We start from the raw sequence: 125,398 nt of genomic DNA, 5'->3' as shown, positions 1-125,398 counted from the left end.
ACAAATAACTTTATTTCAGTCAGAATATAAGAGCAATTCCAGGAAGCTGGAGATTCTGGATCAAACCTAACTTGACCTCTAGGGCTGAAATGTCCATCAGGTTTAGTAAAGTTCCTAAACCAGAAATGTGCTTTTATTTCAGTTCATGTTGTTGATCTCTGAAGGCTTCCTATCAAACTGAATGGTGTCTTCACTTTGCAGATTACCATTCCTAATGGTCTACAGAATACGCAGCTTTTTGCTGAAATCCAAATTATACATATCAAGAGTAAGAACAACAAAATTGCAGTCATCAAAATTACTTAAAGTTATTTTCTACTTAATGATTTTGTTTGCGTGTGAATAAATGTTTAGTAAAAAGAAAGCTATCTTCTCATATCACAAAATATGAAGTAGTAGAAGTATTCCATTACATTAACTGTATTCTAGTTTCCCTATATTTTGGAAACTGAAGCTATGTATATCATATTGTTTGACCAATTTGTGCTTCTGAGACAAAGGTAAAGAAATTAATAGAGTCATTTAACCTGATGGTGGAGCAACACAGGGAAGACGGGGTTTATCGACTATAGAAGGATGATGTAATTGCTGCAGAAGGAGGATTTACCTACATTACATGACTTGTGGTGGATTTTCTGTGCTGACAGGTGAAAGAAGAGTTAGATTAGGAAAGCATACTGTACCCCTGCTGCTTCAAGTATTTAAGAGGGAATGTTAAAACTAGCCAATAAGATACAATTTGCAGGACAAATGGGTAAAGGAACTAGCTCTAATAGTTACTTTTTTTTCAGGGAACAAGGGCTGTAGGAGTTCAAGCTAGAGATTACACCCTACAATAATGCCCAGCGCAGAGTCCAAGTTAGTAAAAAATGTCATGGACTGTAAGTTAGTGCAGATGTGTATCCAGCTGCTTTTACCAAACCTCATCCCAGATGCAAGATTTTATATTCCTCTTTGCTGAACTTCATGCATCAAGCATCTCTTGGTCCACTTCTCCAGCCTGCTGAAGTGCCCCTAAATGCTAGCCTGTGTGCAGGAACATGGAAGGGTGCCCAAGCATGCAGCTTGCTCAGGTTGAGGGACACCCTCTGCCACCATCCTATCCTGCATCTGCTTTCCCGTTATCTACCACTAATCTGTCAGCACACCTCTTCTAGCTTTGCCAGTTTTCTTCCAGCTTAGGTCTGGTGGGACTGTTTCATCCTTCAATAACCTATTTTAAAGCTCTCTTTATGAGGCTGGCAAGCCTGTTGGCAGACATCCATGCCCCACTTTGTTAGGTGAGTCCTCTCTGCACCCAACAGTCATCATTCATCAAAAAGACTGCAGGAACCTAGAAGTGTCTGAAAAAACACCTTGACATTAATAGCATACAAGTGTCCATGCTGCTCTTTAGCCAGTGTCCCTCCTAACAGTCACTACCTAGAGGGTAGCAAGTGAAGAGTTGCTGCTGTGGGTAATTGGTTAATTTTTTTCAACTGATTCCCACTGTTCCAATCCCACTTCCTGCAATGTAAATGAACTGCTTGTGATCAACAGATCATGAAGATATCCACTTACCTTATTCCTTTTCACATTAATCTTCATATTCATGTTAGATGCCAGTCAAATGTAATTTCTATTCATTAAATACAACAGATAACATCTTCATGTGCTTCTTCCTTTTATACCAGTTATTGTAGAAACTCTAGCCTATTTGCTTTTTGATCTTTGCATTAAATTACTTTATCCCAGACACTCCACCGCCTATTTTACTGCAGTTCTGCAACTTATATTTTTCTTTGTTTCTTTAGCAACTCTTTTATGACTACCAGATCACAGTCCATTCTTTTCCACTTGTCAGAAAACAATTTGCTGTATCATAGTGTCACTAATGAAGCCTTTTTTTTGTATCAGTTATGTCCTCCCTTATCACAATAACCCAAGCTTCCCCTATATTCTCCATGCCTTCCCACTACAATACGTTACCTCCCTCTCACGTCTGGCACAATATCCCAGTGTTCCAATATTTAGGCCTTCCTGTAACACATCCAGTTCCTTCCCCTTTATTTCCTAACTTCCCATAGTGAGTCATGTCCCAGATAGTCACAACTCCCCCATATCTCTTGCTTGACTAAGATAATACATAGTAAGTATTGATAATATGTATCATGACCTATCATATAACAAGCTGGCCAATACTCATGGCCAGCCACTGTTTCATGGAGAAACATACACATAGCACTGATTCTTCTTTTCCTCATTTGGAAGCTAAAGATGTTTGTCTTTTCTCCCAAACCACTAATTTTCTGGAGAGATGTGGGAATATCATACATCTGAATCCTCTTACTCTCTCCTGAATTGAAGTTAGAGGGTGGATTAAGAGACCATAAGGTGGGTGAGAGGCTAATAGGTATGGGTAGTGTGATTCTGTAAGCAAATACTTTGCAGAGCTTACACAACTACTTCCTCTTTCTGTTAGTGTCACTCTCATTATGTTATTGTTTTTTTCCTCAAAGAGACAATTGCAGTGCTGAGAGGCAATCAGAAACTCTCTTTTAATACAGGCAAGGCCACATAAAACTGATACAGTGCTTGCTTTGGCCCCAACCTCAGTAGTAGCGAGAAACAGTTTCTGCCAGGCACCAGGTCAGTGACCTCCGTGAAACTTGTGCAGCATTTGGGCAGCCAGAAAAATCAGAAGTTGTTACTTCATCTTTTAGTCCCCGGTTGAACACTTCCCTTCAATGCCACTTCTAGGACTTGTAGGGGCAATTCATGGTAACTGTTACTAGGTCCAGCTAAGGTACAGAATCACAGAATCACAGAATCCCAAGGGTTGGAAGGGACCTAAAAAGATCATCTAGTCCAACCCCCCTGCAAGAGCAGGGTAACCTACAGTACATCACACAGGAACTTGTCCAGGCGGGCCTTGAATATCTCCAGTGTAGGAGACTCCACAACCCCCCTGGGCCAGTTTTCATTTCTTCCTTCCCCTCATCCTGGAAATGTATATGGAGGCACACTGTGAACCTAAACAATACATGTACATGCTTGTGCTAGGCTAATGGGTTAGATATAATTTTAGCTCCACTAAAAATACATTTTGTTTTCAAGAGAACCATTAAATGCTAACTTACCTAAACATTGCACTGGACTTCCCTGTCAACTGTACAAACAGAAATGCTTTTCTCCAGTGTTTTCCTGCTGAAGATTTCTGTGAAACACATAATGAATTGATTTGGAGCAGTTTCAGATCCCAAACTGCATTTTAAATTAATATTTTTTAATGACATTTGATAAGAGAAGATTTTCTTCCAGTATTTGACTCTCTGGAATCAAATTTTTATGGAGGTATCTTACTTGCCAATGCTAGCAGGCTAGGAAGAGGTGAACACTTACGTATTTAATCTCCTAATGATCGCTGACATTCAGCTGAAATGCATACAATAAGAAAAATTGCCAGAAGCCTCACCCTAAAGCTTCTCTTGGATCCCTCAGAACTTGGACTTGTGTCTCACATCCAGCCTTTGGTCTCCACAGAACTATGCAGACCAAATGAAAATGCTGTGTGAAGGTTGGCACTAGCAACACCACACAAAATCATTCAAAAGAGTGGTAAAATATTTCCAGATTTTATCTCCCACAAAGTGAAGGCCAAAGGAGCCAAACACAGAAACTGACCTTTTCCCAGTCTCAGGTTCTAACATCCAGCACCCATGCGGCTTCCACCGACAACTGGCTCCCTCAGATCTGGTCTATGGGCACAGGCTGATATGAAAAAGCACCAGGTAATATTTGGCTTGGCTTCTCCCACAGAACACAAGGGCAGGATTTGGCTTCCCAGTAGCACCAAGTCTTTATTTAAGCAGGAAAAGGGCATCTCACGGGCCTCTCCTGTATGCTCCAGAAGCAGATTCCCAACAGGAGACTGTGTGGTCACCTCAGAGCAGCCAGGGGAGGCCAGGGCCATCCAGCACAGCTATGTAAAGGAAGGAGTTCAGAGCAAATTTAGAGCAAGACTATGCATTCTTCCCAAGACCGCAGCTAAAGACGTCAATTACTGTTGTGCAGCCCTAACAAACAACTGGTTATTTTGGGGAGACACCAGCCCAAACCACTCCCGGTGGCTGCAGCCCTTGTGTGGGACAAGCGCCGTCAGTAAACTACCGGGTGAGCGCAGGATACTGAAACGCGGACCCCACGTTTCAGGGCACGCTGTCGCAGTGCCTTCGCTGTGACCCGGTCTGTCGTGCCACGTACTGTCAGCCGACAGCAAAACGCGGACCGAAGCGACGGCTGCGGACCCGCAGAACCCCGGACCGCCGCCTAGCCGAGACCACCTCCCGCCATGCCGCACGCGGGCCGCTTGGCGCGGAGCACGCCGGGAGCTGTAGTCCCGCAGCCGTGCGGCCCCGTTCCTGCTCTGCCGGGTGCAGGCGTTTACGCTGCATCCCCTTCGCCGGCGGGCAGCCGTGCTCGCCTTCGCCGGGCATGCAGGGGCTGCTGCGGCGGCTTCTCCCACCGCTTTACGCGGCGTGGCCGGCGGCGGCCGGCGCCTTCCTCGCCCGGCGGGCTGTACCCGCGCTCCCGCGCCCCATGGCGCTGCGGCCGGCGGAGGGAGCCGGAGAAGGAGAAGGCGGCGGCGTCTTGAGCTCAGCCGGCGAGATCCCGGATCACGGTGAGGAGGCGGCAGGGAAAGGGGCAGGCGCCTGCGAGACCCCAGGTTCCGCCTCTCCTGCCGGCTGCGGGCGGCTGCGGAGGGAGAGGCGGGAGAGGTGAACCCGGGGCCTCGCGGACGCCTCAGCGCGGTCCGGGCGCCCTCCGGTGCTGAGGGGCAGCGTGTGGGTCTTACGGTCCCCCCGCTGCTGCTGCCGTCCGTTAGGCGTTAAACGGGCACGTTGGGCAGAGCGGCTGTAAAAACTACGGCTTGTATGGGGGTATCCAGGAATAAGATGGAAAGGGTTCACAGCAGGGGCTGTGGAGATCGTAGGGGAAAATGATTCAACGTTAAGTGCGGGCTGTCGCTAAAAAGTCTGGAGTTTGTTTTCCCTGCCTGCCCAGCTCTGTCTCTGGGCTTGAAGTCAGTGTAAGCGTCTGACCTGGCCGAATACATCTACAGGTCTTTTCTCCAAAGTTCTCTGTTGTTTGTTTGGGGTTTTTTTCAATCTCCTTCAGTTCTCTAACAGAGGTTCAGAATGCCTGGGGAGTAAGAGCATCTATTTAAATTGTGTCCAAAGGATTACTTTGTTATTTAAACATATGAACACAAGGATATGAAACATATGAACATAGAATAATGGACTGGTTTGGGCTGGAAGTGACCTTAAAGTTCATCTAGTTCCAGCCATCTGCCACAGGAAGGGACACCTTCCATTAGACCAGGTTGCTCAAAGCCCTGTCCACCCTGTCCTTGAACACTGCCAGAGATGGAGCAGCTACAGCTTCTCTGGGCAACCTGTGCCAGTGCCTCACCACCTTCACTTAAAGAATTTATTCCTTATATCTAATCTAAGTCTACACTCTTTCAGATTAAAGTCATGATCCCTTGTTCTGTGTATAGCATAAACATATTAAACATTAACATAAACATACTAAACAGGGAATGGTGCCTGGAGACCTAATCTCACTGTGCTCTGTGATGTGTAGGTGTCAAAAAATAGAAGATTATTTGAAATTATCTGAAACTGTAATCGGGGGGGGGGGGGTGGGGCGCGGGAGAGGGCCAGGAACAGGGTGCAATCAAATAGGTTTTATTGTTTCTTATTGTTTGTATTCTCTCCTTTATGAGCTACGTATATGAGGTGTTTTTGCTGTTGAACAGATGACTTAAATACTGCTGAAGATCAGCAGCCACTTAAACAAATACGGGAATAACGTATGCACTTGTTCATATGTGAAATTCAGGCTAATTAATTAAGCATGCAATTAAGAAAAAGGAGTTTATCTTCTAACAGTTTGATGGTCGAGTTCCTATGGAAGCTGGTTTTGTTACTCTAGGTCTCAGATTTTTGAGCAGACAGAGCAAGGTGAACACCAAATCTGCAAAATACACCCCTCAGATTCATAAGAGTCTGTGTTCTGTAGCTGATGTTACCTTAAAAAAAATCCCTTTTGCTCCTAGCTGGTTCTGATTCTGCATTTTTGAGTGGTGTTGATAACTTTTCTGCCTCAAACTGACCTATTTTTTTTTTGTTGGCTTTGTGGATTTCTGTTTTGCCCTTCACTTTGAGATCTCTTTGAAGGAAGGGCTATTGTTTTCTGTATGCAACAATCTGTTTTGTGTGAGCTTTAATCTAAATGTTAAATACTAATTTCATTATTGCTCTAACGTGTTTGTTGTGCATACCTCTTTAGTGCCAACAGAGGGAACAAGCAACAAATCTAAATACTTTGTTTCTCTTTAATAGCCTCCAGGGTAAAGACAAGTGTCAGACTACAACCATAGAGTGATCATAACTCCCTACTGTAGACTGGAGTGAATTAGCATTTGGTCAGGTTCTTCTTTTACTTATCTTTCCTAGCATAAAGCAATATATGCAAGAAACGTTCCATAGGATGATAATAACCCAGACTGGGTCTGTAATGTTTATTTTTATATATGTAGTGTAGCTTTGCATGACCCAAGAATATAATATGCACTTTTGCTGCCAAGTTTTCCCCATGGGCCAGATTTGGACTATCTGCACTGGTCACAAAAGGAGCTTTGAAAATGCATTTTCTGTAGTAATGAGCTGTCCTGGGATAAACCGCAATTCTGACATAAGGCTTCTTCCACTACAGTAATCCCATTGTGGAGTTGTCCCAAAAGAATATTGCTAGATGCCTTGTTATGTGCACATTTTTTTGCTGCTAGAGAAGATTTTACTCTTTAATTTTTTAAGGTATAACTCAATACACCAATATTAGAGTTTACTGATGCAGAAACATGAAGCAGGCTTAAGGAAATGACTCATGCTTAGTTAGTACTCTTGGGGAAAAAAGACATTTTTAAAAACTTGTTAGTGGAAATTATTCTGTCATTGTGGTATTACTCTGAGATAGAACTGCATGCATATCTTTATACATGCAAGATGAAGTTTGATTTGCATTGATTCCTTCTTTAGCTTAAATACTTAAAGTCAGTTTTCAGAGTGAGGAGTTCGGATCATTGCTGTCTGTAATATGTTTTACAGTGTGGGAGGTGCAGGGGTAGAATAATTGTCTCATGTCTAAATGATTTAGGGAGCTGAAAACTTTGTTATATGAGGAGAGGTAGGATTCCCTTTCTGTTCCTTCAAGCCTCATTTTCTGTGTGTTTACACATTGGAATTAATTTGCTAGTGTTTGTCTGCACTGAATTTATATGCCATGCAGTTTTCCAAAGTGAATGCTGTGTAATGTCTGAAGACTTTATTTTTTTTATGCTGTTGTATCTTTTTTTTTTTTTTGCATGTAATTGCTTTCAGTTAGAACCACACAAGACCAGAAACTATTAAATTAGAATGCTCAAGTCCCTTGTTGTTGCTGTTCCACATAAAGCAGTAAAGTATTTTTGCTGATATGTTGACAAGGAAGAAGAGCGGCATTCTGAAGGGGCTTATATGTCAATATTTATTTACTGATAATTAGAGAAATATATACTTGGTATATTGCTTATGTATAATATCTCTTCACTGTCAAAACCTAAGACCCAGTGTGTTATTTTAATATATTTCAGGTGGGCTAGAAAATGTACAGCAAAAGAAAATCTTTGAAGAGAATAAGAAAGAGACAAAACAGATGGAAGAGCCATGTCCTGCTGATTCAGTAGATTCTCTGATGGCAGAAATGCCATTTGTCGACACAGATATTGAGGATAAATTTGTTAGTAAGTACATTAAACAGTAGTGTAGAAGCATAGACACATCATGCACATAGCGGGCTGTGCACATGGAACAGAGTCTCTCTGCAAGCAGGATCCAGTCCAAAGTCTCTCTTACTATTACTCAGTCCTGCAAATACTGGAGTATATTAAAAATTTACCATTTGGGGATCCGTTGCAGCAATGAGTTGCAGAATAAAGACACCTTGTATGTCACATTACTGTATATAGACTTCTCAAGTGACTGCTTTTATGAGCTCTCTTCCAATGTGTATGTTCCCAACATGGGGCTAGAAGTACACCTCTAATTAGACAGTGGATACCTGCAGCCTGGTCATCTTATGGGTATGTATCAGGCTGCATGTTGGGAGAGGGTCTGCAAAGGCCTGAGGAAGTAGATGGGAGAAAAATAATTTATGGTGCAGAAGAACTGAGGACACACGCTTTCACTATGTTGGAAGGTGTCTTTGGGAAATAAAGTAGAGAATAGATCTAGCTTGGATTAAATTTTCTTCTGGGCTGGGTTTGGTCCTTGAACTATAGGTTGGACAGTCCTAGTCTAATACAACCTTTTTCTTTAGTATTCCTATGTATTATGTAATGTATTATTGTGCTTTCTATTTCAAAATGCAGCATGCGTGGGATTTTTTTAAACTTAATATTGGCCCTTTTGCTCTAAAGCCATGTCCATATTCAAGTGTAGATGATTTGGAGGTCTGTTACACTGGAGTTGGCTAAATGAAACACAGTAGTTTGGAAGCTGCATATCGGTGTTAGCAGCTTGTAAACTCTGCTTAGTAGTGTAGGCTCTTAGTTCAGGTATGCTCTCCACTTGTCTAACTGCAGTAATTCAGGCTGGAGTAGGATCTGTCAGTTCAGAGCATGGGCAGATTAGATGACTGGCAAGACACCCTCCAGTCAGTTAACTGAAGTCCAGCTCCTGCTGTCATGATATTGTGTTTTTGTTTTGATTTTCTATATGCTGAAAGTAATTTTTTTATCTCTTCAGTGCACACAACCTCTGAAATAAATATAAAAAAGAAAAGAAAGAGGACTACTGGGAAGGAAATTGAGGAAGACACTGTGAGAAAGAAGAAAAATAAAAAACAGTATCAGCCAAATTATTTCATTTCTCTTCCAATTACTAATCCAGAGGTGAAATTCTTTATTATACTGATTTGGTATAACCAGAATTATTTCAACAGTTGCATATGTTTATAGAAGAACAGTGTTTGATCTTGAGCAAAATATTTTTTTCCAGGTAATTTTAAAGGAATATTAGAAGCCTATTCAAAGAATATATTCTGTAAGATTTTTGTGAATAAAATTGCCTACCTCAGAAAGAGTAGGGGAAAAATATGTTTTTATTCAGTTTGTCAGTCTTATGGATTTCACACTATTTTGCCTGAAACTGGCTTTGTACTGTTCCTGTACTGCTTGTTTTGTCATTTACTTAGAAAAAGGGAGACATTCCTATTTAATTTAATAAGAAAATCCCTAGCAATATTTTTAACTCTCCTTTAGATAGGAATTTGGATGTTTTATTGTTTTAACTGGTCAGTTGGTAGTTTAACATTTTCCATCTTATTTAAAATTCAAAGTCCATTGTTTTAGTGAGATAATGTTCAAATGGATTCAAGAAATACAGAGAGCTCTTTAAGAAAATGCATTTTCTTGTAATAGCATGTGTTGTCTGATTTGGACAGTAAGTGAGAATGATTTCTTGCATGCTGCAGGATGTCTGGTACAGCTTTGATACCTTTTGTGTCTGCAAATAAGGAAAGTAGATACATAATAACCAATCAGTTAATCCAGTTAATCAGTTAAACCAATCAGTTTACCACCATTTCCAAATTTAGGCGTATTTTTTAATACCAGAAGCTATCTCTAAGTGAATTTTAACTCATCATACAGCTGTACTATCTGTTCTCTGACAAAGTCAAATATTAAAAAATCCAAAATGAAAATAAACCAACATAGGTTTGAAAATTACAGTGCAGTCCTGGAATCTTTAAAACATACTGTGTGAAGAAGAGATTGCAAGGGCTAGTTTCATAAGATCCAGGGTGGCCTGACACAAATATTGTGGGAGATCTTTTGTGCCATCTTACTCTGAAATACCTTTTCTTCCTGTCTGTTCCATGATTTAACAAGTGCAAGAATAATGTAAGGGTTATATAATCTGATAATTGAGATTTCCTGCTCACAATTGTTACTATGGCTGGTTAAATGGCTGGTTGAGTGGAAAATTCTTAAGTGTGCATGCTTTTTTATATATAATGTACTTAGCCTTATATAATTTACAGAGGTAAAGGAGCAACTGTACCGAATCTCAGAGTGTTTGGGAATTCCAGGACTTTGCTAGGAAGTTTTGTTTAAACTTGTTTATACAGCTCCTTCAGAGTTGTTCTGAAACAGAAAATGCATGTTGGAATTTGTATGAGCAACATTAACCAAAATTTAGACTTAAGACACCTGGTTTCTTGATAGCCAGAGGGAATACTGGTAGTATTTCAGTTAGTAGTGAGAGACGTTTCTTTTTTTTTTTTTGAGCATCTGATTTTATTTTACTGAAGCGTTAGCACTCTTTCTTTATATATTGCATTACAAGCTTTACACAGGGAATCATTTTGTAATACGGGATGTTTCTGGACCATTTAATGAACTCTTCCTCTTGGAAATTAAACGCTTTCCTTTTTTTCCCCTTTTTTTCATTTTAATTATGTGTTGAATCTTCAGAAATAAAATGTGGTATACCATTAATTTTGAATTTGTCTTGAACTTTGCATTATTACTTGTGCAAAAATAGTTAAATGGATGATTATCATTGTATCTTTTTCTTGTAAATTTTTTTAAAGTTGTGTTTCATCTGATGAATCTACTTGGTCAGTTTGCCTTTCAGCGTCCTCCAGTCTTGCTTATAATTAATATGTTAAATCTTTAAAGCTTACAGTCTTTATATTCACTTATTAATAGCATCCTTGCAGTAAGCAGAACTAAGTTATTTTCTTACTCTTAAGAATAACATATGCCAAGTAATGAGAGAGGGGACCTTGAAATCAGAATTTTGAGGCCTTATTTTGGAGCAGTTTTTAAAATAATCTGAGGGAGAAATTGTTAAGTATGATCTGCCTTCCGACATTTATTTAAGTTAGGAAATATCAAGTTAAAAGAAATAGTATGATAGCAGTTGATATGTAACATAAAACTCTAAGGTAACATAAGTAGCAGGTTAAATAGCAATATAAAGTTTTCATTTATGCAGTGGGTTATAACTAGTTATACTGAGAAGTTGGAAGAGTCCTGTTTTGCTTAATTAAAATTCAGCACACTCAACTGTCAATTGCACCTTAGATTTCTTGAAGAAAACAGAATGAATCTGAAGTTTTATTATGCATTGTGATGGCACAGCTAGGCTACAGCTATTGTGTTACATTTTGACAACATAACTTCTGGAAAAACATATTAAAAATAAACGCCTGAAATTCACCAAAAATACTTTATTTTTTTTTTATTAATTCCAAATAGTGTAGATTGTGTAGAATAATGTCACTTTAGGCAGACAAAAATAACCTACAGTCTTCAATAGAAATTTTGCCTTTATCAGAAAGGCAGCTTATTTCATACTTTCTTGGTGGGTTCAGCAGTAGCTTGTCTCTGAAACTGCTAACTGTCCATCTTTGGAATTAATCCTGTCCCAAAGATATGTTATTTGTTACATTATTAGTTTGATTTCCTAGTGGATTTTATACAGGTGTGAGCCTGCTTATCTCTTTGCCTTGCTGTAACCCCTCTGGGGTTTTGTGGGTTTTCAGCCTTTACACCAAAACTCATTTATCTATTAGGTCTTGGCTTATCATGCTTTAAGAAGTAACTCATTTTGTCAGATGGTCAAGGTTATTGGATTTAATTTAATTTAATTTCTAGTAACATATTCAAGAATTGTTGCAGATTTTTTATTTTGTTTTGTTTGGTGTTTTGGGTGGTTTTGATTTGTGTTTTGTTTTGTTTTCTGGTCTGTTTTTGGTTTTTTGTTGGCTTTTTTTTTTTTTAAATCACTACAATGAAACTATTATAATGGCAAGCACAGTTAACATTTTGTATACGATTCATAAAGCAGGTATAGCCAGACAAATGATTTTCAACAAAGAAAACGTAATTCAACTAATTTTAAAGAAAAAGACTGAAGTTTGAACTGTGTACACGTTGTATGGAATTTCATTAAAATATGTTTGAAGAGAATATATAAATTATATCTATTGGTTAGTATAATCAGAATTCTAGATCAAGTATCTCCACAAATTATTACTAGATATTCCTGTTTTGTATGATCCTATGTGCCTGATCCTAAAAAGTGTCTTTCCAGACACGTCTGCACATAGCAGCACACAAGTTTAGCAAAGCAGGCAGGCAAAGTCCTTGAAGAAGCTTTTTATTTGGATTAATGGCAGTATAAAACTGATTGATCTTAATCTTTTCCATGAATTTATCGTACATATGGAAGCAGACTCCTATTAAGATGTGATGGGGAGTGTCCAGTGATCTGTTAATCGCTCCATTTGTACCCACTGTGGGTTTACTGGGCTCAATTAATGCAGCTTTGTCAGAGGATAAAACTTCCTTCTGCTAGAATGGTTTTTACATAAAAGTTTTATTTTAGTTTGTGTGTTTTCTTTTCACTTGTATGATGGGATACAGTAATTGTAACTGCTAACTGTTTTTTCTACATCTTTCTTCCCAGATTAATAGGAGTATTCAGGCTGTCCAAGATGCAGTAATACAAAAGGATCAAAGATTTTCCAAAGCAATGGTTCACTCTGGCTCATTGCATGTCACCATGTTTGTGATGCATTTATCCAATGAAGAAGAAATTAGCATGTAGGTATTTGGTGTTAAATTAGGCATGTACAAGTATTCTTGCTGGAGGAGTTTATAAAAAGGGGTTCATAGAAGGGGTAACTGATGGTTATTTTTTGCAATACAGGGCCTTAAAATACTAGCGTTACTGAATATTTAATTCTTGTTGTTCGTAAATGCTAATCTTAATGTTAGTAGTTTTCATAATTTGCAGTATGTCATGAGCTCTGAACTAAGTATGAATTTTTCCCTTGCATTTTCCTTATTGTGTGCTGAACCTGCATGCAAAACTCTCATGTTTGCTAAAGTAATCATTTTAAAACAGTGTTTTGTTGCAAAACGCAACAAGCAGATTATCAGCGGAATTTTCATAGTTTAGCAAATGTTATAAGCCAAATTAGTAATTGTTGCTGAAAGACTTCAATGAAATAAACCGTAACTCCAAGGTTTTTTTGTGCCTCATGCAGTTACAGGTTTGCTCCTTTTCCTTTTTTTTTTTTAATGTCCCTAAATTAATTTTTTATGCTCAAAATTTAAGTATGCTTAAAAGAGAGGTGGCTATTAGGCCTTATCAAAAGTATAATTTTTATGTTACTTCAGTGACATAGCTCATTTTTTTTAATCATAAAAAAAGGTAGAAAAGTTGTGGAAAGATGTACGTATTATTATAGAAGGATTTCTGTCATGTCTAAGATGCAACTACTTCCTTTATAAAATGCAGTTCTTTGGTTGTATTTTTTGCTATTTATCACAAGCCTACTTTAATGTGCAAGTTCAGTGGTTGATACAAAGATGTTCAGACTTCTGTCTATACAGCTGTAATTTATAAATGTTCAGAATAATAATTTATATGTCTAGTTGTAATTTTGAAATGAAAACAAACAGTGTATTTAAGTCGTACTTTACACAGACTTTCTTGTCAGTTTCTGTTTAGATGTACATAATGGCGTGCATATGTGATATCTCTATATTCACATATTATAATTGCAGATATTGCAGATATTGTGTCTGATATTGCAGACACTTTGGTAACTAACAGAATACTATGTGAAGTGCTGATAAATGGCCTACTGGCATTATAAGAACATCTGGGAATCCTCTATTGCTTATGTGTCAGTTTTGTAGTCACTTGCTAATGAATTAAAATTCATCTATCCTTTTCAGTCTGTGAAAGAGAAGCCTCATGGTTTCGTCTCCCCCAGATGTGTTCTTTCAGGGCCCCTCTGTCATATATGTGTGTATATATATATATGTATGTATATCTTACTGGCTTTCTCTGCAGTGTTAGCATGCATGTGGTCCATGTACTGAATTACCTAGATAAAATACTGAGTAAGTGCAGTGAGACATTGCTTTGGTTATGGTACAGTTACAAAATAATGTGTCTAATAAGCATATGTTGAGTATTTTTTTCCTCCAGAGGTTTGGCTGTTAAAGTGCAGATTGCTCATAAGAAAGCAAGAATCCAAGACAGAGCATAAGAACCATTTGATAGTCAAGGGCATGCTTCCAATAAGGAGTATTTTAGCTAAAAATATTTAACGCACCTAAAAATAATGACACCAGTATATCTAAATCAATTGCCCTGCTTGTTTTTCACACTCATTTCCTTGAACGCTGTATCCTTGAGGACTCTACACTGTGAGTATGCAAGTCTGTCAGCAACTTTATCTCCAGTGGTCTGATCTAAAGGGAGAGAAACAGGCAGCCAGGAACATAGAATGTAAAGGAAAGCAGAGGATATTAGATCTGGTAGACTCTCTTTCCATGTGCCTTTTGTCTCCTGGGGTAGACACATCAGCTTACTCCTGCCCTGCTTGATGAGCAGACTGTAGTAGCACCTGAACATGGGTGAGAACAACCACTGACTATATGTCTGAGGTTTTTTAAAAAAGGGTTTGAAGCATGAGCTTTTTAAAAAGGGAATGTGAGAAGATATCTTGAAGGCAAATATGCCTCCTCATAAATACTTTTTAAAGTCCTAAACTTTATCAAACGAAGATTCTCAAATTCAGTATACTCTGCTACTCCTGGAACTCCTTCTCAGCTTTCATTGTCTGACTGCCACCCAAACTCATACTTATGGAGTTCTTCTCTGCCTCTCCCAGCAGAACTCCACAGTCGAGGCACCCAGGAGTTGTCCTCTAGTCAGCAGCAGCTTCTCCAGATTCACCCCCTTCCCTGGCCAGATGCCTCCTGTATGCATCTAGCTCAGATATCTTCAGGTATTCTAGATTGCATTTTCTATTAGATGGGGTTCTGCTTTCTGTTTAATCTTTTGGGAGAAATTGAAGAGTAAAAAAGTTGAATTTTCTTTTCTTTGCTTCACCATTTTTTGATAGCAGGTTAATTGGAAAAAAACAAGATCCAGGCTGGCAAAAGGACCTGTGTGTAATGTAGGCTGACAGTAATACCTCAAATAAAGTGCAGGTAGTCAGTTGGGTATGGGAGAGTTCACAGATCCTTAGGTTTGGATCCATTAAATTACTTAGATATCTACAGTTTTTCTACTGTGTTTGCACAATAGTGCCTCTGTCTATATAGCAATGTGTTGAATGCTATTTGAAGTCAAAATGCGTGATAAGAATGTGCTAAACATAACATTCAATTCAGCACAAAGCCCTTTGTATGGTATTTTAGTACATAGAGCTTTCACCCTGAAAATGGAAGATCTGTATTCCAGGCCACTCTTTCTAAGGGAATCCAGACCTGCAATACCCATGCAAGTTTCCTGACTGATTTGCTGTGGTCTATAGCCTTCATGAATACACTTCACATCTCTCTTTGTAGGACTATATGAAGTTAAGAATGTGAGATTTTAAAAACCATAAAGAAAAGCAAGCACTCCCTTCGTCCATGATAACTGTATGCATAGCCATGTGATCAGGTACTAGAAATCAGGATACCTGCCTTTGCAGTAAATGCCTTCATTACTAGACCATAGTGTCAAGTTCTTCCTTCTTATATGTCAAAGACTCTGTGAATCTAACATTTTCATTGTAAATATGAGAGCTGGAAGGATTCAGTTTGGCTTTTTTTGTTTTTTTTTTTTTTCAGGGTTACTTTTTCTAACACGTAATGAAAATTAACAATTCAGAAATTTCTAAAAAAGAAATCACTTAGAATTTAAATGCTATAATGTTAACATTACAACAATACAGAAAAAAACAGGCACTGCTTCTGTGATCCTAGTTTGTATTCACTTAGAATGTTCTGCTTAAGGCTTTTTTTTTTTTTTTTCTTAATTCTCTTTCCCCACTTTGGAGCAAAATGCTTGTAAACTTTTTTGTTATCCCTGAGGGTTAGTTGCACAGAGTGTAACTCTACTGTTTGGCATTGTAAATACTATTTGGTATGAAATAGCAAGAAGATAGCACTGTTGTGTTTGTTACTATTGACTTCAGTGGAAATATTTGTCCTTGTGTATTATTCTTAGAAAGCAATTGTTAGATGTTGTAAAGTGATTGATAGGATACAAAAATACAAAATATGCTAGAGTGAGATGACAGCTATTCTTCTAAATATTTTAGTGTATACAAGATTATCTATTAAAGAAAAAGAAGAACTAAATCTTAAGTGACACAGTGCTAAACTGAAAACACACTCCACTCTTTAAATTGGCCTTTCACAGACCTAATCAGGCGGAGCTGACCTGGTCAGTGAGTTCTCCTGCACATCCTAAAGTATGGAAATATAATTTCCATACTTTTTTATGGATGTTTTTATATGGAAATATACTTTGTTCAGCTGGGGATCAGAGCTTTCCATGGCTCTCTCTGTGTACTACTCAGATGCAAAAAAATCCAGAGATTGGTTTTAGGTATTTGCATGATTCACTACTTGGAAGCCTGCTGCAGTCTGACACAAGAGTATTTGAAAATACCTTTAGAGTATTTGGTTTGGAGCAATTTTCAGGTTCATGTGAGTAAATAAACCTACACATGATTACCTGAGAAGTAATCTGACAGGTATAATCAATATTAGATGGTGGGTTTAAAGGGTCTTGAAGTATAGCACATACGGAAGACACAGGAACAGGCTTGTTTAATGGTAATAAAAGGGTAGCTAAGTCGCAGAAATTGTGCTGAAAGAAAAATAACTTTGCTAAGGAACAATGCTAATGGCATTGTTGTTTAAAGTGGCTATATAGGATATAAATAACTTTGAGGCTGTAGATTAAAGCTGCATAAAAAGCCACAGGAGGACTACATCAAATAAAGGTATTTTGTCATGTAGTCCGCCTTAACACCTTTTATATCCTGGCCTAGGTTTCAAAATTAAATGCATAGCTCTCATCAAGAGTCCATCTTGTTAAACACAATGGAAACGTGTGTAGGGTTGTTTGTAATTGTACAGGCTTAAAGACTATAATTTAGCCTGCTTTAGAAATCATAGTGATGGTTTTCATCCAGCTAGGACAGAAAAAGTGAAATAAAGGCTCTTGAACGTTTTTAACCTGTTACTGCCATCTAGCGTTCAGAAAGTAAGAGTAGGTTTAGTGAAAATTAAATTCAGTTTCAGTAGAAGTAAAAATTGTGAGCGTGTGAGAGCGCTTTAGAAGACACTAAGAATGTTTATGTGGTTTTTGTTTAGCAAGTGAATCACTTCAAGTGCAGGTCAAAACAAGTATTTCATGTAGTCATACGTACACTTAATGTGGCTAATAAAAGTATTAAAAAGCTATCACGCTTGTGCCTCTTTCCTGAGTTACACGTACATTATGTGTGTGTGCTACTTATCCCTTAAAGAAAGTAAGCATTGGTTTAGAATGCTACTTCTTTTAATAATCGGAAATTCCTGAAAGATCAGCTGAAAAAATTAATGAAAAAAGTGAATTGCTTTAAGGATGAAAACCAAGGGCTTCCAAGTAAGAATCTTATTTAAACGAAATGCACAGAGTAATAGAACCTCTGTCATTGTAATATGTAGTCATGTTGAGGACTGAGATACACTCTTTTGAGGAATTACAACTGTTGCCAGGTCTGTCTTATTATTTCTGTGGTTTTACAGCTGGGTGTATGAACTAGTTTACCTTTATAAAATAGTAATAATACTGAATGCTTTGGCAGGAAGTAGTGCGAAAGTATCTGAGTAGATAATAAATTGATAGTAATAAAACTTTGTGGGTTTTTTTTTCTTTTACAGAGAATCATAGAATAATGATTACTAGCAATGTAAAGAACTTTCAAATAGATATTTTCTTTCCTCTTGACAGAGCAGTTGGTGCTCTTTCAGACAGCAAAGATTTTATAGAAGATCTCCTGCAAGGAAAAACTGTGGATTTGTCTTTTCAAGGAATTCATCACTTCAAAAATGAAGTTGGATTTGTGAAGTTGGCAGAAAATGATCATACAGCTATACTTAGAGAAATAGCAGGTACAACTTGTCAATCTAGTTTAAATGCTTTAAAAACATTTTGGTAACCTAGATGAGAATGGAGCAGAAAGATAAGTTGGTGCTAATTTAGTCAACATTAATTTACCTTTAACATCTGTAAGGGCTACGTAATGAATTTCCCAGCATAGTTCAAAAGGATATTAATGAATTACAGGCAGTACTGTTCTATGATACCTTTATATTTAGTACATGTAAAAAACATAGTAGTTGTAGATGGATATAAAGAATATGTTCTACCTTGTTTTGGTCCAAGTAACCATCTGCTGTTTCTCAGCTGATACTTGTACCCCTTTCAATTTGCATATTCGTACTTCCTGACTTTGAGAACTGTATCCTTGATACATCTTACCTGGCTTGCAAAGTTACATAATCCTTTCTTTTGTGTTTATTCGGAGTAGAGCACTGAGGGACAGTGATGTTCTTTCATCTTCCATGATCTGGGGAGTCTTTTAAATTTGCATTTCCTGCATGTTACATATATCACTCGTAAATCTCAGTCAGTTGTGACTTACCACTCCCACATGTGTAAGCGCATATGCAGACACACACACGTGTGTGTGTATAGGTGTATATATGTACTTTGTGCATATGAAATAAATGTAATAATAATGTAATCATAAAATGTACTTTTATACTTCCATATATGTATAAAGTAAAATCTGAGCTTTCTCTGCACCCCTGGAGGATAGGAGGAAAAGGACTTGTCTGCCAAAGTTGGATTTGATGCTGCTTTAGCTTGATGATTTTAAATTTTTTTTTTTTTTAAGCAGTTGTGGAATCAGTCTGTGTCTTGCTCAATATTAATTGCCTTCCTGTAGCAATTAGGAAGTTGCTGAAAGATGTGGCAGAAACATGCTACTATGAGAGCAAACCTCTCAGGTCTGTCTTGCCAGTGGAGCTAAAGCTACTGCCTTTGACAGTCAGATAAAATGCATCCAAAGATACAGTTCAAGTCAGTAGGAGTCTATAAATTAAAAGGAGTATAAATACCAGCTGAGAAACAGCTCTCAGTACCTAGACCAAACCAAGGTAGAGTGGAGTTTTTATCTGTCTATGAGTCTATACTTAAAGTATGTTGTTTACAGATCCTAAATAAAAATTCACAGAGAACAGTTCTGATTGTAATTCATTGGTGTCCTTTAAAACTATCCCGACAATTCCAAGTATTCCTTGGAAAAGTTTCTTTAAAAGAGTTTTTCAGTATTGATGAATTATCTTTTGTGCTCTGAGGAATGTGAGGTCACACCATTTTTTAACAGTGCAATAACCCATATAGGACATTTTGCAGAGTAGCAAAGACTGCTGCTGTCACGCTACCTCTTTGCAGTCCAGTACGGAGGAAGAATGGGGAAAGTCTTTATTATTAGCACAGGCCTTTCTCTAGCAATTCATTAGTTTAATTTCTGAAGTGCCTTTAGAAAATATTTAGTATTTTTTTTAACTTAGGTTTTAAAGAACAATTGAAGACTGTGAGCTTTTCAGCTTACTAAATTGCTTATACTGTTATTGGGGAATGCTTTATTGTTTTAAGCAGTGCTTGATAGCAGTGTATTTCTAATATTCAGTATGGTAGAAATGGAATGATTGTTAGAGTTCCAAAGAGGCTTCAGTTGTCAAATAATCCTATAATTATTTCCAAGATGTAATCTATCAAGTATTTCTTCAGTCCTTTGGACAACATGCTTCCTCATCCTCGTCTTCGAGTTTGTCTTTACATTTCTCTGAGAGTGACAGAATATTGTATGTGTGCTGTTCTGTAAACTGAGATAATTAATAAAAGATATTCCCATTCAGGACCTCTTGTGGAAGGAGATGAATGATTTTTGTTAGTGACAGAAACTTGATTTTGAAAAGTTTATAGTTAAGAGCTCCAAAATAATTTGCTAGGCGTGGAGAGCTAAGTATCTTTTTAACTACAGGTAATAAAGGAGTTTTTTATGCGTGATTTTCTACACAGCTGACTAGTGAACCAGATTTTTATCAAGAATTAGAAAAGATGAGATCAGATTTTGACCTGGTTTTCAGTTTGACAGTCCTTAGTAGACAAACTTGTAGTACAGTTAAAATTTAGCAAACAAGCAAACCTATGTTTTCTTTGTAAAGCATAACTACTGACACTCACTGGTGAGCATTCTTTGCCTCTATTAGAACTACAGCTGTACATCATGATTTTCACAACACTGCTGTTTAGTAAAAATGTTTCTTATTTCATTGCTAAATTTTGCCAACCCAGCAGAGCATTTCTTGACTTTAGGCCTGTCCTTCAGTCTCTGCACTTCTGCAGTGATGTTTGCTTTCTCTGGCTTTAGTTCTGAAATGAGGTAGGAAGCTGAACATTACCAGTAGAAAATGGTAAAATGACTGGAAATGTTTAGTGGGCATAACTTTGGGATATGCAGTCTTAACATTTCTTAGTGGCTGTTGTAACCTAACTTCTGAATTGCTGCTGATTTTGGAGTATCTTTTTGTGCTTTCTTGCAAGTGCTAATATTATTTCATAACACATAACCTTTGTGAAAACAAATTCAGTTTTTATATTGATGCTTTTGCCAGAAGAGAAGACTTTACATCTGTAACTAGGTAACACTGAAGATTATACAAGTGTGTTTCAAAAGTTAGCTTAGTTACATGTCGAGTTAGTGGAAAGGCCAGGTATGAGCAGGAAGAAAATGAATATACTGAATAGTTTCTATGTATGTCTTCATTAGATTAAATAGCAAAGCATTTAATGTAAGTAACCCGATGAAACCGGATAATTTATTACATAGACATCCTTCAGGGCAGTGCAGTTTGGAATAGAAAATAATATTAAATGAATCCATGTGAACTCTTAAAAACTGGTGAGGTAGACAACAGAGTTGTTAGGATTCTCTCCTCTCCCCAAGTGTATAACATGTATAATTCCTTTAATGTAAGAGTACACTTACAGAGTTCATCGTAACACAATTTAGTTTGCATGCAGTTTTACAAAACATTAGCAGACAATCCTGTAAGGGCCAAACCTCCCATGGGAAGTATTGCATTTTGGAGAAAAGAACATGTAGTACTTCCTCGGGGTTGTATGTGATGCAATAAATACACCTTCCAACATAAAGAATCATATTAGCAGAAATGTGCAATTGAGTTTATTTTCTGTAATACATTTCATTATTAATTCGAAACAGGCTGTATGTCAAAATTGTGCCTGGTATTCCTGCTCTGTGGATGGTATCCTGAATAGACGATTTTAGAGCTACAGGAGAAAATACTGTAAATTCTTTTCTGCTGGGCTGCTATTGTCAGGATCTTTGTTAAGATTGCTATTCAGCTCTTCATCTATACTGTTTGAAGCTTATATATGTTTGACAAATTATCTGTCACAAGTTTATTCTGGCTCCTAGTATGTCTTGCCCGTGATAAAATGTGTCCCTATAAAGCTGCTACTTTAAAACTGAACCTGGCAGAAAGAAAAATATATATACAGTGCTGCCTGCAGGATGTTAATCGTTCTGGTGTTGTCCATGGAACAGTAAGGAGAAAACACTTCTGCAGCTGGTTTGATTTTTTTTGCAAGACCTAAGTTCATTAGAGAGTTACTCTTTTGGTACTTCAAGATTATGGTTGGTTTCTGTTATGCTCTAAGGTGAATTTTGACTTTATGTATTATTTTATGTTCGGCATGTTGTAGGAAAAAATTTGTAAAAAGTAATATAAAAAATATAAAGTTAAATTAGATTATTGTAAGAGTCCATTTAGTTCCATAAACTATACAGAAGTTTGTTTGATACCAGTTATGTCTGAGTGTGGTACAGCATTATAATGGTAAGTGCATGTCTTAACACAATTTAAATGTAAGTTTGCTAGAACCAAAAGTTCAGGAAAAGCAGAGCTAATATGGATCTTCTGTTTGTTGTGATTTGCTAGTTATTTCCCAACAACCCATTAAAAGACATTAGCAGTATAGAAGTATCGACCAGAAAATAGTGCTAAACTGTTATGACAGAAGTTTGAGGAGTATTTTAATCACTCTTTGTCCAAGTCTTTTTAAAAATCCTGAGCTAAAAGCGATGTATACAGTTACAGTGATTTTTTTAAAAGAAGTTTTCATTTCTTGTACTTTGCTACACTACAGAGTATTTGAAGGACTGTTGTGGTTTAACCTCAGCTGGCAACTGAGCCCCACACAGCCACTCACTCGCTCCCCACTGTTGGGATGGGCAAGAGAATCAGAAAAGTGAGAAAACTCATGGGTTCAGATACATATAGTTTAATAGGTAAAGCAAAGCTGCATGCACAGAGCAAAACAAGGAATTCATTCCTTGCTTGCCATGGTCGGTCAGGTGTTCAGCTATCCCCAGAACAGCAGGACTTTGTCCTGTGTAGTGGTTATGTGGGAAGACAAATGCCATCACTCTGAACATCCCCCCTTCCTTGTTCTTCCCCCGGCTTTATGTGCTGAGCATGAATGAGCATCATATGGTATGGAATATCTCTGTGATAAGCTCTCTCACAGCTCTCAGTGATCTGAGATCAGCTGTCTCAGCTGTGTCCCCTCCTAACTTCTTGTGTACCCCCAGCCTACTTGCTGGTGGCATGCGCTGAGAGGCAGAAAAAGCCTTGACTCTGTGTAAGCACTACTCAGCAGTAACAAAACCATTTCTGAGTTATCAGCTCCGTTTCCAGCGCAAATTCAAAACATAGCCCCATGCAAGCTACTATGAAGAAAATTAACCACCCCAGGCAAAGCTAGCACAAGTACTAAGTGAATTTGGAAAAGGTAGTTTTGGATTGTTTGGCTACAGTTTTCATTTTGGTTATTATATTGTGAATGCTGTTTGAAGCTGATGAAAGTGAATAAGTGAATCAGTTTTTTTTACCCACAGATTTGCAGATTTTGATTTTATGGATGAATGATGCTTGTTATGGCGTGACCATGAGGGGGAGCTTGTATTTCATGAATAAAAATGTTACGTTTCTGTTTATGCAGATAATTATTTCCTTTGCATTTGGTCCCTTGTTTTTAAGAAATGTTGATTTGTTGGGTCAGGTGTTTTAAAGGAATGCACTGGACAGACATATAGTACACCTAACTACTAATTTCCTTTAGTTTTATATAAATGACCTTTAGTTCAATTTCACTAAACGGATTTTCCTAACAGCCCATACTGGAGAGACAAATGGAAAGTGAGTCATACTGCGCATTTTCTCTAGGTACATTACAGCTTTACTCAAGCATAAGCTGGCATTGCCACCATACCAGAACAGTCTGGCCCTTTTTGTTGCGCTGGAAATTTGTGCAGCTGTGGTTAAATTAATGTTTCTACCTTTGCCAGCTAATTTTTAACCTATTCACAGTTTTGCAGTGCAGTTCACTGAATAGCTACATGACTGTTGGCACAGAAGATAAGAGCAGGGGCAGGCCTGGGACTGAAGAGGACTAGTATGTTTTGGTGAGGATGGTGGTTTATGAGCTTCTTTAAAAAGTATGAAACCACATGTTTAGCATCTATTTTAGGGTGAGTTACATTGCCCTGACTTCAGAGAGCCTAAGGAAATAGTTTAGTTCAGTTAATTTAGTTCACTTTAGTTCCAGATGGCTGAAACGAAGATAAATTGAGTTTGCCTCTTGTCAGTTATTCTTAAGTCATTTCACTTGACAGAAAAATTCAGAACTTAAAACTGTTGTAGTTTTCCATTAAAACAACTGATTTACACAAAGTGAACAAAAAGCTGCCAGTCCAAATCCAGTTACAAATAACAAATGTACAAATAACTGTTACATTAAAAATGTACTGCTGTGACATGTTAGATTTTCTTCTAGTCCATGTGCCATTAGTTACAGTTGCCACTAATGTGTATAGCAGAACTTTACTGGGTTCATCCTAGAAATCTGGCTCCATCCACAGCAAGAAGTGAAGTATGCTCTCGAGTTGGAAGTTGCAATGTTCTGCTGTCTCAAGAATATAATTATCTGTGCCAGCAAATATATATCTACTGTCTTGTGTGATGAATGTAACCAGCAGGAAAAAAAAAAAAGCCAAAACAAAAAGCCCCACAAAAACCCCTGAAAAACCCCCAAATCAATAAAAGATGTGATTTTGTCTGTATAATGGCATTTTTAGCAAGGTACAGAGAGGATAGATTCCCCTACAAGGGGAAGAGTATGGGAATGTAAAATATATGAAACAAACTAACAGTGTCCATGCCTGGCTCTGAATCTGCCATTTAATTTCTCCTTGATTATTATGAGATGTGTTTGTTAACATCCCTCTGTACAGAACAAATACGCTGATCTGATTAAAGGCCAGTAAGCACAGCTGTATTATTTAATGAAACTGGTTGTGCTGTTCACTATGTTCTTTGCCTTCATTCCTCTAAAACACCCACTAATGATCTCCACGTTTGGTTTTTTTAATGCTAAAAATGTAAAGGATGGAACTCCAAAAGCAAGGATAGCAAATGCTTTTAGATTTTTGTTTACGTTCTTCATATTACTCTGCCAAACACTGAATAACAATAACTCTGATAAATGCCTCATTAAAATGAAGTGATAAGATATGGGTTTTGTGATTTAAAAGATGGTACTCTCACACATTTCTTTTTGTGATTGCAACAAACTTTTAGGATGTATTGGAACAGATTAAAGCCAGTAAAAGAACTAACTTTTAGGTAACTAACTTTTTAGGTAGCATCAAGAAATGCTACCTAAGTTTCTGTTTCAGTTTAGCACTTTGAGCCTTCACATTATCATTGTTCGGCTTGTAAGGCTTACCTTACATACTGGCATCCATGCACAAAGTGGGGATTGCTTGGTCCAGCTGTTCCTTGGATTCTACTTTATGAATTGAATGAGCGCATCTTTCTTGTATATGTATGTATGGTGACAGAAATAGAACCCATGCATTCTGCTGATCCATATTTGAAATGATCATATAGCTCACTGATACATGATAGTGGTGTAGTACAGTGGCAACTTAGTGGGGAAAAACCCAAGTAATAAAGAACCAAATAGCAGTGGAAGAATCATCAGGAAATTGGCTTGGTTCTGTTTTACCTTTTGGCACAGTAAAAAGCTATTACTTTGATGTTGCTTTGGCACAGTAAAGCTAACAACTAGAGAACTGCTAGAACTGAGGGGGAGAAAAAAGATCCACTTTTCAGATGAAGAGATGAGAAACCAGGCCTTTCCTTTTCTTACATCCTGTGGATAAAAATCACCAGCACAGGAGGTAGTGCCTGACCCTGGTTTAGCCACCTTTTTTTTTTTTCTTCTCATCAGAGACTGGGGATTGCTGAGGTGCTCAGGAGTCAGTAGTTTTTGCCAGGCAGCAGCCCATTCCCCATGCTGATCCTATCCTTCATAATGGTCTTAATGGTAGGATCGTAGAAATAGTTGGGTTGGAAGGGACCTTCAAAGGACCTCCAGTCCAACTCCCCTGCAATAAGCAGGAACATCTTCAGCTAGATCATGGCAGAGAGTTTGGTGCTTGATGCAGCCTTTGATTGTATATTATATATTTGAATATATACTGTATATTTCAAGCATAACATGATATCTAGGATATACTTCTTTAATTTGGGGTGGTCAGCTCTGGTGACATATAGTTGAGGTCGTGCTAAATATTAGCATCAGCATTATTCTCAGTGCTATTAGGAAAGAAAGGTTGACCAGAAGACCTTCTTTGTAAACCCCAAACTTCTGCTGTCAGCCAACAGAATACTCTTAAATTAAAACTAAGAACTTAAAAAATCTAACACAGCTTAACTTGATAGTTACAATTATAAGTTATCAATGTTTGGCTTTTCTTGTGTTCCAAGTGTGAAGTCAAAAATTTGTCAGTAAAGAGACAGAATACCTTTTCTAAATTCTAAACTTTTTAACTGAGGGAACATTTCCTAGTGACAAGCAGAAATTAATAGACTGGAAGAAAATGTACACACATTGCAGTTTTCCATATCTCATGAAGTCTTGGAAAAGGAAGATGGCCTTTTGTATTGCAGAATATGGCTCAATGTGCAATTTTTTCCATGAATCATTCTGTATTAATCTAGCTGTTGAATTTTTGAGCCTTTCCAGTATGTAGTAGTTCTGAGTAAGTTTCATGTATCACATTTCAAGTCTAATTATGGGGAAACAGTTGTATAATGGATTCAGCTGCATCCAGTGTAAGAGAGGCAGATGACATTCAGTAATTTTGACATTATAAAAATAAGGTACAAAATGGTATTGCAGAGTACTGCAGATTGCATGAAAGACAGCCTGAAAGCTGTCCAAAAATTTGTTCCAGGAAGTCATTGAGCTTGTAAAAATAGCCTTAGACTTTTCTAGGGTATACTTGAAGTTGCAAACATTGTGCATCCTGAGACTAATAAAGGAAAACACAGATCTTGTTTGATTTTTCTGTCTAGCTAGTAATGATGATGAGTGGGGAAAGATGGCAGATCCTTGTTTGTTAACACCCATGGGCATTGTCTGTCTATGACTTGTCACTGGCCTCTAATTTCTTTCAGTTCAGGCAATCCCTATTATAAACTTTAACCTTCCTGTATTTGCTCAGTCTTCAAATTCACTTTCATGCTGTCCCATAAATCTGGAACTTTCTCTTGCCCACAGCATCCATCCCTCCTCCCGCATTTATTTTAAACCTTTCTTGTGGCCACTTCTTCAAAATGCTGCATAGCTGTTAATAGTATTGCATTATCTTTTAACCTTCGTGTGCTGCCAGGAAAACATTTCCCTTTGTTTCTCCTCTCCCTCCCCACTCTCTTCCCCCATCTATGCAGATTTCTTTCTGTTTTCATTATCTTAGAAGAAGGAAACATTGTGCTAATTATGTTTCCAAGTCACCTATCCAGTAAAATGTCACACTTTCCCCAAGTGTCAAAAACTTCAAAACTGGAGATACTTATAGTACCAGCAAGTGTGGCTGATCTCTTGAGCCTGTGATGTTTAGGATAACTATGCCATGACAAAACTGTGTGAGAAGTCTGATCATTATGAGAACGTATGTGGACACATGCACATAGACACACATAATCTATTAAACCTAAAACTGCAATCTCTCCCTGAAATCATGCTTTCTTTCCTCTGCCATTTTTTTTTTTTATTGTTTTTCTTGATTGGAATTGCCAGGTATGAAAAAAAAAAAGAGATTAATTTAGAAAGATAAATAGAAGCAGCCATTGAACAAAGCTATTCAGTACAAAATTAAGACATGCAGGCCATGTGATTGCTGTCCCCCTGTAACACATGTTTACAGTGCCATATAATCAGTCTACCCCATTGAGAACCCTGGGTTTTAAATCCTGTGATCAGATGCACATTGGCAAACCACTGGTCTGGCACTAAGTTCTTACTGGGGTAAGGGGGACACTCTCAAAGGCGCAAATCTTCCCCAGCAGAAATCTTAATTGCAGACTGGGAGATAAAGCACTGCATGGTATAAGACACAATGGCAGAAAGAATTTGATCTTTTAGGGAGAAAAAAAGACTACAATCCACAAGACTGAGCCAGAATATCACAGGGTAGCGTAAACCTGGTTTTGGTAAGACTAATCCTTTGCTGCAACATCAAAGTCAATGAGTCCCCAAATTATGCAGTTCAGAAATCCAAACACAGGGACCAGAAAATGGCTTTGTTACAGATAATTTCAGTTTTAAATAAGTGTATGGTTTTAGTAGCTTACCAACATCAGAAGATAAGCAGGCTGTTAGATGCATGGGAATATGTGCACACTGTAACTAAATGACTTAATTTGAACTTCTGTATCTCAGTTTGAAGAAGTAGCAAACATTTATCTGTAGTCTTCTATTTTGATACGTTAATAAAGTTGTTTAGAAGCATTTGTGTGCAGAGCTGCACAATAGCTTAATGGGGCTTCAGTTTAAATTCAGAAATGTTCCCCACAGGCACAATTTAAAATAATAGTAGATAAGCTGTACTTGTGGATAGCTATATAGCTGTATCCATAGATAAATAGTAGGCCTACACATCTAGGTATGTAGTGTGTAGATTTAGGTATATAGGTCTATAGATCTATATAGCAGTTATGCTACATGTATATGTACCTGGGGCAATGGGTAGGAAGAGAGAATGGGCATAAACTGAAGCACAGGAAGGTCCCTCTGAACATTAAGAAACACATTTTTACTGTGAGAATGACCAAGCACTGGCACAGGTTGCCCAGGGAGATTGTGGAATCTTCATCCTTGGAGATACACAAAACCCATCCGTAGTCCTGGGCAGCTGGCTGTAGGTGGCCCTGTGTGAGCAGGGGGTTTGGACCAGATGTCCTCCGGAGGTCCCTTCCCACCTCAACCATTGTGGTAGGTTTATCAGCATCTGCCACGGTAACGTGACCTCTATTACTATTGTGTAAATCCTTCACTAGTTTTAATCTGGTTGTCCTTTTGGTGTCCTGTGAGTTAGAATAAGAGGTTGGGCTAATACGTTTTAGTAAAATACATCAGCATCTTCGAAGTGGGGAGTGAGGTTAAAAGAGAATTTTCAAGTGGGCCTGTGTAAAGATGGCATTTGGGTCTTTGGTTTCCTTGGCTGCTTTCAGAATTCCAACTTTTGCATAGCCTATGGAGCCTAAGGTTATAAATCATACACGGCAGAGAAGGTGAAGTGAATTTTGATCTCCAGGTCCCAAATGAATATTCTGAGCTGCTTCTAGAACTTTTCTGTTGCAAAGTAATGCATAAGCTTGTAAAATCTCTTCTTAAGTGTGATGTCAAAGTAGCTCACTTAAATAGTTACTATAAAAAACAAAAAATGGTAAGAGTAAGGATTCTGGAATGACATGTTACAGGAGCAGAGCTGGCAGACTTATGCTAGCCAGCTTTATGTGCTGTATCCCCATTCCTTGAGCTTTCCAATTTTTTTTTTTTTTTACTCAGTCAGCTATGCTGTTCACGTTGCAGTGTAATGTATTTTCTTCCAGCTGGGAGAATAAAGCACCAGATCTTTTTGTTACAGTTGAACTGTCAAGCCAAATAAATAACACAGTTAAATGCAAATAGATGGTTATGGTAAGGGTTGATTAAATTCATGTGATAGGATTGATTTTTTCCCGTATTTTGATTTTAGTTCAAGGATAGTGTGAGTCAGCTAGACCTACAGCTGCTGGAAAATTGGAGTTGTACTTGCAAGTAAAAAAATGGGTTTTAAGATTTTTCTGTAGGCAGATAAAAGTATACATTCAAAACAGTAAATTAGCTTGGAAGGCAGCAGTGAAGCATAACACACAGCCCCACCCCCCACCCCCCCCCCCCCCCAGCAAACAAAAAGCATCAGCATACCTGGTATGTTCTCTAATTCTGCCATGTAAATCCAGGGCAAGAACTCCGAGCTTTCAGTTTCAGATTTCCTTTGGTCTGAGTGAGAGGTTACCCAAATACACATAATAGAATTCGCCACAGAATAGTGTTTTTGAAGAGAGACAATTCTATTAGATACTCTTGAGTTTTCCTGAAGTTTCTGAAGCTTCCAGTGAGAGTACCTCCTGAACAGTTCTCTCATGTTCCTATTTTGGTAGCAAAAGCAGACAGCATGGACAGCTTTCTACTTGCCATTATTTCATTAAAGCCAAATTATATCCTATATTAACTGCAAATATAAGACTATTTTCCATGTGAAATAATATGTACATTTGAAGTTAACTAGAAATCTCTCTGCCTTTTAAAGTACTCATCATCTTGTTTCTTCTATGTGGAGTGGCTGCGGCTCATACTACAGTTGAAAGCACATTTTTAAGCATTCTGTCATGCAACATCTTTGTACCTCTACATTTTTTCTCCTCTCAGAGACTATGAAGAAGATATTTCAAGAAAAGGGCATCTTGGCAGGAGAAGAAAGAGATTTTAAACCACATCTGACCTTCATGAAGTTGTCAAAATCCACACCACTACGTAAGCAGGTGAGCTCACATTTCACACAGCTCAGCAACAATCTAGAAAGTTTTAATTTGGAGTCAAACAAAGGAGTTGCTTATGCAATAGCATCATACTTCCTACTTTGTAACCAGCTGAAGAGGTAAGATTTTATAATACTGGGGCTTTAAAGAAAAAAATAATCAGTACATTTATCATACATCTGTACTTTACCACTCTTTATATTCTTGGTACTATTTTCTATTTTTGTTAGACAAGACCACAGGATGAAAGTACTTCTTCAAAATTACAGAATTATTATGAAGGTGTAGGTTATATGTATACAGTTTGTTCGGATACTCTTGTTTTCTTCCTGTATTGGAGGAAATAAGCTAATAAACAGTGGAATTTGTATTATGCATAACAGGCAGACTGTCAGTTCAGTCTGTTGAATATGGTTTGGTGAATTTCAGAGTAGGGATAAAACACATCTTGTATACTCTCTTGCAGGTAGTTATCTCCTGCCTATTTATTAGCTTTTTTTTTTTTAAATACACAAATACATTAAAGTAGGTTGTGATGATAAATATATATGATCAATACTAATGTATCTAGGATTTTATTGCATACTAATTTAACAGAAATACTGTATTATTTAACATAAGGTATACCTCTTTTTTTTTTTCTGACATTATATATAATGTTTAGTGTGATCCTTTAACATTGACCAGGAAAATAATTTCCAGGGAAATAAAATTAAGTAAGAATTGAAGTACATAATGTAAATATTTTGAGGTGGTTTTTTTTTTCTTTAAGTATTAAAGAAAAATACTTAAAAAAATTCCTAAGAAATAACTCTAAAAATGCTGAAGGTGCACATTTTAATTTAGTACTGTGAAATCAGTTGAAAGAAGGTGGTGAGATCTGAGGAACTTCAATAGCACACATACCTGCTCTGAAACAGAAATAAGGACTTTTCCACAAGTTGTAGGTGGTATATTATAGCTACTAAATCTGTAAGCTCACATATGCTTTTGCTTGTATTAACAGTTGTTAACACTCATTTTAAAAATGCACAGCTCTTCTACAGTATTGGCTGCTCAGTAATTTACCTCTTTGGTTAAAACATCTGAGAAAGCCAGGGTGGGGGTTTTCCTGTTCTGTTTCTTGGTTGGTTTTGGGGGGCTGTTTTTTTGTTTTGTTTATATTTGTCTACCTTGCATGAGCTGTTAGTCAGGATGCATACTTTCTGTGTTCTGATGTTTACTACTGCTGACAGAACCAGGTCAGTGTCATTCCAAATCATCTTCCTTAGTCCTCCATAATGCTGGATAATGCAGCAGCTATGGTTTTATAAAGATACACTGTATAGAAACATACCATGTTTCTATAAATAAATCTGTAAATTTTTCTCTTGTCAGTCCACTGTCAGGCATAAGCATTGGTCTTTGCTATCTTTTGTTTTATTGTATCTGTGCATTTAGTGAGATAGTTTTATGCATTTACAGAAAATAATAAGAGCATGAAACAAAAGGAATAACTATTTTGTAATATGTTTTAATATAATGTCTAATTACATTTTCAGATCATACAACAGTATGAAAAACAAGAAAGGGGGAGTGGGTGAAGATTACATGAGAAAGCATAAGAAAGAGCAAATAGAACTTAAAGTAGTTGAGTATAGTTCACAGCTACTTTTTTATAGCTATATTAATATTTTTTTAAATGTAAATGTATATGTCCTTATTTGTATCAATACTCTATTAATCAGTTCTCCTCATAATGGCATCTAAATCCCACCAAAGTTATCTTTGAAAAGAAAAATAACCTGTTTTTAAAACCTTAATATTGCTAAAAGAGTTTTTGAAATTCATCTATTCTGAAAAGATTTTAACTTTCCCAAACTGTTAATGATATTTACAAAGCAAAGAATTTGAGAATTTAAAATTAGTAAATATCTTAAGAAATCAGCTTTCCACTTTGAAGACACAACATTAAGCTGAAAATGGTAAATGCAAAAAACTTGGAAACAGCCATTAATAAAGGATAAGAATGTGAAATAAAGTGGTTTAGAGAAGAGCTGTCTGGGTTACTATACTCCCTGCAGCTTCTCAGGTTAAAGAACTTACTTACCTACTCAGAAGTGGGAGCAGCTCATTCTTCAGGCTAAGTTGGGCAATTCTGAGATCAAATGTGCCACTGGAAACTTCCACAAAAAAAGGAGATACAGTGTGCTTCTAGGTGTCCTTGTGGAAGGAGGTAAAGGGATATAATTTACTTGTACATGTTCAGCTGTTTCCCCAGTGGTTTGAATGGTAAGAATCGAGTTAGTGTCATCTTCTATTCAAAGAACCTAATGAAATACAATGAAAGAAGCAACTGGAGTTTTGCACTTGAAGATAACATTTCTGTTCCTGCTTCTTTCCCTAGCCTGCTATGTAGCCACAGGTTTGTCACAACCCTTGTGGTTTTCATTCGTCCAGACTGCTGTTTACCTCAGGGCATGTTGTGAGGCACACTTGATAAATGCTGTATGACCTTTGGATATCCTTTGATATACCTAGTACTGCCAGAACTGCAGATACTGTGAAATGGATTTCATAAGTAGAAGATGACTGACAGTTAAATTACTCTGATAGCATCTGCTTAATTACTGTGGAGCATATCCTTAGCCTATACAGTCGTTGACAAGAAAAAATACCAAAAAATATAATTTATGAATACTTAATGTATCATTCTTCTGTACAGTATCTTTAGAATGCTGTATGTATAATTAGTAAAAGAGAATATATTAGTGAGAAAAATCCATTTGTATTTACAACACTTACAAGTGTTGTACATGGCCTGATTCACTATTACCATACACTTCAACAGTAACATCATAGGGTGCTAGGTACTGTTTTGGAGACAGTATTATTATGATTGCACTGGAAATAGCAATAACTGCATGATTCAGTTATTTATTCTTGTATTTTTTAATGTAAATTATGTAAAATTTTTGCCACTATCCTAGTTTCATATATAGATAACAAGTTATTTAATAACAATAATAATAGCAATAGTAATAATAATAGTAATAATAATAATTCCATCATCATGAAGGAGGGAAAATTCCACACTGAATCAAACCGAAAGCAATGTCTCCAAATTGAAATCTTTCTGCTGTGCAGTCATATTTATCGTTGCTGTTTTCAGGTAGACATGACAGATGTTTAATACTGATAATTATGAAGGTAATTACTTTCTTTGCATGTAAATTTTCTCTCCGTTTATGTGATGTTACTATTTTTGGTTTCTTGAAATCAGGGCTAGCTGAAGAGAGATGTAGTACATCTGCTGATGTCTTTTATTAGCCATACTGTAAGAAGTTACAGCAAGTTTTGGCAGTCAGACAATGAGCTAACTCATGTCTCTTCTGTCTTATTTAGATAAGGAATCTCAGGCACTTATCTCGTTGCAGGAATGGCTGTTACTTCTGTTGTACTTAGATAATATGTCTCCTGCATCATTAATTTATTAATGAATTTTTGTTGCATGTGCATGCATCAAATACTGTGTTCAGTAAAGATGACAAGAGAAGTGAAGGGAAATCTTCCCCTCTGGTACTACTCCTTTAAGTTTTACTCAATACTCAAAAATAGAATATAAAATGTGAATTTCTGTATTACATTTCTAGTATACGTTTCAGTTTCCTAGATTTGTAATTTTGCTTTTATTTATACCCATATACATAGATACATAGCTGTACCATATAGGACCTCATGAGAAGAGAGTGATTCTCAGTATAACCAAAACACTTCTCCTTTATCAGTCCCTGCTGGTTATTACCCCCAGAATTATTTTTACAGTAACTCCTGGGATCTCTGGCATTTTAAACAGGAATGCTGGCATAAGAAGAGCTACAGAGCTCATTAAATCCCTCTGTATTTACATTTATCAGCCTGTAGGTCAGTGTATTGTGACAACTGTTACTTGCTGATATGGGAGTCTGGGGCACATATTTGGAATCTTAGATGCTGATCCGGAAATGGCTGAAAGGATCCCTTTGGCACAGTACAAAACAATAAACACTTTGCTTTCACCGTGTTATGAGATCAGCAGAAGTGTTTTGTGATTTTTCTACAGTTTAATCTGAAGATTTTAATCTGAAGATCTAGCAAGGGCAGAAAATGCACAAACTTGTTGACTCCATGGCTGGAAGAGGTTCTTAAATTCTCTTCTTTCAGTCTTCCTGCTTTCATATCATACACCATATTGTAGAGATATGTAACTACAGTAGTTGGTGTTTATGTTTTTTTTTTTTTAAAGGACATAACTATAGACAGTATGTTACAATGTAGTAATGTAGTGTGAGGCATTAGCCATAGTGATCATTCTTTAGATTACCAAACTCTCTGACTGAACATGGTAGACGTGATGTAATCTGTGCTTTTACACACACTACACTCGTTACATGACTGAGGCTGCAGAAGGCAGCACCTCTTTACGCATGAACTCTTCTAAGTCCACATGGGGATCATCAAGGTCTAGGCAAAGAAACTTTTCCACAACAGACTTGCATTTTTTCATCCGATCACCTTTTGAAGGATCATCAATACGTCTGATAGCTTTTCCATTGCGAATTAGTTCCGACACTTCCACTCCTCTTTCAATAATTTTGGCTGGCATTCCTGCTAATGCAGCAATGTTGGCAGCATGACTAACAGTGGACATGCCCTGTTTGATCTGATAGAAAAATATCAGCTCATCTCCATCCTGGTGGGTCTCCATGGTCAGGTACTCCAGAAGAGGTGTGTCAGGCAGGAGTTCTAGCTGCATTAAACTGTGAAAATTAGTGGAGACAAAGACCTGGGGACACTGCGTTCCTTGTCTGATCCAGTACTTCAGGACAGCAGCCAGAAGGGACAGGCCATCCAGTGTGTTGGTCCCTTTACCAAACTCATCAATAAGTACCAAGGACCTCTCTGTGGCATTGTTAACTGCCTTGGCAACCTGGTTAAGATCAATCATGAAAGTGGAGAGCCCTACAGAAACTGATTCCCTAGTGTGGATTCTTGTGTAAATCCCATCAATTGCTCCAATCTCTGCCTCTGCTGCAGGGACATAACTGCCAATTAGAGCCATGAATACTATAAGACCTACTTGCTTTAAGTAGACACTCTTTCCAGATGAGTTGGGCCCTGTGATGATCTTTATGCGTCTGGTGGCCTCTCCACTGTTCACAGGATTGGCCACAAAGGTCTTTGCACATAGTTCCATGAGTGGATGTCTTCCATCCTTGATGTGGAAGCCATGGCGGTGAGTAAAGCTTGGCCGGCAGTAGGCATTCTCCCGGGCCATCAGTGCCAAGGCCAGAAGCACATCCAGATGTGCAGTATACTCAATCACACTGTTAAGCACTTCAGACTTCTCCAGGATCTTTGTCTGCAGCTGGTGCATAATAAGTGTTTCCTGGTCTCGGATCTCACAGTGCAGGTCACCCAGCAGGCTGTCTAGCTCCTTAGTCCTAGCACTTCTGTAGTGCAGCTTATCCTCTGACAAGAACATGAAGTCCAAGCCTTCAATTTCGAAGTCACTCTTATCCACCATACTTGGTAGCCGTGGAATGGAGAGAAGGAACCCAATCAAGGGAATGTAGATCACACAACAGGAGGGAATATGGTTGTCCAAGTCCTCCAGTTCTTTTCGTGCCACTTCTGTAAGGAAGTCTGACAGGCCCATCAGCTTTCGTTTCTTCTCATCAATGGTGGGGTCCACATTGGGTTTAACAGTGAAGCGGCTCTCTGAGATGCTGCCTTCAAAGTCCACCACTTTGCTGATTAGACTAGCAATGTAGTGCAGATCATCAGTGAAGACATGTGAAATAGTCTGGAAGAGTTCAATAGTGCTGGGCAGAGAGCGACAGGTATTTCTAAGACACACCGCACTGCAAGCTGTCTTATAGAGTGCTTGCCAGTCAGTAACTTTCGTGTGAGAAAGAGTCATTCTTTTTAGAATAAGAGGCACATTTTTAATATTCTTGAGGCAGCCTTGAAGAGCGAGGACTGTTTCATGATTCTGAGCCTGCAGGAAGAAGTGGATAACATCTAGCCGTTTGTTCAGCTCTGTCAAGTTCCGAGTAGGTCGTGTGAGCCACAGCCTCAGCAGTTTTCCTCCCCACTTACATCTGCAACGGTTTAAAATTCCATATAAACTGAATCCTTCTTTTACTCCACTGGACAGCTTATACACAGAAGGATGGATATCACTTTTAAATATCTGCAGGACACTGTAAGTGTCTTGGTCCATATTCACAATCTCTGACAGCACAAACTTTTTAAAGGCCAGAATAGGAACTGCAGTAGAGCTTTCTTCAAGCTCAACTCCAACCCTTCTCCTGTCTAGAAACTTCAGAAGTCCCCCTAGGGCTCTTATCATAAGTGGGCTCTCAAAAGGGATGACTGAGGACAAGTAGAGAATTTTCTCTGTTGCAGTCATATGAGATGGGATGAATGGAAATTGCCTAGATAGGATCCGTTGCTTGCTGACTTCTAGGCCAAAATCTATGTTAGGAAAAAGGACAATTTCTGGTTTTCGTATGTCTGTATCACCAGCAGTAAGGTTGGTCAGGAACTTGGCAATATTCTGATCCTGTTTTGCACTGGTCACTATGCACCGAGGATTAATTTCCCCAATTACTTTTTGCAGTAGCCTAAGGTCTTCATTATCAGGTATGTCAGGCATGAAGTAGACTGAGCAATCTTCTGTATCATAATAAGTAATTGCAAGCTGCCCTGCATACCACATAACGGACATGTGTGTCTCACAGCACTCTTGGTCCTCTTGTTCGGGCCTAGGCAGTGGTGACAGGGCACAGTTCATGGCTGATGTGGCAGTCATTCTGTTGGAAAAAGGCATTTTTATTCATAACTCATCCAGAAAGTCCTGAGAAGTAACTAATTGACAACAGCAGGTTAGCACTCTTTCTCCCTGGAGAAATTGAGATGCTACCTGCAATTAAAGATACATGTTACCTGTTCGAGTGCAAAAATGCAGCCAGTAACTACTTGGAAGCCATCTTGCTTCCAAGCAAGGTGTAACTGAGCTAACTACCAGCAATGCTGGAATAGTTTTACAGTTTGGTTTGGGGGTTTTTTATCCATTATTTGTCGAAGTATATATATGCCTAAATACCGATAAATACAGTAATGTACATGTACATCCACGTACAAAATCATCCTCCCTCAGAGGTACAGGACACCCATGTGTGCTGACCCCTGCTCCTCACAATAATACACCCACAGAAACTGTTTTTCAGGGTCCTACCCCAGGATTTATGCAGCACCATCACACGGTACCATTTTCTGTACAAGTTCGCAACTTGTATAGATCAAGCTGCAGGGATCAACCATGCTGAACGGTTTCCCTATGGAATCCATATCGCAGTCAGCAACCCCCTTACAACCCCCACCCACTTCTTTCGCACTCCGCTCACCCTCCTCACCACAGCCGGGCTGCCCGACTCGGCTGCTGCGTCTCCTTGCGGCCAGCGGGCTTTACCTTGCCCGCCTTCCCCTCCCGCTCCGGGCCGGCTCTCGGCGCTCAGGGCCCTGTCAGGAGGGCTCCGCGCTGTGGCGCTGACCCCGCCCCCGCGGCCCTGCCGCGCTGCCCTAGGCCCCCCAGGCGCCCCGCCGCGGCCGGGGCCCGTGGCAGCAAGCCCCTGCCGTCATGTGGGGAATGGAATCTCGGCCTCACTTGCGGCCTCCCAGCCCACTCGTCTGCGCTTCAGCTCGTCCTGCCAGCCCCTGCCCATCCCTGGGAGCAGCTCACTACCTTCTTCCCAGCCTCTTTGGAGCCCTGTGCTGAGTGCAGAAGGGAGAGGAGATGGTTGGAAGAAGCCCCATGAGCAGCCCAAGCGTGCTGACAGCAAGGAACACCACATATCCCCTCCCCCTTGGACTCTGCATTGCCTGCCAGCACCCGATGTCTGTCCCTGCCACTGCTTTCCTTTTTCTGCCATCGCAGCTGCTGTACTTCACTGAACAAGCTACTTCAAGCAACTCTAAATGAATCTTCATGTGCAGCCCTCGCCTTCAGAGAGCTGGACGTGTGGTGCTGAAGCTGGGAATTTTGGCTGTGGCGTCTGGTACGTGGAAACTGAAGCTGCTGGCAGGAGGATGTTGGGTGTCTCGCTTTACAGCTGTGTAAGGCCTGTCGCCACTTGAGCCTTCCTGCCCCAGGTCCCATGAAGGGGAAAACACTGCCTGGCCAACTGCTGTCAGCAGCTATGAGCACTCCATGCAGCTGGAGGGTTTAACTGCAGGCCAGGGACAGCAGGCTGCACCTACCTACCTGCACACAGAAGAGGCTCAGACTGAGAGTAGACAAGCGAGGCAGGGCTACCAAAGGCTGTCTTCTTGATGCCCTGCCAGTCTTGCAAGAGCTCCACATAAAATGCCTTTCCAGGCTCATGCTACATAGCCATGTCCCTTTAAAGGCATCCATTCACTACATTTCCTCAAGAGGCAGGTGTCTTCTTCCTCCCTTCCAGCTTCACAGTGGCCTGTCAAGTACTCTTGTTTTTCACCCTCCCCCAACTACGGCATATCAGCATCTATAGCTTTCCCATGTGGTAACAGCAACTCTCTTTTCATCTGTACTGTGCCAGGCCCTTTCAATTAAGAAATGAACCGTGACTTACTTGTGCACCTGCATTGCTTCATCCTTTCACATCTCATTACAAACAGTGCTCCAGAAATTGCTCCGAGTTACTAAAAATAGCAGTTTTGCCATGGCTGCTTTTCCAAATATCTTTCAGTAGCACATCACAAGTATAACTCAGTTCTTGAGCATTCAGCATTTGATTCACACCTTACCAGTTTTTGACAAGCAATATCCCAACCTCTTGTACATAGTATTTTGTTTTATTGGAGTGATTTTGGTATTTTCCTCATTTTGTTCCATGCTACTCAAGGCTTCACATTTTTGACAAGTGTTCTGCTGGCTGAAAAGGCCTTTTTTATTACTAATGCATGTATAAATGGATTTAAAATAAATATCAGCCAAAAAAGGCAAAGAATGATGATTTAATGTCAGACTAAGTTGAGTACGTAAGGACTAATCTAGCCATAGAATATAAAATTTTAAATAATGACAATGAGGATGGAATAAATGTGTACTTACATGGAGATTGTGCACCCGAAATGAAAAGCATCCACCACTAGATGTCACCGTTTCAGAGATTAAAGAAACGGACAGACTTTGCTGACCTTCACTAACTTAGACTTTAGGGGACCAAAAGTCTAATTTGTTAAAGGGGACCGAAAGTCTCTAAATTAGACTTTCTAAATAAGTAGAGGAACAAATAGGCAGGTACTTACTTACTCAAGCAAAGTGCCTCTGAAGTCAGTAATTTTGTACCTAAGTAGAAGCTCTGTAGACATAACAACACTGAGCCTATCTTGCATAAGAGTAACTGTAAATAAAGCACCACAAGAAATGCATGAGTGTGATGATGTTCAGATAAATGGATATAGCGTAAGGGTATGAGGAAGGAGACAGCGTCTGTACCCTTTAGGGTGCCTGGCAAAGGACCTTTTAAGTGCAGCAGGGGATAGTAAGAAAAGGAGGAGACCTTAAACAGCATATACAGTGACACAAACCTGACCAACATACAATGAGGGAAGCAATAACAAGAGCCAGAGCTGGTCTGCCACATGGACTGATAAGAGCATGTGGAGTGTGGGGATGTTTATTTCTGTAGGATTGTCTGGTTACAGACCTTGTCAAATAAGACAGTAAGGGTGAGGGGAAGCCATAAACAGAAAGACAAAACCCTGTCAAACATAATACACAAAACCAAGAAACAAACCTCATCAGTCACACTGATGGACTGTCAGTAAATCACAGGCAAAAAAGGACTTTGCAACTGTTGGGGATGTAAAGCTGAGGGTTCAGGGTACTTGGAAATGGATGGGGCATGTACAAGGGAAGGGGATGGGGAGGAACAAATGAGGAGTGGACAGAACTGTCTGTAAAAGGGGGTGGTCCTGTGTAAAATGGGGTTGATGGGTGCAGTAGTCTGACACAGCCTGGGCTGGAGCTGCTGGAGGCACTGGTCACTCCTAACATCCCATAGCATATAGTAAGTCTTTAAAAAGCAAACAGCATTACTGTGAAGTAGATTGAAGGAGAAAATACTTAAGTTCTACAGAGATCATGTATTTTTAATGAAAATATGATGAAAGAAGTAGTCCTACACTCTTAAAATAAATACTGAAGTTAGGTTTACCAAAACCAGCTTAGTAGTATAGTTATTATGTTCCACTTCATATATACAAAACTACATAATTATACTGATATTATAAATCACTGTATATTTTTAGATTTGTCGAGATAAATTGTAGTGCAAGTTAAATACAATCACATTTTGGTTGTATTTATCCTGCTTGGTGATCTTAAAGACCCAGAAAAATGGCCTTCACAAGCATTTGAGATTCTTCCTTCTAGTAGCATGTCCAGTGATAACAGCAAGAATAATTTCCAGTTACATATTCCATGAAGAATGTTGCAAGCCATTGGAAGTCAAAGCAGTTGTAGCATTTATGTTGATTTGTTTCCTACAGGACTGAGGAGGGAGGGGTGGAAAGGAGGTAGAATAACACTTTTATTTCATATTATTAATTCTACAGTGGACAGTACTTAAACATAAGATTTGGCACATTATTGTCTCAGTATTATTTTGCATCTTGAGGTAGTTCTCCATCCTACCTATACCTCTGGTTAAAATGAAAACTATAGGAATTAAATATGAAAATTCAGTTTTCTAGTAGACTGCCTACTTGAATTTTATGTTGCTATTTAAAGGTGAAAAAAATTGACCCAAGCCTGTATGAAGATTTTAAAAGCCATTATTTTGGAAATGAAATTCTGCACCGCTTAGATCTTTGCTCAATGTTGAAAAAAAAGCAACCAAATGGTTACTACTACTGTGAGTCCTCTATTGTTTTTGGTAAGTACATCTTAATTTTTTCTTATATCATTATGTCTCTAAGTTGTATGCCTGAAAAGCCATTTTTTTCTGAAGTCTGTGTTAGGCAATTCTTGTAATAATACCCATAGAGTCTGACAGAAGTCTGTCCTTCAGCCCTGGCCCTCCAGGAGCACTCTGCACTGCTTCTTGCTGACAGCTAAAGTTTATGTTCAGCTATCCATCCCCAGAATCCATTTCCATTTCTTATTCTAAAATGAGTGTTTAAGGTAAGTTAGATGTATCGCTCTCCAGAGCTGCTCATCTCTCTGTTGACTATGAAGACAGCCTGTGTGACTAAGTTGGATTAGATGAGATAATTACAGATGATTAGAGCTAGGTGAAATGTCTCTGGCTTGGCAGAGATGTGACCTTACTTGGACTATATTCATGTACAGAGAGATTTTCAGTGATACAACAGATCTCATAAGACCCATTCAGCATCCCATCAGGACTTTGAATATTGTGCAGACACCTTGCCTAGATCAGTGCAATGCTAGAAATCACAGTTGTGTCCTGCTGCTTTATTTGAACAGAAGCCTCACTCCCCTATGATTAATATTAATTTCTGCCACAAGTTGTGTATAGCTGAAACTTCAGGTGGTAAACATGGAAGGTCTGTGGACTGAGAGACTATGGCAGAATGGCTTGTACAATAAATGCCTCTGTGATAGTTAGTTCCCGCTAACTGATAGTGGATCTTGGGGCTGCTATTAATCATATTAAGAACATGAGTTAAAATGCTAAGTGGAATAATAAGAGAATGTTGAGGACTTTTCCTTAAATGCAGTTGCCCCTTTAAATCTAGGAATATATTGCGTAATGTGTTTGGAATATCTTTACAAATGCCACTCCTATACCTGCAGATCTTTAAGAAATCAGACAACATGGGAAGATGTAGTAGTAGCAATACAGCAAAATACAAAAGTTTTTGTATTAATTGCTTTTTTCACCTGTCCTAATTAGGCTCATTCTTTGTATATTTCATGTTAGAGGTGAGTCTTGAAAGACAAGATTTATAGCCAGGAACAGGTCATGGTCTTTGGTGGTCAGTTTGTATTTTGAAGTCTTCATATTGGTACAGCTTGGGTGTTATGTTTTGAGGATTATTTTTTTCTGCAGTCATGTCAAAGTTTGAATGTAATGGTGTTGGAAGACAATGAGATACTGAAATACATACAAAAAGTTCATATGAAGACTTAGCTTTGTCTTTTTTCTTTAGAAATAGAAATCTAGAAATAGAGCAAAACTGTGTGTGGTATGTTTTCAATGAGCAATAGCTCCATCTCAAGAAGAGTATGGGCAGTCTTCATAAATCTTAATAAAGCGAAGTCTTAACTGTGACCTACTTAAGAAAAAAAGAACATCTGTTCTTGTATGAATCCTTTAATTATAGGAAAGAAATGTAAAAAATCTTTTGCAAGGACCCTCAACAATAAAATGCTTACTTAAAGGCTATGATAGATTTGTTCTCGTATACCTTGCAACATTTTCCAGATTTCTGAAAGTAACCAGAAATATAAAGAAAAATTAAATTGACCAGAAATCATTCCAACAAGCAAATTATTCTGTGGATCTAATGTTTCCCACTCCAACTTCCCACTCCCACTCATTGCTAGCCTTAGTAATGAAAATATTCATTACGAAGAATGATCATAGCCTCAGAAAGAACAAAACATGCAACATCAGGGATATCTTCCAAGACTGTTGCCACTCCAACTAGCCAAGCAGAAACATCTTCACTGGAATTTTTACTTGTGTGGACAGTTTTAAAGGAAGGACCTCTCTTCATCCTTAACTAATAAGGAATCTCAAAAAGATAAAAACTATTCGTTATGAAAGTACATCTTCAAGGACTAAGAAACCTAAAAAAGATGAAAACTTCTGTTTGTTATGAAGATACATTGTTAAGGAATAAGAAATCTCAAGAATATGAAGACTTTCTGAAGGTACTATCTCTATCCCCAAATTCTGCAAAACCTTTAAAGGTGATCATAAAATAAAAGGAAAATTCTAATTCAGGCACCTCCTCTTCCTGTTGACCTAATTTTGATTGAAAGATCCAACTTTCAAAGACAGAAATACATGTGAATAATGCATTGTACTCCATTTTTCCTAAACACATATTGTTTTGGGCTTTTTTTTCATTATCATAAAAATTATACCTGATTAATAAGCAGGTTATACCTGCTTATACTTTGTGTAACCAATTTATAACTTGGTGCCTCACCTGCTTTTTTTCAGCTATTTTTCAAGATCTGAATAATTTCTTTCTTAATGCTATAAAACTAACACCACTGTGGAGACAAAGTTGGTGCTGCTTCCAGGTCTCCATGTAGGGCTTTGGTGATGATTTGGTTTCTGCCTTGAGGTGGCTTGTTTTCCTGTGCAGCAGTATTGCTGGTGGAAGTGCTCACTTGTCTTGAGGACTGTTTTGAGGACCTGTGGTTAGATACTTATACAGCACTTTAAACACCTTAGGCACTTGAAAATGCCAGTTGCTGTTCATGCTTTTGTTTGCACCTAGGGCCACCTTTATTTAGGTTAGGTAGACAGTTACAAAACAAATCAAAAGCAGTACAGAGTTAAAAAAAGTGTAGCATGTTTGTTTAAATTAGTGTCAACACTATTGCAAAATCCAGACCAGTCCAAACCAAAATGAGATATATTTATATGTATCTATCTAAGTATATTATCATATTTATTACCTTGTTATACCTCTCATGTTTATATTTGTGTATATAACTAATGTCGTCTGTTCATGTTTGTACATTCAAATCTTAGTTATGTGCATCCAAATGTTTAAAGAAAGGGAAATTACAAGATTATATAATGTGGTATGAAATTTTTCATTTAGGTGAAATTGAGGCTCCACTGTTCACAAATATATATATTTTGGAATATGTATCTGATTAAGGAATTTGGTAAACAACTCATTTAAATAAAAGCTGATTAGTGCTGTATTTGGTAGATACTGACAGTGTTTTTCAAAACATTTGTTTAAGCCCTTATTCTTGAACTTGTCTTGTTTCTGACGTCTCAGAATGCTAAAATCAGACAGTCAGTCTTTCAGCTGTCTTTTGAATATGAGCCCCATTAAATGGTTTATAACAGCAGTCAATCAACTGGTATTCAAAGCAAGAATCAGATGCTTGTTTGGCTTTAACTCAATCGTGCTATGACAGTGTGTAAAGAAGTTAAGGGAACTGTCATTTTGAAAGTCCTAACAGATTTGTCCTTAGAATTATTTTCACACAAGTACTACATCTGACTTTCTCTAGCCATAGGATTGAAATGGATGTTCTTCACGGACACCACATTAAGAAAGTGTAGTTTTATTATCTCCACTTGTCATGGGGGGCATCAGGACACCCCTTTCCTCAGTCCTATATGGACATAGGTGCGTCTTGCCCAAATATGTGCATTTAATTTTCTGGATTTGTGCATGCTAATATATATCTATCTAACACCAATAGGAGAAGGGGAATAGCTATATTGGAACAAAGTTTTAATTACTTATTTTTCAATTTCAGTTAGAAAGAAATTATACTTTAATTAATTTTGAAAAACTAATTTTAAAATTTAATTTAGTAACTACAGGTAGCCAGGACATTAAAGTTTACACAGGAGGGAGTTAATGCAGTTCTGTTAATACATCAGAAATAGTGAAATTTGAGAAGTAATACAGACAAAACACCATATCCAGTTCTAGTTCTTTCTACCTGTACATGTACTCAAGCAGTTATCTTTTTTCCTTGAAGTGCATAGAAAATACAAAACCAGTATTTAGTTGGGTTTTTTTTTTTTTTAGCTAGAATTTGGGCCAGACTTGAGTGTTATGCATCTAAGAAGATGAAAATATCTCAAAACAGATCAGAACTAATGTTAGAAACAGAAATTGATACATGACAAAGAATTGCTAATAAGTGGCATCATACATAGCTTGGTAGCTGCACATTTTAAAATCATGTTTAAAGTTATGGGAAGCATAAGAGATTTGCATGAATAAAAGCAGAGGTGAAGCACCTGCTGACCTGCAGCAATACGCACAGCAGGTAAACAGGCTTTAACAGTATATTACAGAGCAGCATGTACTGTCTTCAGCAGAGCCTACAGACAGCTGCACTAGAAGATTTCCCTGCATCTGCATGCCAGCCACACAGGGTATGTATTCAGGAGTTAAAATTTGACGTGACAGTGACAATAATGTGGAAGCTTCATTCTCAAAGTGGAGTTCAGTTTATTCTTTAAAGCAGACAAAATAGTAAGCCAACAAAGTGTCCTTCTTCAGACCACCCACCTCATAGCAGATTTTGTATGTCACCTTATATCCCAAGGAAGACCAGTGAATGCTGGAATGAGTTGAGCTTTAAATCATGGTAAAGATGTTCAGTAGACCCTCTGACCATCAAAGGGAGCATTATGTAAATCTTCTTATGTTAAATATACCTTTAGCATTATGTATCTCAGTTAAATATTTTCAGAATCCATTCATGAAGATTTTAATAGACTTGTATTAAGAAAGTTTGTTTATAATAATGTATCGTAAAATAAGATTAAATACACATTAAAGAAAGTTATGATATGGCAAGTTGTATTCAGCTTGTAAACTGTGATAAGGTTCTCCTGAGTGGCTAGTGAGAAGTTTATTCATCAGACTTCCCCTCTGCTACCTCTGAGGTAGAAAAACTTCAAGAAGTCTGTTCCTTGGTGGAAATCATCCAGCAGGTTAGTCTTAATTTCTGCACAGCCAGAACCCCTTTATCTGGAATATGTGCCAAGTTGAAGGTTGAGGTGCTGTTACAGTTTCCCTTAACTGTTGCAAACTTACAGTAGCAACATGGAAACTGAAATACCAGACTACAAATACTGATTTTATCTGGATAAAAGTTCAATAATATAGTAAAAGATAATGTTCCTTGCTGCTCAAATAATGCCTCAAATAGATGCCTTTGTAAGTAACAGAACACTACTGGGTTGATTTACATTTTAGTGCAGCTAGTATGTACAGGTTCTGGGTCCAGTCTGACCTTGTCATCAAGGTACCTTCTGCAGTCTCCCTGAAATGGGAGACCTACAGAAAGTCATTCATCCCATCTGAAAAAGAGTGTGTCACACACAGGCAAGATGTGAGTCTAAGATGCACTACTTGAACAGTTGTTAATATTCATTAATTAGCTTGCTAGCTGATTTTTTTTATATATGTATATAAAAATGCAAATGTTCAACTAAAAGAGAAAGAGTTGGTAGATAGTAATGTCATGAGTGGAACATGTTTGTAACAAAATTTATTCTTGCAGACTGCTGCTGGTAGGCTATTTGAATAATTTAAGTAACTTCTCAGTTACTTAAACTTTAATAACCTTCAGTTAGAATTTGATGGGGCAGTTTATGCTTCCACATTACATTTTATGATGTTAGCCAGGCAGCTGCTCAACACCCGTGTCACAAACAAAGATGCTCCTGGTGGTGCTTTGTATAAGAGCTGTCCAGACTGAAGATAAGTTTGTCAGCAATAGGTTTGGGGGATACCCATAGAGTAGAAAGAATTATGGAAGAAAGAAGAACAGAAGAAAAGAGTCATCTATACCTGAAACAGAAAATAGATATGATAACATCTACCTGTGAATTCAAAGTAAAAACTGAGAAGAAATAGAAAACTGGAAAGAATTGGAAACCAAATGATAGTTGGGTAGATCATCAAAAGCCCTTGGTTTGCTCTTTTTTTAAAAATACACTTATGGTGTCAAGCAAAAAATACAGTAATATTTTGTCTTCAGCATCATGGAAGAAGAGAGTTCAAATACAGTCTGCAATACGAAGTTTGCCCAGTTTGTCTGAAATCTTTTTAAAGTGGCACTGACTTAAATGAAGAGAAGGACTGTCATTTGTCTCCTTTAGATATGGTTCTGCTTCTCTGTCTACAGATATTTTGACCTAAATGTGATTGATTTTATTCATGACAGTAACTCACTTCTAAAGTAATTAATCATTCCTTGATTTTATATGTCCGTTTTTCTTCTTTTTCTGTAATTTCAGAATGCCCTTACATCTCTTTCTTTCACTTCTTAGTTCTTCTTTCCTTGATAGTCTATTTGTAGGCTAGCTTCTACTTTCTCCACTCTATTAGGTTGTAACTGCTCTTTAGTTTCTTGCATATCTTTGGCACTTTTCCCAAATTTTAATTAATAATATAGCAGTCGTACTGCTTTTGGATAAAAATGTCTTGGGCGGCTTCCCAGGAGCTGTCTCTTAATGTTCAAAATTATTAATTAATTCACTGTTTGTGTTGAGTTTATCCACAGCTGCTGCAATTTTGTGCATGCAGTATGCTTAATAATTCTGCCTACATAGAAAGCAACAGGTAATGCATGCTAATCAGAAAAGTCTTTCCCTAAAACACTGTTTCTTAGAAGAGTCATGAGGTATAACTTACAAAAACGATTCTTTTCAATATGGCAAGCAAAAACTGACACTTTAGGTATTAATGTAGAAGCCAGGATTTTTAGGGACAGTGAATAGAGAGTGGTGCTCCAGTAGTTTGTTACACACATTAAATATTTTACATTCACTACTGATAACAGAGTGGTCCGCAATTAATTTCTTTTCACTAGTCTTACATTAAAACTTGAGGGATGTTCTTTTACGATCTAGTATCTTGTATCACTACACTGAGTAGTTTCTTCTGTATTTGGTAATTTTCTGATACTGAAAAATTGACCATTGGCATAGTATTTTTCATAATGAGATTACATTTAATATAAATTTTGTAATGCCAGTTATAACTTAAAAGCTATATTTATACATTCAGTGTGTGGTTAAGGAGAACAAGCTGATTGAGAGGGAAATAACCAATGTAAATATGGTTTGAAAGCGGAAATTTTAATTTCAGAATAATATTTCATTGTTTTGAGGGCAAATTCTAATGTCCTTGAGTTTGAGTTTTAACATTGGCAAATTTGTAGCGATCTTTTCATTAGAAAGTGACAGGGAGCTTCAAAAACAGGAACCTGAGGTTTAGAATTCTATCATTCATCTCCCAGTACTGAAAGAAAGTAAAAACTTCTCATCACTTTCTGTGATTCATGATTCTGTCATTATGAGGTATGTAGTATTTGCTTTATTGTACAGAGTAATTTTTGCAATTTTCTTTAAAAAATACCGTAATATAATTCTATTCAAAAGGATATTTGTCTTTTATTTTTAAATAAAAAGGTGTTTGAAGCAGTGATGTGTTTTCATGCCAGAGCTGTTATCAGTAGCTGAAAATGGGTAAAAATAAGATTTCCCACAAATTACTTTCAAAATATGTTCAGACAGTGGGATAAAACTAATGAAATAAATCTGACAGGAAAGCACAAAACCATATTTGACATAAGAATGTGATTCATGACTGAAAATTTAGTTGAGTATATAAAAAAAGCAGAATTGATTTCTCACAACATAACATTGTATGCTATAAAATGCAATTTAATAATGTCTGGCAGCTTTTTTGTATGTTAAGTATTTCTGCTTTAAAGACATTTTTCTCCAAGTAGACTTTGGTGTCCAAACAACTAACTTATTCATAAATTTAATATATTAAAAATACATTGAAAATACTTAAACCACTATTTTCCAGATATGTTAATTAATTAATTAATATTAATTGCAGAAAGTAAACAGACCACCTAGGAGGAGAGAAATAAATTAGATATGTAATCTTTCATTGAATAGATCAGTAAAAGATAACTACTTTTTATTCTTAAAATGTTCCTAGCTAAGCTGTTGCTTGTGTTTATCTGTATTTATTGTATAGTTTTCAATTGTTGATAGTTACAGTGGATCTGAACAGGTTATCCAGCATGGCTAAACAGAGGGAGTCTGCTATGCTTCTTACCTAATCCCTGTGAGATATTCCAAAATAAGCCATGGCTGCAGATCAGTGGAGATCTGTACTTAAGGGGTAATACAAACACTGACATAAAAATGTAGTTGTTGAGGAAAAGGTCTTTGCTTAATAGCACAACCTACATTTCTCTTTCAGGATAGTACTCAGCAACAAATAGAAATATGGAATAATTTCATTTCTAGTAGTTTTCTTACTCTGGACTGTATGAAACTATTTTGGAAGCCCCTAATATTTGTAACAGTGGTTTCTTTTCAGAGGGAATAATTTCAAGGTAAAATGCGAAAGATTTTGAAGAAGCATCACTAATGTGGCATATAGTGTTATTTCTTGTTTTCTAGAAAGCAGCAATGGGCTGTTTCTTATGGAAGCAGTAGAATGTAAGAGTAAGATAACATCAACCACAAGCTAAAACATAGCATTACTGTCTTAACAGTAGCCTGCCAAATTACTTGAAGTTTTAATCTGTTCTTTTAAGAACATCAGAAAGGACCATCACAGTACCTTCTGAATACAGAGTATGTGATCTTCTGTTTTTCAAGTGAAGACCAAGCATTTATGATCTGAATTAAGCTTTAATGACAGAAGAGAAATCTGAACCCCTGCTCTGTTTATAGGAGAGTTAGGAAGATCTCTTGGGTACGAACAGTTGGAGGGTGTCACTCATGGTTTACAGAGAACTTTCTGGGAGGGTGCAGCACAGAATTCAAAACATGTTGCTTTGTTACATAAGTGAAGAGTTTCCATTTCTTCCTAGAGAAGTATGTCTGAGTCTGCATGTGGACCCTTATTTGTCAGCCATCCTGTTGGGGACAGTCCAGCATCACACTTAATCCCCCTTCCCCGCAGCTTGAAAATTTACCAGAGGAAGTATTTTAGAATAGAGCCACAGTAGGCAGAACAGAGGCAATACTTGCCATTTACAGCTAGTAATAAACAGCTGCACAATGTGTAAGAAATAACTTTTTTACACTGCCTTTCATCTTGCATGAACATTCCTCATCTTTCCATTGTTATATTAATCATGTTGCCCACTCATGATGTAAACTATCTGATATTACTGTATTGTAAGGTATCCAGCTTGCTTATGCTGTGGAACCAACAAGGAGCATTTGGCATCAGATGGAGATGACAATGCTTAATGAAGCTTAATAAACATCTCTAGACTGATGCTGTAGTGTTTAGTGATGTACTAATTTCTGCACAAGCATCACTAAGTCAGGATTGTGTGGCCAAAGCAGTGATACCAGGCCTGTGTCAATCAGGCATACATACTTACACTTGCTAGACATACAGACACGTGAAGTTAAGCTTCCAATTTTTCGCATTTCTAAACCTGCCTACCCTGTATTTTCCGAGTGAGTGTGGATTCACACCACTTGCATTCTGAGCAGGTATCTGGGTATATGTGGTTGGCACAGTACTGAGTTTGACAGCTTGAGTTGGCATCACAGATTCTGTTCACCTGGATTTGAGTCAGCTGTGAGTACTGGAAGAGTAAGCTCCTCTTGTCTTCTCTAGACTGCATAGGTTTACTTCAGGTAAATAGCACAATTTCTGAAGTGCCGATATGCCACCGTTGACCCATTGCCACATACTTTTAAAACCTTCTGCTGTAACTTAGTGTTTTGCAAAGGGCAGATTGTCTTAAAGAATTCTGACTAACCATCCACAGCCTATGAATTACAGGTGAAAATAGTTTCTGACTGAAAACTTTTTAAAAAACCTTTTACCTTTGAAATCACTTATTTAAAGAAGCAGTGAAAATGTCACAACTGCATTTTAATACCTAGGCACTGTTTCCATAGCTTGTTTATTTTATTGTTTTTAATTGTTTAGGCTGTTTTGAATCCAAAACCCTAGATACTGAACTTCACTGCTTTTTAATCAAGAGAACAAACAAAAGGCTTTCTTACACATAAACCTGTTCCTAATTAAATACATTTGGAAAGTGGGTCAAGCTGAACAGGAACAAAGCGCTCTTATTCCAAAATAAGAGCATTCACATATGGGCTTATTCAGAAACAGCTCTTAGTGCTTTAAAATTCCCAGTGTTAATCTGTTTTATCTTTCAAATGCAGGCATGCCCTATAATTTTCCTTTCCCATACCTATCTATCATCCTGCAAACACAAAACCCATTGGATGTTAAAAATTTGCATCATTTGATTAGGATGTTCTACAACCTTTGGCAGAAGAGGAGACTTGTTAGTGTATCTTTTAATATTAGGGATATTATTTTCACAATTGAGCAAGTAAAAGTAATCATTATTTTACATGGCAAATATACCTGCTTATGAATGTACTCTTTTAAAGCATATGTTGAATCCTTTGTGATCTTTATTATCAGTGAATTCTGTTTTCTATACATTGTAATTTCTTTTCCTGACATACTACCAAAGGTGGAGAGATGCTAATCTCTAAATATCTCTGTTATGATTCATAGAATCATAGAATGGTTAGGGTTGGAAAGGACCTTAAGATCATCTAGTTCCAACACCCCTGCCATGGGCAGGGACACCTCACACTAAACCATGTCACCCAAGGCTCTGTACAACCTGGCCTTGAACACTGTTGGGGATGGAGCATTCACAACTTCCTTGGGCAACCCGTTCCAGTGCCTCACCACCCTCACAGTAAAGAACTTCTTCCTTATATCTAACCTGAACTTCCCCTGTTTAAGTTTTAACCCATTATCCCTTGTCCTATCGCTACACTCCCTGACGAAGAGTCCCTCCCCAGCATCCTTGTAGGCCCCCTTCAGATACGGGAAGGCTGCTGTAGGGTCTCCACACAGCCTTCTCTTCTCCAGGCTGAACAGCCCCAGCTTTCTTAGTCTGTCTTCACAAGGGCGGTGCTCTAGCCCCCTTGTCCTTGTGGCCCTCCTCTGGGCTTGTTCCAACAGTTCCATGTCCTTTTTATGTTGAGGACACCAGAACTGCACACAATACTCCAGGTGAGGTCTCACAAGAGCAGAGTAGAGGGGCAGGATCACCTCCTTCGATAAGCTGGTCACGCTCCTTTTGATGCAGCCCAGGATACGGTTGGCTTTTTGGGCTGCAAGTGCATGCTGAAGCTGGCTCATGTTCATTTTCTCATCGACCAGCACCCCGAGTCCTTCTCCACAGGGCCACTCTGAATCTCTTCTCTGCCCAACCTGTAGCTGTGCCTGGGATTGCTCCAACCCAGGTGTAGGACCTTGCACTTGTCATGGTTGAACTTCATAAGGTTGGCATCAGCCCATCTCACAAGTGTGTCAAGTTCCCTCTGAATGGCATCCCTTACCTCCAGTGTTATCAACCAAACCACACAGCTTGGTGTTGTCAGCAAACTTGCTGAGGGCGCACTCAATCCCACTGTCCATGTTGTCAACAAAGATGTTGAATAAAATCAGTCCCGACACCAACCCCTGAGGGACACCACTCGTTACTGGTCTCCAGCTGGACACTGAACCAGACCAGAACTCTCTGTGTGCAGACAATTCTTTATCCACCGAGTGGTCCATCCATCAAATTGATGAGCTACTGGCTCCTGGGCAAGTCCTGTTGAGGACTTGAGGCTCCCTTGGTGGCTCTCACCACTCCGAACTGAGGCCCGGGGCACTGTTTCCCCTTGCTCCAGTGTTGAAGGTTTCCTCTCTGGAGCTGCTCGCCTTGGCAAATGACCAGTTCATAATTCAGATTAATTTATCTCAACCATTTACATCTTACAGTTGTCTTGTAGTTATCTTGTTATCTAGTCAGGGCTTCTCATATATTTCTTTTCAGAAATATACAGAACGTCTGGTTTGTATGCTCAGGCATGCATGTCCACATACCATAACTTCTGGTATTTACTGTGAGATAACGTGAAAGTGAGATAACGGAGAAAACGTCCTTTTAAGCAGCTCTTTTCTTGGTGGAAACCTTTTAATCAGTTTAGCCACAGAAGTGGGTGGTGTTCACATGGAGGAGGTTAAGAAAAACCACACCAGAAAAGCACTGAATAAATGTGGGCTTGGACAGCCTTTGACTATGGGACCTGTGTTGTACCTTGACATATATCAAAGCTGCTTCTTACTAGTTGCACAGTAGATTCCCTGTGATAGGCTTTGGACTGAGTACAGCCCAGATACTTGTTTTCTCATGTATTGTTAATACATGATTCATTGAAATGTTCTTCTCTTTGGAAACAGTTGGGGTAGTCTCATACACTGACATGCCTATGAATGTCCACTTAAAGGAGCGTCTTTTTTGATTGTCATATGATGTTGTCTTTTGTATATGAGCTTATTTTTCAAGCTATGCTATCTTTTGCATTCTTACATAAAAGCTGAATTAGCACTTAAATAAAAAGTTCATGTTTACCATAGTAAATAAAATAAGTAGATAAATCCTATGTTAGTAATTAGTATAAAACAGGAATTTAAAAATCAGAGCAGCGTATACTGAAGATATAACCAGTGATTTCTGCTATCTCCAAAGCATATTTTATTGTTGCTAAAGATGAAAACAGATGTCTCTCTTCCTTCTCTAGGAGGGAAACACAGTTGTAGTTCATACAGTACACAGAAATTTAATGGAAAGAAACAGAATCTGGAACAAACTAAGGAAAACTTCTTCTAAAACCTGATTATACATGAGTACATTTTGTAAAGAAATATTTTTCAATACATTGAGGAAGGGAGAAAGAATTTCTTATTTCACTTAGTAGATATTGTATCCTCTTGTTCTGACAGCAAATGCAGAAACACTTTCCTTTTATTTTGACCTTTATAAATACCACTGTGTCCTTGAAATATGCCCACTCAGTTACTTACGTTGTACTCGGTTAATATAATCATCTCAGTCAAAGCTCCCAATTCCTGAATTGCTTGTGAAGGATTAAAATGTTTTTCTCACAATTATATAATTTTTGTACAAATTGAATAGGTGTTTATATATGAAACTAAAATTCCAGAACACTTTCTCCTCACAAATCTTAAAACCTGAGGTTAAAAGAACTCATGTTCTTACATGAAGATACAAGTAAGTCTTCTAGGTGTAGTGCTAGCTGTTTGGTTGGGTTTTTTTGAGAACCGTGCAGTAAATGACTCCTAGCTGTTAGCTCACTTGTGACTCCATAGGTTTTTAGGAGGGCTTTCAGGTTATGTGTTTTCAGTGTTACCAACTTAATATTAAGTAGACATCACTTCTACATCTTTTTATAGAGATGTAATAGAAAATCATAATGCACAAGCTTTGTTTCATTTGTTCTTTACATTTTACTTCTTCCACGTATACTTAACATAGATTAATTGTTGTCAATACTCTTATACATAATGACTTACAAAATAACTTCTTGATATCAGTTTATTTAAAAATGTGTTTATTTTTAATTAATTGTGTTATTTTAAATTGAAAATGCGTTAATTTTAAATCTGCAAGTATGCTCTGTTCACATTTGAGTCTCTTGGGTAAGTAGTTTAGTTAGGTTTACAGGATTTTAATGAACTCTAATATATCATCTGGAGTAAGAGACCAGTAGAAAACTGGAAGAACAATTTGTTTAAATCAATATTAAAATAGGAGGCTGCTGATCTGTAGAAAAAGAATGGTTGGGTTCCAGCAGAAGTAACTGTTAACATTGGAGCAGGACATGATTTGTGTGGTACTTAGGTTTTTCTGAGAAGAATGTCTAAAAGGAATAACTAGAATCTGTGTATGACTAACCAAAAGGAGTTCAGTCATGTGAGAAAGCAAATGCTGGCTGACATTCCCAGTTCTCCTTTCCTTTACATTTAAAATGAGTTTTCTGCTTTGGTCTCAAGAAAACCTTGGAGCAGAAGACCAAAAGAAATGAGTCAGTGTTACTGCCTGTCCTGATCTTTTAGTAGAGACTATCTGGCACTTCTCTTCATGATGATGAATCTGACACACAGGCAGCTGTGGCAGTGTAATACCTGTTAGTTAAAATTACACCAGCAGTTATTCAACTTTCAATCCTTTGGTACGGTGTTTATGATGTGTGGGTAGACCATATGCTAAGGGGTCACCTGCAAGTGATAAATGCAGATTATTCAATACACGTGCTGCAAAGATGCATAATAATTAATACATTTTTGTGCCAGTTTGTGAGAATGAGCATTTTGAATTCCGTGCTGTTTTTCTTTTTATAGTGTAAATTAAAGCAGCAAGGAAAAAAAAAGCAAAAGGAAAGAAACAGCCTTTAAAAATTAGTCAATAAATGATTGTTTGACTAAATGTTTACAGTAATCTAGAATATATGTGGGCTAGATCCTGAAATATTTTCCATTGTCCCATTTTTGTCTTTTAAGAAAGGACTGAGAGCAAAGTTTTTCTTGAAATGAGTTTGGTTTAACCAGTATACTCAGAGCAGAGCTTAAAAAGCAGCTTAACAGTTTAGCACATTGCTACCTGCAAAAGATTGTACACCGCATATCAGTTCTAGCTGGCATATATGGGTTTAACCTTGTGTATACTGCTTGAAATTACGTGGTGCATCTCAGATGGAAGATACGGTGCTGCACGTGAACAACTAAAACGAGGGCAGGCTGAAGGGTCTGTACTTGACTTCTGTTTGAAACTCAAGGTGGAGACTGCTGAATTTCTCCAGTATAGCTGTTGAAGCTGCATGAAGTATAAAGCCAGAGATGGTTCCGTAGTCTAGCCTGATCTCTGCTATAGTGTGGGCTGTTAGTCCATCTGGCCCTTTACTGAGCCTTACAGGTGCGTGGTGCAGGCATGGATCAAGGATGTCTCAGTGCTCAAAGCCTTGGCAATGGCGGAGAATTAAATGCTTGGAAGACTAAGCTACTTTTTCATCTCACTGGCATGGAGGAAGCTAGAGTTCCTCTGGGGATCAGTCTTGGTCATTAATCTGACCTTTTGCATGTTTCGTATGTGTGCCATATGTCAAGCACTTAAAATTGAGGATTCTCTTCAGTGTACCTAGTCACTGATCAGAGCATCCTTTTTTTCCCACTGCTCCATTCACAGGCCTTCTTCCCACTGTGGCTCATTTTTTCAAAGGACTGTTGGCTGTGAAAGAAAAGGATGTGTTTAAGGGTATATTCAAATCTAGAGATTCGTTTTCTGGAAATCTTAGAGTTGAAATATGTTTTTTCAAAGGAAAGGGAGTTAAGGGTTAATCCTTTTCTCTCAGAATGTATTTTTTTCTTTATAATCTGAACAAACAGGTTGGGTAATCTGTGTTCCTTGGTTAGCTACACAGTTTATGAAAGCAGATGACAGCACACAGGTGGATTTCAGTGAACCATGTTAAGGTGCAGCAATCTATCAAGTGCTATTGGCTGACAACATCAAAACTTCATTTGTTGTGTTTATTAAATACAAGTTGTACATGGGTTCCTTTGCTGACTCATGAAAAACCTTTCATACAATCTTAAAAACATAGCTGTAATGCACAGTAACTAGCATCGGTCCCTTCATGTCTGTTCTATAATGCTAAGTATTTATTTGCACAGCACTGAATACCACATTTTCACTGGCATAACAGAATAAAAGGGCAAAAGATCAAAAATTGACCTAAAATGCTGGGATTTTGTTGTCACCAGAAAGTCAGCAGAAATAACCTGTTGCTGCTGATTTCCAGAGCTTCAAAGAGCACAGGGCAACTGTCTGTTCAAAATTTACTTTTTTTTCCAACTGTAAAAATACACATTTAAGGAGTCTTCTGCTGTTGCACTATCAAGTACTTCTTAAATAAATGAGAATTAAGGACTACCTTTAATCTCAACTCTGTCCTGAACTGCATTCTTGCCAACAGCTGTAACAAGCAGGAGAAAATGAACTTTGTAATATTCTCAGAAAGTTAACAAATCAGTCTGTGGAGCTCCAATGTAGATTGGAGAAAAGTTGCAACACTGAGGAGTGTTGCAACAAGGATGGAAAGGGGGCTGTAATCCCTGTGCAGCCTTATGCCAGCTAAATATTGGGCACAGTCAGTGAGCCAACTTACATAAGTTATCCGAATCCCAGAAGAATTCTGGTATAGAACAATAATGAAGAGCAGCACATCAGCAATAAAATTCTGACTGCGTTCAGCGACACTAGCAGATCTGACACACTGTGGTACAATGACGGTGCATTTCACTGACTTTATCGACAGACTTTGAAGGGAAAGAATATTAGTAGTCACCTTTTTTTTGCCTTTAAAAAAATAATCATTTCTAGTGGAAAATTAACTCTTATTTTTTTTTTTTTTTAGCAAGAATTGTTCTTCTAGGCTATGCATAACACTCAGTGTTCCAGAAAGCAAGTTATACCATGTGATCAATAATATATATGTATTGCAAAAAGTATCTCACTGTGCTGTGTTCATATTGCATTTTATTTTAAGTGTAAAATTTTGTCAAGGAAAGGAAGGACAAAAACAGACTTCTAATTTCTTTTTCTTGGTAGCCAGGTTTTCTTGTTCTTCAAAATAAGCATTTAAAATTGCTAAATGTAATCAGGAAAGTAAAGAAATTATTCAAAACAGCAGCTTTGGAATGTTGGAATTCCCCTTTAAAAAAAGGCAGTTATCACAGCATAGTGACAATTTGTTGGAAATTAAGGTTTATACCAATGTAGATATCAGAACATAGTCATTAGAGCCTTGCCACTGCCGCATCTGTCTCTTGTTTAATTTTTATACAAACAAGAAAAAAAGATAATTATTTTGCTAAATAAGTTGAAAGTAAGGGAGAGTTTTCATATTCGCCTTAAAATTTTTTTGGTGGTCTCACAGTCGGGTTCTCTCAGTAAGCCATCATCGGACAATGCTAGCTGTCTCTAGCTACTTACAACTTGGCAGGATCATTGAGAGACTGCCAAGCTATGAACATTGCTCTTTTCAAGCCTCATTATCTCAACTGTTCAGTTCACCTTTGAAATTTTAGAAGGGAAAAGTATATAAGTACTAAAATTTTTGCCTTGACTTAAATTGCACTATTTTTTTGAAAAGGGCATTTAATAATTTGTATAAAATTAAGAGATTTAGTTTCTTTTTGTGATTTTGGAGAGGTTTTCCCTCACAATAGCTAACGTATCTTTTAGGGTTTTGTCCTCCAACTTTTACACATTCCATAATCTTTCTTTTCCACATGAACTAGCTGAAAATTTAATTAAATGAATGCTTGATAGACTTCAGAGGCTTAGCCTTGTAAGGCGAGCCTTGGGAAGACCCTGAAATATGAGGTGTACCTTGCCCCAGCATTTCACGTTGTCATTGTCTTGTCACTTATCTGCAAGTGTCGCATGTCAAGGGGGACACATTCATGTATTCTGGGGTCCACTATGAAGTCCATCTTGTATACCTGCACTCAGTCAGGCAAAATCATTGCAGGATTAGATGGGTTACCTCGGTTGTACACACCACAAATAGACACGTCCACTCTGCAAAGAAGTGTGCCATGAGTACTCTGCAAACCTTGAATATATTTGTGGTTTTCACCCAGAGGTGCTCAATGCCTTATTCTAAACAGAACTCTGAATGTATTCCTGACAGTAACAGTCTGGACAGTTGGCAGATTTGGTCTTGAGCCTTGCCCTGAGGTTGCACTTTAAATAGAAGACAGGCATATCTGTGGCTGGTGTCCCAGCTTTTGCTGTAAAGGTACAATGTGTTCAGCAAATGGAAATCCAGAAATAGTGATTCACAGTGAATAAGAGCAAGATTCTCTCTCTAGAAGGCAGTGTTGTAAAACACATATTAGTGGTGAGATTTCCCTGGAAGAATTTTAATGTGGTTTTAAAAAGCAGACCCAAATTAGGCACTTCTGGTTTAGAATGCAAATACCAACTCAGTATAATTTTTTTCTTTATAATGCATGTTTCTAGGAATATCTTTAAGCCATTGGGGAATAAGAAAATCAAATACTTTAAAAGTAATTTAGTCTAGTCATTTAAGCTTTTTCTCCAGAAAAAAAAATAAATTAATTGGAAGTGTTCTCAGAAGGATGCAATTGAAAATTTGATGAACTACACATTGTATTACAAACCAAGTATCAGAAAGAAATAGGAGTATAGTATGCACCACCAAACACAGTAAGAAAATGTTTGCATTTTGGGGAGTCAAACAGGTGACTTGTTTATCCCTGGTTTTAATTCTAGATGAGGATTTGTCGTGGTTTAAACTCAGTCAGCCATGCAGCCACTCTGTCATTCCCCCACCTTCCTCCCTTCCGCTCCCAGAGGGATGGAAAGGAGAATCGAAAGAATGTAACTACCATAGGTCGAGATAAGAACAGTACAGTAACTAAGTCTAACACAAAACCACTACTGCTACCACCAATAATAATAATGATAAGGGAGATAACAAGGGAAGAGAATACAACCGCTCACCACCCACCGACCGATACCCAGCCTGACCCAAGCAGTGATCTACCGCTTCCGGGTAACTGCCCCCAGTTCTACATCCTGGGCATGATGTGCTGTGGTATGGAATACCTCTTTGGCTAGTTTGGGTCAGGTGTCCTGTTTCTGCTTCCTCCCTTCTTCTCCTCCTCCCTGGCAGAGCATGAGACTCAGAAAGTCCTTGGTCAGAATAAACATTCCTGAGGAGTAACTAAAAACCATCGGTGTTATCAGCGCTGTTCCCAGGCTGAAAGTCAAAAACACAGCACTGCACCAGCTACTAAGAAGAATAAAAATGACTGCTACTCCTGAACCCCTTATTCCATACCATTCACGTTGTGCTCAGATCCCACATTTTCAATATGTCATCACTCTTATCTCATATATATACATATATATACATCCATGCATAGAGAGAGTGAGAGAGATCATTCCTTAGTGCATGGACCAATCCCTGTAAAGCTGCTGAGTCCATCCAGTCCATGATGTCGGGCTCCATCTCTTGTAACAGTCTTTCAGAGCAGGAGAGTGTGATGTAGTCAGACTGCCAGGCATCCCCATATTTGTACTTCAGCCATCGTCCTCCATATCAGAGAGGCTTTAACCACTTGGCTTGCTTAATTGCAGCACTTCTCACACTCGTGAATAACCTGGGCAATAGTGTCCATTGCTAAGTCCACCCCTCGATCATGAGTCTGTCTGTATGTTGCATCTCTGCCCTGATGGCCTGAAGTGTCATGGGCCCACCAGGCTCAAAATAATTCACTCTCCTCTTTAGCAGTTTCTGCAACTTGTCGTCAGGGACTCCATACAGCTGCCTTCCATCTCTGATGCTTCCAAAGCACTGGAGGGGCCCAGTGGACTAGATACTTGCCCATACTGCCACTCATGACTGTCCAGCCTCGGGGAAAATCTCTTGGTCCTCCTATATTGTCGTCTAATCCTAGACAAGGCCCAAACGTGACTCAGCTTAACTTTAGAGATCAGACGAAATGGTCATGGGTAAAACACACTCTGTGTGTCTGCCAACATGCTGATCCCCATCACAATCAGCAGGCAGGTCTTAAGGGTACCCAAAGGCCATTCAAAACCTTCAGAACTCTCAAATGATGCTGCTGTACTTGTCACTGGGACTGGTGTAGCTGCTGTGCTTGGAGCTGGAGTAGCTGTGCTGTCTGTTGTGGTCGGAGTTTGAGTATCTACTTTACTTGTCACTGGGGTTGGTGCAGCTGCTGTACTTGGAGTTGGAGTAGCTGCATTATCTGTTGTAGTCAGAGTTTGAGTAGCTGCTGTACTTGTCACTAGGGTGTGTGGGAATGTCTCCCTCATAGGCTGACCACCCGAGGAGGGGAAAAAAGATGTGTAATTGCTATATACTCCCAAAGTATAGAGGTGGTGACCTGGGAACGCAAGCCAGATCAGTTTCAGTCTATTGTATTACAGGTCATTACCATAAAGTACAGTGAAACAAGAACCTTAGCCTAAGGCCCCAGCCGATAAACACTAAAACAGCAAATACCATCTGTAAGTAAGGCACGACATGCTGAAACTGTGAGATCAAGAGCAACAACTTTGAGAGCCAATAAATCAGCACTGTGACGAGTGACTTAATCGAAAACAATGACTGTTTATCACAAATACGATTAGACACACTCCGGTCAGATCTGTCATTATCTCAACCCTTTGCACCTGACGATGGGCGCCAAAAAGAACTGTCGTGGTTTAAACTCAGCCACACAACTGCTCTCTCACTCCTCCCACCTCCCCCCTTACTCCCCTCTGCTCCTGGAGGGATGGGGTGGAGAGTTGAAAGAATGTAACTCCCACAGGTTAAGATAAGAACAGCCCAGTAACTAAGGTATAACACAAACCACTGCTGCTACCACCGGTAATAATAATGATAAAGGAAATAACAAGGGAAGAGAATACAACTGCTCACCACCCGCTGACCAATACCCAGCCCTACCTGAGCAGTGATCTACCCCTTCTGGGTTACTGCCCCCAGTTTATATAGTGGGCATGATGTGCTGTGGTATGGAATACCTCTTTGGGTCAGGTGTCCTATTTCCTACCGGCTTCCCCTCCTCCCTGGCAGAGCATGAGACTCAGAAAGTCCTTGGTCAGAGTAAACATTACTGAGCAACAACTAAAAATATCGGTGTTATCAGCACTGTTCCCAGGCTGAGAGTCAAAAACACAGCACTGCACCAGCTACTAAGAAGGTGACTAAGAAGTCATTTTTCTAATGACTGCTACTGCTGAACCCAGGACAGGATTGTAATTCTGATTTGGTAGGTGCTCCCAAAACAACACTGACAGTGACACACTGTCTTTTGCACTCTGTGCATGTATGTGTGTTTATATATGTAGGCTTCAGAACAGCTTAAGTTTTAAGTGCAGAAATAGTTTTAAGTGGAAATGCAGATCAGCTTTTCTTCCTCACCCACTTTATACATAATTTGCACCACAAGCATAATCTAAAAAAAAAACTTTGCTAGGTTCCTTCTGCATCAGCTGAACAGTATTCAGGGGCCTTAAGAATGCTGAAATTGCCTCTGCTTAGAATGAAAACCTTTTAGTTTCTCTTAGTCCTTATCTGCTCTGAAAAGAGACACTTTCCAAGATTCAAAATTACAGGTTTTGCTTGGTGGCAGCCAGTATTTCTGTTTGCTGGTTCTGCCCCAGTTTGTCTTGGCTAGTCTAGACAATGCTATCTGTCCTTGGTAATGGATAATGCTGCTCCTCACCTGGAAAACATTCCACCCCTTAGTTTCAATCCCAAGGAGTCCTCCAGCTTCTCCACCTCCCAGCAAAATATATGCCAGTGCCTTTTGGGGATTGTTCACTTTTAATAATACTTTGGCTGTTTAGGCCTCATATGGCTAGAGTTATTACTGTTCTATATCCAGTCACACTTTAGTACCTGAAACAGCTGAGATCTGTGACACTGTGCTGTAACTTCTCTCAAAATGTATATCTCACCAAAATTTCAAGAGATGTCAAACAGAACATACTACAGACCTTGAGCTAGTGAAACACTGAAAATGTGATCAGGCCCACTTTTCTTACTAAATATATGCCCAAATACTTCCAATGGGCTAGTTCTTAAGGTGGATGAAGCTCTGGCGGTTTCCGTTGACTTCAAGTTAGAGAATGTGCATTGATCTAGCCAGTGTTAAAAGGCCAGCATCTTCCCTGAATCCTCTTTTTCTTCCCTGTATCCACATCTGTGCTTATGTATTTTGTTTTAGTTTTAGCTAAAAGATGGCTAGTAGATGGATGAAAGAGATCTGTCACTGGTTATGACTATTCCAGAATTGCTTAGTAGAGTATTGTCAGCCTGACATTCATGGATTGCCAGGACTGCTTAGAAAGTGATCAATAAGAACTATAGTTTTAACAGAAGGATGCTTGGTTTTAAGTACAGGAGGACTTTATGCTTCCTATGCTGCTCTGCTAAATATGCTTGTCAAAAGACCACGCTGGGAGTTTTATATTTATTTAGATTCTATGTAGATGTGATCAGCCTATAGAAGGAGATTATGCCTACATAAACCCCCAAAATATTATTGGTATATTACTTGAATGTTTCTAATTTTTTTTTTTTGTTTCTGGTTGTTGGGTTTTTTTTTAATTTTTGCTGGTGGAGAATATTTGTTTTCTTGCCTAAAATGTTGCCTGTGTTCTCATTTTGATCCTGAGCAGAATGGAAGATACTGCTCACTCTTAGAAATAGCCTCTCTGTGCTTTGATGACTGGCTTCACTTATGCCCTGTAGTATTCATGTTTAATTCACTGATGTTGTAGAATATGGGTCATGTTCTTTCCTTTTTGCTCTTGGTTAGGCTGGCAGCATCTTCCCGAGTGAGGCAATGGCACAGCTGAAATGAATTTCTATGAATATAGAATTTAATAACTGTTACAGTTATTTTAAAAACTTGCATACCATCCTGATTTGTTTCTGCTACTGGAAGATAGTATTTCTTAAAACAGTAGATGATTTGAGTATTGTTAATAACAGAGTAGTGATGGAAAAGAATAAAAAAATTTACAACCTCTTAGTCTTATTTTAATGCATATTAGTATTGGAATAATACTTAAATAAGTTAATAAAACTAAAGAGTTCTGTTTTCATAGGGAGCCATGCCCTATAAATATATTAAATATACTTGTTCTGCTTAGATAAGCTGACTTATCTCTCTAAGAAATCTGAAATATTCATAGGATTCTCCAGTCTGAGATTTTTACATGTAGGAAAACAAACATATAATTTTGTGAATCAAATAGTAGTTTGAATATGAAGCACTAGACATTTTTGTGGGGAATTTCTGCTACTGGTGAAATTATTGGTGTCATACAAACTAAAGCACTATAAAAATGCAGGTTAATAGTAGCAGAATTCATACCCTCATTTTGTGATAAATGGATTCTTTATTCAACTGTAAATATTAGTCTTTAGTATACAAACAAGAATATAAAAAGAAGCCATCTAAACCTTATTGTTTATTTTATCGGTGTGATAAGGAAAACAAGTACAAGCTTTATCCATCCTTCATATTAATATTAAATGTTAAGAACCATTGCTGTCACAGGCCCTCTGTTACATTCAATACCCCAAATGTATCAATACTCAAAATGTATCAGGGACCAGCAGATATTATCAGAGGAGGTGTGCAAGAGTAGGTCTTTTAATGGAAAGTATGTCTAGATTTGGTTTCTTCTCTTCTCTTTTTTTTTTTTTTTTTAACATTCTGAACACACACACACACACAAAAAATACTTTCAAAGGCAAAGTGACTGCAGACATGAAAGGCTGCTTTTCCAGTGCATGCAGATGGTCTTTCAGTGAAACGCCATGGTTTTCCTGGATATCCTGGGCAGGAAATAATGTGCAGACTTTCTAGACTGTAATCCCACAATTTCTAGGCATATGTGCATGTGTTTGTTAGTAGCCTAATGATGTGTACGCGTGTGTTATCTGCCCATTACAGCAATAACATTAAGAGTTGTTGGCAAATTTCTGGTAAATTAAACAGATGTAGAAGTCTCAAAATATTAAATATCTACATGTTAGCAGAAATACACATCCAGGTAGAAGAGACAGATTCTATTATTTCCCACAATGAAGGGAAAAATGCAGCATGAGCTCAGCTTTCAAGAGCCACAGGGGCAGCCAGCGGCTGTTCTCAATGGCTTACTATGGGTCAGTCTTCCATAGGAGTTCACAGGACACCAGAGAGCTACTTCTCAGCAACACACCTCATGTGCTTTCTTTGTTGTTTAACAGAACAGTTGGTGATGACAGCTATTTGCAGCAAAGGCTGGGATGTTCACAATTGGCTTGCCCTGCAAGGATGTTTCTACAGCCAACAGCCTGCGAACACCCCAGTAGTGTTTGTCTAATTCCTTTAGAAATTCAGTGAACCAGAACACAATAGGTAGGAAGCCCATGGTTTTGGTTCTGGTGAATGCAAGAATACTTAAACAAAATGCATGTGTTTACATTTGCCTTTATTTACATACTTTGAATGAATAGACCCGTTGGCCAAGCCATTTGGGCTGTGCTCGTTTGTTGTCCTGTCTGGCTGTGTGTACCAAGCTTCCATTCTTAGGTGTTTTATTACTTATTTACTTTTGAGTAATTAATGATGGTGTTGAGTAATGTTGGGACTCCCTGATTATTTTTCCTCTTTAATCACGAATTTACTCCTTACTGATGTTGCATTCCATTAGTTTTTTATTACCTGAGAGAAGCCAAAGTTCATTACACCCCCAGGTTACCTTCACCCCCCATACCTGTAACACACACCCTGCTGGGAGGGAAGGCTGGTGACCAGGGTTGAAGGTGACCAGCTCTGTCTCTTCTGTAGTGGGTATGGAATCCCCACTGATCCAGGAGCAATAATCCCAGTTTGTTTCTCAGCATCTCCTGCTAGGGCTGCTGCTCCTCCTGACGATCCATAGGATCATAGAATAGTTGGGTTGGAAGGGACCTTCAAAGGTCATTCAGTCCAAACCCCCTGCAGTGCACAGCGACATTACCTAGTTCAGGTTGTCCAGAACCATATCCAGACTGGCCTTGAATGGGATGGCACATGCCCCACCTCTCTGGGCAGCCTGTTCCAGTGTTTCACCACCCTCATTGTAAAGAATTTCTTCCTCACATCCAGTCTGAATCTCCCCTCTTTTAGTTTAAAATCATACCCTTTGTCCTATCACAACAGCCCCTGCTAAAAAGGCTCTCCCCATCTTTCTTCCATCAGCTTTTTCCTTGCTTATAGTCTTACAATCTCAGTTTTGTTTCTGGGGGAAAGGAGAGCCCCTTTATTAAATATAAATACTTAATATATATGCTTAATATATACTTAACCATATTTTACCTCCTTTCTCAGCACGCTTTTGGGGAGGGGCGGGGAACTGTGGTGTCAGGCGGCACCCGGCCACACTGTCGCTTTTAACGGGCCGGTGCCTTATTTACTGTGGCCACAGGGTGCCGATTTTTTTGAGTGCCCATCCTTCCTGTAGCAAAAGGGCGAGCAAGGGAAGACCGGGCAGCTGTCTATTAAGAGACAGTGCGTGGCAAGGAGGGCGCGGGGTGTGAGTGGGTGCCCGGTCTCCCACCGGGGCTGGGGCTGGGGCTGCCAGTACCGGTGCCGAAGCGGAGCGGAGCCGAGGGGCGGAGCGGGGCGGGGCCGGCCCTACCGCTCGCTCCGGGTCCCCCGCTTCTCCTCGAGCAGAACAAGCAGTTTTTGCACGGACTACATACAGCCTGATCTGCAGCTCTAGCTTGTGGTGCACGCAGAGGGGACGAGGGAGAAGAAAGCAGTAAATGCCATGGGCCAGCTCTGCTGCTTCCCTTTCTCCAGAGGGGAGGAAAAAATCAGTAAGTGGGCAGCAGCGGCTGCGGGCAGCTGCCGCCGCGGGGAGGGGAGAGCTGCGGGGAGAGGAGCGGGCGGCGTTCCTGGGGTTTGGGGTTTCCTCTTGGAAAATTAACCGCCTGCTTTTTAGGGAAAGGGTGGGGATAGGTGGAGACAAATCGGGCAGCATTTCCACTAAGCAGATTAAGGTTTCTCTGTAATAGAGATAAGTCATCATGTCTGATTTTGTTTCTGAGCATTCTTGGCAGCCCATTCCTCTGTGCAAATGTAGCCAAAGTGAGCATTTTAATCTTCCTTTTTTGGTAAGTGTGATGTAGAGTAAGAGGTGAAAAAGGGCGAAATGCAAGTGCGATTTTCACAAGTGCAGTTCAGAGTAAAAGAACGGTTTGATGCTGGGGTGCACATGCTGATGTTAATGGTCATTAGCAACAGATAGAATGGATATTTTGTTGGTGGCAATGTTGAGGGATAGTGAAGGAAACCATCAGTACATTTTCCGTTTGGGTGTTGGTTGGATGTGCAGATTCAGATGAGTGAGGTAATAGTTACACTTTATCTCTGTGTATTCATCTGGTAGTGCCTGGAGTAACTAGCAAGTATGTATCTTTGGTTTTGCTTTTAGTTGAGTAAATACAAGTTGAATTAAAGGAAGCAGTTCTGATGCCTTATCCTTTGGTGCACTGAATCAAGCTAGCTAATTTAGCTGAAATGTTGTTTCTGTTAAATTATGTGCTGAAAATTATGTTTGTCCTAAGTTTGGTTACACAATAAAATATTTACTGTTGACTTTTTGCTCAGTGAAATATTTTCAACCTTTCTTCTAGAAGATACAGCCAAATTTCTGTCACATTGTGTCTGAAATGAGTTTTTAACTAAATTCATGTAATTCATTAGCTGTAGGCTAGAAAATCCAGTTTTCTGATCTGGTTTATATTTCACTCTTGATACTCAGGAAAATCTGCCTAGGCATAAATAAAATGAGAGTTTAAGAAGTAAACGTGTACACCAGTAGTGCAAGAAACCTAGAAGAGAGCCTCAAGAAAATGAGTTGGCTGTTTTAAAATCTCTCTCCTTCACAGGTCATGGTATGAGGGTAAATGTTGCAAGTTTTGCATGGGGAAAATGGCTAGGAATTTTTTACATTTCAGAACTTTTTAATCACATAGCCACTATAGAAAAGCAAGTAGGAAGTGCATCTCAGTTCTAATGTACAGAACAGGTGAAGACAACAAATACCAGTTATTTTGAAGCTTGCTCTGTTGACACAGAATACAAAAAAGCAATAAAGTCTTCTGCATCCTGCTTCTCTCTGTCCCCTCACTGCATTGCTATTCAACTTTTCTGGCATTACCTGTCATGCACCAGCTTTCTTCATATGAGCTCCTGTGAGTGCATGGAATATACGCTGAATGTAATGTTTAGCGTAGCATGACCTAGAACTGCTTGTAGTCGAAAAAATCATTCAGGAGATGTCACTGCATGCAAAGTCACAAAGGCTTTTGAAAGAGGTGGGTTTTTGGCATGTAGCAACTGAAAGGTGTGGCACAAACCCCTGAGAGTGGAGGAAGGGACAAAAGGATAGTTGAAGGGCAATGGGAATCTGAAGCAAGGTTTGGCTATGGATGAGGTAAGAGAGCGGTGTCTGAGATGAGAAAAAGTAGGTGTGGTGCTGTTTTACCAGCATTCCTCGGGGAGTAAGCTAGACTGAGACACCTTAAAGACGCATGGAGGAAGTATGTGACGAGCACTGTGGATATGATTGGCTTTTCTGGCAGTCCAGCCTAGTCTGGAGTAAAATGAGAGAAAAGAAAGGGCTCTCCTTTCAGCTAGTCCCATGGCCCCCCTCCGTCTCTTCTGCCTCACCTGGTTCTCCCTCTGGGCAGTGGGAGGAAATGCTGCTGTGTATCCAGCGTGGCTGTGCCCCAGTCAGACAGGCAGACTGAAGCTGGGCACACAGAACAGGAGGAAGGGAATGACTTTCACATCCATTTTTATCTTCCTGTCATGTTATCGTGATGGCCTTTAAACTAATTGTGTTGGGAAATTAACCTGGGCTTTTTATCACCACTAAATTATCCTGGTTAGCAAATATGCAGGTGCAAATCACGATCATGTGATTATTGTATATGAGAAACAAAAAGTACATTAAATAAGGGCAAGCATTTGCAGCAAACAACACCTTGCCAGGCAACCTGACTTGCTTGGGTGACTGTGAAGATGAAAAAGTCCGAACTTCATTATGGTCTTCCTATAAGTTTTGTTTCATTTGAGGTTCTTCAAATTAAACACAGCTGACAAATACCAGGTATTGAATTGCTGAGATTTCATTGCTTACTCAGTAAGAAAATGTTTCCATTTCATGTATAGCATAGTTTCAAAAGGTGTAGTGGATTATACTATCTGGTACTGTTACATAGTATGTATTTGTGTTGAATGAAGTTAAAGCTCACTGCTTTCATGGTGTGCTTATTAAAATTTGAATTTAGATCTATTTTACATGAAGTCTGGAATGAATTCAGCCTCAACTTATTACCTAACCTTCATTGTTTAAAGAAAAAATAGGAAAAAAAGAAAGAAATTTAGAAATTAAGAGATGCCTATGACTGAAATGCATCAAAGTACTGACAAATGGAAGCTAAGTTGTGTTACTAAGTTTGAACAGCCACACGCTTACATCTTGTATCCACACACAGTACGTATTTCACATCCCTCTTTGTTCTCTTCAGATACAGATATAACCTTGGAAAACATTTAGACAAGTTATGGTTATGGTAAGACCATAAGAGAATGGTTCTGGACCAGGTTTAAGATCCCTCTCTTTGGCATCATAGGCACAGGGTGCTTTATAAAACCATTATGAAAGGGCAGGCATAAGAAAGCGTTTTCTCAGCCCAGGTGCTGCAGCAGTTCAAGGCTTCTCGACTTTGTGAAGTGCGGTGGCATCCTTGATAATTAGAAGTCTTTAATAATTTTTTCTTCCAAGAATTTTTCCAGTCACCTCTCGAATCTATGTAAACTTCTAGTATCTCTCCTAACATCTGGCAATGCTTAAATACATTTTTGGTGAAGAATCTTATTAACCATGCCAACAAATAGAATGTTTACTGAGTACTATCTAAATAAAGAGTTTTTCCACCACATTTGACAGAAATCAATTCTCAGAATGTACTCTGGGGAGCAAAGAGCTAGGGTATTCTGCAAAGAAGGGAAGGAAGCAAGAATCTGTCCTCGCTACTGTTCATGGAACAGAGGCACAAGTGAAGTTGTTACAATGTAGACATTTAGGACCTTCACACCCTGTTCTTTCAGTTGTCTCAGTGAACAGTCATGTAACCTCTCTACAGTGATGCAGACACCTGATTCAGCATCTCCAGATGTTGCCTTTATGTCTATTCATCTATGCATCCTGTGCAGAGTCTTTTACCAGACAACTCTTCTTAAATAACCAGTGGCTTAATGATTTTTTCTTTGATTTTAGGTACATTAGATAAAGCCATATCAATATTATTAACCTGATCTTGTGCAAGAGATCCCTCAGGTTCCTATAAATTTGATTGAAGTTATGCTTGTGAATGGAAATAATAGTTTTTGAAATTACATGAATTTTGAAATTTTATTAAAGTTATGAAGATTTTCCTTTTTTTTTTTTTTTTCAGAATTAAAAGTCCTAAGATAAACATCTGGGGTTTTGTTTGGTTGGTTGCATTTTTTAAAAAATACAACCAAACAACACCATAAAAAATCCCAACTGTATTTCTTCTCATTCAAAAATGTTAAATTCCAATGATGTTGGTGAGGGTTTCAAAATTTGGCTTGCTATGAATAAGGAGGAGCTTTTGAAAGAGTGTATATTCCAGGAAAGGGCTAGTGTATAGTCAAACAATTAATTCTTCATGAAGCAATTCCCTGTATGATAACCCTGGAGGTAAAGCTGGTATTGATTTGCTTGTGTTAATGCTAAATAAGTACTTTTTCATTTTGGAAATGATCTCAAATGATCTTTAGCTGCTTTTTGAAATTACATCATTGAAAGCTTGCTGATGACCATTGAAAGCTTGGTCTAAAGTTGTTTATTTTATCTTCATAGGATGACACTTTTTAATGTGGCATAAAAGAAAGCATTTTACAAAATAAACATTGTTACACTTCATTTTAGCTGCACGTGTTAGCCCGTTTGCTACCTAATAGGAAACCGGTGATTAGTCGTTGTTATACTGGCCAGAAATTGTTAAAAAAGGCAGTTGAATATCAGATACATACAGAATTCCCATGTCAGGCAGTTATTGACATGAAATAAGTCTGGTCACATCAAAATAGAATGTGAAACTTATCTGCATTCTGAAGGATGAGATTCACAACTTGAGAGGGCAGAGAATAATAACGTGAGCGCTTTTACATGTTTTGATTTAATGAGATTAAGCACTTAATTTGTTTGATAGCTATTATACGCTGTTGCTTATGGTGCACCGTATTGAATATAACACATGCAAATAGTTGTGGAAATAAGTAAAAGAACACAGAGCCTGGGGCTATGCTCCCTGTGCACAGGAACCGGGAGAGCTCCAGCACACACTCAGGCCAGTGACATTCAGGCCAGATCTTACTTTTTTGGGCCTGACCAAAAATTGCCCAACTGCATTAAACTAGGGCTTGGTTGCTGCGGATAAAAGAAAGTTCAGTGAATGACATGCAGTTATTTTATTTAGTTCTTATTCTGATTTTGAATGTCCTGAAAGTTACATTTGCAAATCAATGGCTTGGTCAAATTTGCAGTTCATTGTAAGTTATGAATTATTTTGCATTTATGTGGTTATAGTACAAAAGATGCATTCTCTGGCCTTGTCAGGAGAGAAAGGACAGGTTTCCCTACACAAATAGTAAGTCAATCCCTGTTTTTGAACAGCTCTTGTACATTTGCCAGGCTGTCGAACTAGTTTCCAATACTGGTAGCTCCCTGTCCTGCAGGTTGTATGTCCTTTTCCTTGTGAGCTTTTAACTCTTAGTTGATCAGAGTGATACCTGCTGTGGCAATATAAAGAAAGACATTATCATTTTCCCTTCTTCCCAGAACGTGAAAACACACTCGTCAGATAAGCTTGGTGAGTCCTAAATACACTCCGTTCTTCAGTGCTTATACTCTGTTGTGTCTTGCCAATCTCCGTATGTGATGTTGTTTCTTCACTCCTACACATACGTTCATATACACAAGATATATAGGCAGAGGTGGAGGAAGAGGAGGAAAGAGATTTTTAAAGAGACTTCAGCAGTGGATGCCTATTTGTGGCCTCAAAAAAAGAATATAGTAATCTTTAAGAGAATAAAAGTAATAATGACTGTGAAATTGGGGAAGTTTTAAAATTATGTTAGGTTCATCCTTAGGCAATTCTCCTTGAAATTAAATTGCCTCCATATTTTTGGGTTTGTGGTGGGGCTTGTTGGTTTGGAAAACATAAGAAAAGACAGGGAGTTCTTTGGTTCATAATCAGAAAAATATCCAGGCTAATTTGTAACTGTTCTGAAACAATGAAAATTGTAAATTCGGTTAAAAGTCTAATCTTTATAACTTGCAGTTATGTCTGAGATGAAGGCATGTGTGAGTACTTTGGACCACAGTGATCCATAACTACTGAACACTGAGAAACTTGAGCAAAGCCCTTAACCAAACCTGTTCATATTAAATGACTTGAAGAATTACCCATGGAAAGTTAGGAAAAGATTTCATTTCAGCTGTAGCAAGCAGAAGACCAGGACTAGCTCGTTGGTATAGGTGACTATGATGAGTTTCATGATGGGACGGGTACCAACACTTCTTGATCATGCTAAGAGATGAAAAAATTTGAAAGTAATAAAAATGTTCAGAAGACCCCAGTGAGAAACTTTGAAATGGAGATGCGGTTGCTCAGATTGACTCCATGTTGGAACTTCAATTAACTAATGATCACCTTTCAAGAAATGTATCAGCAAAGAACCAGCCCCCAGTGATTTGTGACTTTGTAGCAAGATGAGAACTGCCCAGGTCCCTCAGGGCAGCCTGCTGTTAGTGCAGTATCTCGGTTGTTTTCTGTGTTCCCTTGGTACCACTGGGAACTGGCTACAGAAAATATCTGTGATGATGGCTCAGACCATCTTAAAACTTCCCTCCTGGATGTTTTTTGGGGCACTTTGTCCCTGTCAGATTTATCTAGACTGTCCGTTATCTGAAGTATTCAACAGTAAATAGCTAAATGTCCATGTTACGGTGAGTGTATTTGCCAGAACATCGCTTGAAGTAGGTGGAAAAAATAAGGATCTCTTTGGCTATAGGGTGATAAAATGTTTTGCAGAAGATTCCTCCTATGTTGTTGAAATTGCATGTATCTTCCATATTGAGGTCAAGTGTACCATTGTCTATTCATATGCCACTATTATTTTACTGTCAGTACCTCTGCAACTGTATTACGTCCCAGACACATTGGGAGAGAGAGAATTATATATATATTTTGTATCTGCTTAAATTGACTGGCAGAGGGGGCGTAAGATAACTCTTGTGTTTTGCTTTCACCTTCACTATGATCACATTCCTCTTTACCCACTATGTGCCTTCCTTGATACCAAGATGGAAACTGGCCACGCTTTTGGTAACCCTGCCTGTGGTTTGTGGTGTGTTGTTACAACCTGCCATCTTTCACAGTGAGTTCTAGGAAGAAGTAATCTGATCATACAAGGACACATGATGGTAACCATCACGTAGCCACAATAACTTCTTCCACTGTATGACTGGATCTAGTAAAGAGTATCTGTTGCTTCAGAAATGCACAGGGTCAGTCTTGGAGAGTGCTGAGCAGCCTCAGTACCTTGTGAACATGTGCACGTGGTGATGCTGGCTTCTTGCTGCCTCAGAGGATGCTGGGGTGACAAGGAGCTGAAGCTTTCCTTGCATGTGAGAAGGATTAGTTAGGCAAGGGAAGGGACACTGACCAGAATAGGTTGATTATGGTGTCTTTCTTAACAGACTGTATTAGTAATATTTATATTGAGATAATGTAAGACTTCACTACTCCCTTGGTGCAGTGAAAGGGATTTTACTATGTCTAAAGTAACAAGCTCTGTTTTGTGCAGATTGATACACTGATACTTGTGGATCAAACACTAAATCATGTAGACACCAGGTAGGCCAGCCTTCCCGCTAAGTTCAGCATTCTCAGGACAGTGAAATGATGCCTCTGTACCTACACTTGGTCAGATGGAGAGAACAGGGAGAATCTGCCTGATTGTAGTCCAACACTTTCGTGAACTGCAGCAAGAACAGTTGAAAGGATGAATCTCTGAGAGGTATATGGACTATGTATCTCCTTTTTGCCATCCCTCTCAGTTGTATTGCCTCATGTGGCTTCTGCCCCACAGGATAAAGTGCTGTACTTCTCGTTGGTTGGCTGGCTTCCAAGGTCCTGCACCATTTATCATGCTTATATTATTTCACAAGAAGGTTATCTTCATATTTGTATGCTTCCCCATCCTCTTCTGATCTGCAAAACCATAATTCTCTGAGAATACCAGAAATTGATCTATTGGCAAAGAAGTTATAATTAATGCCAGTTTGGGGATGTTAAGAGCCACAGAAAAAAATTAAACAAGTAGTGCAGGCTTACACCTCATTTCTTCTGTGAAGGGCATTGTATGAGCCATTTGTGGATTTTTAGGCTAAATAATCTATTTAATTATACCAGAGCAGATTCTTCATTGTTTAGTCATGTTAGTACTGCAATGGATAACTTTGTTATGGGATTTTTTTCACTGAGCAAAGATAAGAGTTAGCATTGAAATAGTTCTGTTTACAGGTGAAGGCTTCTTTGAAGATTATGAGAACTGAGCCTGTGATCTCAGTGAGTCCATGCAAAGGTCACCACTGCTGGAACTAGTCAGCACACTTGTCAGATGAACAGAGGCTGCTGGTTGAAGGGGCTGTGGAAAAGGCACTATTAGTTATACTATGGGTATGCAATTCTTTCTGGGTGGAAATAAAACATAGTAAGAGATGATGATCAGTAGCATGCAGTATTGCTGCTATTACATGTATAGCAGTGTAAAGGAAAGAAAAAATAATGCACTATCAAAGAGAGGTACCTTCCTTAAATATTTATTTTACTGCACATTGATACAAGGACTTATTTCCTTCGTTTGTTTTCTTGCTTTTGCTGACTATTTTAAAATTTATGACCAAGTAACCTTTTAGTACACTTTAGAACTGCTGAGGTCAGGCAGTCCACGTGGAGAAGCAGTACACTGAAACTTGCTTATGTGGAGATGTTTAACCATGACATTAGCCAGACATTTTATTAATTGCTTCTGGAAGGTATTTCATTCAAAGAACCACATGAATAAAAAAGCAGATTCCATGCTGTACTGTCCAGTAGTATTTTCTTGATTTCTTTACTGAGTTCACTGATGCTTCTTCAATTAAATGGATTGGCAAATGTTTGGGGAGACAAGAAGCTTAAGTTAGATACAGAACTGAGCCCTGTATTTCATAGGTAATACAGATACTGGTTTAAATTCCATCCACCACAGGTTATTTCCTTGCCTTTTTAGGGGGGGGAGGCCCAATAATATATCCAAAACACTCCGTATGGCAGTCCAGGGAAAAGGAAGATTTACAGTGATTTAGAATATGAGTGAGTTCTGCTGTAATAGCTTTCAAATATCCCTGGGCATTTCTGTGGGCCACCAGCTGCAGTAGCAGATTACAGCTGAAAATTACATTAAATATTCCAAATTGTGCTGCTTCTTGTTTCAAAAAACTGAACAGTAGCACAGACCAGAGAATGCTGAATACTCTTTCTTGTTGGACCACATTTTTGTGGTGCCATCAGTTTTGTTTTGTGCATCTCCAGCATAAAGTTAGAACAAAAACTTGAACAGAAATTAGTAACTCTTTTTAAATAAACTATAATGGACAATAACTTCTCATTTTTTTATAAAGGGGAAATAATGATAGTTAACTATTGTCTGTCAGTTTGCAATGTAATGTAAATAAGAATACATGTTGCTTTTGGCTACAAATTTATTTCTGTATAAAAGAAATTATACTTTTCTGTTAGTGATGTAATCTCAGAAAACTATCCAACATACAGTAACTGAACTGGAAATTTTAATAATGGTTATACTGACTAAAACCAATAATTTCAATTATAATATACCATTTAGCACTTCAGTGCTTGGAAGCTCTCTAAAGGGACACTTCAGTTGAAATATTTAATTAGAAGCAAGTTATTATTCAAGAATAAGCATTTAAGGGTTTTGCTAAACAGACAAGTAAACCCATGAACGTGAGGCAGATTATCTGGGGCATGCATCAAGCAGTAGTGAAAATGTCAAGTGAAATTCTTAGCAGCAGTGAGCAAGAACAGTGCTGATTTATACCAACCAAGGACCTGGCCTGCCAAGTGTCATGGCTGTGACAGTCACTGGCAGTCCCTGGAGTCAAGGGCTGCAGTGAAATGGATGAGAATATCAGCTAGCCCATTTGAAAACAGACCTTCTATAAATAATATCAGAGAGATTGGTTCAGATAGCAAGCCAACAAATTGCCAACTCCATCTGGAATCCTCTCTGTATGTATGTGCATAACAAGGGAAGGAGCCTGAGTAAAATGCTGTTCTTGCAGCCCTGGGCATTACAAATCAGGCTGGTAGCTTGCTCCCATGGCTCTTGCAGGAGACTTCCAGCATGATTTCTTAAAGCAAGGGTGAGCCTGGAAGGAAAATAAGATCACTTTTAAATTTTCTGCATTTACACTAGTTTGCTTAAGCAGTGAGTCTGCTGCTATCCCATATCCTTTTGGGTTTGAAAGAGAGAATAAAGAGCAAAAGACAAAGAAAACATGGGTGAACTGAAGAGAGTAACTTCACTGACTGTCCTGTATGGAGATGCTCCACTCAAGAGGAAGTGTATTAGATTTCTCATACTCTTATAAATACACAAGATAAACATTATTGCTCATTGATGGAAATTGTTTTTATTTACCCCGTATACACCTACATATGAGATTCTGTCTTTTAAGCAGTTAGTGATGCCATTGCCACAACATAGGGAAGACTGGGTTCTCAAAGGAACTCTTCTTTACCCAAGCATACTACTGAATGAGGCAAAGGCGCTACAACATTATCTTTCTGTTGATTTACAAAGGGTAAATTACAGGTTGTTGCTATCAGGTAATATGAAAAGCTGCCCTATACTCCCAGTGAACAACATCCGAATACCTTATTTTGTACCACGGAAGTCCAGAAATCCCCTTAGTATCTTTTGTCATGTTCATTATTATATGCTCCTTTCTCATTTTACTGAGTTTTATGTATACTCTGACACAGTGCCTCTCAACTCTCTTATCCAAATTGTACCACTTGTTACTCACCAAACAGGAGCAGCATGGTATTCTGAGGTGCTGTAAGACCTGCCCTGAAAAGTAGAAAGCAGCACAAAGTTTAAATATTTAGTTATGAATTTTACTGTTCCATTTCCTTACTTCTGGAGAGCAAATCAGCACTACAGCAGTAGGATTTCATTGTAATGGAAGTGGAAATGGGGGTTGTGTTGTTCCCACAGCTTTGCTGGAGTCGCGAGCCAGATCCTGTCCTCTGGCAGACATATTACTTTAGCTACTACTGCATTACTCTCTGAAACTGTTCTTAGTTCATATTTCAGTTTTCATTGTGCAGGGCTGCTTTGAAGTTATGAGTCAAAACCTCTGCCCGTATAAATCCACAGAAGTAACTGTTTCGTGAATGCAGAATTTGGCTCAATGTATTCTCGGCTTTGCCACCTACAGACACACCCCAGCTCTGCAGACCACTCTACATGTCCCATACTCCCGTGTGCTGCACAATGGGGTGTCTGGGGATGTGCCTGGGCACTGGGACTGTCTTGCCCATGCCATGACCCAGGCATAGTTCTGACCCTGGCAAAAGGGCACTCTGCAGCAGCTCCTGAGCAGGAGTTAGGACCAACCCAAGTCCTTTCCCAGCAGGCAGTTTGTGTGCAGCCACACCATTTCAGAGGCTCGCAGAGCTGGGTAGGATGGACCTGAGCTGCTCTGTGTTAATTGACCTCATAACCAAAGAACAAGTACTGGCACTGCAGAGCTCACTTGTGTAAATGTAGCCAGGTACCTCTGAACAAAACACTGGGTATCAGAGATGTTACTGTGAGTACAGGAGGTTTGACTAATTTTAACATAGAACCCAAGCTGAATTTTCCTTCTCTGCTTGAAAGTGATGTGTGAGCAAATCCATATAACATCTAAAAAAGAAGTGTGACATGCTAAACATGAAAGAGCGTTCTCTGTTACTATATATGAACCACTACCCCAATTTAGATACTTGTTTGCTTCAACCTGTTGTATTGCTATATGTCAGGTCCTACTGTAACCTAATCCCTGTGAGTTTACAGTGGAGCCAGTCACAATGTAGAAGTTGTAACATATGGAAAAAATAACTGTTACAGAAATAGAACAGCCACACTTGGGAGTGGGAAAGTGTTATACAACCAAAATGTGGCAGTTGTCTACTTCTTCCTAACCTGATGTTTTAAATGTGGGTGTTTTTCTTTTACACTCTCTTGTTTGTGGTGCTTAATGCTACCTAATGGAGTGCTTTATTTTCTAATGGAGAATGGTATTCCTGGAAGTAGGCAGGCAGGTTTTAACCTTTATTCGAGAAACCATTAAAATTTTACAATAAAATATGTATAAAAATAAAACTAGTCTGCACAGCCTCTCTGAAAGTTACCATATAATTAAGAAAGACAAAATAAGTTATTTTATTTCATTAAAGGTCTCTAGAAACGAATAATCAGATTATCAAATTTGACATTTCTATACTGACCTGGAATGATCAGGAGGCTGTACTGAGTCCTCTCTGAAAAACAGATAAGGGGCAATGGGAGGAAAACAGGTTTCATCTATGGGAAGGTTCATCTCTTGAAGTTAAAAAGCAAAGCCAAACCCCGGCTCTTTTTCCAGCAAAATCACGTGCCACCAAACCTACAACGTTTTAGCAGAATTGACATGTGTGCAGTGCTAGCAAAAACTGCCCTGGAAAGATCAGTGTAACTATTGTCCTAGAAGCTCAGGAGGCACAATCCTGGAGCAGAGGAGGAAGAAGCTGGGAGGAAGGGTTACATTTTCAAAAGAAGATAATGCTCCAAATGAGAGGCAGGAGCCAAGGCTGCACTTGCAGAAAATGCCTGGGGAGCTGCGGAGCTACATCTTTGGGAACCCACGTGCTCTGAGAATAGGAACCAGCTAGTTTTGCTGTTAAAACAGAAAAAAAAGCTGCAGAGCCAGAAAGCAGGAGGGGGGACTGGTTAACGTGATTAAGCAACTCTTAAGATAGCATGGGATTACTTCAGTTGCATCATGTGAAATGAGTACAAGAGAGAACATTTTGTATATATTTCAGGGAAAGCTTCCTGTCAGCGACAGATGCTGGACTGAAGAGTCTCTACATTTTGCAATATTGTGACCAAGATTTTCAGATTAATGCAGACAGAGAAAACAAGGCAAACAAAGGTCCTTGCTCCAGCGAGGGGTTGTCCTTTAGATGACACTGATCTGTTATTATTTGTGGAATTATACACAGAGTGGAAAATACGTTATCTTGAAGTGTATTGTACTGAGGCATACTGGCACCTTGGTCAGCAGCTGATTATCACTCGTTTAGTAATGTTTCATGCATAATATTTTTTGCCCTTCCTAATATGTGAGTGAATTGGCAGAAGAGACTGGGATTTAGGGGGATTTGGAATATAGGGTTGTTTGTGCTGTAAAAGCTAGCATGGACAAAGGGCTAGGAAATGATTCTTCATTAACGAAAGGAAAATGGATGGGGTGTCACAAATGTTTAAAACTCACATACCTTCAATTGATAAAAGATTTGATTACAGACTAAGTCCTTGGGCCTTAAGTAGCTACAAGTACACCGTACCAGTGATAGATTTGGCACTGCCAAACTTTTACAATAGTCAGTGCTTTTACAGTTGCAATCTGGATGTTAGCATAGGCAGCTGAACTTTTGTCAGGCCCTTCACCCTGCCTGTAACTCTCATGAACCTCAGGAACTGCTGTCCTAAGTTGGTATAGAGAAAATTTACTCATTCTTATGTATCTCCTCTGGATCCAATCCCCAAATCCACTATTGACTTTATCTTTTCTGCTGATGATTTAATCCACTTGAATGTCTGCCAGTCTCAGGTGAATTTCGTCTGGGCACTTGCTGAGTTTCCTGTGAGTTAAAATCCTCAGGCACGGATAATTCACTTGCTCTTGCTAGAGGACTTGTATCCTTTTGCTAAAATGAGAAATGTCTTATGCCATGGTCTATTATTGTGTTATTCACTCTGTTTCACATCGTAGCAGTAATTTTTTAAAAGGCATTTTATCCAATTTTCCACTTTAGCACAAAGCACAAGGATTGAACAAAAACATATTTGGTATCAAGCATGTTTTGTGCCGCACTTACTGTGGCTGAGGAGAATGAGCAAATGAGTAACATTTTTTGCTGCCTGAAAAATCCATTATAGCCTAATGCCATCCATTATAGCCTAATGCAATCAAAAGATCTTCTTTTCTTCCTTTCTGCTCTCAGCCCCTTTGACTTTTCACATACACGTCATTAATAGAATGTGAGAAGATTTTCCAGCACAAACATAAAGTTTATTCTTGTAGTTCTGCAAAGTAGAACCTGTGACTGAGGTGAGTTCTAGCGACTGAATACCCATCTCTTTCCTTCTCCTCATTCTTAATGAACTTTTCTTAGCTCCTATATCCCAACATAGAAGTGGGAGAACTTTTCTGTGTGGAAAACGTAAAGGCAAAGGGAACTATAGAATCAAATGCACTGCTGTTTAGCAGGAGCAAGAAGAAATACCTGCTTTTGATTTCAAAGTTGGTTCTGAATGTGGTGAAGAGAAATGTAAAAATTGGTTTTGGCATGAATAGTCAACCTTTATTATTTTAATGTGAGTTGAAGAAAGACAGAAAAATATTAAAGTAAGAGGGGAGAAAGAAACAAAGATGAAACTACATTTTAGAACTGTTAAGCCTGATAGAACTGAAGGACCAAAAGACCAGCTGGCATAAATAAGCAATTCTCCATTGATATTAATGGAACAGAATTAGAATTATTAGGAAGCTGAAGAGGAAGGGATGGGATTGCATATACTATGTAGGAATAGATAAAATTCTTGAGTGAAAAAAGGAATGGAAAGAGAATAATCAGTTTTAAGGCATGGTAATGAGCAGTCCGTTATGGTACAGAGTGTAAGTTGGTAAAAGTTGTGAGGATTAGTTCAGGTTTTGGCATAGCAGTTGTATTTTTCTGGATTGGTTTCATTGAAGTTCTGCTAGAATAGGCTTTGACTCACTGAGTCTGAGGAAGTAGAAATATGGGAGAAGAGAGAGAAGGGAGTTACTCTTGCTAAAGTACAGTGTAAGAGCTGTAGGAAATTACTCTTAGGGAAGAAGTGTTGCTATTACTTAATGATTTTTTATGACATTCAAATTGACTTAAGAGTGTTCCCAAAACTATTAACAAATTTAGTCAGATTCTGTAGGCTTGATCCATTAAATGAAAGACAGCAACAGTACTACTCTTACATTCAAAACTACATAGCCTCCTGTTTTGCCCAAGAAACTGGTGAAGTGGGTGCAGTTCCTTCATGCAAGACCTCGAGAAAAAGGGATTAGACCCAACTGTTTTGACAGCCTTAGAATATAGTTACACTACCAGTTCAAACCTATGCAAGAGGCTCCTACTAAAAGAGGTGATGCGGACCTTCCATTAGATTTAGGGTCTAAATAAGTATGATTACAGTTACATTAAAAACACCTTGCAAATGACATTTTCCATTAAAAATTGCATCGTATTACAGTATTTTATGGATGTGTGCAACACTGTTGGACATCCTGTTGAATTGCAATTATGCTTTCATCTTAATCCTTTTTGGACAAGATTTCATCCTCCTTTTGCAGTTCAAGCAGTATGCAGCTGCCTTTCACAACTCATGTTGCTACAATTGAAATAAATAAATGAAAATGCATGTTGATTAAAATTTGGCTTTTATCTCCACATTTTACAAATATATTAAAAATTGTTTTCCTTGAGGAAAGCCACATACTGTGTGAGAGACTATTTGCTAGCATGAGTTTGTATGGAATCTTTTTCTAAGCTCACAAAAAGCAACACAGGATCAGCTTGTTAAGATTCACTTATTAATACTTGTTTAATATCTGTCTTAGTCCAAAAAAGGTTTCTTTTTTAGATAACTTGACAAAAGCATGAAGAAGTCTCATCCAAAACATGCTAAGGCACATGAAAAACAGTGAGGTGGTTGGTGACAGCCAGCATGGCTTCACTAAGGGGAAATCCTGCCTGACCAATTTGGTGGCCTTTTATGATGGGGCTACGGAACTGATGGACAGGGGTAGAGCCTTTAGAGACATCCTTGTCTCTAAATTGGAGAGACATCAATTTGATTGATGGACCACTCGGTGGATAAAGAACTGACTGGACGGCCGCACACAGAGTTGTGGTCAATGGCTTAATGTCCAGCTGGAGACCGATAACGAGTGGTGTCCCTCAGGGATCGGTGTTGGGACCGGTCTTGTTTAACATCTTTGTCGCTGATATGGACAGTGGGATTGAGTGCGCCCTCAGCAAGTTTGTCGATGACACCAAGCTGTGTGGTCTGGTTGATACGCTGGAGGGAGGGGATGCCATCCAGAGGGACCTTGACACGCTTGTAAGGTGGGCTGATACCAACCTCATGAAGTTTAACCATGACAAATGCAAGGTCCTGCACCTGGGTCGGAGCAATCCCAGGCACAGCTACAGGTTGGGCAGAGAAGAGATTCAGAGCAGCCCTGCGGAGAAGGACTTGGGGGTGCTGGTCAATGAAAAACTGAACATGAGCCAGCTTCAGTGTGCGCTCAGAGCCCAGAAAGCCAACCGTATCCTGGGCTGCATCAAAAGGAGCGTGACCAGCAGGTTGAAGGAGGTGATCCTGCCCCTCTACTCTGCTCTTGTGAGACCTCACCTGGAGTATTGTGTGCAGTTCTGGTGTCCTCAACATAAAAAGGACATGGAACTGTTGGAACAAGTCCAGAGGAGGGCCATGAGGATGAGCAGGGGACTGGAGCACCACCCTTGTGAAGACAGACTAAGAAAGCTGGGGCTGTTCAGCCTGGAGAAGAGAAGGTTGCGTGGAGACCTCATAGCAGCCTTCCCATATCTGAAGGGGGCCTATAGGGATGCTGGGGAGGGACTCTTCATTAGGGACTGTAGAGATAGGACAAGGGGTAACGGGTTAAAACTTAAACAGGGGAAGTTTAGATTGGATGTAAGGAAGAAATTCTTTACTGTGGGGGTGGTGAGGCACTGGAATCGGTTGCCCAGGGAGGTTGTGAGTGCTCCATCCCTGGCAGTGTTCAAGGCCAGGTTGGATGAAGCCTTGTGTGGGATGGTTTAGTGTGAGGTGTCCCTGCCCATGGCAGGGGGGTTGGAACTAGATGATCTTGAGGTCCTTTCCAACCCTAACTATTCTATGATAAACTAATGAGAGGTGAATGGTTATTAAATGACTTCCCTCATCATGTTTGCAAGTAAACATTAGATTTTTGCAGCTGACTGGTCCATGAGCAGGGACTTTGGGGATTTGGCAACACATTTGAACTTTGGTAATTAAATTCTTTGTACATCCTGTTTTAGTTAGCTGCTGAATTTTTGGGCCCTAGACCTCCCTCTCAACTTAGTAACCTAGCAAGGGAACTTTCTGCCTTCAAGAACATCTAGGTCTGTGGTCACTGGTGACCAAGATTGATGAGGAAGCAACCTGCACCGTCTCCCATAATGCATTACATTCTCAGTATATTTCTGGAGGGCCACTGAAGATGGTGGGTCTGTCCTATTCCACAGTTCAGCTTCTCACAAATGCCAGGAAGCCTGGTCTTTCTCTCAGCCTCCGTAAACAGCGGGAGGCTTTGTCTTGGAGGAGTAGGGACTCTTCTGCTCTTCCTACTAAGCCCTGCCATCCCAGACAGCTCCTGTTCATTGTTTCCTGCTGCTAGCAGCAGGCAGCACTGTGGATGGTGAAGGGGGTGTATGTGAATAATTCTGCCTGGATATTTGCTATTGTAATCTGACAGGGTGTTTTGGTTCTCCCAGTATCAGCGTGCACAGTGGATGTTCCTCTGGTTATGTAAAATTTCTTCTGTCATTTGGGCTTTTTTCTCTACTTGCGTATTGATGAGAAAATAGAGTACAACTCATAGCTTTTTAAGCCATCTTCTTTCCTTCAGCTGTTACATTATCTTTGTTTCCTGTTACACTAGACTTCATATAAATTGATTAAGTTTAAGCATTAAACTGCATCATTGAAGGAGGCAGGAAATTTCTTTGTCAGCAAGTGTCTCTTAATAGAAAATAAAACCAAGATATTTAACAGAGCTTGAGGTATGCCAGAAGTAGAGTCTTAGTTACCTTTTTTGCATGTTTGTTTTGAATGTTCATGCCTGTGGCATCATATCCTCCAGTGCTCACAGAAGGAAGAGTAGGTTTAGCAGAGCACATCCTGTTTCTCCACTTTCAGTTAGAGATAGTCAGAAATTTTATATTACTGAGCTTCAAAGGGTTTTGTCTGAAACAAAACAAACTTTTGGCGTGTTTGCCAAGCCTCCAGCTCAAAGGGAGCTGTAGGTATTTTTGCTGTCACCACTGAAACTGGAAAACGCACCATTTTCCCTGAATAGCTGCAACACCCTCCATTTCCTCTTTACTTGATATTCCCAGTTTTGTTGGGTTTGTTCCATGGTGGTCTGTATCAAAGTAAAAAATCTTTCCAGCAGACTAGAAACTCATGTGTTGAGCATGAAGGACAGTATTGCGTGTATAGCCTTGTTAGGCAGTCCTGTATTCACAGAGCAACATATGTAAAACTAAAGAAGTTAGATTTCCAAGAGGAGAGCTAAACTAAACACGTTGCTTAACATCAGGTGGGAACATCCAGCAACACAAATGTCACCACCATCATGTCATAATGAAATTATGTTTTCACCCTTCCTCTCAGGTCCTTATTTGTGCCAATTCCTTAAGTGACCACTCGAGACATTTCATGCAAGTCCTTCCTAATTAACAAGGAAGTGTTCAGAATTGTGACTTTCCTGTCTATGCTTATTGTGTTGATTAGATATGGGCACATGTCCTTGTTTGTGTTCATTACTTCAAAACCATGATCTTGAATGTGCTGGCTCATTCACAGGCTGTTGCAAGGGTGAGAAGCAATGGTCTGGTGCCTCTTTATAGCTTGTTATTTAGTTTGTTACTGACTGTTGACTCACTGTCTCTGCAGGGCAAAGGGGGATGGTGTTTCTCTAATGCTACAGTTCTGTCAATATATATGGCCTACCAAATTTATCCAAAAGTCCTAAGTAAATAAAATCTTCAACACATTGGTTTGATGCATGGGACACTTCAGTATATAGATGTGGGAAGCTTATCTGATTCCCATGGAAGTCAATGAGATTTAATTTAAGTTTGAATCAGATTCTGCAGACACAGTAGTGTAGCAAAAACTAGATGTTTCCAGAGGCTGCAGCCAAGCATGGCAGCCTTGCAATGCTCTACGTCTCCCTAAGTGTTGTGAGTATAAATTACTTCATTCCTAGGTCTTCTGATGCTAACAGGGAGATAGTAAACTATGATAAAGGCACAGCCGTTGACATCACAAACTGTATGAATTCACATGCTGAAGTCTATCTGGCATTTGTTTTGTTTACCTTCCTTTGTTTTCTCCAACGCTGCCATATGCAGAAATAATTGATAGTAATCTGCTGAAGGTTTCTTAATCCGTCAATGGCTTAGAGTAGTTGTCTTCTTCCTTCTACTGCACACCAGCAAAGCTTTCGCACAGAGGTGTTAATAATCAATTATCTTACAGTAAGGGATTATTATGAGTTGGAGCCACTGAGGAGTCACCATAGAGAAGGAGTCTTGTGGTGAAAGCTTTGCATATATGCAACAGCAACTTGGCTTATCCTCTTGCTGTCAGTAACAGGCACAGTGTAAGTAGAAAATTTAACGTTTCCAGCATTCACAAAGAATGTTTTTAACATTTAGGTTTTGAAAGATTGCCTGAGTCCCTCATGGGTTTTTTTGTTTCTAGAGTTTGTAGAAACAGTGTTAGAAAACTGATTAACCAAAAGGTAGACAGAGGCATGTCTGTTAAACCACAGCCCTACCCGGGCTACACACTGTGACCTCTGCTGCCAGAGCATGGACTTCCCATCTGGTCTCAGTCATCTGTTCAGAATACCAAGGGTCTTCTTTATAATTTGTCCAGTGTTGGCATTATTTTGTTGTGATGAAAGTTTGTTGAAAGGAAAAACAAAAGCCAGTGTGTTGAGGCAAGGATTGCAGAACACTGTCTTGGAGTGTAGGTGGTAAAAGGTTGTAAAACTGGCTTTTCCTGTAAAAGGGATCCACTGTTGGTTTCTTCAATTAAACCTCTCACAAAAAAAAAATTATGTTCTAATAAATGGGAGAGGGATCCAAGTAACTGTCCCATCTCCCTCCAAATCTGAGATATCCACATGGACTCTAAAACAGGCTGTGTCCATGTCACTGTGAAAATGCTGTACCAGGACCACAAAATCTGATGTGTTCCAATGCAGTATTTCAAAATCCCCTTTACAGTCTTGAAAGGCTTAAGGGGATGTAGAGTTGGAGAATAAACCTAGTCCAGTAGAGAGATACAGCAGTGACTTTGAATCCAGCTTGGATTCGTATGCAGATGTGGTTCATGTCCATACCTGCTAGCAGCATGCTGTAGGATCATAAAACCCCTTTTGAACAATTCTGTGTAGGTGATACTTCCCTTTTTGTAAAAACTGGTGGTCATTTCAGGACAATAGGTATGCTTCAGTTTCAGTAGTAAAAAGCACTGCTTAGTGTGGATGCACTGAGGTACATTCACAGATTATGGATTTGTTTTCGTCTTTTGAAAACTCCGGAAGAGAATTCTGGGATAAACAAAATGAAAGCTATTTTTTGTTTGTTTTTTTTCTGAACCACATACAGGAGAATGCAGTGGAAGTTCTATATTCATGGACAAAGAAGTAAAGTAGTGGCATAGCACGTACTGAGAGGCACGTGGTATATCTGTTCCCTTTTCAGAACAGAACTTAAAAACAAAGCAGTTTTTACTTTTCAGACCTCCCTTTTAAATCTAAACCATTCATATCTACAGTGACTTTTGTCATTGGTGTTCTGATAATTCTAATAATGTAAGACAGTCCACACAAAGAAGCATTTACATGCTGCAAAAAAGTCATATATATCTAAGAAGCAGGCAAACAGTAGATGCAGCATGGAGAGAGAGATACGAGCAGGACATATATGTGTGTTAAATATTCAAGTGAATATAGAGGATCAATACCTGTTATTATTATGTGACCTATTTCTTTCTGTCAGCAGCTGAGAATAGGAATGATACAACAGTATGCAACTACCTTGCCAATGAGCCTCAGCATTGCACAGACACTCACGCCAATGCTATTTCAGGAGTCTGAGAATATAAACAGAGCATGAGTGAATCATGTAGCCCCATGTGCCAGTCCACCAAGGTGGCTGGACGAATAAATCCAAGGGCACTCTTTGTACAGGGATGTGCACTCATTCTCATTCACCTATCAGTCAGACCACATGTATGTCTTCCCAGTGGGAGTGTAGAGCTCGCTTAGGAGGTGCTACAGGCTCAACTCCAGACTGCTGGTGAGCCATGAATATCTCAAAATGCTAAAAATAAAAAAACTCCAAACATTCTTCAGTAGCTATATAAGCTGTACTTTTCAAAGGCTTATTTTAAGTAGTCTGACTTTTCTTTCATGCTTGAGAAATTACTTGCACAGTGAGCTACCTGCTTACTTTGAAGTTTTGAATGCAAAGGTAGATACATGGATTTTATACATATGTATGTAAATGAGAACTATCTTGCAGAAAATGTTTATAAGAGTTCTGTCCTTTTTTAGACTGTAAGAATAACACATAATGTGCTACAAGTAAAATTACATTCTGAGTAAATATAATCATTACTGTTTTATGGTATCTGGAGGCCTCTGTAACTGATTAGTCGTGATCTGCATATTAAATACTGTAGGGTCAAGTGTTAGAGTGGCAGAGCACCGTATTTCCGATTGATTTTGTTTAGAGTTACATGGACAGATTGTTAGAGGTTTGTGAGTAACAATTTCTGTGATTTATTAGCAGTTCTGAAAAATGAGAGGCTCTCCAGCTAGAAACCACGAAAACATTTCTTCAGGCATCTTTAATAAAAGCGAAGGAAATCTGGAATCAAAGGGTTGCACTGAAAGGAACATGTGAGATCAATTCATAGAAGCTGGGAGGAGGTGCTGCTCATATATATCTGACATCTCCTGAGAGATAAGAGCCTGAATTAAGTCTCTTCTCTAAATAAACTAAAGGATAGACTTAAACCCAGGATTTACAGGTAGCAAAGGAACATTGTAAGCAGTGGGCCAGACAACATGGAGTATGTAGCTGTCTGAGTGGGTTTGAGAACAGTGCCTCTGCCAGACTGTCATATTAACCTAAAATGTTTGGTTTTGGAAATACTAAACCTGTTTTAATGGTTTTGGTTGGTTGGAGTGGGGGATTTGTGGGGTTTTTTGGAGGGGGTTTGTTTGGGTTGGGTTTTTTTGGTTTGTTTGGTTTTGTTTTGGTTTTTGTTTTAACCAAAACTGTTCCCATAGCTGCCTTTTAAAATATTTTTTTAGAGTATTTTTCCAATTTTTTTTTCCAAAATCCAATGAAATGTTTTGTCAAGGTCTAGCCTGATGACCTCTGAGCTGGAGGGTGTAGTTTTCCTTCCCCACAGTAATGGTGCTGTGGAGGCACAAAACTGGAAGAGTTTGGTCTGTCTTGCTGTTCCAGAGTGAGGTGCTTATATTAGCAGCTCATAAAAGTGCTGCCTCTGAAAGTCGAGAGTTTTGTGTACCTCTCCCTCTCCCCAGCAAATCCCCATATGAATTATGTTTTATCAGTGAAATCACTCCCGGGTTGTGCAAGCCACTAGGAAGACTAATAAAAGTGCTTTATAATTATAATCTATATGTGCTGGCAAACTTGAATAAATTTACTTGTATGAAAAAGAACAAATTTAGATAATTGAACAGTACAAAGCTTTGTGCTGAGAGCATACAATAGTATCTCTTTCACCAGATGTGTATGACTAAGCAGCCTCTTATTACTGGTTGCAGAATGCTAACTTCAGAAAAGGACATTAAAAGTATGACCTTTAAATATAGATGGAGGGAAACAGTTCTATACCTAACACAAAAAATTGCGTAGTGGCAAATTACATGGCCAGTGAAAATTTGCATTCTTCATTCAGAGGATTTCATTCTTCATAAAAAGAGGATGCTGCAGCAGGCTATATATTTAATTGGGAAAAGTACCATGGAAAAGTACTATTTCAAAATACATGTAATGGTGTATGAGAGTCCTTTCTATGTATACAGTTATTTTGTTGTATATATTTATTCATGTGAACTCGTAACGAAGCAGGGAAATGCCAGCTTCTTTTATTGGCAGATATCTAAGAATAGACTGCTGGAGTTTGCATTCCTTCAACGTCAGAGCTTTATGTTAGAAGACAGAAGGGAGGCAAGGAGGGAGTATATGGTTTTTCCAAGAACGTTTCTATCCTGTGCATAGAGTAATTTAGTGATTTTTCGTAGGAGAAACTATTTCATTACAATCAATGAATAAATAGATTTTAGATTTATTAAGCAAAATCACAAAACAAGGGCAGCTAAATTTAAGAATGCTGCAAAAACGTGAATTTATCATGTGCTGTGTTCTTCATCTTTGCACAGGTGATTACTGGCCAGAAGAATTTAAATTTGCACGCTTATAAGCTGAGTGGGTGCTCATAGTGTTAGCCAGTGGCTTTTATTGAAGGTTACAATAAAGATGAGCAGTGAAATAGTTTTTGTGATATACTGTACACATTTTCATGAAACACTTCTGATTCAGAGCTTGAGGAGGGGGGAATTACTTTTTACAATCAAGAGGAGGCAGTTAATAACTTAAAATCCAGCTCAGACAGAGGCTCCTGATACAATTACAGCTCCTATCTTTCCGTGGCAATGAGTTCCTTCTCTTGTCTGTTGTGACACATAGGTGAAAAGCATGCAGCAGAGCCAGACGATGCAGAGCTGGTGAGCCTCAGCAAAAGGCTGGTGGAGAACGCAGTGCTGAAGGCTGTACAGCAGTATTTAGAAGAAACTCAAAACAAAACCAGACAGACTGATGGAAGCCCTGTGAAAACTGAAGAAGCAGCAAGCGGCAGTAAGAATGAGAGCGACAATGATAACAGCAAGTGAGCACTGTGCAAAAAGCCTGGGAGCAAATATCCCACCAAGAATAACCACAAAAACATGTCCTAGCTCCCTGCTGAAATTTTCTAAGTGGTGCTGGGTGACAGGCGCTCTGCTTTGTGAGTCTCTTATCAAAAGTTTGTTCTGAGTTGAAGGACACAGTCTGCTGGTGTAACAAGTGCTTGCGCTGCTGAAAATCTGTTGAATTCTGGGAGGGATGGGCGCAGGAAAAAAGACAGGAATGGTGAAGCAGGCTGCTCCAGTCTTCACTTGTTCATGATACCAAGAGTCCCTTCCTTGCTTCTGAAGAGAAACTGAACCTTTTCGTTTGCCTTTTGGATTGTCATGAATGGCTGTGGAAGAGGCCTGGCCATAAGTGGAAGCTATGCCCTCTGCCTGAGGGTTTGGCACTGCCGCAGGGCTGCTTACTCCATGTGAGAGCACGTGCTGTTTCCTAGTCAACAGCAGTCAACCCCAAGCTAAAAATTACCACTACAGATATTCATCGCAGATACTATTACACAGTATGTAATATGACAGGAGTTTCTCTTAAATGTGACACTGTACTGTTCTTTACTTTTTGGTATTATTTGTTGATGTAAATTATATTTTTTGACAAAGTTCCTTTTTATAAAAAAAATATGTGCAAAAAGGCTGAGCATTTACTACTGTCCAAGCCGGATATGATCTCTTTTTCTCCATACATTAATGATTCTAAAAGACATCAGTTGTTATAAAACATATTATATTGTTCTTTTCCTCTAGGAAAGAGCCATGAAGCAGACTTAGTAAAGGAAGCTTTACGTAGAGAAACGCAGGCCCTGTTATCCAGACTGAATCAGATAAAGGAGCTGTTATCCAGTCCTGAGATCCGCGCGAAAATTAGCAAAGAACTGTTTGAAGACAGGCACAAGTCTAACAGTAAATGGAAAAGTTGTATTGACTCTGGATCTCCAAATGCATGATTGGAAATTGCCATGATGTGAAATGTCATCAGGTTGTTTAAAGACAGAAAATATTTCTTCAAGGAACTTTCCTTTCTGTTTCTTTTATACAGAAAATATGAATGGGTGCAAATGGGTCATATGGGATCATGCTGGAATACTTGCACAGAAGGACTGTGTCTCATAATGATGGAGTGCAGTCACTCCTCAGCACTCCTTTGAAACATGCTTGAATGTGCAGGTATATGTCATGACTCCAAAGTGGAAAAATACTGGTTTCTAATAAATCTGAGCAAACACTGTGCCCTTCCTTTATCACTGCAAATAATTCAGATTTTTCTCATAGATCCCTTCCCTAGCAATGATATACAAATATTAAAAAATGGATGCTTTTAAATACTTTTAAATGTGTATTTGAAAAGAAACTTTTAATTATCTGCCTTTTGGATATGTACTGGCATTTTGGGTTAGCATTGTCTGGTTTTCGGGGTTTTTTTTAAACAGCACTTGAATACATGTATAAATGCTGACATGTTTCTGCTGATGTTTACACTAATACAAGAATGTTTTAAATTTCTGAATGAAATTCAGGCTCCACTAATCTCAATGGCAGACTCTCATTGGCTTTAATGGAGTCAGGATGCTGCAATTAAGATTTCTCGTGAAAATAATAATATTCCTTGGGATAATACTTGCCTTTTTACTTTTGTAGAACAGTGGGTTTGTATTTTGTTTCTGATGTTTCCTCCATCTCTACCTTCTGCTGCCCGAGGTGGGGTGTCAGTTTGCTCTCATTGCTCCCTCCACACACCTGCAAGATTCACTGAAGCTTTGGATGTACAACAGTGCAGGAGTAGGTCCAATATTTACATTTTTTATAAACATTGTTTAAAATTGCCTCTGATCATAAAAGCTATAAAATACGTGTTGTGATTGGTATCAGAATTGTGCTGTTAGAACAGCTGTGTGCATATACTTCGTTGGTCTCAAGCGCTGGTCATTTATCTCATGCATCAGAGCGCTTTTTTCTCATACATAACAGTATATTCAGAAATGTCTCATACATGCTATGTTCACAATAAAGTATTTTTCTTTTGCACCCTATGTATGTTTTCACCTGTCTATAAATGGACTTCAGTAAAACAGAGCACTTGCAAATAGCAGGGTTGACAGAAACAGTGCTTGAATGAATCACACTATTGGCTATGGTTGTTGTGCCAAGATGCTGACCTAGAGCTTGGGTCCTGAAATCATGTGAAAACATTAACGCAGATAAGTTAGTCCCAAGTAATTCTTGGTTTAAATAGCAAAATTTTGAGATTCATTAATTTATATTCTGGGCAGTGTGGGTGTAAGACAGAAGTACTGGTACAACTTCTAGAGGTCTGCTCTTCAGCGTCAAAAATTGAGTTTAATGAGTAGTCTCAGATTTGCTTGAGAATAATAATAAGAAAATCTGTAGTCATCCCTGGAGATTAAAAAAAAACAAAACACACAAAGCTTTCACAGGTGGATCTATACACCCCTGCACAGTGACTCTGAGCTCAGCTTGTTCCTATTCCATAGGCTGAAGAGAGAAGTTTCTTTATTGTATCAAACTTTACTGAGTACTAGTTCATTCAAAGATGGCCTTTCATATGGTATCAAGCATTTTAAATCCTACTTGCAGATGACAACATAAAACCGGACAAGCAGCTGGGAAAACAGGAAAGTAATGTATTGTATTCTGTCTAAATCGCAGGTTAGCATCTCTGTTTGTTCTATACAAGTCATTACCATGATTAAGTGACTTTCTACATCATCCAGATTGTAAGAGTCATTGCTAGTTTAAAGTAAAACTGTAGAAATTAATCACTGAATTTATGTCGAGACACTTTGATGAGTGACCTGGTTATTAGAGACTTTGCTTCTTACAGATGGCATCAAGAACAGCAACTCTGAAAAAAAAATGTGAGATATAGGAGACTTAATGGCCTCAGTATAGGCAGTATCATCTGAGACACCCTGGAGTGGGCCTGGCATAGATCTGACAAATACGACACAAACCCTACAGGAAACATGTATTCTGGATCAGGAACTGGGGGCTAGAGGATACCCCAGAGCATCTAAAAAGGTACTGGATACCTATGTTTAAGCAACTAAACCCCATCTTTGATTCTCAGATGTCTTGACCGATGCAGATCAGCTTTTGTTTCTAAACCGTTCACACCCTTTTAAAACGCCAACCATAGCCTTTATTTCTGGTTTTGATGAGACACTGCTGTTAATTTACTTGAAAACACAACAGGGTTAAAAAAAAAGAAACCCAAAACTTGCATCTGGATTAATTCTCTTATGGCAACATTTCTTCTTGCTTTCTCTATTCTTCTTCATTAATTTTTTTTTTTCACTGGTAGTGAAGCCTGGCTGCCAAATTAAATCATAAATCTCTTGTATGGAGCTGTGAGATGAGCACTGAAGAACGCAGATACATAGAGACTGTGAAGCTCTGAGCTGCACACACCAGAACAAATATGTTGCCTTCTTCACACTTATAAATCATTTCATACAACAATTTGTTTTTCCAATTATGTGCTTCTTTTGGGGAATGTCTGGAGGCGGCGATGCACAGGTTATTCTGGGAAAGTGTTGGCATTTCAAAACAGATGGTGCAAGTTTGTCCATGTTTTATTTTCAGTTCTACCTTCTACTTTGTTCATACTCAAGGGTATTTATATACTACTGATTGTAGTGGTGTCTGTGACAGGTTTAAAAGCAGTAGCTCAGCCTCCAGGACTAGGCTAGCTGGAAGTCTTTTGACTGCCCATGACCCACTGCGAAACTGTTCCTGACATCTATTATTGGTCTGGGTATAGAGCACAGGAGTTGCAGAAGCCACATGTTTGATACCTGAGTGGCCCTTGTCATGAACTGCCTGCACTGTTGAGCTGTACATTAGGGGTGTTTAAGAGTTGACAGAGTAACCAGAGAATTCACTAAATCCATGTAAGTCCTGACTAACAAATGCCAACTTTCTGATGTAGGAGGAAAGGCTGTTGTAGAAAACAATTATCTCCAAGCATGGCTGGACATGCCATAAGGATGCTCAGTCTGGTAGCTAGATAGTAATGTAGCAGATGAATGTGCATCTTTGTGAGAAGGAAACTAAATGGTGTTTCTGTGTTGACTGAAGGTGATACAAATCTAAAAAGCATTGGAGCTTAAGGTCAGATTCAGACACTGTAGCCAGATATACAGATATGGGACCCACACTGGATAATGCCTGTATCTACTAATGGTCCTTCTGAAGTGAGTATGATGATTTGAGTGCTAAAATACTGCTTTATGGCAAGGTTATACAATCTGGCAGTTAGGATTCAAGAGGTTTCACATTATATATTTATAGGAGTTTCTGATTATAACTGCACACTTTAGTATATGCTATTTTAGCCTAAAGGCTATGTGAGCGTGTCATGGATCAAAGGGTGTCAGCCATGCTTCATTCTGGTGACAAGAATGATACTATTTCATTTTTATATCAGTCTAGACATGACTCATATATTCTTGTTAGAATTCTGATTTTATAAAGGTCTTGAGAGATATCCCACACATTTATGCTGTCTCCAAGCAATAAAAATAGAAGAGCAAAGCCACAGCACTAGGTAGAGCTGCAAGTTCAAGTTTAGTAAAAATACATACTTACTTTCAAAATTCACTTATGTCTCAGGGCACACTAGTAAAATAAAGTGTAAACAGAAACCTTATCACTGCAGACAAAGTATTACCTGAGGAGCCACATGCAGCCCTGTGGAAGCCAGGAGGGAATCTGGTTGCCTAAGGTGGACCTGGACACCTCAGGGTTGCTTCACTCTGCTTCTAACCTGGGACTTTGTTTTGCACAATATTTTTCAAAGCGGTCTTTTATCTGTGAATGCCCTCTGCCTCTGTTCAGCTGTTAATGGCATATTGTCTTGGCCTGAGAAAAGAAGGGACTGAATCCATACTGCAGCTTTCCGCTGTGTCCATCCCTTTGGAAGAGGGAGGAAGTTGTCACTGAATTCCCACAGAGGTTGATGTCTTTGCAGAGACACCTCTGGTTTGACTCGAGCTGCCAGAGGTCAGAGGAGGCCCTGCGTGACTGTTTGCTGAAGTCTTCATCTAGAGATGACTACTGTCTGATCCTGAGGTAGCAGAGACAGCCCAAAACCACAGACATAAGCACTTCCCAAGGGGTGCACCTTCCACAATTGAGAAGGTGAGTGGGTCAACTGCTTGATTAGTGGGCAGTTGGATAAAGTAAGTGGTGGTTTAGGTTTATGAAAACTGTACTAAGTCATGGTCATGTTGTAATTTAATTTGTAAAAACCTTTTGAATTTTGACTCTTCCCTAAGTTTTCACATGGTGAGTGATACGGGGTCTTAATCTGTGAAACTGATGAAGGTGCATTTGCTTTCAAAGAGCTCATTAGTGCCATACCATGATGTTCTGTAAAAGTGCTTTGTACTTTTTCAGTAAAACAAAATCATTACATTGGCCTGGTTTTGGAGGCAAGGAGTCACACCAGTCTTTTGGTAAAAGAAACTGTTTGAAGCGCGGAAATAGAGCACGTTAATGCTGACATGTGTTTTACGCCACTGTTCGTTTGATCAATACAGTTTCTGTATAAGCAAGTTCTTAGCATGCACTCATCTTCTCATTTATATTCTCCTCATGTTAAGTCTTTATAATGAGAACATTTGTACTGAATGAAAATCAGTCCCGAGAGATGGCTGGGCTGAGAAATAAAACACACTCACAGAGGAGCAGTAATTAGAACAATACATAGGAAAACAAAAAGTGATATGCCTGCCATTTCTGGCATAGCAAAAAGGGCACTCTGGCATCGATAACCAAACACTTCTACAGCAAGAGGCCGGAGTTTCACTGCTGGGTGCTGGTCTCTGCTCCCACTGCTGTTTATGTGCTTTGTTCAGTGACTCTTGGGCACAAAATGCATTAGCAGAAGCTGGGACGTGGAACTATTTCTTGCAAGAGACTCTCCTCATTGCTGGGAAATAAATCCCTCTTTTGCTCTTGGTGATTAAGGATTAAACCAACCAAAAGTGCAGATTTAGGGTAGTTAAAAAGAGTAGATAAAGAAACTACACATGAGTATTTCAGCAGAAGCGTACTTGAAATAAAAGGAGTTTTTCTTTCAGGTAAGAAAGGCAGAGATGTTTTGAGGTCAGGATTGACCCTAGAGATTCTAGCAAAAGTACAATTAGAATTCAAAGCCAGGCAAAGCTCTGTGGTTTCAGAATCCTTTTTATTTTCTTCCCCCCCCCCCCCCCCCCCCCCAGCCGTACAGAGAACTTCAGGCACTGGAACAGTCAGAAGAGAAGAAAACATGCTGATATGATTTAGCTTCAGTCATAACTCACGCACACAAAATGTAACAAAATGAGCAACACCAAGAACAAACTCCAGCAGCTACTGATAAAATACAAAGGTAACTGCCTCTGCAAAAAAAAATAAATGATGTAATGTGTCAAAATGTTTAGAAGTCTGAAGGATGCAGCAAAGCAAAATGATAGTGTTCTCTGCATCTGGTCAGTGGAATGGTGCACACCTGTGTTTGTCACTCAGCTGTACTGTACAGGCAAATGTGCTATTTCCCAGTCACATTTTCCAATCAAGTGCACCTGAGAGGGGAGGCTGGATGAGCATGTGGCCTTGAAATCCTGCTCTGGCAGAGCACTGATGTGAAGGGCTACAAGAAGTATTCAGGATAGAGGCGAAGTCAAGGCAAAGCTCAGGGACACGTTCTCTAGGGGAGCAGGAAGAAGCAAAGGAACAAAGCATGCCTTTGAAGCTCCTTTTGCTAAGGCATTTTATCATTGTGTAGGTCCACTGAACTTCTGTGTCTAGAAATCGAAGTGGACTAAGTAGTCAAACCTTAAATATGCATAGATATCTACATAAATTAATTGCAAATAATGCTAAATTCTGGGGTACCCATGTTGCCAGCCAGTGGAGCAGAGTGGGAAGCCAACCTTCCTTCTCCAGAAATGAATGGTTGACTGAATGCTTGCAAATGGGTGAATGTGATGGCTGCAGCATCAGGTTGCAGGCTGCCTTACTTCATGCCTGGAAAAGTACAGTAAACTGGAATGCAAATCAGGAGTAAGAGGAACCGAAATTTCTATTAGTTGTATAGGTAACATCGGCAAACTTACTTAGGTTAATAACAAAAAAAAAAGATCCGCTTCAAGACCAGGCAGAATCATCAAGCAAATATGATAAGCAGATAAATTAAAATCTGCTTTACAATTGTGCTTTGAGATGAGATGTATCACTGCTCCAGGGTGGATGCTCATGTTTGTAGAATGATTGCTAACAGAATGTATGGAGAGTGGCTAAACCAACATTCTAAATGAATAATACTGCAAAGGTAATTAAAATGTTTCAAAAGTGAACGTGCAATAGGAAAAAGCAATTTAGTTTTTTAGTAAATCCAGATATTCTTAACTTCACCCTTTCCAGCAAAACTTCAAGCGCAGGACAGGTGTCTTCAAGTACAGGTATAACTCCATTACACTTGAACCATAAAAAATGTGTTAATCAAACACGTAGCTGAAACTACTTTTAATGGTACATGTAGCCGACATATAGAAATAGATTCATTGCTCATCAAACTAACATTTGTTATAAATTACCTGGCATTTTTGTTACATACTTATTCTGTAATTTTCCATGTAGACATTGTAATATTTTTTCTATAAATACAGGGAAAACACTAAAATACAAAGGGCACCCATTTAATTTGTACCTTTAAAGATTTTGAAAAAGCAAATGAAGTTATGCACTTCCTTGGGGGACTGGAAATCAGCTTACTAAGTTATATACTAGACAGTTTCAGTATATCAGGGTTTAATACTTGGAAAATAACTCAGACTAAGCACGTTACTGGACATCACTGGATTTAGTGAGTCACACAAAAGATATGCACAGGGAAGTCACGGATCAATTTGTGTCATTTTGTCTTGTTGCTATCCTGTAATTTCAGACTATTGGAAGACCACTTTCATTTGTGGTAACTGCAGAGATGATCCTTCATAATTACTTACTAAGTTTCTGAGTTTTTTTACCAGTGTAGCATTTCTGAACCATCAATGCAAATTAATAATTCATATGCATTAATAATTTACACTAGGGAGTCTGATGGAGTAACAGAGGCTAGAAGCCATGGGATCAAAGGGAAGTAGGATCTTCCCTGTAGTGACTGAAGTCACCAGGCTCATGAAGAGAGACTAAAAGAAGATGCATGGGGACTCTCCTGTCTTTGTGGAGAAGAGCAATGTGCTCTGCGAGGCTGGGTGAACAACCTACCCCATCAGCACAGGAAAACCTGGGCTGGGAAGGTGAGCATAAGTAGGTCTCAGCTCAAAGCATGTTATGGCCTCTCTTTTTGTCAGTTTGTTTGGGCATCTTTAACCAGGCACAAAGAGACTGCAAACAGGGCACGTACAACTCAGAAGAAAGAAGTGATAGTTTGTAACATAACCCAACTTAAAAAATTAGAGTAGACAAACTACTAAGCTAATCATTTGCATGCTTCCCACCCCAAAGCCTCTGCTGGCCAGGTGGGCATTGGATGGGAGGAGAGGGGTCGGTCTCCAGAGTCCTCCTGACTGGAGCCTCCATGGTGCTGAGCTGTCGCCTGCCATCCCCTCTACCAATGCTGGTGCACTGACTGTGTGACCCAGTGATTCCTGGCATGGGGATCCTGCCACAGTGTCTCACATCTTTCTCAGCAGCCTGAATCAGAGTTGCTTAGGGGGGCTGTGTCAGAGCAGGACTTTGGCACCGGGGTGGGACAGCAGCTGAGTCCCAGCCAGAGGAAGACTTGTTACAGAGGCTGACCTAGCTTTGCCATGAGCCAAGGTAAAATCACAAAAAGGGAAGAGCAGCTAAGAAAGACATGCTTGTCGGTGGCCTCCTGCACCACATCACCCCCAGTGCCACAACATGACCGGCAACCTCGCCACCCCCCACGTTGTCATGAGAGTCATTCCCCATGCCAGCAGACATTTCCATACAAACACTACATTAGCTTATGCATGAGTGGATTAATGTGACTATTAATATTCCAGACTCAGCTGGTCCTTGTGAGGACTAGAACAAGGAGGTTTCAGAACAGTCTTAGCTAACATTTGTTAATCATTATTATTGAAAGAAGTCCTACAACACTTGGCTCTGCTAAAGTGTGTTTGGCAAATGATTCTTACCCTGTCTCCTTTTCTCACTCTAGAGAAATCCAAGCAGAAAATTGCTTCAGCCATGGCTGGCCTCAGAAGGTTAATCACAGAGGCACAGGAGAAACATGGGCAAGATCAAGTGGAAACCTGAGGAGGTGGATGCTGAACACACAGATAAAATCTCTGTATTGCATGTAATCCTGTCTTTTCTCTGATTTGCCTGGGAATCATCTTGCAGTGCCCCTCTGGTGGGGGCTATGCCACATGGAAGTGCTCGTGTTCAGCTGTTTCATGTAATTCATCCTTCACTGTCCATGTTATTTAGCTTGTACTTTTATATAAGACCAATTTCAAAATAAACATAAGCCTTACCAGGGACCTTGCACAGTCTGGTGTGAACGCATTGCAGCAGCTGAGTTCCAGTCCCTTCATATTAAAGAAACTTCGTATCCTACCATCATTTACCCTGGAAATCATACAGATGAACTGAGAAGCTTGCAAAAGAAACATTTCTTAAACCAGAGAGCAAGAATCTTACGACACATTGTATTAATTGTACAAGTGGACACACTATGTTCTGCACCAAGCACAGGCCAGAAAGTCTCGCCTGGTGGCTATGTTGAGACTCCTTCATAGTTATATATGGGCCGCTTGTATCCCCTCTGCTTCATACTGCAGCTGCAGCAGCCCATGTCACATATATCTTGTCTTTTATGACAAGAAGGGTTTTGCTCATACATAAGAGAACCATAAGGTGCTTCGATGGAAAGAAAAAAACTCAGAGTGGCAGCAAACACAGAAGCTGAGCAAACCTGGACTACGAGACACCAAAGTTAGATTTAAAGGTTAAAGTTAGATTTAAAATCAAAGTGACCATCAGGAGGGTCTTTCATCGGATGAAAAGACAGATGAAGAAGTAGAATACCAAACCTGAACAATTCAGTATTTGTTAGGCAGTTGTTTATAGACTGGGCTGCTGGCTGATGTGTAAAGTAGCTGTATTTTTCACCAGACTACTTCAGAGTGTCTTGAAAAACTGAAAATGGCATTGCTACCCAACTGAGGTAAATTCACCCAACAGTCTACAGGAAAAACATACCCAGGATATGACATTTACATTAGCAGAAATGGAAGTAAACTTAAGCCAACAGTGAATACTTTAAAAACTCTTTTTCCAAGCCTCTGGGATAAACATAGTTAAATAACAGCAAAGTAAACCTGTGAACATAGTTGCAGATTCATTCCACAAGTCTCGTTATTGCTTTTTATGGGCTTAAAAATCATTATGCATAAAGCTATGCAAGAATAATTGAACATAACATTAGAAAAACTCAGCATTTTTTGTTTGTTTTGACTGTGTCCCTTCGTATATAATTTCAGAGCCAAATGAGAATAGGAAATGCTGATATCAAATGAGAATAAGAAATCTATTCTGTCTTAACAGGTACTGCACATATCAAACTGTAGTTTACATGCAGAAGCATATTTCAAACCAGAAATTTTCCCCGTCTGCTTTGCTCATGTGAACGTAACAACTGAGACAGAGCAAAGCTCCATGTTGCTGGCTTATAGGAGCAGCCAGCAATGCTGCTTCAGCAGGGGCAGCTGAATGTTTCTCTCCCTGGCAGATTCTCCCAGTTTCGAGCAACCAACCCGTCAGGGATCCTATGACTGGGAGCTTGTGTGTGGAGCTGGAGGCTCTGATTACCAAAAGTTAAAATTATTTCCAAAGAGCGGAGAAGAGACAAAAGAAGATGATGATAAAAGACAGTTGAAGTCATAAGTGAATTAATGAGCTAGAGAGAAACTCGGTTCTATTTAACAATAATGAATCAAGTATTATTTGGTATAGTCCCAGCTCTCAGTCGAGGTGGGCTGCAAGACGCTGAGTGGATTGGGTTGCTCATTTGCTCTACTACTATTATCTATGAATCTGTCCATGGATGTCCATGTCCTGTAGCATGGACAGGAAATAGCAAAGCTCATACTACACCATGGTGCTTAGCGTCCTATGGCAAGAGTTGCCCAAAGCACTTAAATACTGAGATTGACAGCTGTCCTTTTATTGCCCAGCTGAATCAGAAATGTTTGGCTGTTGTGGTAAGGAGGATGCTCCCTGCAGCAAGTTGGTGGACAGCTTTGATTTTCAAACAGGACACTGCAAAACCTTACCACATGGAAGGCCCAGAGGCCATGGCCACCAGCCGAGGAGCAGCCGTGCGGTTCTGCCTGACATAGATGTGTGGCCATTAGCATAATTTTCTTCTCACAGAGAAGCAATCTGGGTAATTTACACCCTCCCAGGGCAAATGTATTTCAAATAGGTCAGAGGGTCAAATGCAATGCATTAGGCAAAACAGCTAATGTATGATAGAGTTGTGGCTGCTGAAAATACTTATTTTGAAAGAAAATGGTCTTACTGTGTTATTAGGTCAGGAGAAATGTTGCCTGAATAGCAATTAGAATTGAAATTACAGTTTATTTATTTTTTTTCCATTTGGTTTGGGGGTGAAATAGCAAAGCCTCAGCTAGCAGAAGTCTGGTGCTTCTTAATGCACCAAACCTGCTAACCTGAGATAAAGTATTATTCATATTCCCTTTCTGTTATGCTCCTTTTTTATGTAAGTATGTTCTTTTATAGTCCTTCTCAAATACATGGCAACAGGCTGGGTGCATATTGTTATTTGGGGCTTTGACATCCTGAATGCTTTCAGTATTCTGTGTTGCAGTAAGGGGCATCAGAGGAAGCTGTCAGGACTCAAAACAACGGGTTTGCCATACAGCAGATAATCGATCTGTGGAATGTACTGAAGAAGGATCTTGTTAGCGGAAAATCTTTACATGGCTCAGGGGGATGAACGGATGAGCATTTGGAGGGGAAATCCACTGTGGATTGATACAGAAACCATATCCACTTCATGAATGTCCCAACTGTAAAACTATTTCTGCCTTTTAAAATATTATTTTTTTTAAGTCTTTTATTCAGCTCATCTGTAAAAGCTGTAAGAATTTGTTATCCTTACTCCTTGAGCTTTGGAATGTTGCTGGACTATACATACGATCATATACACAAAGAGCATTGTTACCAAGATGCAATCAGTTTATGGATAAAAATATAAACATAGTCTTGGTCAATTCAGGACAGCCTTTTGGAGGTGATAAGATGTGCAGATTGCTCTTTCATAGCCCAAGGGAGTTTTCATGCTCCAGCAGTATCTTTCCCACCACCAGCACAGAAAATTATCCTCCTTCCCCTTAGATCAGTTTAGAGCTCCTTACTAACACAAATAACCTACTTGCTATTTCTCTTTTATTTGGGAGTGTTTTCTTCTCATATGGGCACTGTTCTGTGTTTATGTATTTTTGTTCTTGTTGGCCATTGCTACACCTCTTTAGCTCTAGGACAGGCCCTTTGGGCTGATGTGACTAGAACTGAAGACACAGTTGTCATTCCAGAGACACATGCAGTCTGGCATGATGATATTCTCTTCTATATCCCTATTTCTTTCCTAATAATTCCTAACATTCAGTTTAGCTTACTGTTTATTGCCCTGAACTAAATTGAAATTGTCAGAGAAATGCTCTCAGTGATTGCAAGATCTTTTTCCTGGCTAGCAATAGAGAGACTGTTATTGTGTATGTGTAATTAGGGTGGGTTTTGCCTTACTTTGTATTTATCGATCTTGAATTTCTTCAGCTGTTGCATTATTTACTGATATCTTTTTACAGATCTTTACTGTGAATAATTCAATATCATCAGCAAAGTATGTCTCCTAATTCTTCACATTCTTTTCATGATCACTTACAAACATTATGGAGTTCTACAGCTATTAAATTTCCTATTACTCTGCTAAGTTTATAGTCGTAATTGCTTCAATGTGCTATGAGGAGAGGCATTGTTAAAACGATTTGGTGATTAGCTCATGCTTAATTGTACGTTTGTTGATACATTCAAATAACTCCAACAGATTTTACTCTAAAAGTCATGTTGATTCATTCCCTGTATAACACATTTATCTATTTTTTCATATTCTTTCTGTTAATCTGCTCAGTATACAAGTCAGCTTTATCTCCCTGTACGTCTCCACATTTCCCCAGGGGGGTTAATAAGTACTGATGACACATTTATCATTTTCCCGTCCTTGGGATCTCAGGTGATTTTAAGCAATGGGGTACAGTTTGGTCATTTCAAACCATCCTAGGACTGAGTGAAGCAGAACTTACTCATGGTCTGGTAGCTGGATTTCACCTTGTGTTTTGTCGCATTGCTGTGGGAAATTTCAGAGGAAAAGCAGTGCCACGCTGCAGGCTTAGCACTTCACCCACCTGCAGATGAGCACACCTTTCCTTCGTATCAATTGCTTTCAAGTTCGGCACATTTTGGAATTGTTAGGCTACTTATAAAGGCTCAACAGAAACTAGTAAGAACAGGTACCTCTTGCCAGTGGCCTTAACTGAGTGTACAGGGCACTTCCAACTGACAGGTTTTAGTGGTCCTTGAGTCAAAATCTGCTGTGTTAGATCCTTTATCAATGCAAGTGTAACAAAACTGGCATGGATTAGTTAATTTTGCTGCGTAAGAAGCTCAGATAGTTGATCTCATATACAACTACCTAATTTTCAATACAACAATAGCTAGAAGAGCCTTGGGCCATACATGGCCTTGCAACCAAAAAGAAAGAAGAAGATTATTTCTTCCCTTTCAGAAAATGGTTTGGCTAAACAAAGCTCCCATGGAAGGTGAGCCCTCAGGGGAGAATGCAGAGGTACTGGTAGAGGTCAAACTGCATGGGCCTCCCCTTTCATCCTTCTGCTAGGACTCATGCAGGTGAAATTAGGACACAAACTCAGACAGCAGTTCTTTGTCAGAAGGAGAAGATGGGAGATCTTCCAAGCAATTACGATAACTTTGGTCTAGACTCATTTCCTCTTGCTTGTATTTAGATTTAGGCAATGCGAGGGATAAGAAATAAGGATCTGTGGGAGAGGGATAATTTAACAAAAAGAAAAACCCACGTGCTGAAGTTAATATTGTTTTATACAAGAAAATTTATTTTAGGCCTTCAGAAAGAAAACTGCTTTCAATTTTCTGTCATACTAAAGCCATTTTGCACCATCTGGACTTCTGTTCCCGTTTTCAGGCAGGAAATATTTTCTTTCCTGTGTAAGATTCATATCTTAGCTTCAGTGATCTCTAAAACTCAGTTATGATACTAATATTGCATTAGACTAAATATTGACCACCAAATATTGGGTTGATTTTCTCTTCAGAGATTCCATTTCTTTAATGTGCAAATTGTCATGTCCTTGCAAGGAGCCTGTTACAGCACTTTCCCTTCTGCTAGTGCTAGAAAGAACCAGATTTCGCACCATGGCTTGATCCCAACCTGCTATGTATGGTGGCAACCCTGCCTGCTACTTTAGCACTACAGAGGCAAACTTGAAAGACTCCAGATCTCATCAGGCTTCTGAGGGATGTGGCAAGAGTAACAGGTACAAGAACCCAATTTAAGTCTTCATTTACAAATGCAAAACTCAGCACTGGACATCTTTGGCATATGTCGATGTTAGTGTTATTGACTTGGCTTTATTCTACATCAGGGCAAACCTACCTGAAAATGTACCTCTAGGATTATGTTTTCGACAATGACAGAGAAACAGATCTATCCAGACAAAAACTTTCTTGTATATTTAGACGTAGTCCATAGCGTACATCTCGTCATTTGCAAGGGTACAAATGATTGAACTTTTCGTTCACAGGATGTGTTGTCAATATTTTAAATAAATTTCAAACAAATGCAACAGTTTTTGGCTCCAGATATCACAACCGCCATTGATAAGTAATCCTGGGAAATTCACTTAGAGATAACAGTAGGTGTTTAGATAAGCAAGTAAAAAAGGACCTAAACCTTGTGCCTGAACTAGAGCAAAGTTTTCCTTATGATTACTGGGGTTTCCTGTTTCTGTTTGGGTTGAATAATCCTTGGGAACAGTTTAACATAACTATGCAGCAGCTCCAGTCCCTGCAGCATCTGTGAAACAGAGAACAACTCATTAAATCCCAAAATTAGCAAGTCTTAAAAATCCCATAAAGTTTGTTTGACATTCGTTTTGATTTTGAAATGAAAACCTGATGCGGAAACCTTTCTTTGAGGAAAACCTGCTCACACCTTTCTTTGCTTGGAATAATCTCTCTTCCCTCACAGCAATGCTGAAAACACCGAGAAACAAACACAGGCTCTCCATATATTTTTCCAGATGAGGGTCTTCATTCAGTTAAAATATTCTTAATCCCTTGAGCATGATCTGATGCCACTTCTTTGTGGGCTGCATGAGTCCTCTTCTGACCTTGTAAAATGAGTTTTACATGTACAGTTGTCTACAGCTCTCATTGCCAGAGGCAATTTTATTGTTCAATACTTTCATTAGTCGCATATTGATCTGATCCTTTCCCTCCCTGCTGTACAGAGAAAGGTACGTTTCCTGTTGCTATTTGCTACTTAACAAAACCCTCTTACTGTTTCCTTGGCATTTTGATGATATTTGGTTCTAATTTTGCCTAGTTGTACTTAAAGCAACATTTTAATTTCATATTTTATATAAAGCAATGGTTTAAGCAATTTTACGTGTCTCTGCAAGTTCTTTTACTCTAAACCCTTAGTAAACCACTTCTCCCTGCCTCCCCCCCCCCAGCATCGATTAAACCAGATACTAGGCTGGGAAGTGGGAGGTTTTCACCACCTAGCTGGAGGCATTCATGAGCTCTTTTTGTGGCATGCCCTCTAGGGCTACTCTCTAGCACACGCGGAGAAGTACGGCACTCTAACCGGAGCCATGGGAAAACCCTGACTTCTTGTTCCAGCCGGGGGTGTTCCACAAGGTCATTACAATACATTAATTCAGAATACAGTCTCTTACACAGACCTAAGCTTGCTTTTGTGGCATAAAGCTTCAGCACTCCCATCCGGGCATGTCCATTTCTCCAGCTGGTGCTTCCTCTCTATTTCTAGGAGATTTGTTGATGCCTGCGAAAAGGGCTTGTCCACCTCAGGTGAAGAAAATCCACGCCTTTGGAGGCTGCGTGCTCACAGCAACTGGGGCTACACCAGGCTCCCCATGGTCACCAAGGGATGCCACTGCCTCATGTTTTGTGTTTTGCTCCAATTCTGTGGCCTTCAGAAAGCAGGACTTTCTTTTTTTCAGTTTTCAAATGAAAAATCTCATTCACTTCAACAGTGAAACTTTTTTTTGTGGCAAACTCTGACAAATACATACTCTGTATTTTAAACAATTCAGTTTTAAATTGTTCATATGGATTTAACAGTCTTTAGGTGAGCTGCTGGAGCAGTGACCAGCTGTCAGGCAGGAGCGGAACATGGTTCCAAAGTCCATGTAGCTACTGAGGAACGAACTCACCCCCTTAAAAGCAACTGATCCCCCAAAGTCTGGCCATTTCAGACACGTTCCCTTCCCTCCCTGTGCCCTCTTTGGTACTGGTGGCAAGGGATAGAGGTCTCTGGGAGTGATGTGGCCTCAGAGGCCTCTCTCAGGTGTCCCCAAGGAGCTGCTTTCCCCCAGGGGAGGAGGCAGCACATGTGTCCACTCCACTTACGGCTGATGCACCCAGGAAGGACCTCACTAGGACCAGAAAGGCTGGACCTGGTGTGGAAAGAACAAGAACAGTGGGGAAGAGAGCGATTTGTTCTACCAAACCACCTTAAAGATACATACACGTTTTGTGTGGCCTGTCTGTGGCTCACCACCAAGTACTGCAAACTGGGCTAAGCTGGTACCTACGGGACGCTGCCAACATGTGCTGCAGGTCCTGCTGCTGCCAGACACAGCCAGTCTCCACTGCAAGATGGCCACATGTTTACAGGGACATGTACACAGGGATACCCATGGATGCAACAGTCTGATATGACAGATGCATCACAAAACAGTGGGTAGCTCTAGCATGCCACTGAATGGTAACTGCCAGCAAATGAAAGGGCTGCAGTTGTTTGACAGCATCACAGTGTTCAGGCTGTTTACAGATTTACTAATTTACAGCTTTTAATGAGTTACTGAGGCCAATAATTCTCACAATCTTAAATGTTACCTGGTCAAGAAGCAAGGATGGGACTCTCAACATACACTTCAAAAGCTGTACCAGGATTTAGTTGCAGAGGACAGTTGAACTTTCTAGTAAGGAAAAAACTGTGCTAAACTGCCACATCTGTTTTCTCATGGCCCCTGGCCTGCACAGAACAGAACTGAAAGTCACTGGAAGTGGCAACATCCCACTTCATCAGCGCTGAATCCTTCTGCCAGAATGAATCAGCTTCAGCCAGATGTTACTTAAAGAAAAAATACAAATAAGCATTGACAGTATCAGATCCTGAAATTTAAATTGTTGTTACAAACCTTTTTTGATCAGAAAAGTAGTGAGGCAGACATGAGAAAGCTGCTGTGGTGACGTTCTCCATTGCAAAGGCCTTTCCTGATGCTAATAGAAGATGTCAACAGAGTTTCCACCCCAGTTCAGCAGAGAAATCCTCCTGCCAAAGTCCCAGGTTCCAGCATGGAAATCCTAAGTGTCATGTGGTATACTGATGAGAGTTTACGTGAGTGTGGAAGCTGTTGGTCTGGTTTTCATTTCTGCCTCTTGCCCACAATTCCCAGCACTTCCTATTTGTCCACAAGGTTTGTTCACATGGATTTCTTCTCTTTCTTGTGTGCCATTCGTCTGCCATGGTTCAGGGTGAGGCAGGCAGGCAGGCAGAGCTTTGCTTTGATCACCCACAGCACAGGCTGGGACACCCAGCACCCCTCCTGACAGTGTGCTTGGACTTCCTTGCCCTGTACCCAGTGCTCCCAGGCATCTCCTTGCAGCAAACAGTGTCTCTTGGACACCATGCTGGGTGGGCAGTGGGCTGCCCATGGGCAGCAGGCCTCCCACCTGGCCAGGACACCCCATTTCAGCTCTGGACTTGACCAGAAATAACTTCATTCAGTGCAAAATGGTGACATGGACAGCAGGATTGAGTGCATCCTCAGCAAGTTTGCCGATGACACCAAGCTGTGTGGTTCGGTTGGTACGCTGGAGGGAAGGGATGCCATCCAGAGGGACCTTGACACGCTTGTGAGGTGGGCTGATGCCAGCCCTATGAGGTTTAGCCATGGCAAGTGCAAAGTCCTTTCCAACCCTAACTATTCTATGATTCTATGAAAGTCCCTTCCCATTGAAACAAGGTCACTGAGCTTGTCTTGGGACAAGTTCTTAATCTTCCTTCAGGGAAACTGAGCATTCTGTGTGAGCCACAGCCATTCCTGGCTGGCCAAGGGCCCTCAAGCCCAGCCCCATGTTGCAGATCCACCACCTCCACCTGGAACCTCGCTGCAGAGCCCCTTAATGCCATTCTGTGCATTCAAAGTGAAATGCCAATAGTCCCCAAGAAACCAAATGCTTGATGGTCTCAGCATCTCCGATCCTTAAAACAAATACAATTCTCTCTACTGCAGCTTGTACAAATGAGGAATTTTTAATGGCATCCAGACAAAAACTGTCATTGTCTTTATGTCTGTGAGAGCTCAGGCTTTTGCATGCAAACCTTTTCCTTCAGCGTCCTGCTGGCCCAGAGCGAGGCTGCATGCATTGCACCACAGGGCTACTCAGGACTCCTCAAAACAAGGTCCCAAAGGCCCCACAGACAAAGGCTAGCTGAGGTAACATGGCCACTGGCTTGCCAGATACCCGCGACTGAGCCTGGCGAGGGTTTAGTTTTGCACAGGCGGTTTGGGAAGCAGCTAACTGAGCAGAAGAAATCAGCAGGGCTCATTTGGCACGGGATGAATACTTGGGCTCTGAGTTAAGGTGTCATTAGACCCTCAGAGGCCACAGATGGTGCAGGTTATGTTTTCTTATTCCTGTTCTGTCCACGTGAATATCTGCTGGAAGTGAGATGACAAATACAGAACTAAACCAAACAAAGAACCCAAATAATCACTCCTTGGGGAGGCAGCTCTGAAAGGCAGCTTGGAAACTTTCTGTTTTCTAACAGGCTGAAACAACAGTGAAAACATGATGCTGCAGTCACTGCACCTAAGCACTGGATTTGTAGGAGCACTGACGTGAAATGGACCCTTCTGGCGCACAGGTATTGGGCGGCTCATTACATGAAACTCCTAAATAATCACAGTAAATGGACCATGCCTGCAAGAAGAGTGAAAACTAAGCCTCGAGCAGTCAGTGCGCTGACTCCTGTTACACTGACGTGCAGGAAGGGTTCCCCAGGCAAAACTGATGCAGTTCTATGTGATTGGGCTGGGCACATGAGTCTGGCATGTGAGCAGCTGTGACTGACAGGAGTGCCAGACCATGTCCTGCCTGTGGGTGCAGAGCCCCTGAGAAAGGGGAAATTGTTTACCTGAAGTAAACAATATATTGGTGTCTCCAGCTCACCAAAACAGCGCCTGTCAGACGTCTCAAAGCATTTACGTTTCAGCCACCATCTGGACTAAAGCATCTGAGCTGAAAGGCAGTAGGCCTGAGTTTAGGACATGATGACTTTTCCCTCTCCTAAGAGCAAAGGGGCAGCTTGCCCATGCCTGCGCTGCCAGCATGGGCTCTGTCTCCCTGTCCCACACAGTCCCACTTGTTTTGCATGGTCAACAACACCATGGGCCACAGACCTGTTTTCCTATGAAAGCATCCAGCTTTCTCTGGAAAACATCAAGAGATGGCAAATCTATCATTGCTGTAAGTAACTTGTCTCACTAAGTGCTCTTGCTGGTAGAAATGTGATCCTAATTGTTGATTGAATTTCTCTGAATTTATGTTCCAGGAAATTAGGGGGGTTATTGTTATTCTTTCTAATCGATTAAAGAAGCTCTTTGTATCTTTTATTTTCCACCTAAGATACATACATGCTGCAATCAGACCACTCTTATCTCCACAGTTATCATCTGATAAGTGAAATGGACTGGACAAATTCTACCAGCACTGATTCTCCACTTTTATTTTCCATCATTATTTTTCCCAGGATTCGTGGCAGGCTGCTGTGTGGCATTGTTCACCCTGATAGTCTTTTAAAATCTGTCGGCAGTATATCATCACTCTTCCACGTTATCTGAAACTTCTGTGCTGTTAATGGGGAAAAGCTTTCTTAGCAAACTCTTTTAGCAGCTGGGAATTTTTTGGTTCTGTCTATTGAGTTGAATTTATTGCCCCAATATGCTTTATCTCCTTAGGGGTTACTAGTGGCGTCATAACAGGCTACAGGTAGCTTAACCTATTTCCCAATACAGAAAAAAAAGCTGTATTGAACATGAAGGATTTCTTAAATATTTGTAGAAATTAAACAGTTGATTAATTGTCACTGGGATTCACAGGTATGTGCAACCAGTAAGTTCCCCTAGGTTTTGATATTAGGTGGAAATTTCAACAGCAGCCAGAAAGTGTAAAATCACAAATCTTATTGAACACTACCAAAGGGATTTGAGTTACTTTGAGCAACACAGCCAGTGAATGGGAGACCAAGCAGAAGTGATGCTACTGCAGCTGAGAGACTCTAAGGGCTGTCAGCACAATGTGCTCAAGAAGAGAGAGAAACTCATTTACAGCCACAATGCTCTGGGAGATGAGGCTTACACTGCTGACCCACAGGCAGCATTCCTTGCCAGCCAGGTAGTCCCGCTGTAACTGCTGGGACAAATGCCAGCACGTGTGACCTTAGTTGTATGGCTGGTTTGCAACAATTGAATTTGGCACAGAGATGGTGAATGCATCAAATGGCAGAGGGACCATATGTGAGGAGAGGCCAGCTACTAATGGCAGAAGAAACATTTGATTGTGAAAACTGTCTGCTGGTTTTTAGCTGCGGGAAGAATACTCTGAGAGATCTCATAGCCAGCAGCACTGTGTGAGATAATATCCTTGGCTATTGATGTGGTGGTTGCTATGGGAAGTATGTTTTGAGAACAGCATAAAAGGAGGAGGGAGTGGAAAATCTCATTAAAAGAAAGTGTGAGCTGGTTGCATGCAGAGGAAGGTAAGGTCACCAAACCAGAGGGTGCAGTGCAGCCCAGCTGCAGCCAATGGCATTCAGATGGTTCAAGAAAAAGTCATGAAAAAATCCCATGAGTTAAAAATTGGGTCTTTATGAAACCAAAACTGAATGTGTGAGTTACCCTCCCTTGAGGGGTGCACTTCAGTAGAGTGGAAGTCCTTCATCTCAGCAGGAGGTACCTACAGCTTCTCTGGCTTGGCAATGGGGCTACCCACCAGGAGACAACCCCCCTTGATGCAGCAGAATGGATAAAAACTGAGCATTTTCTGTGAAAAAATGTCTGTCTGGGAGAACAAAATAATGGAAAAACAGAGAGAAAGGAAAGAGGGAAGGAAGAAAATTTGAAAGGAAGGAAGAAAGAAAGAAGGGATGGAAGATATGAAGAAAGAAAGAACCAGAGCTAGTTTCTGAAACCATAACTTTAATAAATAACTGTATAGAGTTTGTAATACATTTTTAATTTAGCAAATGTATGTTTATAATCAATTTTCTATGAAAACAAAAAATGCTTTAAAACCATGAAGATTATTTTATAATTAATGGACCCCATCCACAAGATGACAGAGAGGTGAGTGCTGACAGAAGCATTCCAACTTGGAGGAACATGAGGCAGGCCCAGTCTGGACACCATGTAACAAATCTGGTTCTGTGGCTCATTTGGTCAGTCACAGGTTTGCAGCTTCTAGTCTGTGTACAGATTTGTCTATTAATATAAACCTTCAGCACTCTGTTTCAGTTTTGTTTCAGTCACTTATCTGGACTGAAGTTGGGTTTTTTTTTTTGCTTCAGTGGCAGAGATCTAAACCAAAATGTGTTATTGCATCAGTCATTAATTCAGCCTATTTCTTTGATAATAATAGGAATTTGGACCCAAAGTGAGTACTGATAAAATGAAGAGATCCTATTGGCAGTAAAATTCGATCAGGCTTTCAACAGTTTCACTGATATATTTTAAGATCATATTTAACAACATCAAAGGAGAAATAGATCTTTGAACACACATATCTCTGTAAGACCAAACCGTTGCTTCAGGCACCAGAAGGATGATGTTGCAAGCACAATTAAATTACAGGAGCACTGTGCAAATGGCTTCCTCTGGGTTTTGTTTTTTTTTTTCCTCTGATCTGTTTTACACACTAGAATATTTATGCAAAGCTTGCCCAGTATTTACACAATTGTCCAGTTGAATAGCACGTGCAAGTAATACAAAGAGTGTAGACCGAGGAAGGGAAGCTTTTTCAGTTGTTATGGGTATCCTGTACTCTGAATACGCAGCGGTCAGGTTTTTTGTAATCTTTCACTAGCACAATTTCTACCCTGAATTGTGAAAGGAAAACACATTTTGCCAGGAGTGCTCCCAACCATTTCCGTGAGCAGGTGACACCAAAGGCATGGAAAATGCTCAGAATTTCACAAGTGAAGTCATACTATTAGAAACCTCATCCCCTGCTGTCTGTTCCACAGATACATAGTTTTTCTGCTTCTGAAAGACGTATATGGTCCAAAGCCTGGAGAAGATACACGCCAGAGTCCATATATATCCAGCAGGAGGAACAGAGATACCTGCTTTTTTGGAACGTGGAAAACAATGCCAGGAACAGGAGCAAAGAACCTTGTCCAGCGTCTCTGTTAGACAGTAGGAGTGTGGGAAAAAGAGACGCAGCTGCTTCTGGTGGTTCATTAGTCTACTCCCATAGCATGATCAGATCAGTTGGGCCAGTTTTCTAAAGTGCTCAAGATGATTGAATCAGCCAAGGATTAGGCAGATTATTTCTGCCTTACTGCCATCATTGCTGTGCCATAAACGCATCAGTTATAAGAGTTTGCTCTGACAGGCTTCCTGCTGCTACTGATTCAATGGCTCCCATTGTAGAGAAAATCAGCTTGGTGGCAGCCCTGAGGAGATGGTGGCAGCTGAGAGTGGTGGGATGCCAGGCTCAGGAGCTCAGGAGTATCTCTCCTTGTCCTGTGCAGAACACATGGGGCTGTGTGTGATGTAGAGGAAGGGGTGCTATGGGGACAAGGCCCCAAGTCTGGGTAGCAAAGTGTTTATATCCAAGTGAAAAAAACCAGCTGAGTTTGTTCTTGGGATGCTGCAGACTCCTGAGAGGCATCACTCAGCACCCTGGGCTGATCTCCTTCACCCCAGTTAGACTGGTGCCTTCGGCCGCACAGAAGCCTGCTGCCATGGCTCTCCCAGGCTGGGATTTGCCAGCTGGCTCTTTTCCTGGAAGCTCCGGCTGTATGTAGCAAAGGTCATGCAATAACCATGGTGTTCCCTGGGCTTTTGGGATTTAACTGTAAAGATCATTTGGCCTTCAGACCTTGCAGGAAAAAAAATATGCCTTTAGACTGAAAAAGTCTCATCTGCATTTCCTGATACAGTAAAATCAGTGCTGTAGGACAGCAATACTAACAGTAAGTATTGATTAGTAAGCACCAGTGATCAGTGCTGTGGGACAGCAATAGCAGCATAAGTATCAGTAAGATATTTACTTATGATCAGTAAGATCAGTGCTGTAGGACAGCAATACTAGCATAGAAGTGTTACTTGCTCTCAAATCCTTACCTAAATCATTGTGGATGAGTAAACAGCTTGCTGACCACCTATCAAGCTTTTCAAGAACAGGACAGCATTTCCAAATACTACTTTGCAAAGGCTTGTAGTTAAACTGCAGACTCATGGGGTCATGAGATATTAAAGATTTTTCATCAGTCACAACACCTCAGGAATATTCTCAGGAATTTTAGTGATGATTATGATAATTTGAAAAGCCAAGTGCTGGGTGGAACTCTGAAGTTTTGAATGCACCATTTATTTGCATCAAATGCACCTGTCTTAAAGCATGCTATGAACTTTCACATGGAGCCTGCAGAGTGGGTGGATCTTTTTTCCTAATGCCTGAAAACTGAAGTTCACAAAGCAATATTTGGATGAAGTAACTATCAGCATTACATGGCTGACCCCCTAAAACTGTGGAAAGAAACCTTCTATAAAAGGGTGGCTGCTGTAGCTGGGGAGGTCTGGGCTTGCTGTCCTAGGCTGACTCCAGATGATGCCTTGCCAGTTCATTGATGCAGTAGAAGAAAGCACTGCTGCATAGCTGTCCATCTGGCTTGAAATAGTTGCTGCTTGTACACCTTGACTACATGGGTCACATTTAAAGAGTACTCCTGCCTATTGTAGTGCCCTTCCTTGTAAAGCTTCCTCTCTGTTCATTCTCCCTGTGCTCAGAATTGGTCTGCTCTTATGTTAGATATTTCTGCTGCCTTTTTTTCAGTGCAGTATGCCAACACAATCCTGGAGCACGAACCGAAGGTTACATTTCCCAGAACAGATCTGTCTGGTTGTGTTATCCCTGTTCCTCTGCACACTGCAGGCCCTGGGCTTTCAGCTGGGCTGCACAAGCCCATTGTGCCACTGCACCACTTCATCCTCCTGCATGGCACAGTGGCACAAGGGAAGCCCTTGCTGCAGTACTTGCTTTTGGTGTGACAGGGACCACCAGCAGCTGCCCAGCACTTGCAGTGCTATTAGTACTTGGTAGCGTAATCTTTGTTGCTCATTAGCAGCAGAAACAGCCAGTGAAGTGCATGTTCTGAGCATGAGTTTGAAACATCAAGGCATGTTTGAGAACACTGACAGTAAGAGTACCAAGAAAAAAAACCCACAACTGCAACCAAGATAGATGAAGTATCTTCTTACCTATAGCACAAAGGTCATAATCTCTGTATAAGATTTAGGTGTGAAAATAGCAAAGTAATAAACAGCTAACTGGCAAATATAAAAAGCAAAAAGATGCTGTGTAGAGCTCTCTCTGGGTGTGATCTGACTTCCCAGGGCACTTATTGTCTAGGAAAGTGATCATTAAAGAAAGAAATCTCTAATTCACATACATGAAGATCTTTTATTCACCTTCAGAAGAACGGCAGGAGCATCTATAGGCAAGCATTTTGAACACCTCCAGCTTTGTTAAATAGGTTGATTTCTACTGTGACCATGCTCTGGAGTCTGAATCAGGATTGAAGTTCAGGTTCAACAGATAGCTCCTGACCTTGTCATTGCCTCAAGGGAAAAAGATATGGCACAGGACACCTTGAAAATAGGATCAAAAAGCTGCTTTAAAAACTGTCACTTTAAATTGGAGTCATCAGTAAGGAGAATTCACATTTGTCCAGAGATAGCTACAGCTTTCAGAGGCCTTTTTGCTTAAGGGTGTCTGCTACAGTCTTACATTTCCTCACGTTTTCAGTGTTTCTGCTCACCAGCAAGGTGGCTGTGAATGAGGGAAGGGGAGAGCAGAGCCCAGGTCAGCCACCATAGCCGGGAGGTTCTGCCCCTTGGCCATGGACAAGAGACACAGCTGTAAACCCTGACAAAAAGAAAGCCCTATTCAGGCTCTGGAGGGGCTGCCCTATGATGTGCCCTCTTCCTGAAGGGAAAGGCATGGCTTCCACAGCCCACATGGTGAGGATGCAGTGTGCCCCAGAAGAGCAACCTCACACAGCGCTTGAGGGCCAGGCTGGTGGTGCGGAGTGCTACATTGCTAATTAGAGGCTGTTAAGGAATGCAAAGCTACAGAGTCTAATTACTGCTGATTTATTGCATCGATCATTTAAAAATAGAGGGTGAAAGGGGAAAAATATACAACTTTTCTTCAGCAAGTGGGAAAGCATCGAGTTAAACAGATCCGGTTTCTCACCTTTCCTCTCTAATCATGCTGTTTCTTCTGTGTCCACTGTGTAGGTTTAGCTGGAAGTGTTTTCTGAAGAAAACAAGACATCAGGACAAGTACCTGTAAAAGAATTTGGTTTGGTCGTTGCCTGAAGTGCCGTATGTTATGTCTTTAATGTGCTGTACTAGAAGGAGAACACAGCCAAAGGGTCCTGAAAAAAATATGGAATCATAGAATTATTTAGGTTGGAAAAGGCCTTAAAGATCATCAAGTCCAACTGTAAACTTAACACTGCCAAATCCACCACTATACCATGTTCCTAACACCCACATCTACGCATCTTTTAAACACCTCCAGGGATGGAGACTCAACCGCTTCCCCGGGCAGCCTGTTCCAATGCCTGACAGCCCTTTAGCTGAAGAATTTTTTCCTAATATCCAGTCTAAATCTCCTCTGGTACAACTTGAGGCCGTTTGCTCTTGTCCTGTCACTTGTTACTGGGGAGAAGAGACTGGCACCCACCTTGCTACAACCTCCTTTCAGGTAGTTGTAATAGGGTGATCAGGTGCCCCCTGAGCCTTGTCTTCTCCAGACTAAACAACCCCAGTTCCCTCAGCCGCTCCTCATCAGACTTGTACTCCAGGACCTTCACCAGCTTTGTTGCCCTTCTCTGGACCCACTTCAGCACCTCAATGTCTCTCTTGTAGTGAGGGGCCCAGAACTGAACACAGGACTCGAGGTGCTGCCTCATCAGTGGCAAGTACAAGAGGACAATCACTGCCCTGGCCCTGCTGGCCACACTATTGCTGATACAGGCCAGGATGACATTGGCCTTCTCAGTTGCTGGGCACATGCTGCTGGGCACACTCTGGCTTATGTAAAGCAGGCAGTCAATCAGCACCCCCAGGGTCTTTCCAGCCACTCTTTCCAAGCCTGTAGTGTTGCATGGGGTTGGTGTGGTCCAGGTGCAGGACCTGGCGCCACAAGTCCTAACCCTTCACTATAAGAGTCAGGTGATTTGCTTACAAATGAACATACAATATGGAATCAAAAGGTTGGTTACTGCACTTTGAAACCATCCCGATGTCAGATGACAGGGAGTACTTTCTGAATGAGTGACTTCAGCTCGTGTTGTGTGAGCACTCTTCAGGAGTGAGTGGCTTTTCAAACACAATCCCAGCAATTCAGAAAGCAAGGAGAGCTTCCTGTTTCCCCCAGTGCTAACTGGGAGTGTGAAACAGCAAAGCACTAGTGGGTTTGTCTTCTCTCACGTATGGTACTGTAAATATTAAAGAGCATCCACCCTCCAGATATCCCTAACCACTGAAGTGGGAGCAGGTGGTGGGAGCTGTTGCCTTTTTTATCTCTCTCGCCTTCTCTCTTTTGGAGGAATAAAATTTCATCCTCTTTTGAAGATGCATCTCGGTGCTTTCATCAATGGCACCAGCACTTTCCTTCCCTCATACCATGTCACTGCAATTTCACAGCAAGCGACTGAGAAAAAAAAGGTATTAATGGCTCTCAGTTCATAGGCAGGCTCTGCTGTGCTGGAGCAGCAGTTCTGTAAAAGGGCTAATTGCAGATAGGAAGCCTGCTGAGTTACACATGCTGAACATGAGGCTCATTTCTCGTGCCTTTCCCTCTTGCTTCCTTGCTGTGGTGCCTGCTTAGTCCATTCCAGCAGCACTCACAGATTTGTGTGAATGAACAGATGAGGTCGGGGCAAGGGTCTTACTCTGCCCAAACGCCACAGTGAAGGTTTCCCTTTGGTGACGTACTTCCCCTTCGTTTGCTCAGGTCAGGCTGCTTGGCTTGAAAACCTGCCTTTTGGCTAATCACCGCATTTTAAATACAAGATTCCCAAATCTGCAGATGAAGGGTATCCTTAGTTCTCACTAGACCTACCCACATAAAAAGTAATTTGAATTTCAATCAGGGTAGAAAATGTGTATATGCAACAAAGCTACTGAAGGCAGGCTGAGAAAACATAAATGAGCTTCATTTTTGTTGCTTTCAAGTTGCTTCTGTACAATCTCTTCAGTTCTTATTTGTTGCAATCAACATCCATCCGATGGCAATTTGTAGGTAATTGTGCACTATGGTTTGTTCAACATTCACAGAAAAACTGCACATTTCTGAAATCTGAGGTAAAACCCTGCAAATGCTAGAGCTCTGGGTAGAAGATGAAAAGGTCTTAGACACGACACTCATTGTAACAGAAAAAGGTATGAGGAAGAACAAAAGGGTACCAGTGACTCCAAGCAGCTTTTTACAACAAGATTATTCCAAAGACAACAAAGTTCAAAATAGATTCAGTTCTTTAACCCCTGTGGGCTGTCTCAGGCTAAGTCACATCTCCCACATACAGCCAGGAGGCGTTAGAGGGGTTTTCTATGCAGCTTCTTCCCCTTCCCCAGCCACCTCTCTCTCAGCTTCCAGCTAAGTGATGGAGAAACCTATTCTGCTGTGAGAGCAATGTGTGGTGTGAGGAGGGTGCGTAACACCAGTGGGTGGGTAATCAGGTGTCCTGATGAACCAAAGCAACACAAGAGTTTCAACCAGTTTGCTCAGCTGCAAATGCTATGGAAGTTTCCTCTCTTGTCACCACTGTTTCTTTCCTAACTTCTTTTACTTCCCATGCAGCCTCCTTCATGGAAAGCCAGGTTTTATTGCAGAAAGGATAACTAAGGTGGAAAATGCCTGGTACTGAATGCTCTGCTTCAACTTTTCAACGCTGCTAAGTATTGAACTGGCTTTTATTTCTGGTAATACCAGGTGAGAGCAGCATTAGTTTGAGCTCTGCCAGGCTGAGATTAATAAAGTCACCCGCATCCTTACACACGTGGCCTGTCTCCAATCATACTTAACTAGCTCATTAACCTTGATCCAACTATTCTCCTGGCACAGCCCTTTTTAAACTGATATGATCCCTCCTCCGAACTGATTTATAGAACACTTCCAGAATCATGGAATTATTTGGGTTGGAAGAGAAATTAAAGATTATCTAGGTCCAACCCCACTGCCATGGGCAGGGACAATTTCCACTAGACCAGGTTGCTCAAAGCGCTGTCCAAACAGCCTTGAACAGGAACAATGTATTTACATTCATTTAGGGCTGCTTCACTGGTGAGCAATAATAAACGTACCAAAGGTCAGCGCAGCCACCAGACCCTGTGTGGCTGTGAGTGGCAAGCAAGGTAAGAAAGAAGTATTTGGGTTACAGACAGATAACATGATCCTCTTGGGCAAATCCACTTAGATATTATCCTGGGAAGAAAATGGAGCAGCCAGTGTGAAACAGCAATTAACAGGGGCTGAGCAGCATGTGCACGTATTAGGCTGTGGCTGCAATTCAAGAAGGGCATTTTCCCTGCAGCGCTTGTCATTGCTGAAAACTTTAGCAGACTGAACAAGTTTAATACCTTGCGGCAGGCTGTGATCTAACTGTTCTCTGCTTCCATGTAAAAGGTACTCAGTTTCTGTGCATAGTCTTTATCCTAGAGCATAGGCTTCCTTTGAATTTATGAGGTGATCAGGGAGAGCACTTTTTGGGGTAAGCCGTAAGTGTGACCAATTTAATTTTGAATAAACCATTCTCATCAGATGGATCAGCTATTGCCTTTACCCTGGGCTGACAACCAGGTCCTTTTGCTTTGCAGCCAATAATGTTTTAAAGCTTCTTTAACACCCAAAATGCCTAAATCCTTATGTAAACAAACCAACAAGGCTAGTTTGTGAGAAGTCAAATTCTCCATGGAGGTCTAAACACTCTGCAGCTGAGAGACATGTATGAAAGCTGCTTTGGAATAGCTAAACCCATTTAAATCCATTAAAAAGCCTCACAATTACATTTGCATGCAGCCAGTGACTGCTCCGTCTCTCCTAATTAACAGTGGATTTAGCAGGCTGAAGAAAATCTAGGCCACATTTTCTCAGCCTTAATTCCAGTATCTTTTCCGTGGTAAAAGGGCACTGCTGAAGTGCCCTTGTGGGAGTTTGATGGGGAAAAGTCAAGACGAGCAACATACAGACCCAAAAAAAGCATGTGAACTAAGTAACCTCTCTGCGAAGAGATGAACCCTGGTCTTCCTCCTAGCCCAGAACACAAGGGTGAATGAGCTGCAGAAGGCCCATGGGGGCGGTGAGTGCCTAGCACTTTGGCTGGCAACAGAGCTGATGGAGGGAGAATGTTTCCTGGGGTGGGGTCAGCATGTACAAGTGGAGAAGGCAGTAGGTCAAGTACCAAAGAGCAGAGCTTTGCTGATGGGAACCCCTAGTCCAGGAGCAGAAAAGGACAGATGTTAACTGGGTTCCCAAAGCGCCTCCAGCAATCAGTGCTTCTCATTAAAAGGCTGATGATGGCAGAGGTGTCACTTGGCAACTATCTGTCTTTAGAGAGAGAGCGAAAACTTTACCTTTGCCATGCAGATTTATGGTCCCACCTGTCCTTGGGTGCAGATGATCCTTATTGAAACAGATGGCTGCTGTGGATGGATAAATTGCCAAGGGCTTGTCTGTCAGGGTTAGGAAAAACACATTCTCCTGCAGCCACATAGAAATCCTGTGGTTGGTTAAACAGACATTTCTATCTGCTTCCACATATGGGCCAGTGCCGTGTGTAATGGCAGCTGTGTGTTCCCAAAACATTTCCATGCAATTAGGTTGCAGGGAGACAAAACCAGCCAGCCCTACTTGCTTCTCCCTAACTCTGCTCCAGCCTCAGGGACTCTGTGTGTGCTGACACCAGCCTCAGTGGAGATGCTGCTCATGAGGCTTGCAGCATTTTTCAATTGACCCTTGCTTCCCAACTCCTGGAGCAGGGGAGGCATCTCTGTTGCTGTCCCCCAAACCTTTTCCTGCTAGTAACCCTAGAAAGTCAATCGGGGGCTCACTGAACATGGGAGGGTGCATGAGGCAGGGAGGAAAGTTCTTGGTGCTAGGGGCATATTCAGAGTAGATTAGTCTGGATTTCATTCAGAGACAAAAAAAGAAGAAAGACAAACAACACACTGTTTTGGTCTGAAAGCCACTGAGGAAAGCTCAATAGCACAGTCTGCATCCAGAAAAATCTGTGAATTTTGGAAGTTGTTTTCGCAAGAACAAAATGTATGAAGTTATCTTTATAAGAAACAAGGCTAACCCCACCTTGACCTATCTGTTGCGTGTCAGAAAATATTTTATGCTTTTATCCAAGGACATCAAAGTTCTGCTGCGCTCTGAATTGTACACTGTATTCCCTTCAGTCTCTTGAATGCCCTTTGTGTTCCTGCACTGCAAGCCCCGCTGCTCCAAGTAGATGTGAGCTGATGTGCAGAGCTGGCTGCTGAGTGTGTGCTTTGACGGTGATTCATACAGCAAAAATACAGTTTGGGCTTTGCAGGGTGAGCTCTGCTCATGCCGGCGAGGCACAGCTCCCTTTCCTCTCACTTGGCCAGGCCAGTCTTCATGGAGAGCGACTGGGTGCAAGAGGATGGTGGAGGAGGAATACAGGCTGGCAGCTAGAGGTGACAAAGACTGTCGCCGGCTGGTGGCCCTTGGTGAACTGAAAGCAACTAAAGGGAAAGAGAAGCAAAGCCACTGATTATCAGTGGTCTCAAGAGCTTAGGTAATTGTGGGTGCTGAAGCTTTAGTTAAGATCAGCTTAGATGCTTGGTGTTTCTTTTCTCACTGTAGGAGGCAATAATATAAACATTTACTTTTTTAGTCAGTTATGTATTTTCCAATAGTCATAAAAGACCCTTCAAGAGCTTTTCCTTTTAACGGGATTAGACTTAAGCAGAGGTAGGATATATATCTTTTTTTGGTCTCCATTTCCTGCCCAGTTATTTTTTCAGATGAGCGTAGAAGAGTTTTTGATAAACAACTGTAATGAAGTTGTTATCATGTGGGAGTATGTTCATCCACATGGCCTAAAGTGCAGATTGCTGTGGATTAAAGATTCAGCCATGAAGGTGTTAAACTAGAGCAATGATTATGAATCTTACAGCTGTTCAGATATGCTGTCAGAACAGAAAGTTTTAGCAGAAGAGAGCAAAGAAAATGTGTGCTGGCATGTGTATTTGCTACGTTGTTCCTTCAAATTCTCCAGGCATGAAATCATTACATGTCTAATGAAGTGGCAATTACAAAAGCAAGAGTCTTTATTAGTCCCTGTGGCACTAAGAGTATTTCTAGATATTTTTCATCTCATGTTTCGCAGATTCCACTGAAATTCAAGGTGAATTTCTGAAGTTTTTCCACTGACTTCAAAGGAATCAGTGTTACCACCAGCAGGGCGATGGCTCGGGTGAATTCTGCGCACCAGTGTCTGAAAGGCTGTGTGTTTAACTGCCTCGTGAGCAGTAATAACACTGCCACCGCGGGTACAATTTGTGGAATGTATTACCAAAGTAGCGTGAAAAAAGTACTCCTAGGTTTTACAAACTGATACGAGAGCTTCCAACTGGGACGAGGAGGGCTGAATTTGCACTTCAAACACCAAACCATGCCCTTGGTTATATTTGCCAAGCTCCTTCAGAAGTTAATGAGGACCGTGAAATTAAAGAAGATACAATTTAGCTTAACTGTCTCTTCCTAACTATGCTATTTAGATGGATAATCCCTTTTTTTGTGCCTATTTTACATCTTCTACAACCCTGTTTTTCAAATGAGTTTCTGAATGTTCCAGGCTGAGGCAGCTTAAGGAGAGGAGGCAGTCTGGGAGCTTCTCCAACAGAAGTCTCTTAAAATATTAGATACCAACAAATTTAACAATCTCAAATATCCAGGTTCTTCAGAGACTCTTGGAGCAGAGTTTTGGTATCCAAAACCTTATTTTTTTTCAATTAAGCTACTTCATTTAGTAAAAAGATCAACTCTATCTACAAACCTCGTCTTATCATCATGCCTAAGAGCAAACCTCTTTTTTTTTATGTTACAACTCTTCTTTAAAATGTTCCTGATCGAAAGCCAGCAGTTTTGTGTGAAGTTTTCTCTCTACGTCTTACTTATTCCATCTTTTTAAAACACTATTTTGACTGAAAACAGACTGATTTTCAACATAAACACAACTCCAAATAAGTTTGATTTTTTTAATCAATAATCTCATATCAATAATAAGAGCCATGGGAAATGATGGCTGAAGTATTTCTTTTTCATTTCAACCCTTTCTACGTAAAGAAGTGATTTAGGGGGGGTGTCAGATGTTTCCAAACCCCTGGAATCATGTGGCAGGTTGTGCCCAGCTGTGAAACAGGGAGAATGGCCTTGTCTTTTACAGAACCTTAATTCCAGTGAAGGTTTTTCAAAAGCAGAAGCAAGTCTAACCTTATAAATACAACAACAAGCACTTCTTCAATCAGTCTGTTTCGAGACAATTGCATTGCCTCAGATTGGCATACTGAACAGACTAAGGTCAGCTTAGCTTTGTCTAACTAAACAGAAAAGCACACATTAAAACAAATCAATTTGATGATCTGACATAAACTGAGAGAGTCCAGGTAGATGCCAAAGCAGAACCACAGTGTTGTCTTTCTTCATCTTGCCTTGCTCTGGAAACAAGAGTGTGGGACATTGGCACATGCACTATGGGGGCTTCTGTAATGTGGGGCAGAAACAAGAGCAGGAGCTCAATTCCCATTGTATTTTAAACAGATCTGATCAGCAAAAACATGTTTCTAGACAAATTTTTGCTGCAGACCTTTGGTGTTCTTTTATACATTTTTCACCATGATGGTAATGCACCACTTACTCCTCTCCTTCCCCTCTGACCTTTTCCTTGGTTTTTGGGGGTTTGAGAAGCTGCTGCTGCTGCCACAAACCTTGCAATGAAGAGGGTGCAAAATGACCCTGAGGGCCTTCCATGAGGCATGGGAAAGCAGGAAAAAACAAGCATGGCATGCATTCAAAGGAATAGATGGAACTATATAAATAGTTCCATACTATGAACTATACTGTAACTATAAAGCACTTTTATGGTGCTTGAATGCTTGAGGAGCTGCCACTCGCTGCTGGCTGCACCTTTCCACTGGTGTTTTCTGGATGGTGAGTTGTCAATGATGCCTTTTGGCATCTCTTTCCCCTTACATGCAAGGACCACCACTGTGACTGTTTGCCTATGTCCTCACACGGTACAGCCGCCTCTGATGAGAAATTATGCGATGCTGATGATCCAGGTAAGATTTTGAGAACAGACCTGATGGCTTTGCCTTGCGCCACTTTAAAGCCTAAGACAGATGAATGTGACAGCAATGATGAGGTTAGAGTTTTAGGGGGGCATCTTTGGTGCCAGAAGAGAGAAATAACATAACCAGTTTTCAGCTTCTCTACTTCTAAACAAACTCCAGTCATCTGAGCTATTCCAAGGGAGGAAAAAAATGTGCAATAAAGAAAGAAATGAGATTTATAGGTATTAAACTTGTATAAAATGGAATACTTTACTACCAGGAAAAGGATAAGAAAAGGGTTGTTTTGTTGTTGGGGTTTTTTAGTTTTTAGGCAGGTCAGGCATTCATTTGTCTTGTCAAAGGTGAGTGAGAAATGTCACCCAAGTGACATTCTGTTCTAAAGTGCAATTGAGTAAGTCTGCAGATGTCTCAGGTGGCAAAAATACCCCTCATATATACAATGATACCTAAAGTTTCAGAAGCAGCAATAGGACCCATACTAGGACTTGGCTTCACATGGCTTGTTCTTATACACGTCTTTCCCCAAAGGCATTGTGTCTACCAGTGCAGCTTGCCAGCTCAGCCCATGATCGTCAGATCAATTCACAGTGATTTTCCTCTGTGTGAAGTCAATAAAAAATTTTCAGCTCTATAAAGACCATAGAGCTAAAGGTACATACATATATTCTAAAATAGGAACAGTAGGGGCACATGGAATATATAAGATATGTAATACAAACTTTAATACATAACAAAAAAGCACTTCAGGAATCCACTATAAACCTGGTGGAGTTTGGTGCTGCTAGACTGTAGCCAAGCTGTGAACTGTCCTAAGTAGCACAGAAGGAAAATAACTTTCCAAAACACATGGAAGAAGTCTAGTCAATTCACATCTCTTACTTAATTGTTCAGTAAAGCTACTGCTTTCCCACTAAGAAACGAGTTTTCCAGCAAATCCAAATGCTAAGATCACTGATTATCTATTGTCTTGCCAAACTACTAATTCACATTTACTTAATCTAATATAATGGTACCCAATTACCCGGTATTGCATCTCAATGAAGAGCCATAAAGTACATGCACAGGAAAATGAGAATGAGAGCCTATTATCTTAGAGGAAAACAGAGCATGTGATACATCTTTTTAGAAAGCCATACTGTGAAGCTTTCCTCCTAATGATGTAGTCAATTCACAGCTCCTTTCTGGAAGCAGAAACACTGTGGCCTTTCAGGGTTCACATCACATCTCTATAACCATAGAGACCATAACAATGTCTCCTTACAAATATTTTATCTATTTTTATCTGCTACCTACTTGTTATCCTGAGCTTTTGGATAATAGAGCAATTTAAGGTGGAAGGGGTCCCTGGAGCAGCATAACTTAGATCAGGTTGTTCAGAGCCTTGTGTTGTCTAGTCTTGAATATCTCCAAGGATGGGGAATCATAATTCTTCTCTGCAACACATTAATTGATGATCTGAATCAGTGTTGTGGTGATGTTTACCATTTGTCCTCAACTTCTCCCATGGCTTTGCCCATGTGATGTCCAGCATTACATTAATTTGTTTTACTTTTCCTCTATGGTCTTGTAGCCCAGGGCTTGCACAAGCCACCATGTAATGTTGGTGCCCCAGAGCATCTTTGCTGTTCTCTGCCCTCCTTCTCAGTCTGATGGTACATACGTACCATTGGATGCAGTGGTGCTGAGGCACTGGGCAGCAGCTGGGAGCAGCTTGGCACACAGACCTGGCCCGGTCCATTTCCTCCACATGTTCCTGTGCTAAAATAAGCCATTTCAGATGGCAGATTCAGTGCAGAGGGAGGCTGAAACTGGAACTGAACTGTGGATCTTTTTTCACAGGCCATGAGAAAACATTACTTTGGATTTAATTTCTTGATATCA

At 39.8% G+C, this 125,398-nt stretch overlaps 3 protein-coding genes and 1 long non-coding RNA gene across 4 annotated transcripts; 3 read left to right on the top strand and 1 right to left on the bottom strand.

Moving 5' to 3' along the window:
• The first annotated feature begins 4,329 nt into the window (after positions 1-4,329).
• Positions 4,330-90,237, top strand: AKAP7 (A-kinase anchoring protein 7). The gene is given in 9 exon segments (XM_065680865.1): positions 4,330-4,436; positions 4,439-4,660; positions 7,679-7,828; positions 8,832-8,977; positions 12,564-12,700; positions 17,895-18,055; positions 29,865-29,977; positions 40,776-40,920; positions 89,269-90,237. Coding segments are annotated over 9 exon segments (1,383 nt in total). The 5' UTR covers position 4,330; the 3' UTR covers positions 89,472-90,237.
• Positions 34,380-36,809, bottom strand: MSH5 (mutS homolog 5). The gene has a single exon (XM_065679110.1). The coding sequence runs from the start codon at positions 36,807-36,809 to the stop codon at positions 34,380-34,382; it is 2,430 nt and encodes an 809-aa protein (XP_065535182.1).
• LOC136015219 (A-kinase anchor protein 7-like) lies at positions 65,682-91,513 on the top strand. Its single transcript, XM_065680866.1, has 2 exons — positions 65,682-66,045; positions 90,231-91,513. Exons 1-2 carry the CDS (start codon positions 65,997-65,999, stop codon positions 90,428-90,430), a joined length of 249 nt encoding a protein of 82 aa, XP_065536938.1. The 5' UTR covers positions 65,682-65,996; the 3' UTR covers positions 90,431-91,513.
• A 2,920-nt stretch (positions 91,514-94,433) lies between these two features.
• On the top strand, positions 94,434-98,767 carry LOC136015220 (uncharacterized). Its single transcript, XR_010613108.1, has 4 exons — positions 94,434-94,643; positions 95,729-95,877; positions 97,582-97,789; positions 98,680-98,767. It is a non-coding gene; the product is annotated as an uncharacterized LOC136015220 (long non-coding RNA).
• Positions 98,768-125,398: the final 26,631 nt, after the last annotated feature.

This window comes from Lathamus discolor, chromosome 5 (genome assembly GCF_037157495.1).
Source record: "Lathamus discolor isolate bLatDis1 chromosome 5, bLatDis1.hap1, whole genome shotgun sequence".
Classification (NCBI taxonomy): domain Eukaryota; kingdom Metazoa; phylum Chordata; class Aves; order Psittaciformes; family Psittacidae; genus Lathamus; species Lathamus discolor.
The sequence above is the reverse complement of the archived record's forward strand: the minus strand, read 5'-3'. Positions and strand labels throughout refer to the sequence as shown.

Excerpts from the sequence above, each read along its gene's own strand:
- LOC136015219 (XM_065680866.1), top strand. The coding sequence starts at position 65,997 with ATGGGCCAGCTCTGCTGCTTCCCTTTCTCCAGAGGGGAGGAAAAAATC. Across the intron at positions 66,046-90,230 it reads CAGAGGGGAGGAAAAAATCA|GAAAGAGCCATGAAGCAGAC; the intron begins GTAAGTGGGCAG and ends CTTTTCCTCTAG.
- MSH5 (XM_065679110.1), bottom strand. The coding sequence starts at position 36,809 with ATGACTGCCACATCAGCCATGAACTGTGCCCTGTCACCACTGCCTAGG.